Genomic DNA, 141,885 nt, shown 5'->3' with positions numbered 1-141,885 from the left:
CACGCAGCAAGTGCATGTGGCGGTTGCGTGCAGTGGCGCAGCAAATGCGATCATCCAGCAAATGCACGCGGCGGTTGCAGCAGTCGCAAGCATGCGACTGCACAAAATTGCAAACACGCAGCAGTGCGGGAAAAGCACGCACGCAAGCAAGTGCATGTGGTCGGTGCGTGCGGCGGCGCAGCAATTTCAAGCATGCAGCAAATGCATGCGGCGGCGGCGGCGCAGCAATAGGAAAGCTTGCAGAGAATGGGGCTCCGGGTGCGCGCGGCCGGCTGCGCAAAAGGACTACGACTCCCGCCATGCACCGCGCCGGGCGGGGGAGGCGGGGCCGGGCGGCGTCCCTAGCAACGGGCGAGGCAGCGGGGTCGAGTGGGCAGAGCAGGCGGGCCGGACCTGGCCTGGCCCGGGAGGAAGCGCCGCGATGGGTCAGGATTACTACGCCGTCCTGGATCTCACCCGCAGCGCCAAGGATGCGGACATCAAGAAGGCGTGAGACCCGGGAGGGGTTGCGGGACACGGGTCCCTGCACGTGTGTGTGCGTGCTCGGGGCACATGCGGGATCCACACGGTGGCGTTTGCGTGCACACGTTCCCCTATCTATGCGCGCGATGCACTTATTATTATTACCAGTGCGTTTTTGCCTTAAAAAATGTTTGGGGTACCTGACATTGCGCACCGCTTTTCCAGGGGATGTTTGGCCCCTGATTCCTGCCAGCCCCCTCTCCTTGCCTCTCCTCCCAGCTCTGGAAACAGGTCCGCTTGAGAGCAGTGGGCTGGATCCTTACCTTCCCCTGTCCACCACAGCCCACGCACCTTGTCAATCACCATGACATCAGGGTACCCATTTCATTGTTGTTGTTTAGTCGTTTAAGGTAAAGGTAAAGGTACCCCTGCCCGTACGGGCCAGTCTTGACAGACTCTGGGGTTGTGCGCCCATCTCACTCAAGAGGCCAGGGGCCAGCGCTGTCCGGAGACACTTCCGGGTCACGTGGCCAGCGTGACATCGCTGCTCTGGCGAGCCAGAGCCGCACACGGAAACGCCGTTTACCTTCCCGCTGGTAAGCGGTCCCTATTTATCTACTTGCACCCGGAGGTGCTTTCGAACTGCTAGGTTGGCAGGTGCTGGGACCGAGCAGCGGGAGCGCACCCCGCCGCAGGGATTCGAACCACCGACCTTTCGATCGGCAAGTCCTAGGCGCTGAGGCTTTAACCCACAGCGCCACCTGCGTCCCTTGTTTAGTCGTTTAGTCGTGTCCAACTCTTCATGACCCCCTGGACCAGAGCACGCCAGGCACTCCTGTCTTCCACTGCCTCCCGCAGTTTGGTCAAACTCATGCTGGTAGCTTCAAGAACACTGTCCAACCATCTCGTCCTCTGTCGTCCCCTTCTCCTCCTGCCCTCCATCTTTCCAAACATCCGGGTCTTTTCCAGGGAGCCTTCTCTTCTTGGAGCCTCAGCTTCAGGATCTGTCCTTCCAGTGAGCACTCAGGGCTGATTTCCTTAGGAATGGAGATGTTTGATCTTCTTGCAGTCCATGGGACTCTCAAGAGTCTCCTCCAACACCAGAATTCAAAAGCATCCATTCTTCGGCGATCAGCCTTCTTTATGGTCCAGCTCTCACTTCCATACATCACGACTGGGAAAACCATGGCTTTAACTATACGGACCATTTCATAGCATCATAGAATTTCCCCCTATGCAGACGACAGACTGATTGCCAGGACTTGCTATGCGCTGTGCATGGGAAACTGCTTTTGCCCCAGCAAAAACGGATGTTTTGGGTCTATTGGGTCTTTGCTGATAAGATGCCGGAGGTGCAATAATGGAGACGTCTCGTTGACGCATGACACGGGCATTTTGTAGGGTTGCCATATTTAAAAAAGTAAAAACCAGTACACCCCAAATGTTGTTGAGCTTTTTCTTTTGTTTGCTTGTTTTGTTTTGTTGAGCTTTTCTTAGGAAAAGCTGAAAGTTGTTGAGCAATTCCGCCTTTGAAAACCTGGACATATGGCAGCCCTAATTTTCAGTGACGTAATCTGAAATATACTCAGAGTCGAGAGTGGATTTCATGCTCTTTATTCAGCTCATAGTGGTGAGGAGGAATCGAAGTTCCCCTGAAATGTCTGCTTTATATACCGTACATTATTTACACAACGGGCCCCACGTGATTAGCTAATTCTGGGATTCTGCTGTAAGCCAATCAGGTTGCGGATTCACCTCCACCCGGAGTTGGATTGGGTGGCTCCTGTGGACCAATCAGACTGCTGCATTTTGGATCCTTTTTTTTTTTTAAATGATATTTATTAAAGTTTCCAATTAACACATAAAAACACAAACAACAATAAAAACATACACAAACACAATACTAAAAACATGTATAATTTCAAATCTTATTTCTTAAACCTAATTTCCTCGACCTCCTCACACCTCCCCCTTCTGTATTCTAATTCCATTTATCTAATCAGCAAATCCATTCCCTTATTTCCCATTATTTTTAATAATTCTGTTCTTTTTCCTTAATCAACACCCCTGAAAACCACAAAATTTTAAGACTCATGTCGATTCTAGCCTTCATTGATATTATAGTGTTTGCTTAAATAGTCTTTAAATTTCTTCCAATCTTCTTCCACTGTCTCTTTCTCCTGGTTTCGGATTCTGCCCGTCATCTCTGCCAGTCCCAGGTAGTCTGTCATCTTCATCTGCCATTCTTCCAGAGTGGGTAGATCTGGTGTCTTCCAATACTTTGCAATAAGAATCCTTGCTGCTGTTTGTGGCGTACATAAAAAAAAGTTCTGTCCTTCTTTAACACCACATGGCTAACCATACCCAGGAGAAAGGCCTCTGGTTTCTTCAAGAAGGTATATTTAAATATCTTTTTCATTTCATTATATATCATTTCCCAAAAAGCCTTAATCCTTGGGCATGTCCACCAGAGGTGAAAAAATGTACCTTCATTTTCTTTACATTTCCAACATTTATTGTCTGATAAGTGGTAAATTTTTGCAAGCTTGACTGGGGTCATGTACCACCTATAGATCATTTTCATAATATTCTCTCTCAAGGCATTACATGCCGTGAATTTCATGCCTGTGGTCCACAACCTTTCCCAGTCAGCAAACATAATGTTATGACCAATATCTTGTGCCCACTTAATCATAGCTGATTTAACTGTTTCGTCCTGCGTATTCCATTTCAACAGCAAGTTATACATTTTTGACAGATTCTTAGTTTTGGATTCTAACAACTCTGTTTCCAGTTTTGATTTTTCCACCTGGAAGCCAATTTTCCTATCCAACTTATAGACCTCCAATATTTGATAATAATGAAGCCAGTCTCGCACTTTGTCTTTTAGATTCTCAAAACTCTGCAATTTCCACTTGTTTCCCTCCTGTTCTAAAATTTCACAATATTTTGGCCATTTAGACTCCGTATTAAGTTTTTTCAAAGCTTTTGCCTCCATTGGTGACAGCCACCTTGGAGTTTTGTTCTCCAACAAATCTTTATATTTAATCCAGACATTATATAATGCTTTTCTGACAATATGGTTTTTAAAACCTTTATGAGCCTTAACCTTGTCGTACCACAAGTATGCATGCCAACCAAAAAAATTGTTAAAACCTTCCAGATCCAAAATGTCAGTGTTCTCAAGCAGCAGCCAGTCTTTTAACCAGCAGAAAGCTGCTGATTCATAGTAAAGTTTCAAATCCGGCAGGGCAAATCCCCCTCTTTCCTTTACATCAGTTAAAATTTTAAATTTTATTCTGGGCTTTTTGCCCTGCCAGATAAATTTAGAAATATCTTGCTGCCAACCCTTGAAACACTCCATCTTGTCCACAATTTGCAATGTTTGGAACAAAAACAACATTCTAGGCAATACATTCATCTTTATAGCTGCTATTCGACCAGACAAGGAGAGCTTCAAATTCGACCAAATTTCTAAATCTTTTTTCACTTGTTTCCAACATTTCTCGTAATTCTCTTTAAATAAGTTCAAATTTTTTGCTGTCATATTGATCCCCAAATATTTAACACTCTTAACCACCATTAAACCCGTCTCATTCTGAAACCTCTCTTTCTCAGTCACTGTTAAGTTTTTCTCTAATACCTTAGTTTTTAACTTATTCAATTTAAACCCTGCCACTTGACCAAATTCTTGAATTAATTCCAAAACCCTTTTAGTACTAGATTCTGGCTCTTGTAATGTAAGTACCAAGTCATCTGCAAATGCTCTCAATTTATATTGTTTCGCTCCGACCTGAACCCCTTTAACCAGCTGGTCCTTTCTTATCATGTTCAGCAAAACCTCCAGGACCGAAATAAAAAGTAATGGGGAGATTGGGCACCCCTGGCGTGTCCCTTTTTCTATTTTAAGTTCTTCCGTAATCACATTGTTCACTATGAGTTTGGCCTTCTGATCAGAATATATAGCGCATTTTGGATCCTATTCAACTCAGTACATAACATAATCTTCTTCTTATTATTAATTAAATTAATTAATTAAATTTGTATACCACCAGTGATTTATTTCTTAAAAAAACCATAGGGGTCATTCTGACTCAAGAAAAGCACCATTTTGTAGTTCAAATTGGGAAAAATAAATGCAGTAAGTGGACAAAAGTACAAAGATTCACAAAATATTTAGGGGTATTTAGGGGTGTCCCCCCCCAGAAAAAAGCACTGATTCTTACACTTCTTGCTACTCCACTCCCCTTTCCTCGGAGGAGCGCTCATGCTTCTCTCCCCCCCCCCACCCATTGCATCCTCACAACAACCTGTGAGAGAGGGAGGTTGTTAGGCAGAGAGACCACAGCTGGCCCAAAGACACCCCAGGGTGCTGCGTGGCCAAGTGGGGATTTTAATCTGGGTGCAGCCGGGCGGACATTGGTAGCAGCCTGCCCCAGGAAAGGCCAACATTTGATGCCCCTCCCAATGGATCTTCTCAATTAAGGATGTCCTCCGTTTTGTGCCTACTCAACTCAGTACCCTGTACAGGGGAACCACCCCAAAATCCAGCTGGGGGTTTCTCTCTCTCTCTCTCTCTCTCTTTAATACCTTTTTTGTCAAAGTACAACCTGTGTATGGGACGCAGGTGGCGCTGTGGGTTAAACCACAGAGCCTAGGACTTGCTGATCAGAAGGTTGGCGGTTCGAATCCCTGTGAGGGGGTGAGCTCCCGTTGCTCGGTCCCTGCTCCTGCCAACCTAGCAGTTCAAAAGCACGTCAAAGTGCAAGTAGATAAATAGGTCCTGCTCCGGCTGGAAGGTAAACGGTGTTTCTGTGCACTGCTCTGGTTCGCCAGAAGTGGCTTAGTCATGCTGGCCACATGACCCAGAAGCTGTACGCTGGCTCCCTCGGCCAATAAAGCATGATGAATGCCACAACCCGAGAGTCGGCCGCGACTGGACCTAATGGTCAGGGGTCCCTTTACCTTTACCTTACAACCTGTGTACAATGAAATCAACCAAGCCTCCCCCCAAAAGCACTCAATCTCACTGCACTCTGTGTGCTTGTCGCACAACACACCAACCCCAAAAGTCAGTTGCACTATATTATTTTCCGTTCAGCAGCCTAACAGCCCACGGATAGAAACTGTTTTTTAGCCTGTTGGTACGAGTGAATTCTGGTGCTGGAGGAGACTCTTGAGAGTCCAATGGACTGCAAGAAGATCAAACCTCTCCATTCTGAAGGTAATCAGCCCTGAGTGCTCACTGGAAGGACAGATCCTGAAGCTGAAGCTCCAATACTTTGGCCACCTCATGAGAAGAGAAGACTCCCTGGAAAAGACCCTGTTGCTGGGAATGATGGAGGGCACAAGGAGAAGGAGACGACAGAGGACGAGATGGTTGGACAGTGTTCTTGAAGCTACCAGCATGAGTTTGACCAAACCGCGGGAGGCAGTGGAATACAGGAGTGCCTGGCGTGCTCTGGTCCAGGGGGTCACGAAGAGTCGGTCATGACTAAACAACTAAACAACAACAACGACTGATAATACTTCTATATCTCCTGCCCAAGGGTAGAAAATTAAAGAGGTGCTGGCCAGGATGTTAATCGTCCCTGAGAATTTTCCTTGCTCTCCTAAGGCATTGATCCCTTGCGATGTCATGTAGCGATGATATGCACTGTGTTCACCACCCTCTGTAGAGACTTTCTTTCCGCGGCTGTCAATCCAACGTACCTCACTGTGATACGATATGAGAGGACACTTTCTATTGTGGACTGGTAGAAGGTGTTAGTCCAGCACATTACAACTTGCTGGAGATACCCATATGCCCTGTGTGTTTTTGTACACACATATGCTTAGGGCTTGATGGTGCTGCTGCTGCTTTTGTGCTACTTTTTAATGCATCTCTGGGCTCGTTTAAAAGGGGATTAGGTAATTTTATGGAGGCTAAAGCTATCAGGTGGACCACTGGCCTGATGCAACAGTGCTGCTGCTATTATTATTATTATTATTATTATTATTATTATTATTACAATATTTATAAATAAATATGCAATTATTATTACGTTCTCTGGTTGGCCACTCGTGCACATTCATTTCGGCGGAGGAATCTGACTCAAAGATGGAAGTCGATGGGTGTGTGGATTTGACCCCCCGTTGGAATTAACCAAGTTGGTCTTACAGAAGGGTGTGTGTGTGTGTGTGTGTGTGTGTGTGTTTAGCAATTGCTGGTAACCCAAACCAAAGGATAATGCCTCCCCAATCTCCTTGCCCAGAGACAACACCAGTGTAAAATGTGAATAACAATTCCTAATTTTTTTTTAGTTGAATGGAAGGATTACACACTTGGCCGGTGCTTTCAGGCCTGTTAAAATCACTTAGTGAAAGAGTCTTTAAATGTATATATTTTGGGGAGCAGGGGAGACAGAGAGAGAGAGAGACTCCAGGCAGGCATCTCTAGGTAAGCCTGATAATATCCTACACCTGAAACCCTGGAGAGATGCTTGTTGTCTGTGCCAGGCATGGCCAAACTCGGCCCTCCAGATGTTTTGGGACTACAACTCCCATCATCCCTAGCTAACAGGACCAGTGGCCAAGGATGATGGGAACTGTAGTCCCAAAACATCTGGAGGGCCAAGTTTGGCCATGCCTCGCACTGTAGAGAGTACTCAGCTCAGTGGGCCAGCTTGGTTGGTACAAGATCACTTCCCCTGGCTCTGTGACTGCAGCAACCTCTTTGTGTGTGTTTTTTGCAGCTATCGGAAGCTGGCCTTGAAGTTCCACCCCTATAAGAACAAGGAGCCGTGGGCCAGAGAGAAGTTTAAGCAGCTTGCAGAAGCCTACGATGTCCTGAGCGATCGTGAGTAGGAGGGGATTCGCTTCATCTGCGTGTGCTGCGCTCTTTGGAAAGGCCCTCTGCCAAGGACGCTTGCCTGAGTATTTAATGATGCATTTCTTTGGCTGTCGTTTATTTTATCAGAAAGCTTTTTAATGTCTGGTGTTTTGTTGTGTCCTTTTATATTCTGTTGGAAGCGGCCCAGAGTGGATGGGGGAAACCCAGTCAGATGGGTGAGGTGCAAGGACAGTGGTACCTTGGTTTATGAACTTAATCCGTTCTTAAACCGAAACCATTCTGAAGGTCCAGCGCCGAGGGCCTTCTGGCGGTTCCCTCGCTGCGAGAAGCAAAGCTACAGGGAACCAGGCAGAGGGCCTTCTCGGTAGTGGCACCCGCCCTGTGTAACGCCCTCCCACCAGATGTCAAAGCGATAAACAACTACCTGACATTCAGAAGACATCTGAAGGCAGCCCTGTTCAGGGAAGTTTTTAACGTGTGATATTTTACTGTATTTTGGGTTTCTATGGAAGCCGCCCAGAGTGGCTGGGGAGGCCCAGCCAGATGGGCGGGGTATAAATAATAAATTATTATATTATTATTATTATTAAACTGAGCCACGCTTTCAACGCAGGAAGAGACACAGATTGGCTAATTTATATGCATAGATGCAAATTTGAGAAATGAGAACTACAGTGTATATTTCACCATTGTGGGGAGGACTGTGACCAGCTGAGCTGTTTGTGTGCTCAGTTTTCTGCTGACCTGCAAACTTTGTGGCCCCTTCTCCTTTTCCTTCTTGGGGTTCTTCACCTCTAAACTGGCTTGGACCTGGCAACCCTTCCACGAGGCAGTCCACCTTCCGTGTCCCAACTTGTCTCCCGTCTGCTCCCACGCCAAAGATAATTTTCAGAGTTGGTTACATTATAGACAATTACATGAGTTGTACAAGGAAGATAATAAGAAAAGGTTTAGTTACACCACTTCTAGATTTCAAGTGGAAGTGAAAGCTGGACCATAAAGACGGCTGATCCCCAAAGAATTGATGCTTTTGAATTATGGTGCTGGAGGAGACTCTTGAGAGTCCCATGGACTGCAAGAAGATCAAACCTATCCATTCTTAAGGGAATCAGCCCTGAGTGCTCACTGGAAGGACAGATCCTGAAGCTGAGGCTCCAGTACTTTGGCCACCTCATGAGAAGAGAAGACTCCCTGGAAAAGACCCTGATGTTGGGAAAGATGGAGGGCACAAGGAGAAGGGGACGACAGAGGACGAGATGGTGGGACAGTGTTCTCGAAGCTACCAGCGTGAGTTTGAACAAACTGCGGGAGGCAGTGGAAGACAGGAGTGCCTGGCGTGCTCTGGTCCAGGGGGTCACGAAGAGTCGGACACGACTAAACGACTAAACAACAACAACAACAAGATTTCAAAAGGAAGTCATAGAAGAAGAAGTGAAGTTGCTGAAGAGAGCATATAGCATCTTGCTAGAATGGGGAACAAAAGATGAGGAGGTAAAATCGGTCATGATCAAATGGGCACAAGATATAGGACATAATATACAATTTGAGGACTGGGAAAAACTGTTGGAAACAGATTTAAAATGTACAGACCGTTCCCTTCTGAAAGAAAATTATATGAAAATGATGTATAGATGGTATATAACACCAGTACAGATAGCAAAGATGTATAAAACCGGCTCTAATATTTGTTGGAAATGTAAAGAGAAAAAAGGGACCTTTTTATCATATATGGTGGGAATGTAAAGAAATTTTAAAAAATTGGGAAATGATATATAATGAATTGAAGAAAATGTTTAAAATGACATTTGCAAAAAAACCAGAAGCATTTTTGTTAGGGATTGTAGGACAAGGAAAATAAGTATGTATGCTACAACAGCAGCAAGAGTCTTGATAGCACAAGGATGGAAGAATGAGGAAACCCCGACGAAAGAACAGTGGCAAGAAAAATTGATGAAATATGCAGAACTGGCCAAATCGACATACAAATTGCGAGACAAGTACAATTGTGACTTCAGGGAAGAATGGGAACTTTTTACAAATTATTTAAAAAGGATAACAAAATGAACTGGACTCCTTGGCAGGTTTTGAATAAACATACACAAATTTAGTGTTGATAACATAAAGGACAGATAGGTAAGGATATACAGTGGTGCCTCGCAAGACGAAAATAATCCGTTCCGCGAGTCTCTTCGTCTAGCGGTTTTTTCGTCTTGCAAAGCAAGCCCATTGACAGCTTAGCGGATTAGCACTATTAGCGGTTTAGCGGCTTTTAGCGGCTTATCGGCTAAGCGGCTTAGCGGCTTAGAAAAAGGGGGGGGGAGGAAAAAAAACCCGCAGGAACTCGCAAGACATTTTCGTCTTGCGAAGCAAGCCCATAGGAAATTCATTTTGCGAAGCGCCTCCAAAACGGAAAACCTTTTCGTCTAGCGGGTTTTCCGTCTTGCGAGGCGTTCGTCTTGCGGGGCACCACTGTATGCAGAGAAAATATGTGTAAGCAAAATCAGGGAGAGGAGCTGAGGGACGTCCTTGGGGGGGGGAGGGAAGGGGAGATCATGCAGGTGACTGTATGGTTTGATAATTTGTTATGTGGAAATTGAGCAATAAAAATATTTTTTTAAAAAAACACCTCCCCTCCCCGCCTGTTGTCTCCTTCCTTAGCACTGAAGAAGGGCATTTACGACAAATTTGCTGAGGAAGGCCTCAAAGGAGGGATCCCCTTGGAGTTTACAGTGGACACCCCCTGGACAGAAGGCTATGTGTTCCACGGAAACCCCGAGAAGGTTTTCCGGGACTTCTTTGGAGGAGACAACCCCTTTGCTGGTAGGCCCAAGCGCCGCGTTTTGTCAAGATACTCCACTCATCTCAGATCTCCCCTGTTTTCGAGCATTTTCCAGATCAGAGCCCTTTCCACGGGGTGAGGGGCGGGGGGTGCGGTTATCAAAAGCCAGACGGCAACTTGCAAATGCCACCGGCATCCTTTGCTTTCTTTCATTTAAGGTAGGCTGCCACAATTCTGCGTATTTATAGGGGCCTTTTTAGTGGTGGCACCCAGGCATCTTCCTACTTTTCCAGTTAGCAATGTGTAAAAATAATAATAATCACTACACACACACCCTGACACTGACTTTTTTCTTGCTTAGAGTTCTACACTGCAGAAGGGGCTGAAGTCAACATGGCATTTGGGGGGCTGCGAGGGAAGGGAGTGAAAAAGAAGGACCCTCCGATCGAGAGAGATCTCTACCTTTCGCTGGAGGACTTGTTCTACGGGTGCACCAAAAAAATCAAGATTTCTCGCAGGGTAAGGAAAGGAACTCCTTAGGCGTTTATTTCCTTGACATCTGCTGGGAGGGTGTTCCACAGGGCGGGTGCCACCACTGAGTAGGTCATCTGCCTGGTTCCCTGTAACCTCACTTCTCGCAGGGAGGGAACTGCCAGAAGACCCTCGGAGCTGGACCTCAGTGTCTGGGCTGAATAATGGAGGTGGAGACGCTCCTTTGAGGCTGTTTAGGGCTTTCAAGGTCAGCACCAACACTTTAAATTGTGCTCGGAAACGTACTGGGAGCCAGTGTAGATCTTTCAGGGCCGGTGTTATGTGGTCTCGGCAGCCACTCACCCAGGGACTTCCATGATTCCTCTCTAAACCTTTCAGGTCATGAATGACGACGGCCACGCTTCCACCATCAAAGACAAGATCTTGACCATTGATGTGCGCCCAGGGTGGAAACAAGGAACCAGGATCACCTTTCAAGAGGAGGGAGACCAGGTAATGCCACCTTGGGGGCGAGGGAGGAGAGAGGCTGCTTAAATCTTGGAGCCCCTGCCCACGATTCCATCTCAATATTTGCTGTTACGAGAAGAATGATTCCGACTTGAGGGTTACCTCGCACGACCCTGTGCTAAAGTTAGTCCCCACAAAACTGGAGAGGTACAGTGGCGCCCCACAAGACGAACGCCTCGCAAGACGGAAAACTCGCTAGACGAAAGAGTTTTCCGTTTTGGAGGTGCTTCGCAAAACGGATTTCCTATGGGCTTGCTTCGCAAGACGAAAATGTCTTGCGAGTTCCTGCGGGTTTTTCCCCCCTTTCCCCCCCTTTTTCTAAGCCGCTAAGCCACTTATCTGCTTATCTGCTAAGCCGATAAGCCGCTAAAAGCCGCTAAACCGCTAATAGCGCTAATCCACTAAGCCGTCAATGGGCTTGCTTCGCAAGACGAAAAAACCGCTAGACGAAGAGACTCGCGGAACGGATTCTTTTCGTCTTGCGAGGCACCACTGTACCGTATTTCTCGCTCCACAAGACACACTTTTTTCTTCCTAAAAAGTAAGGGGAAATGTCTGTGCTTCTTATGGAGCGAATGCGTGGTCCCTGGAGCAGAATTGCCCAGGGGCGAAAAGCAGATCATGCTTTATTTTTTTGAAAGAGGGAAGTGGGTGTTGAAACAAAGCCGCTGATTGTTTGCCAATCGGGGAGCGAGATAAGGGAGGCTAGCAATAAAGGAGGCTGCCTGGGAGTGGGGAGGTAAAGACAGCGAACTTGCAAGGAGAGGAGACAGGAAGACTAAAGCAATGAGGAGAGAAATTAGAAGAAAAGGAGGAGCAAAAAACTGCTCCAGCTAAGGAAAAGACACTAAGGCAAACAAGAAAGAAGGGAGTGTTGAAAGGAAACAGCTGATCGGCAAGCGATTGGGAGGGAGATAAGGGACGCTAGAGATAAAGGAGGCTGCCTGGGAGGGGGGAGGTAAAAGCCCATGGATCCTCAGGATTTTTACATTGGGTCACCCCAAATTCACCATCAGATCACATAGCATGTCTATGGCTACAGCCTGCACCAAAAAAATCACTTATCCACTGTTTCGTGGGGCGCAAAAACGTGGTTACAAAGGACGGATCCACATGGATTCGCAGGATTTTTGCATTGGGCTACCCCAAATTCACCGTCAAATCACATGTCTGTGGCCATAGCATGAACCACAAAATTCATACATCCACTGATTTGTTCAGAATATTTTTTTCTTGTTTTCCTCCCCTAAAAACTAGGTGTGTCTTATGGAGCGAAAAATATGGTTATTCTCACAGGGCTTGCTTCTGGGCAGGGGCAACGCTCCTGCCCCCAGCCTCAATAGCTGTAGCATGAGCGGTTTTTCTCCAGACTGCAGCCACGGGTTTTATAAAGTCAGGCCAAAAGCCAACCAGTGCAGCACTTGGTTGTTTTGGGGGTCGGGAGGTGGGACTGGACTTGCCCCTGTGTGGGCACGCTTCCCACCTTGCGGTGGGCAAAGGGGTCAGTGGGTCCGATCTTCTGCCCTCCCTGCAGATGCCGGGGACAACCATTGGGTCTGAGCCCCATACGCCCTTTGGGTTTCTTCCTGCGTTTCATTCCAGGGCCCAAACATCATCCCAGCAGACATCATCTTCATCGTCAAGGAGAAGATCCATCCCAGGTTTAAAAGAGAAGACGATAACCTGATCTATGTGGCCCCTCTCCCTCTGGGGAAGGTAATGAAGGCATTCTGGGAGCCAAACTAGCCCTCTTTTCCTCCCCAGGTTTCCACCTTCGCTGCATTAAGCAGTTGGTCCCTTCCCTTTCCCACCCTGACCTGGCCACAGTGATCCATGCGACAGTCACCTCCAGGCTTGACTATTGTAATTCGCTCTACGCGGGGCTGCCCTTGAAGCTGACCCAGAAACTCCAGCGGGTGCAGAATGCTGCAGTGAGGCTCCTCACGGGGTCTCTGCCATGGGAGCATATTCACCCAGTGCTTTTCAAACTGCACTGGCTCCCGGTGGAGTACAGGGTCAGGTTCAAGGTGCTGGTTTTGACCTTTAAAGCCCTTCACGGACTAGGACCCTCGTACCTACGGGACCGCCTCTCCCGGTATGCCCCACGGAGAGCCTCAAGGTCCATAAACAGCAACACCCTAGAGGTCCCGGGCCCTAAGAAAGTTAGATTGGCTTCAACCAGAGCCAGGGCCTTTTCAACACTGGCTCCGGCCTGGTGGAACGCTCTGCCTCATGAGACCAGGGCCCTGCAGGATCTGATTTCTTTCCGCAGGGCCTGTAAGACAGAGTTGTTCCACCTGGCCTTTGGCTTGGAGCCAATTTGATTCCCTCCCTCTCTTTCTTTTTTCTTTTCCTTCTCCTCCTGCGATGAGGCTACATTTTAATATTTTAATGTTTCAATATTTTAATGTATTTTAATTTTGTTTTTAAGTTGTAATCATTCAACTTGATTTTATAGTTGCTTGTAAGCCGCCCTGAACCTGGCCTTGGCTGGGGAGGGCGGGGTATAAATAAAAAATTATTATTATTATTATTATTATTATTATTATTATTATTATTACTATGCCCCTTCTGCTTACTATATGTTACTGGGGAGTCTAGCAGACTAACCCTAACCCTCCTGAGCTAATGGAAGATGGCCGAGCAGAGACTTGCAGAGAGGGGCAGCGGGCAGCCTCTTCTGAAGGCCGACACCTCGGCTCCAGCCTCGATTTCCTTTATTTCTCACCAGTGAGCCCTGGCAGCTTGAGAACGAAATGTCTCGCGGGGGAATTTCATTCCCATGTTTGAAGAGCACAGCTAGAACTGAATTCCCGCAGCCTGCCTGCATGGAGGGAAGCGCTACGGGGGGGGGGGGGGGGGAGAAGTGCATGTCCCTTCCTGCTTTTGTCGACGTCGCCAATCCTCTCCCGTCCGCGTGCTCAGTATCACTGCAGAGCCCATTCATTCTTAGGATTGTAGCCGCCGCCACCCCTCCAAGGAGGCTTCCTGCCGCTTCTCTTTGTGAAGCCCCGTTCTGCTTCCAGAGGCAGGCCCAGCACTCATGCAGGGACAGGGAGCAAGGACTCCTCCACAGAGCCAGCCATCGTCAAAACGCTGGACGTAAGCCGAGAGCCAAGCGTCTCTGTACGCAGGAGTCAAAGTGTGACTCCGCTACAATACAATAATCTTTATTGTCATTGTCCCATACAGAACAACGAAATTGAAAATCTACATCAGACATTCAGAAACCAACAAGCCTGCTATCCCAGCCTGGTTAGCCCCCTAAAAACTCTGATACCCCATAATTAAATACAATATACTCCCATAGAGACTACCTTAAAGGTAAAGGGACCCCTGACCATTAGGTCCAGTCATGACCAACTCTGGGGTTGCGGCGCTCATCTCGCTTTATTGGCCGAGGGACCTGGCGTACAGCTTCCGGGTCATGTGGCCAGCATGACTGAGCTGTTTCTGGCGAACCAGAGCAGCGCACGGAAACACCGTTTACCTTCCCGCCGGAGTGGTACCTATTTATCTACTTGCACTTTGACGTGCTTTTGAACTGCTAGGTTGGCAGGAGCAGGGACCGAGCAACGGGAGCTCACCCCGTCGCGGGGATTCGAACCACCGACCTTCTGATTGGCAAGTCCTAGGCTCTGTGGTTTAACCCACAGCGCCACCCACAGCCTTAAGACTACCTTACACTGCGTTTAAAACCAAAATCGCATTTGGGTAGAAACTGTTTCTCAGGCGGCTAGTCCTAGTCTTTATAACCCTGGACCTTCTTCCAGAAGGCAGAAGCTGGAAGAGATCATTTCCGGGGTGCGCACTATCTCTGCAGCTTTCTTATGGCACCTGGAAGCGTAGATTTGGTCCAAGGTGGGAAGAGTGCACCCAATTATTCTCTCCGCAGTCTTTACAACCCTGGACAGCATTGTTTTCCCCCTGACCGTGCAGCTCCCAAACCACACACACAGGAGACTCCCATTGAAATTCAGAAATTAAGCGTGTCTCAGCTGTCTGAAATTTAGGCTACCTTAACCTTGGTATTCTATGAACCGTCCCGAGATCTTACGATGAAAGGCCATATTTAGACCCAATAAACAGATTAAATAACCTGCCCTCGGCCTCCGGCACTTTGCTTTGCAGGCTCTGACCGGGTGCACCGTGGATGTGAGGACCCTTGACGAAAGGCTACTCAACATACCTGTCAATGACATCGTACAGTAAGTGCCTGCAGCCCACAGTCCTTATCCCAGGAATACTAAGAGTTGTAGAGCTGGAATCCAGGACGCGGCAGCTAGACTGGTGACTGGGAGCAGCCGCCGTGACCACATAACACCGGTCCTGAAAGCCCTACGTTGGCTCCCAGTACGTTTCCAAGCACAATTCAAAGTGTTGGTGCTGACCTTGAAAGCCCTAAACGGCCTCGGCCCAGAATACCTGAAGGAGCGTCTCAACCTCCATCATTCAGCCCGGACACGGAGGTCCAGCGCCGAGGGCCTTCTGGCGGTTCCCTCCCTGCGAAAAGCGAAGTTGCAGGGAACCAGGCAGAGGGCCTTCTCGGTGGTGGCGCCCGCCCTGTGGAACGCCCTCCCACCAGTTGTCAAGGAAATAAACAACGATCTTACTTTTAAAAGACATCTGAAGGCAGCCCTGTTTAGGGAAGTTTTTAATGTTTGATTCTATTTTTAATAATAATAATATTAATAATAATTTATTATATATACCCCGCCCATCTGGCCGGGCTTCCCCAGCCACTCTGGGTGGCTTCCAACAAAATATTAAAATACAGTAATGCATCAAACATTAAAAGCTTCCCTAAACAGGGCTGCCTTCAGATGTCTTCTAAAAGTCTGGTATTCTGTTGGGAGCCGCCCAGAGTGGCAGGGGAAGCCCAGCCAGATGTGTGGGGTATAAATAATAAATTATTATTATTATTAAGCACCATCTTCGAATGCAGAAGCCCCTGGTTCAATCCCCAGTGGTGTCTCCCCTTTTTTCACACCCCCCCCAGCCGCTGAATCTGACTAAGGCCTCTCTTTTACCTTCAGCCCCAAGTACTTCAAGGTGGTGCCAGGAGAGGGAATGCCGCTGGCCAGCGACCCCACCTGCAAGGGGGACCTCATCATGTACTTCGACATCCTCTTCCCACAAAGGCTCACCCCGGCCAAAAAGGAGATGCTGAGACACGCCCTCCTGACCTGAGCAATGCCACCCCCCGAAAGCCCATCCCTTTGCTCCTTTCCTTGTCCCCCCTTTTCTTCAAAGAAATAAAAGCTGACTATTTTTGCCAGATTTTGGTCCTCCCTTCTTTGCAACTGCTGGTCCGGGGAGAAGCACCCACAGCCCCACAACCCGCACAATTGCTGACAAACCTGGACAGCATCTTAAAAAGCAGAGACATCACCTTGCTGACAAAGGTCCGTCTAGTTAAAGCTATGGTTTTCCCAGTCGTGATGTATGGAAGTGAGAGCTGGACCATAAAGAAGGCTGATCGCCGAAGAATGGATACTTTTGAATTCTGGTGCTGGAGGAGACTCTGGAGAGTCCCATGGACTGCAAGAAGATCAAACCGATCCATTCTGAAGGAAATCAGCCCTGAGTGCTCACTGGAAGGACAGATCCTGAAGCTGAGGCTCCAAGACTTTGGCCACCTCATGAGAAGAGAAGACTCCCTGGAAAGGACCCTGATGTTGGGAAAGATGGAGGGCAGAAGGAGAAGGGGACGACAGAGGACGAGATGGTTGGACAGTGTCCTCGAAGCTATCAGCATGAGTTTGACCAAAGGCAGTGGAAGACAGGAGTGCCTGGTGTGCTCTGGTCCATGGAGTCACTACTAAATGACAACAAGTTGAGGCCGACAATGCAGAGGCATATTTACAGATCTGCAGTACAGTGGTACCTTGGTTCTCAAACGCCTTGGTACTCAAACAGCTTGGAACCCACACACTGTAAACCCAGAAGTAAACGTTCCAGTTTGCGAACTTTTTTCAGAAGCTGAACGTGCTCTGTTTTGAGTGCCATACTTCCGTTTTGAGTGTTGCGCTGAGTTCTGTCTGTTTTTGCTATTTATTTTGTGTTTTTGTTTTTGTGACTGTGTGGAACCCAGTTCAGCTACTGACTGATTGATGGTGTGACTGCAGTATATTGTTTATTGCTTTCATTTTATGGATCAATGGTCTCGCTAGATAGCAAAATTCATGTTCAGTTGCTGTTTTAGGGGTTGTTTTTAAAAGTCTGGAACGGATTAATCCCTTTTGCATTACTTTCTTTGGGGAAGCGCGACTTGGTTTTGGAACGGACTTCGGAACGGATTAAGTTTGAGAACCAAGGTACCACTTGAAGGTTGCTTCCACCTGCAGATCTCTCTTCCCAGATCAAGACCTGGTCCATGGGCCAGGGAGGAGAGGTCCATGGGGAGAGGTACCGGCATTTCACATTTGCTTGGTCAATTTGAGCCGCCTTGTGGAATCAGATATGCACCCACGATGGAAAAACCCAAAGACGCCGCAGGAACGAGCACGGGGCAGCATTGTACTTTAGCTTTATTTTTAAAAAACAAGTCATGCACAACACAAAAGGTGCTTAAAATAAAAATCCACCGCCACTTTCCACCATCACAGACAGCGCCACCGAAACGTTAAAACACATAAGAAGCCTCACAATGCATTTTTCTCTACTTGGAAAGTTTTTTAAAGTTGTGCACCGTTAACAGAGACACGAGGTGCTTTATTAAGCTCTGCAGAAAATCCTAAAGGTGGGAGTCGCTTCCCAGAACAGAATGCAGACTGCAAGGACAACCTGGGCTGGTGGATTGGGACCCGAAAGGTTTCCTGTTTGCCAGAGATGCCTTCAGCCAAGAAGGGTGAAGGTGCCAGATTCCCTCTCCACCAGCCAGCATCTCCTACCAGCAAACTTGACGCCAGGGAGACGGAACCGCTGGCAAACAGTTGCAAACAGGCAACCCTAAAAAAATAAAATAAATACAGGCTTTTGGGGAAGCCTAGGAAAGGTCTACTGTTTTTTCTCTCTGCCCAATGGGACAGCCACACAATTAACTGGAGCTACAGGGCTTATGCCAACAGCCTTGCGAGATGCGTAACGGTTTCCAAACAAAACCCAGTTTGCCTGAAACTGACCTTGACTCAAGAGGGACAAAGCAGTGGCAAGCAAGACAAGGTCCCTTGTCGACTCGCTATAAAGTGGGGAGACACCGTGCCGCACGGAGGGTTTTTTCCTCCCCTTCTGGGGGGCTCTAAGCCTGGAAGCAATCCTTGCACGGAATAAACAACTTTTAAAAACAAAAGTTTATTGAAATGCAAAAGCACAGGAGGATTGCTAGGCAGCCCAAACTCTGCTTGCAAATCGCCAGCACTTTATAAATAAATTGGCAGGAATCTGCACCTTGCTTGGTCAGAGCTACCCCAAGCAGCAAGCGCTGCCTTGGCCCAACCTGGAGCACTCCATTTGTTTCGGACTACAATTCCCATCAGGACCCAAGCCAGGCTGGGGCAAGGCTGGGCTAGTCACTTGTGAATTATTGCAAGCATCTCTGCTTGGGGGAAAAAAGCACAGCCCTGGGTAATGGGGGTAACTGACGTTATCTAGTATAGAATATAACTCTGTGCGGATGTTACAGATAGAAAAAGGGAACTGGAGCTCTCTTGCAAGTTGAGCCCCTGTGGTCTAAATTCCTCAGAGCTTAATAAAGCAGAGCTTAATAAAGTTGAAAAGGAGAAAGGTAGACTGGACCGTAACACGTTAAGAACAAATCACTTTGTAAAAGCAGCCAGGAGCTTCTGTTTGTAACGAAACGGAAGCCACATAAACGTTAAGACAGGAGTAGTTTAAAAAATGATAATAAGGGAGAAAAGACGAGGGAGAGATCTAGATCGAGGATCCGTTGCACACGCATATGTGCGAGATCTGTGAAATGCACCCGCCCGCTAGCTCAGAAGGGGGCTTCCCGCGATCCACGGGCCGCCATCATGGCTCGCTTCAGTTGCTCGTAGGTCACGAACATCACCACGTTCCAGGATCCCAGCCGCAAAAACGAGGGAGTGAAGCTGAGAGACGAGACCAGGCAAAGGAGAAAAACAGAGCTGGAGTTAGAACAAATGGAAAATGAGAGGAGAGCCTGTTGATGGATGGCAAGGGGCATTACTGCTTTTGTTACTAAGAGATGTATTTTTGGGTTTTTTTATATTGCAAACTGCTTATAAAGGGCCAGGGACTTTTCAGTGATGGCCCCGACCTGGTGGAATGCTCTGTCCCATGAGACCAGGGCCCTGCAGGATTTAACCCCCTTCCGCCGGGCCTGTAAGACAGAGCTATTCCGCCTGGCCTTTAATTTGAATTCAGCCGCTCTGAGACCCCACAGCTAATTCTCCCCTGGCCTCCTCGCTGGCCCAAGTAGGACCAATTCAGCCAGCTAGCCCTGGGGATTATCTAATGTTTATTTCCTCTAAATTGATTTCTGAACTTTGAATTTTATTGTTATTCATGTTTTTATACTGTATTTTATGCTGCTTTTGCAATTAAGTTTTTTTAATTTGTTGTTAGCCGCCCTGAGCCTGGTTTTGGGGCCAGGAAGAGCGGGGTATGAATAAAAATTTATTATTATTATTCATTGTTTGTGAGCCTCGGATGAAGGCTGACAAAGGAATTTAGCAAATGAGGTGAAGGTAAAGGGACCCCTGACCATTAGGTCCAGTCGTGACCGACTCTGGGGTTATGGCTCTCATCTCGCTTTATTGACCGAGGGAGCCAGCATACAGCTTCCAGGTCGTGTGGCCAGCATGACTAAGCCGCTTCTGGCGAACCAGAGCAGCGCACGAAAACACCGTTTACCTTCCCGCCAGAGCGGTACCTATTTATCTACTTGCACTTTGTGCTTTTGAACCGCTAGGTTGGCAGGAACAGGGACCGAGCAATGGGAGCTCATTCCGTCACGGGGATTCGGACCACCAACCTTCTGATCGGCAAGCTCTAGGCTCTGTGGGTTAACCCACAGCGCCACCCGTGTCCCAGCAAATGAGATAGGACAACCTAAATGCAAAAGCAGCATGAATGGGTGAATGAGGAGGGCAACGGTTTTTGGGGGCACCTGAAAACCCAAGCAGTGGCCCCCAGATTCCACCTTGCCTTAAAAACTAGGTGCACATCTGGCCATGAAATGGAGATGTCTTGCGTGGCCATCTCTTTACCCCGGCCTTTGATGCTGGATGGACGTATTATTCATTATATCTATTCACCACCCCGCCTTTTTCGCAGGCCAGGACTCAAGGCGGCTTTTGCACGAATTCAAATAGTGCAGGTGAAACACACACAAAAGCCAGGAACCATATAAAAGATAACAGCTAAAAAGCAATTTTAATAGAATTAAAACAATATGGAAAAACCCAAATCTATTAGAATATTGATGATGATAATAAAAAACCAGCACAGCATTATAAAAAGCCAATAATAATAATAATAATAATAATAATAATAATAATAATAATAATACAAGTCAGTTCCAAAAGGCCTGTTGGAACAAGAGATTTGACCAGGGGACAAATCTCAAGAGTGGCAAGTTGCTCAAGTGAGCATCTTCCTCCCCAATTCAAAGGATAACCATCTTTTGCCAGCCAAGGGACCTGCAGCCTTGGGAGGCAACTGAAAAAACCCAGAGCATGCATCCCAAGGTACAGGTAGCCATGGGCAAAGATGGCTGGTGCCCATTGAGACTGGTAGGGCAGAAGGCAAGTAGCCTGCCACTAGGTGGCAGCAGAGCCCATGAAAGAAAGAGCCAACTACTGTATTTTCCCATGTATAAGACTTTTTTTTTTTTACCCAAAATTAATAAATCAATATTTCTTGAGTTGCTGAGCTTTTTTGGGGGGAGATTTCCCTTCACTTGATACCAATCACCCCCCCCCATATTCACTATCCGTGTATAAGCCAACCCCCCCCCAATTGTTGGTAATAATTTTTATTTGTTTTTCAATTACAATAATCCAATGATAGCTTCATAATAACAGTGCTGAATTAAAATACAGTGGTGCCTCGCAAGACAAAATTAATCCGTTCCGTGAGGCTCTTCGTCTAGCGGTTTTTTTGTCTTGCGAAGCAAGCCCATTGACAGCTTAGCGGATTAGCGCAATTAGCGGCTTTTAGCGGATCAGCTGTTAAGCGGCTTAGCGGCTTAGGAAAAGGGGGGGAAAGGGGGGGAAACCCGCAGGAACTCGCAAGACATTTTTGTCTTGCGAAGCAAGCCCATAGGGAAATTCGTTTTGCGAAGCGCCTCCAAAACGGAAAACCCTTTCGTCTAAGCGGGTTTTCCGTCTTGCGAGGCGTTCGTCTTGCGGGGCACCACTGTAACATTCCCTAATATAAATCACTCAGGTGCCAAATTATATAATTTAGGTGGTCTGCCGCGTGCTAGGATTGACGGTTTGATGATTCACTTTGTTTCTGCGTTCCAAAACCTTATTGCATTACCTTATTGTATTGTAGCCTTTTTAATCCATGGGTAGGAATAATTGTTGCACCCGAGCAGAGCCTTCAGCATTGCAATTCCATTACAGTCACAATAGCAAGCCCTTATGCTGCAATATTTATAACTTCTATTCGTGTTAACGCATTAAATAATTTATATGAGAACTTCACTTGTAGACCCATAATTTTTGCCATTTTTTTAAAAAGAAAAAAATCGTCTTATGCATGGAAAAATACGGCAATTCTTTGTCTTGTCCCCATCTTCCTCCTCCTGTTTCCCACATTGCACAAAGGGGAACTAAGGAGGAGGAGGAAGCTGAAAGGCGGAATCGGCCCCTGGGCTGGTTGCAGGGCCGGATTTAGGTTTGATGTGGCCCTCAGCTACTGAAGGCAATGGGGCCCTTAATATGTCCAGCTGTCCTTTGTCAACAACAAATTGTCACTGTTTTGTGTGTTGAATATATGCTATATCAGGGGTCAGCAAACTTTTTCACCAGGGGGCCGGTCTACTGTCCCTCAGACCATGAGGGGCCGGACTATATTTTGAAAAAATAATAATGAATAATAATAATAATTCTTATGCCCCACAAATAACCCAGAGATGCATTTTAAACAAAAGCACACATCCTACTCATGTAAAAACACCAGGCAGGCCTCACAAATAACCCAGAGATGCATTTTAAATAAAAGCACACATTCTACTCATGTAAAAACACGCTGATTCACGGACTGTCCGCGGGCCGGATTTGGAAGGTGATTGGGCCGGATCCGGCCCCCGGGCCTTAGTTTGTCTACCCATGTGCTATATGGTAACTGATGGACCTAATAGGTATCTAAAGCCATTTGCACATAACAAAATATGTATTTTATCAAAGTAATTGTTGAACTGAAATACAATTAAGAAGTAGTATATTTTGGGGGAGGGACGCGGGTGGCGCTGTGGGTCAAACCACAGAGCCTAGGGCTTGCCGATCAGAAGGTCGGCGGTTTGAATCCCTGCAACGGGGTGAGCTCCCGTTGCTCAGTCCTTGCTCCTGCCCACCTAGCAGTTCAAAAGCACGTCAAAGTGCAAGTAGATAAATAGTTAGCACTCCGGCGGGAAGGTAAACTGCGTTTCCGTGCGCTGCTCTGGTTCGCCAGAAGCGGCTTAGTCATGCTGGCCACATGACCCGGAAGCTGTATGCCGGCTCCTTCGGCCAGTAAAGCGAGATGAGCACCGCAACTCCAGAGTCGTCCGCGACTGGACCTAATGGTCAGGGGTCCCTTTATTGGGGGTGGGGGTGGGCAAGAGAATGGGGCTCTACGCTATAGCTTGTTTAGCTTATACGTAAATCTGGCACTGGCTGGGTGCAAGGAAGAAGACATGCCAGCAGGGGCTGGATGAAGGCAGGGGTTGAGGCTGGCGGGGGCACTGGCCTCCGTTGCCCGGGGGTCTCCAGCCCCAAATGGTTGCGGACAGCCCTGTCGCCTCACCCTAATTCCCAGCTCCTGCCAACCTCCTGCCCCGCGGGGGCCTTCAAGGGAGATGGAGACTCACCCTTTGTAGAAGGCAAGGGGCCCCTCCTTCCGCAGCATGGCGAGGGCACACTTCACGGCACTTCCGTATTGGCCGGGGGCAGAGTTCATATATCTGGTCTTCACTACGTCGACAGGGGAGGCGATGACGGTCGTGCAGAAGCCGGCTCCAAACGCAGAGGTGAAGTGGCAAGGGAGGTTGTCTGCAAGGACAAGCGGGAGGGAGGCATCGTGAGCCGGGAAGAAAACCAAATCGCTTCCCCAAAACTAGCCATTGCAGAATATGTGGCTGGACAACAACACGAAAAAGCTAAAGCCGAAAGCTCGTGACGTGGAAGTTGCACAAAACAAATGAAATACCGTTAAAATCCCTTGAACGAGAAGTAATCGACTATACAGTAGTACCTCAGCTTAAGTACTTAATTCGTTCCAGAGGTCCGTTCTTAACCTGAAATTGTTCTTAACCTGAAGCACCACTTTAGCTAATGGGGCCTCCTGCTGCTGCTGCCGCGCCGCCGGAGCACGATTTCTGTTCTCATCCTGAAGCAAAGTTCTTAACCTGAAGCACTATTTTTGGGTTAGCGGAGTCTGTAACCTGAAGCGCATGTAACCCGAGGTACCACTGTAAATATTATCTTGTGGAAATCCACTAAATTATAAAAATCAAAAAGCTTAAGGGGAAAAATTAGAAAAACCTAATTTTCTTCCTTAAAGGTTTTGTTCTATTTTAGTTTTTGATTATTGTCTCCCAAAGCAACTGCTCTATTCCGAACTTAAAAATGGAAAGCGTAATGCTGGTGGTCAACAAAAGAGGTTCAAAGACTCTCTCAAGGCAAATCTTTTAAAATGTAGTATAAACACTGACAACTGGGAAACACTGGCCTGTGAGCGCTCCAATTGGAGAACAGCCTTTACCAAAGTTGTCATGGGTTTTGAAGACACTCAAACTCAGGACGCAAGGGAGAAACGTGCTAGGAGGAAGGCACACTTGACAAACTCTCACCGTGATCAACTCCTGCCCGGAAACCAATGTCCCCACTGTGGAAGGACATGTGGATCCAGAATTGGCCTCCACAGTCCCTTAAAGACTCACTTCTAAAACCGTGTTTATGGAAGACAATCTCACTCGGCTACGAGGGATCGCCAGGAAGAAGAAAAAGCCCAGTGTGGAGAACCCTGAAAAATCAACATTTGTCTGTATGAACTTACAGACTTTAGCTATTGCAGAAAAAATGCACGTCTCCAGTCCATGTTTAGGGGTTTAAAGGTGCTGAAGCCCTAAATGGCCTCAGCCTTATATACCTGAAGGAGCATCTCCACCCCCATCGTTCAGCCCGGACACGGAGGTCCAGCTCTGAGGGCCTTCTGGCGGTTCCCTCTCTGCAAGAAGCCAAGTTACAGGGAACCAGGCAGAGGGCCTTCTCGGTGGTGGCACCCACCCTGTGGAACGCCGTCCTGGGAGATTTCAAACAGATAAGCAGCAATATGCAATTTTACATGGTGATATTAAACTGTCAGAACCCTTTGGTGATCTGCAGCAAGGATCCACCACAGTGTGGGCAACTTTTGCAGGAACCTCGCAAGAGGTGAACCCTCCATGCATCTCAAAATCCAGGAGCTCCTTCAAGCAACAGCCCGGACCTGTCCATCGCTCCTCACCTGTCATGAGGTTGTATTTGAGCAGAGCATCCTTGATCAGGTCGTAGGTCACCAGCTCAGCGCAATTCACAAGTGCGTTCCGGGTTATATTAGGGGAGGTACCTAGACAAAGCGGAAGCAAAAATTATTTGATAAATTCAACAGTGTAAGTTTTGATGGATTAATAATGGAAAACTGAATGGTTTAGTTTATGGTTTGCATTCATGTTATGCAAAATGAACCAAGGAAAGTCGTTGATATTTTAAGGTTGTTTAATATTTTAAATTGTAAAACAGAAAATTTAAAAAATAAAAGCAAAAGAAGCACCAAGGCGAGATCTCTTTGTAACAGGGCATGAGTTAGCTACTCTGAATTGAGCCACCGTGATATAGTGCTCAGAGCGCCGGACTTGGACCTGGGAGACATCAGGGTTCAAATCCCCACTCAGCCACAAAGCTCACTGGGTGGCCTTAGCCAACCTCACAGGATCGTTGTGTGGATGATATGGGGAGGAGGCAAACTGTGTTACACCACCTTGAGCCGCTTAGAGGAGAAGATGGGATATAAATGCAATAAGCAAAATAATAATGGCTTGGAGGACTTTGGAAGCGTTGATTCCCCCTTTGCCAAAACCCAAATTTACTGACCTTTCCAGAGGCCTCGAACCCCTTCCTCTCTCGCGATGGTCTTGTAGGCGTCGAGGGTCCCTTGGTACCGCCGGCCACCCTCTATGCGGGCTTGGGCTTGGAATCTCACTTTGACCACATCGGTCGGCTGGGCCACGGCGACAGCCATCGCTCCGGTGGTGCAGCCAGCGAGAAGTCGGCTGCCGATACCAGCATCTGCCAAAATCAGAGAACGCAGCCACGTAAGAACAGGATTCATTCCCAAAAAACAGAATTACAAATGAGCCTCTTTCATGTGTATCATAAATGTACAAAGTCACTGAGAGGTGTGCGCTTGCTTTGGCCGGGTAATCTCATTTATATTAGGTCTAATTGGAGGCAAACAAACTTCTTATTACAGATAGGTAGCCGTGTTGGTCTGCCATAGTCAAAACAAAAAATTCCTTCCAGTAGCACCTTAAAGACCAACTAAGTTAGTTCTAGGTATGAGCTTTCGTGTGCATGGTATCTGAAGAAGTGTGCATGCACACGAAAGCTCATACCTAGAACTAACTTAGTTGGTCTTTAAGGTGCTACTGGAAGGAATTTTTTGTTTAAACTTCTTATTGACCCAAAGAAGCCTTGCTTGGTTTGCTGATCTTTCCTATTTGTCACAGAGTTGGAAATCCCTGTTCGCAACAAAAAGTTGTGGAGAACTGTAGAAGAATAGCCAACGCTCTGGAAGAGAGGCTTAGATATACTGTTTCTGGTTGTATATCCCCCCCAAAAAAATTCTATACTACTACCTTGGTTCTCAAATGCCTTGGTACTCAAACAACTTGGAACCCAAACACTGCAAACCCGAAAGTAAGTGTCCCAGATTGCAACCTTTTTCCGGAAGCCGAACATGCTCCATTATGAGTGTTACACTTCTGTTTTGAGTGTTACGCTGAGGTCTGTCTGTTTTTGCTATTTATTTTGCGTTTTTGGGGCTCTTTATTTTTGTGACTGTGTGGAACCCAGTTCAGCTACTGATTGATTGATTGATTGATTGATTGTGTGACTGCAGTACATTGTTTATTGCTTTCATTTTATGGATCAATGGTCTCGTTAGATAGTAAAATCCATGTTAAACTGCTGTTTTAGGGGTTGTTTTTTAAAGTTTAATCCGATTAATCCGTTTTGCCTTACTTTCTATGGGAAAGCGCGCCTTGGTTTTGGAATGCTTTGGTTTTGGAACGGACTTCCGGAACGGATTAAGTTTGAGAACCAAGGGACGGTGCCTTGGTTCTCAAACTTTATCCGTTCTGGAAGTTGGTTTATTGTGTTTTAGCAAACAGTTATTATACACATGAAAATGATAGCAATAATAATAAGCTTTAAAGGATAAATCACTTCCCATACCCCCTTTAATTTTTATAGCACAGATTTGTAAGGCCTTAGCAAGAAATTTAGACCTTCTGAAGCTTATACACTATACCACACTGAAATGTTTAGATGTTTCTTTGATTGTCCTTGAATCTTCCTGTCACCCTTTCCTGCCCCACCCTTTGAGAACCACTGTCTCTGGGGTTAGGAAGGCAGACCCCCATGCTGGCCTTTAGGTACTTCCGTCAGGGATTCCATAACTGCGGTCCCTGCACAGCAGGGGGTTGGACTAGATGGCCTTGGGGGTCCCCCTTCCAACTCCACGATCCTTGGCCCCAGAGGCCCAAGTCTACTTACGCTCGGAGCCCTTGGTGTAGAAATGCTTCACCGAATCGTACAGCCCGATGCGGACAGAGGCGAAGCTCATCTGGCGCTGCAGGCCGGCCACCAGCCCGTTGTAGAGGCTCCGGGGTCCCTCGTTCTTCACCATCGTCGCCATGGTGCCAAAGACCCCTCTGTACTGCGCCGTCCTGGCTTCCACAGCCACCTTGTTCTCCCCTTGGATCTGCACAGGAGGAGAAGAGGAGAGAGAGAGAGAGAGAGAGAGAGAGAGAGAGAGAGAGAGAGTTGGGCTGTGCGGGGAAAACGTCGCTTGGGGGCTCAAGTACGGAGGCTCACACCAAATTCTCAGCTGGTCAGGCTTTGTTCAGCAGTGCATTGTAGGACAGAGTCCAGACAGCCTGCAAGACCTTCCATTGGGACACACACTCTATTGGAATAATATATCTGCCATCTTAGGTATTCATCCTCTGGCCAACACCGTTCCACCACCCATGCCCCATCTCTCCATCCAACTGTGGTCCTTGAAAACATTTCCTCAACCCATATTTTTTTTACTATACGTGCAGAGCCCTCCTTGTACCTATGTGGATATGTTTTTCACTTTTAACAGAGTGCTAAGTTCCTCTTAACCTAGACAGCATCTTAAAAATCAGAGACATCACCTTGCCGACAAAGGTCCGTATAGTTAAAGCTCTGGTTTTCCCAGTAGTGATGTATGGAAGTGAGAGCTGGACCATAAAGAAGGCTGATCGCTGAAGAATGGATGCTTTTGAATTCTGGTGCTGGAGGAGACTCTTGAGAGTCCCATGGACTGCAAGAAGATCAAACCTATCCATTCCGAAGGAAATCAGCCCTGAGTGCTCACTGGAAGGACAGATCCTGAAGCTGAGGCTCCAATACTTTGGCCACCTCGTGAGAAGAGAAGACTCCCTGGAAAAGACCCTGATGCTGGGAAAGATGGAGGGCACAAGGAGAAGGGGACGACAGAGGACGAGATGGTTGGTCAGTGTTCTCGAAGCTACCAGCATGAGTTTGACCAAACTGCGGGAGGCAGTGGAAGACAGAAGTGCCTGGTGTGCTCTGGTCCATGGGGTCACGAAGAGTCGGACACGACTAAACGACTAAACAACAACAACAAGTTCCTCTTATGCTGGTTCCCACCAGTTTTATATAAATGACACTGATCTCACCGATAACGGGTTTTGCAGTAATCCCATATCAGCTGTTCCTAAGCGGACAGTGGGCACCGTTAATTCAGGGTGCCTGAACCTAACTTTTGGGAGCTGCTCCCTGCCCACAAAGGAATAGTTGGAAAAGACGTGGAGCAACGACCTCTGGGTGTGGCATCTGCTGGGGCTCACCTGCAGCCGGACTTTAGCCGTGTCCAGGGGGAAGGTGATCAGGTCTGCAATGCAGGCAGCCGTCCCGGCTCCAACGAACTTCACAGCGGCCGTCGGAGGGACATCGGTGGGCTTGAATCCAACCATTTTAAACCAGCCTCACGCCTGTTTTTTTTGGAGGAGATGAAGGAAGCAGCGAGGGTCGCTACTGGGTGCCGATGTAGGAAGTGGACAAGACCAATGAACTCTGCCCCTGTCTGGGGAGAAGAGAAGACACCCTTAAAATCCAGGTGCAAAACATGGAATTAATAATAATAATAATAATAATAATAACCATAGTTTAGAGGTCCCAGGGCCTAAGGAAGTCAGACTCTCCTCCACCAGGGCCAGGGCCTTTTCAGTGATGGCTCCGACCTGGTGGAATGCTCTGTCCCAGGAGACCAGAGCCCTGCAGGATTTAACCTCCTTCCCTCAGGCCTGTAAGACAGAGCTATTCCGCCTGGCTTTCAATTTGAATTCAGCCGCTCTGAGACCCCACAGCTAATTCTCCCCTGGCCCCCTCGCTGGCCCAAGTAGGAACAATTCAGCCAGCTAGCCCTGGGGATTATCTAATGTTTATTTCCCCTAAATTGATTTTTGAATTTTATTGTTATTCATATTTTTATACTATATTTTATGCTGCTTTTATAATTAAGTGTTTTAAATTTCTTGTTAGCCGCCCTGAGCCCGGTTTTGGGGCCAGGAAGGGTGGGGTATAAATAAAAATTTATTATTATTATTATTATTATTTATTTATACCCCACCCATCTGGCTGCGTTTCCCCAGCCACTCTGGGCGGCTCCCAACAGAACAACAACAACAACAACAACAACAACAACAACAACAAAGTGACAAAACATCAAACTTTAAAAACGTCCCTAAACAGGGCTGCCTTCAGATGTCTTCTAAAAGTCAGGGCAGCAAACTCCAATTGTTATTGGACTACAACTCCCATCATCCCTAGCTAGCAGGACCAGTGGTCAGGGAGGAGGGGAGTTGTAGTCCCAAAACAGCTCAAGACCCAAGTTTGGGAAATCCTGCTGTCTCGGCTGATTTGGAGATAACAGAACCAGCTTAGCTGCTGCCTGGGCTCACTCGCTATATCCTATTCCTGATCCTTGCCTTGTCTGATACACAATAAGATTCGAGGCTTCCTATTTAGGTTAAGAGTTCAGCATGCTGTCCACTCCCTAAATTGTGCTTCATCTTCATTACGCTTTCTGAAAAGCCACCTTCCTAAATGACGGTTCGAAGTTTCGATCAAGGCACAGTTAATTTTAATCACTGTTTGTCAAGACTGAACAACACAACAATCTGCAATTAATCTAGAACAGAGGCAAAAGCTCCCTGTCTCCTCCACAATAACAGAACTAGGGCTGCCAGATGTACGGACATATCCGGGATTCTTCCATCAAAAACAGTGTCCGGGCGGAATTTTCTATAATTGGTTAAAGTGTCTGGGGAAACCCATATCCAAAGTGTTGGGTTTTTTTGGCAAATTTCCTTAAGAAATCTCAACTACTGTTTCTAATCTAATCCAGAATAGCTCAACAACTGGTATTTGAAAGCACTGCAGCCTCTAGAGCGATGGAGTCAGTACAGTGCAATAATAATAATAATGATAATAATCCCCAAAAAATATTAAAATACAGTGGTCTGTTAAACATTAAAAGCTTCCCTAAACAGGGCTGCCTTCAGATGTCTTCTAAAAGTCTGGTAGTTGTTTATATGTTTGACATCTGGTGGGAGGGCGTTCCACAGGGCGGGTGCCACCACCGAGAAGGCCCTCTGCCTGGTTCCCTGTAACTTGGCATCTCGCAGTGAGGGAACCGCCAGAAGGTTCTCGGAGCTAGACCTCAGTGTCCGGGCAGAACGATGGAGGTGGAGACGCTCCTTCAGTGCCAGATTTACATATAAGCTAAACAAGTTATTCTGCAGTGCAGTTCTAGGTATATTAACTTCCTGCTATAGCTTAGGGCCCCACTCTCTTGGGGGCCCCCAAAAAAACTTTAAAGGGAAAAAAACTGGATGTACATTTCCAAAATATAAGATAAAAAACAATAAAACCTACATACAGCAAGAGTGTTTCGTGCTGTGAAGGCTCCTATGATGTAAGTAATGGGCCACGCCTGCTCCCTAAAACATCACTGGTTTGCTCATTTCTGTATCAATTACTTTGATAAAATACATACTTTGTTATGTGCAAATGGCTTTAGATACCTATCAGGTCCATAAATTACCATACAGCACATATTCAACACAAAAAACCCCCAGGGACAATTTGGTTTGCATCCAAGCTAACTGCCATCCTAAACCTGGTGGGTGAAGAAGATGCATCTGAGACATATGCAAAAAGAAGAATAAAAAAGGCACTCAGGCAAGGAACTTTGGCCTGCTGACCTTTGATTCCCAGGTCTGAAAATCTGATAAGTAGAAGCCATCTCCAGATAATAGAGATATGACTCCAGTCCGCCCAGGTCAAAGCAGCCGCACCCGAATGCTGCCTCAAAATGCTGCAACAGCAGCCAGGTTGCTAGCAAGGAGACGGACTCTGCTGCAATGACCTTTGCCGAAGTTCCCTTTTCTATTTACTGCCTGGACTGAGTCAGCGATAACCGGAACCCGGCTGAATCACACATTGCGCGTGGGAAGCAGGGACAGCCCACCCATGTCATTTTACAGCTTTCTCGCTGAGCAGACTAACTGGAGAGCCTGGGAGTGGATGCAATTTATCCTTTATTATCCTTTATCTAGGAATCTCAGGCTGCAACCCTCACCAACCCTCCCTCTGCTCCCATCTCAACAGCTTTCGCTCGGCTGAAACACAGCCTTGTTGTCACGTCCATCATCACAACTTCTGCTTCCCCCCTCTGCCGCTGGCATGTGGCCCCCAGAAAGTTATGAGGCCCTCGATCTCAACAAGGATCCTGTTATGTACTGAGTTGAATAGGATCCAAAATGCAACAGTCTGATTGGTCCTAGAACAATAGGATTCAGAATGCAGCAGCCCGATTGGTCCTAGAACAATAGGCTCCAGAATGCAGCAGCCTGATTGGTCCACAGGAGGCACCCAATCCAGCTCCAGGTGGAAGTGAATCCGCAACCTGATTGGCCTACAGGTGAATCCCAGAATTAGCCAATGACGTGGGGCCCATTGTGTAAATGATGTATATAAAGCAGACATTCTGGGGGAACTTCCATTCCTCCTCACCACTATGAGCTGAATAAAAGGTAAAGGTAAAGGGACCCCTGACCATTAGGTCCAGTCGTGACCAACTGTGGGGTTGTGGCGTTCATCTCGCTTTATTGGCCAAGGAAGCCGGCGTAAAGCTTCCGGTTCATGTGGCCAGCATGACCAAGCTGCTTCTGGCGAACCAGAACAGCGTACAGAAACGCCGTTAACCTTCCTGCCGGAGCAGTACCTGTTTATCTACTTGCACTTTTGACGTGCTTTTGAACTGCTAGGTTGGCAGGAGCAGGGACCGAGCAACGGGAGCTCACCCCGTCGAGGGGATTCGAACCGCCAACCTGATCGGCAAGGTCTAGGCTCTGTGGTTTAACCCACAGCGCCATCCACTTTCGACTCCGAGTATATTTCAGATACCCTCCCCAGAATTTGGCCATTAAGGAAATCACAGAACAGCCTTCCCCCACGGCAAACCGGAGTCAGTTCACCCCCTCCACTTTCTTCTTCCCTGTCTTTCTATATCACCCGACTGGTGCAATACAGAATGGAATATATAGTTTTACAACTCTCACTCTGGTATTGCATGGGTGGGGCACCCAGGATCACCCCCCCCCCGAAAGTAAGAATTGAGCTCAAAAGTGCATCTTACAATGAGATGGTGCCTGCAATATCCTGGGATGACGAGGGCTCATTATCACAGAGGCAGGTGAATTAGAACATAGAGATTTGCCCTTGGCACCTTTATAGCACAATAATGGTGCCTGAGGGCTCCAGTGTTCTCCCTAGCCCATGATGCAGCGCAAGTGCGTGATTTTAAAATAAAAGCCCACTATTCTGACTATCTTGAAATAAACTCTCCAAAAGAACTTGGGAACCTGGTGCCATCCAAATGTTTTGGATTATCACTCCCATCAGCCCAGACAGCTTCATCTCCATGCATCGTACTTGCTGAGGGTGATGGGAGTTGTAGTTCCAAACACCCAGAGGGCAAAGGCTGCTCTGTGGTGAGGTATCACCACACCATGGATTTTTAAAAAATGTATGTTTGGTGGTAGCAAATTAATACATTCAAAGAGGAACAGGAAGCCCAAGTTTAGGGAGAAAACGCAACTTCTGCAACGGGTACTCTGATGACTCCCCAAATATTTATTTTCTTACAACTGTTTCTGCAGCACATATTCTTGCAGGGATGGTCAAACCCATCAGTGACTGCAAACAAGATTTTTGGGAGTTACTGCTTGTTAAGTACTTGAGGGGGCGGCTTTGTCAATTTGCAAACGTGCCAGTGTTTTGCTGAGAGACCGAGATAAGTTGGCCTGGCAGAATTGGCTGGAAGAAAACTGGCTTAATGATCAGAGCCAGAGATTGTATCATTATGGTGAAATTTTGAGGGCAAAAAACCCCAACATGGTTTGCAAGCAAGCAAGGTGTAAACAGATTAGCTACACCAAGCTAATCATATGCCAAGGAATAACTGAATGGATTTTCCTTTCATCCTGTACACATTATGGAAAGAGCAAGCAAATGTTTCCTTAAGTTATTCTGCTACTTGGGAAGAGAAGTGGGGTTATCCAGGGCAATGAGAGCCCTTCTGGGACAATTAAATCCCATCCCACACCAACTGAAAATCTCCAGAAGCTGAGCTAGAAGCCAGCTAGATTAAAACAGGTGCTGTCTGTACATTTTCAGATCTACATTTGCAAACCAGGGGTCTCAATTGCCCACTCCATTGTTAAAAATCAAAGCAGGAATGCTGTTTTCAGAATTCTCAGGAACCAAAACCAATTTCTTCAACTTGTGCAATATATTGAGAACCAACGTGGTCAGATATAAATGCAGTTAATATACGTAAAGGTAAAGGGACCCCTGACCATTAGGTCCAGTCGTGGCCGACTCTGGGGTTGCGACGCTCATCTCGCTTTATTGGCCGAGGGAGCCGGCGTACAGCTTCCGGGTCATGTGGCCAGCATGACTAAGCCGCTTCTGGCGAACCAAAGCAGCGCACGGAAACGCCGTTTACCTTCCCGCCGGAGCAGTACCTATTTATCTACTTGCACTTTGACGTGCTTTCGAACTGCTAGGTGGGCAGGAAGTTAATATACCTAGAACTGCACTGCAGAATACATAGACTTCTGAATTGTCAGTAGTTTGGCAAGTCCCAGATAGAGAGGATTCAAAGTTTTTTCTCTCTGCATGATTTTTCTCCTGGTATTCAGAGCGAGCAACAAGATATACAGTGGCACCTCAGGTTAAGAACTTAATTCGTTCTGGAAGTCCGTTCTTAACCTGAAACTGTTCTTAACCTGAGGTACCACTTTAGCTAATGGGGCCTCCCGCTGCCGCCGTGCAATTTCTCTTCTCATCCTGAAGCAAAGTTCTTAATCCGAGGTACTATTTCTGGGATAGCGGAGTCTGTAACCTGAAGAGTCTGTAACCTCAAGTACCACTTTACCAAGTATCCCCCAGAAGTCTCATTAATGCAGGCCCTCTACCATTTTTGAGATTTCTTCCATGTATTACCAAGTGTATCTTTACAACCAAACAGGACTAGAAACTTAAAGCTTATTCAAAAACTCAAATGTTTCGGAAGAGCGGTATTGCACCCAGCACCCTATTTTCCCGCACTTGTGTACTGTTGCAACACAGAGAGAGCTGTGATTTTACGCCATAGTTGTTCTCAAAGTCGTAGCTTGAACCTGAGAAGCCGTCCTCACCTTATTCAAGTATTTCAGGATGCCGGCAGGTCGATCAGGATTCTCTAAAGGTGTCCCGTTCGTCGAAGTTGCTCAAGACCACCACAGTCTGAGTCCCTTTACTTTCCATAGAAAGACGGTTTGAAAGACGACACCTAATAATCATACTATTTATCCTGCGGAAAAGAAGAACAGAGGAAAAGCTGTCTGAGAAACTGGGGCAACAGCTCAGGTTGAGGTTGTCAGGATTATAGAAGGATGCCAGAGAGCAGCCGACTTTTAAGATGCCAGCCTGCCAACGCTAAACCCTTATCTGGCCTTGCCACACCTCAGATTTGCATTAGACGCCAACAGCTTCTAAATCACAGCTCATCGGAGTCCAGCAATCCTCAAAGACAGAACCGGTTTAGACTGGCACCCAATAATTGCAGAAGCACCGGAAAAAAACAAGAGCCATCTTCAAGTCCACTGATGCAAAGCAGCACCCAGATAAAAACCGTTTAGGTGAACTTTGCAACGAGAGGACATGTAACAGCAAGAAGCATCGCAATCGCCCTTGCAGAAGGGAATCCTCTTTTTGCAAGACCGGCACACACCTGTGCTAGCCACGCTTTAACACACCAGGGAGGAAGGCAACAAGATCTTACAGATCTCCACCAAACCAGGCCATAATCTGCAATGAGTCCTAATGAAAAGAGGCGTAAAACAGGCCCCAGCAAGCTTTGCTAAGCCTCTTTCCATTGGCAACACGGAAAATAAAATTAACTGGCAAGCTTTCCGAGTTAGGTAGAACTGTAGCTTTTCTTTTTAGCCAAGGAGAGAACTTTTGGGTCACCCTCCTCTCCCCCAGGGTTGCAGATGGTAATTTGCAAGGAACAAAGGTTAGAATCAATTGCTTTTTTTAAAAAAAGTAACAGATTTGGAAAAAGGGAGAGAGGCAAGTGCCAAAATTTGGAGAGATGCAAGCGCCAAAGGATGAGTGCGATTTGGTTCAGGGATTGTTTCGGAAAACGACAATTAGGTAAGGTTGCCTTTAAATGGGAACTGAATAACACACACACACCCTCCCACCTTGCAAAAACAATAACCCTATCTAGAGCAGAATCTGCAGCTCAATCTGGTAGCTGCCAAATGTTTTGGATTGCAGCTCTTCTGACCCTAACCAGCAGGATGGTCAGTGGTCCGAGATGTGGACCAGAGTGGACTGGGGGGGGGCAGGGGCCTCGCAACATCTGAAGAACCCCTGGTTTGCCATCCCTGTCCTAGAGAACTGAGCTTATGCCCCAGCAGTGCTGGCCACACAGGGCGCCAAGTTGACCAATAATAGTAATAATACCACCTATATTTATATGGGTGCCTACCAAAAGTTTTGAACACCAAATTTTCTGCTTGCTCGGGGAGAAAACCTGCCCTGCCCCTGGCAGCCTTATATGCAGAAGAGAAGAAAAATGGTGATAGCTATAAGCAGTGCAGTGTAGTGGTTAGAGCAGTGGTTTTCAACTGGTCGGGATGCCATGGGCAACACTGCCCTCTGTGCCTCTTTCCTTCCTTCTCCCCCTCCTCTGATGGCCTCTCGCATCTTTGCCTCCCAAAGGCTTGCACAGCTGTTTGTTGCAGCAGCCCTGGCTACAAGCCCCATAGGCGAATGGCGGCTCTGGCGCTGGCCAGGGGGTGCTGGTTGCCAGGAGCTGAGGCGGCCTTGGAGTAAGCAAGCAAGTGGGCAAAGGAAGCCCAGCCAGCCAGTCTGCCAGGCCCTGGTTTTGGGAATGGACGGACAAGTCCCAGTGCCCTGTGGGGCAGTGTGAGGGGGTGCCTCTCTTTGGGGCAGGGAGGGGGGCAGCTCAGAGAACAGGGACAGCCACAGCAGATACCCAGAGGACTCCCAAGGAGAGGGGAGACGAGAGAAGCCTGAGGGAACCCCCCACAAGGGAGGGTGTTCGAAAAGGGGTGAGGGGCTGCCAGCTCTGCAGGCAAGGGGTGGCACAACTGGGTTCCTGAGCCCCACAGGGCTGCCACAGAAAGAACACAGTTGGTCAAGGGAGCTGTGGACTCAAAAAGGTTGAAAACCTCTGGGTTAGAGTATCAGACTAGGACAGGGGTAGGCAAACTAAGGCCCGGGGGCTGGATCCGGCCCAATCGCCTTCTAAATCCGGCCTGCAGACGGTCCGAGAATCAGTGTGTTTTTACATGAGTAGAATGTGTCCTTTTATTTAAAATGCATCTCTGGGTTACTTGTGGGGCATAGGAATTCGTTCTTTCCCCCCCCCCTTCAAAATATAGCCTGGCCCACGACATGGTCTGATGGATGGTGGACCGGCCCCCTGCTGAAAAAGGTTGCTGACCCCTGGACTAGGACCTGGGAGACCCAGGTTCGAATTCCCCACTTTGGCCATGAAGGGTGACCTTGGGCCAGTCCTTTTCTTCTCTCAGCCTGGCCTCCCCTCACCTGGTTGTTGTGGGGATTAAATGAGGAGGGAGGGGAGAGCCAAGAACACCCCATTGAGCTCCGTGGAATGAAAAAAGTTGCATATAAAAATAAATAACTTTACAGTTCTATGTAGTTTTTATGTAGGCAGCCCTGCTCAAGGAAATCTCTAATGGTTGATATTTCACTGCTTTTATTAGTTTGATGGGAGCAGCCCAGAGAGGCTGAGGCAACCTGTCAGATGGGTGGCATAAATACAAATTATTAATTATCATTATTATCATTGTGTGTGTGATTATTGTTTGTGTGCCTGCTGCAAATTGCTTTGATATTTTCTGTCCAACTGAGATGTGCAAGTAAAAAAGTGGCTACAGAAATGCGAAGAATTTGTAAAAGATGTTGGGGAATCAGAAAGAGGAAGGGAAAGCGGTCGATGCTTTGAACAATGTTTTAGGTTATGGATTTGTGTAATGAAAAATGGAAAACTCAATAAAAATTATGGTGTTTTTTTTTTTTTTAAAAAAAAAAAGATGTACAAGTCTACATATAAAATACTTGTGCATCTCAATTGCGCAGATAATGTCAAAGCGATTTACGACAAACACACAAATAATTATAAATATACAAACACACAAATAATTATAAATATATACGCGTAAAGCTTTTGGGGAAGGCCAGGCCAGCCCCCTAACAAAGGCGCACAGAGATGCTTGCTGGCAGGAAGGCAGAATAAAGGCGGCGGCGGCAAGAGGGAGGTGATGAAAAAGGATGTGGGGTGCGCAGAGGAAGATGAATGAATGAATGAATGAATGAGAAGAAAACGCACCCTCGGGGTATCAAGGGGACCCTGGAGAGGAAACCCCACCCATGGGAACAGGTTGGAGAGGGTAGAAGGGAAAAGGACCACCCCCACCCAAATAACCCCCCACCCAAATAACCCCCCACCCAGCTCACCTTATACCGAGGGGGAGAACAAAACACCCGCGAGGGAAGCAGAGGCGGCTGTCGGCAGCGAGCGCCCAGATGCGGCGGCGGTGATGGATGCGCACGGAAGGGCGATGGAGAAGCCGGGCAGGCGAAGGCAGAGCGAGGCAGGAGCGGCCGCCTCTTTATACCGCCTCCGGCGCCGCCTCCTGCCCGCCCGCCGGCCGCGCCCACGACCCGCCCGCTTGCCGCTCCGCGCCCCCTCCGCAGGTGCGGAGCCCAAGCGCCCGCAGGATCCAGCCCGCCCGGAGCAGAGGAGGAACCGGTTTGGAGCCGGAGCAAAGCCCCAGGGCGCACGCATGATTTACGCAGAAGCTAAACAAGCTGTAGCTGGGGGGGGGGGCACTGTTTTGAAAGAAAAAAGCAACTGGATGTACATTTCCTTTTTTAAAAATACAGTGGTACCTCGGGTTACAGACGCTTCAGGTTACAGACTCCGCTAACCCAGAAATATTACCTCGGGTTAAGAACTTTGCTTCAGGATGAGAACAGAAATTGGGCTCCGGCGGCGCAGCAGCAGCAGGAGGCCCCATTAGCTAAAGTGGTGCTTCAGGTTAAGAACAGTTTCAGGTTAAGAACGGACCTCCGGAACAAATTAAGTACTTAACCTGAGGTACCACTGTAGTAATTTTTTCATAAGCACAGTTTCCGTGCATAGTTCAATAAACTCAAGCATTGCTCTAACAGAGCATGGACCTCTTTCTGACTTCCGTACATAATTACTTTATTCTTAGCATTTCTGTAACCACTTTTTTTACCTTCTCTCTTATTTTTGTATTTCTCCTCATTAAATGTAAATCAGTTCCTTATATTCTCATTGCATAATATTTCAACTCAAACCTACAAACGTTTTCAGATGTTTACAGGGCTGGGTGTACATTTCCAAAGCATAAGATAAAAAGCAAATAAAATAAAACCTACATACAGCAACAGTGTTTTGTGTTGTGTAGGCTCCTATTTGTCATGTGCAAATACCTGCTAGGTCCATAAATTACCATATAGCATATATTCAACAAAAACAAAACAGTGACAATTTGTTGTGGACAAAGGACAGCTGGACGTATAAAGGGCCCCATTGCCTTCAGTAGCTTAGGGCCTCATCAAACCTAAATCTGGCCCTGCACACATCCCAGCCCCCTGCGCCCAGCTGCAAATGGGTTGTGAGCCGGCGGGAGCACCTCTGAGCATGTGCAGAGTGTGTTTCTAGGCCAGCGCCGGAGTCTGCATTCCGGACCAGCTGGGGAAGTCCTAGTAATACCCCACCGGATTCAAGGGTTAGGTGCTGCCGGCCCCATTGCCCAGAAGGGTTTTGCTTCCAAATAACTAGGGAGAAGATGGGGGGCTCGTGAGCCCACCGACTCATGAGTAGGCCCCGTTTAAGTCAGTCGGGAGAAGCAGGATTGGGCAAATCCCTGGCGCAACAAGCCTCCATCGTCTCCCAAATGTGACACTCCCAAAACCACCATGACCCACTTTCTAGAAAAACCAAAATTTAGGATTGATTCAGCATCTTTCTGGGTGGAAAGACAAGAGCATAGCTGTCAACTTTTCTCTTTTCTTGCGAGGAATCCCATTTGGAATAACAGAATTTCCCTTAAAAAAAGGAAAATGTTGACCGCTATGGACAAGAGCCTCTCCCCTACGACCTAGGACCTCATTTTTGGCAAGCATTTAAACTAACCACGTCTACTCGGAAGTAAGCCCTGCTGAATCCAATGGGTCTTACTCCCAGGTAAGCGGGGCTAGGCTTGCATCCTAATGCGGGGAAAACATCAGCAAGAAAAACAATTAAAAACAAAACCACAGTGAAAGCAATTCCACAGAGGCAAAACAATTAAAAACAGCTCCGTGTGGAATTGACAGCAATGTCAGAGCTAAAAACAATTTCGAATCCATTTAAAAGGACTGCTGAAGGTGTTGCATAAAGACATGCAAAGGGGGAGAGTTTGCAAAGGGCAGGTTCCACCCAGTGCTTTTTTTCCTTAAAAAAATGTTTAGGGGTACTCTCATTTTCCTACTCCTATTGAAATACTGCCCCTTAATAGGGCCAAATTTAGATCCACAAAATGTTTAGGGGTATGCATGCCCCCTGCGTCCCCCCAGGGGAAAAAAGCACTGGTTCCACCTTACTAAGATTATTTGCAGTCTTTCTGATTTCAATGATTTGCCCCTTCTTTTTCTTTGCTTTGCTTCTCCCTACCTGAATTTGGTATGTGCCTGCCACAAAACTCTTTTATTGTGCCCCCCCTCTTGCTGCTTGACTTAACATGGCTTCTCCCTCTCTGGAACCTGCATATGCTCAGGAGACCTCTTGCCTAATTCCTTTGTGTTATTTATTTTGCAAAATCCTTCCAGCGCTTGCTTCTAGGAAACACTCAAAAGTGGTTTCCTCCAGCTGTATTCCACAGCTGAGTCCTGACCAGGGCCGGATTTAGTTTTGAAAAGGCCCTAAGCTACTGAAGGCTATGGGGCTATGTCCAGCTGTCCTTTGTCCACAACAAATTGTCACTGTTTTTTGTGTTGAATATATGCTAGATGGTCATTTATGGACCTAATAGGTATCTCAAGCCATTTGCACACAACAAAATATGCATTTAATCAAAGTAATTGTCGAACTGAAATACAGTTAAGAAGAAGTACATTAATAGTGAAATAATTATTAAGCTCTAACTTAAAATGATTTTTTATTCATAACAAACTTAATAATGCAAACACATTGGCGTTTGGCAATAACAAAAGTTCCTTTAGAAACACAGTTTACAAAGACTCACAATCTAGTCTCTAGACACTTGCTATAAGATGAAATAATAATTGGTGTAAATATATGATGCAAACTACTAATAATTATAAATAGCAGAATGTAGGCACCCTATATATAGAAATGAGAAAACTGGTGATATTTTAGGGAGCAGGCTAGCAGGTGGGGCCCATCGCTTACATCACAGGAGCCTACACAACACAAAACACTGTTGCTGTATGTAGCTTTTATTTTATTTGTTTTTTATCTTATATTTTGGAAGTGTACATCCAGTTTTTTTCCTTTAATTTTTTTGGGACCCCCCCCCCAGGAGAGTGGGGCCCTAAACTATAGCTTGCTTAGCTTATACATAAATCCGGCACTGGTCCTGACAAGCTCTGGAGGTGAGCTCAGTCCCATCCCATCTGTTGTGAAATTCACTTTATACACTGTGAGGCTCCCTTCCATCATCGTTACCGACAATTAGCCACAAGGAGGCAAAACAAGAAGCTCTGCAAAACTCTCATTTATAACAGCAGTTAAGGCTTTCTCGGGGAATTAGTCAATCCTTTGGACCTCTCCTCTGAAACACCTGTGACCACTGGCGGAGCAAATTGCTGCTGAATGCATGCACCTTCCCACAGCAAACTCGTTCCCTGAGTGCAGTGGCAGTGTGGTGCAGTGGTTGCAGCGCTGGATTTTAGAACCGAGACAACGAGGCTCCCAATCCTTACTGGGCCATGGGGCTCGCTGGGTGACCTGGGTCCAGTCCCCGTCTCAGCCTAACCTACCTCACCTGGTTGTCGTAAAGCTACATTGGGGAATTGCTGCCTCGAGCTTCCTTGGTAGAGGAGGTGGGAGATAAATGCAGTAGCGGATTTTTAAAACGACAGATTCCTATCCATGCACCAGATATTGGCATGTTTAATACCAAGTGTATCAGGCAGAGGGCCTTCTCGGTGGTGGCTCCCACTCTGTGGAACGCCCTCCCATCAGATGTCAAGGGAATAAACAACTATCTGACTTTTAGAAGACATCTGAAGGCAGCCCTGTTTAGGGAAGTTTTTAATGGTTGATGTTTTACTGAGTTTGCTGTTTTCATTTGTTGGAAGCTTCTCAGAGTGGCTGGGGCAACCCAGTCAGATGGGCGGCATAATAATAATAATAATAATAATAATAATAATAATAATAATACAGTGGTACCTTGGGTTACATACGGTTCAGGTTACATACGCTTCAGGTTACAGACTCCGCTATCCCAGAAATAGTGCTTCAGGGTAAGGACTTTGCTTCAGGATGAGAACAGAAATCGTGCTCTGGCGGCGCAGCAGCAGCAGGAGGCCCCGTTAGCTAAAGTGGTGCTTCAGGTTAAGTACAGTTTCAGGTTAAGAACAGAACTCCGGAATGAATTAAGTACTTAACCTGAGGTACCACTGTAATAATAATAATAATAATAATAATAATAATAATATGAGCCTAACCATACCCAGCTGCCATCTCGCACAGATCCCCTTATCTTTGTTCTTTTCAATGGCCCATCACCCAGGCAATCACATCACCGGAAAGCTAGCCTGGCTTATATTTTAACTTCACACACAGCCTGCTTCCTCGCCATCAGTTTTTAATGGTTGATATTTTGTCGCATTATTATTATTATTATTATTATTATTATTATTCTGTTGGGAGCTGCCCAGAGTGGCTGGGGAAACCCAGCCAGATGGGTGGGGTATAAATAATAAATTATTATTATTATTACAAAGGGGAGGAGAGAAGTCCAGGAGATCCTTTAGAATCTTGTTTCTATGTGCCTGTAAAATTTTAATCTGAAAAAGCAAATAAATAAATTTATTTTTTTTAAAAACCCCCACATCCTGCCCTTTCCTTGAGCTCCTTTTCTTGCGTCGGATGGTGTCCTTGAGCAGAGACAGTGGCCTTTGCTTCGCCAGATCCAGAGATGTGGGGGGGTTGAGGAATCTCCCAACCGTGCATGTTGCTGGAACGTTGCCTCTTGCTTGGTCAGGTTTGCAGTTCGGTGTGCTGTACTTTTTGATCTGGGACAATCCAGCCTTTGGAAGGTCGCCCACCCACCCATACCGGCGAGAAATCTCGCCTGCTCAGCCCTGTTTTATCAGAAATTCTCCCAACAATTCAACAAAGCTGAGTCTGGAATAAAATGCATTGACCGTTCTTCCTGTCCACAAAATACAGTGGTGCCCCGCAAGACAAATGCCTCGCAAGACGAAAAACCCGCTAGACGAAAGGGTTTTCCGTTTTTCGAGGCGCTTCGCAAGACGAATTTCCCTATGGGCTTGCGAGTCTTGCGATTTTTTTCGCTTCCCCCCCACTTTTTCTAAGCCGCTAATAGCCGCTAAGCCGCTAATAACGCTAATCCGCTAAGCTGTTAATAGGGTGGCTTCGCAAGACGAAAAAACCGCAAGACGAAGAGACTCGCGGAACGGATTCTTTTCGTCTTGCGAGGCACCACTGTATCACAAAGCCGTTTGGCGGCAAGGTGTGGGAATCTTGTCTGAATGCTTAAAAGGGTCTTCGTGCCGTTGCTGCATCAGCTGATCAACTTCAGGTCCCAGGACCGGAGCCATAGCTGTTACCGTGTTTTTCGCTCTATAGGACACACCTTGTTTTAGAGGGAGAGAACAAGAAAAAAAATTCTCCCCCTCTCTGCTCAGCGCCCCTTCAGCGAAGCGGCAGGAGAAACGGGTGCTGCGCAGAGAGGGGGAAAATTATTTTTCTTGTTCTCCCCCTCTAAGACAAGGTGTGTTCAATGTGTTCAAGGTGCGTTCAGTCGCCTTCAGTGAAGGCGACCAGAAGCCTCCAGAGATCCCACCACCACCAGCCCCACAAGCTTGGAGGGCAGCGGGAAGGCGGTGGGGGGAACCGCCAGCCTCAAAGATCCCTGAAGCCTTCGGAGCGCAGCGCAAGTTCCCTCTGCGCTTCGGATGCTTTGCGTTGCTATCGCTGAAGCCAAGGAGCCTGCATTCGCTCCATAGGACGCACACACATTTCCCCTTAATTTTTGGAGGGGAAAAAGTGCATCCTATAGAGTGAAAAATACGGTAACTTTTCCCTTTTCTTGCGAGGAATCCTATTCAGAATAAGAGAATTTCCCTTTAAAAAAGGGGAACGTTGACAGCTATGACCGGAGCAACCGTTGGGCAGATGGAGGCAACTGGCTCAGGTGGCAGAAACTTAGAGGCGACGGCGACACCACTTCCTTGACTGTTCCCCTCTGTTGTGGGGCAGAAGCAGTGGTGGAGCAAGGTGGGTGCAGACCGCCGCTGGTGTCATCTCCTAGGCGGGTGACATTCGGCGCACCGCCCACCCGCGACTCCCACCTACCCCGAGCTGTCGGGCAAAGCGGGAAAGCTGTGCTGCTTTGCCGGTGGCCTCCACCCTTTCCCCTTCATTACAAGGAACCAGGCAAAGGGCCTTCTCGGTGGTGGCACCCGCCCTGTGGAATGACCTCCCGCCAGATGTCAAAGAGAAAAACAACAACCAGGCTTTTAGAAGACATCTGAAGGCAGCCCTCTTTAGGGAAGCTTTTAATGTTTGATGTATTACAGTATTTTAATATTTTTTTGGAAGCCACCCAGAGTGGCTGGGGAAGCCCAGCCAGATGGGCGGGGTATTAATAATAATAACAACAACAACAACAACAACAATAATAATTTATTATTTGTACCCCGCCCATCCGGCTGGGTTTCCCCAGCCACTCTGGGCGGCGTCCAGCAAAGATTAAAAATACATCAAAATGTCACACATTAAAAACTTCCCTGAACAGGGCAGCCTTCAGATGTCTTCTAAATGTCAGGTTCTTCATCTCTTTGATATCTGGTGGGAGAGCGTTCCACAGGGCGGGTGCCACTACCGAGAAGGCCCTCTGCCTGGTTCCCTGTAACTTGGCTTCTCGCAGTGAGGGAACCGCCAGAAGGCCCTCGGTGCTGGACCTCAGTGTCCGGGCTGGACGATGGGGGTGGAGACGCTCCTTCAGGTCTACTGGGCCGAGGCCGTTTAGGGCTTTAAAGATCAACACCAACACTTTGAATTGTGCTTGGGAAGGAGGCAGGCGAGCAAACAAACAAACAAACAAACAGAGGGTGGAGAGAAGTAGAGAAACAGATGCTCCCTCAAATCCGGACCCAAACCTTGTAGCGCCAAGAAAAGCTCAACAACTTTGGCCAACCCTCCCCTAAAAGAAGCTCGACAACTCCTGGCAATGACAATGGGTAGATCACAGTCAGTCTTTTTATACTGTGAGCAGATTGCAGTTTCTTGGGATTTCTTTCTCTCACATACACACACACACACACACACACACACACATATATGAAAGAAATATGTTCTTTTTTTAACATATAAATTCTAACAATCATTTAACATAACTTCTTATCTTATACAATATTTTAGACTTCTGTCAACAACCTCTGAAGATCTTCCATTCTTTATCACTTGTTCTGCATTTCTTAATTTCTCCATCACTTTTAATTGTCCTTAACTAATAATTCTTTTCAAAGTCTTCCTTACAATATTTCACAAAGTCCTCCTTTCAGAACTTCTTGCAGTCCTACCAGCGTAATCTGTCTACCACAATTGCTTTTCAAATAATTCAAATATTTACTCCAGTCCTCTAAGGACCTCTGATCCTGCAGGTTTTGAATCTTTCCTGTTAATTTATCTAATTCTGCATGGTCCATTAATTTCATTTGCCATTCTTCTTTCATCGGTAATTCTTGCTGCTTCCATTTTTGTGCCAATAATATTCTTGCTGCTCTTGTTGCATATAAATCCAACTAGATTTCAATGTGTGTTTGTGGGAGGGCGTATTACAATAAATTTTCTGCCCCGGGTACCACCTGACCTTGCTACGCCACTGGGCAGAAGCGGGACTGCCTTGCACACCCTATAACCTAGCCAGGAGCCCCCAGGTATCCTTAGTGTTAAGTCGTGAGTGAACATATCAGACGACACAGCGATTCTTTAAACAGCTCTTGTTTATTCACAGGCCAGAACAGAACAGAACTGAAGGGTTCAGCCAGCCTGCTTATATAGAGCTCCACTACAACGCAACTGTAACAACTTTCTGTAACTATCCAATCACTGAACGTCATTTTCAATCCCTTATTTGCATATGTGGACCTGAGTGAAAACTATCTACAGTACCCCCTGCTAGCCCAGGGTGAGAACTTCAGTACAGTGGTACCTCTAGATGCGAACGGGATCCGTTCCGGAGCCCTGTTCACATCTAGAAGCAAACGTAACCCGTGTCCGGGCGTCTGCGCATGCGTGGGTCACGTTTCGGCGCTTCTGCGCATGAGCGTGACGTCATTTTGAGCGTCTGCAAATGCGCAAGCGGCGAAACCTGGCAGTAATGCACTCCATTACTTCCGAGTTGCCGCGGAGCGCAAATCGAACACGCTCATCCCAAAGCACATTCAACCCGAGGTATGACTGTACATAACACTTAGGAATGCTGCTATCCTGAGTCACCTCTCAGTCCAGTCACATTCTAAACATGGAGGAGACACGGTGTGCCAATTTGTGTTTTGCCACAGGCGGCAAAATGTCCCGGGCCAGCTCTGCAAGGCCCCCCCACCATTGCAAAGAAGTTTGTGGGCTGTGCATTTTCGGGGTTTGGCTTCCGATCATCTGGGTCACCTGCAGTTGTTTTGGTGCCGGGTGATTGACAGGTGGGCAGGCCCCACCAGCCGGATCCTGTCCCCTACTCCCACAGAAAGGTGTGCCAGCTTTTCTCTATCTCTCTCCCTCCTCCTTTTCTGGCAAAGTTTCTGCATCTGATCTGACAAGGAGAAAGTTAATGGCCTGGGAAAGCTTTTAGTGCAAGTCGTCCGGCGCATTCTAGGAAGAACCAATGTTTCGGGAAGTTCCTGCTAAATGAGAAATGCTTTTCATTTCCTCCTACGTGCAAGGAGAGATCGTTGTCTTTTCCTTGCCTGCCTTCCCTTGAATGTCTAGCCTTTCACCTGGATAATTAAAAGTGCTATTAACAGTCTAGTGGTCTTTTTGTGTGTTCCTAAGAGTTATTCTGGGGGTGTATATTAGGAGAAATTCTCATTACAATGCTGAAGTTTCATGAGGACTTTCCCCCTCCAATCTGGTGTGGAAATCTGGAGAACTGAATTTTAAAGGTGGAAAAATGAGAAGTGGAGATTCAGGCTGAATTCGATGTATATGTCCATCTCCATCTTTGGCCCTGTGGCTGGTAGGAATAAATCCTAGCCTAAGTCCAATTATCGTCCTGATTATCTCAGCAGGGCATTCCTTAAAAAAGGCCTATGACGAAGGTGATGAACAAAATAGAATGACCCTTCTGTATTATGGTCATTAGAGGGTCAGGTGATTTTTTTTTGGGGGGGGGCGCGTGGGAATAATGGGCAAGATTTGGGGAGCACTTCTAACTAGGACTGTGTTTCATTTCCTTCTGGAAATTTGATTGCAGACTTCCTGCAGGTGCCCCAGGAAGCAGATGTTATATCAAAACAAAACCCACGTTCTTATTTTTGATGATAAATTCTATTTTAGAGCCCTTCTGAGATGCTGCTATGAAAAACACACAAGCGTAGTCTAAAATAAAGTATCGTCATGAGTTTAGCGGGGGGGGGGGGAGGGAGGCAGGCTGTGTGTGAGGTTAAAATATAAGCCAGGCTAGCTTTCCAGTGTGGTGATTGCCTGGGTGATGGGCCATTGAAGAGAACAAAGATAAGAGGCTCTGTGCGAGACGCAACTGGTATGGTTAGGCTCATATTATTATTATTATTATTATTATTATTATTATTATTATTATTATGCCGCCCATCTGACTGGGTTGCCCCAGCCACTCTGGGAAGCTTCCAACAAATGAAAACAGCAAACACAGTAAAACATCAAACATTAAAAACTTCCCTAAACAGGGCTGCCTTCAGATAATTGTCTATTTCCTTGACAATTGGGAGGGCATTCCACAGGGCAGGTGCCACCACTGAGAAGGCCCTCTGCCTGGTTCTCTGTAACTTCACTTCATAGAATAATAGAATCTTAAGAGTTGAAAGGGACCCCTGAGTGTCATCTAGGCCAACCCCCTGCGATGCCGGAATCTCAGCTAAAGCATCCATGACAGGTAGGCCCACCAATGTTTCATCTTCAGATTGTATATATGTAAGAGCCAGTGTGGTGTAGTGGTTAAGAGCGGTAGTCTCGTAATCTGGGGAACCGGGTTCGTGTCTCCGCTCCTCCACATGCAGCTGCTGGGTGACCTTGGGCCAGTCTGAGGTCTCTCAGCCCCACTCACCTCACAGAGTGTTTGTTGTGGGGGAGGAAGGGAAAGGAGAATGTTAGCCGCTTTGAGACTCCTTAAAGGGAGTGAAAGGCGGGATATCAAATCCAAACTCCTCTTCTTCTTCTTCTTCTTCTTCTTCTTCTTCTTCTTCTTCTAAATAAGCCACGTATTCTAAAGGCACTGCAGTCTCTGCTGTGCCACATTCCCAGAGGCAACATGAACGCTGAGTAAGCGCCGAGAACCCCTGGAATCTCGCGTTGCTTGGAGACTGGAAACGCTTCTTGTTTCAAAATTATTATTAATATGCAAATCTGATCAATTAACCAGTGGATTAATCAACTAACTAACGCTTATATGATTAATCAGTGTGCAATCCTATACAGTCATACCTTGGTTTTTGAACAGCTTAGTTCACGAATGACTTGGAACGTGAACGTCACAAACCCAGAAGTAGGCGTTCCGGTTTGCGAGCTTTGCCCCGGAAGCTGAACGTCTGGCGCAACTTCCGATTGGCTGCAGGACGCTCCTGTAGCCAATCGGAAGCTGCGCCTTGGTTTCCAAATGTTTCAGAAATCAAACGGACTTCCGGAACGCATTCTGTTTGAAAACCAAGGTACGGCTGTACACAGTTACTCAGCCCTGTTGAACTCAATGTGGCTTACGTCTGAGTAGACATAGAGGAGAGAAATGTGAAGATTTCTATCATCGGGTGTCCCATGGAGCGTCTTTAGGTGTTAGTAGGGGATTTTTGATATTTTTTTCTGGGAATAGCAGACTTCCTACCTCCACCACCCAGATTACAATTGCTTGTGAAAGTCCCCACAGTGCTAATAATAATAATAATAATAATAATAATAATAATAATACCATTTTGTCAACTGGAGTCACAAGTCTGAGAAAAACAAACCCAGGCCACAACTATCCTACCCTTCCGCACTTGGGGACCATATTGCTTTGAGAATTTGGGCGTTGATGGAAGACAGAGATATCTTTTAATTATTTTGCATTCAGCCCCGGCTGGAGAATGTCAAATTGTGGGGCAGCTGCTGAATTAAATGAAGCTGATGTAGATCTGAAAGAGAAAGTTCTGCAAAATAGAAAAAAAAGCTTTATTTGGGGTGGGGGAATGCTACAAAAATGGGAACATGGCAGAAGAGCTTTGATTTCCTCTTGAGTAGGGGGGGGTGGAGGGGAAATTGCTTCTTCTTCATCCAATCTGTATTTACAGCAGGAGTTCCATCTGCCAGCAGATTTTCCGTGGGTTCAGTAGGGCAGGCGCTTTTGTGTTGCAGAAGCCATCTCTAGGCAAAGGAGAAGGAAATTTAAGTTAGTACTGGGAAAGAGGTTCTGCAGCAGTCTGCAAGCACAGATATCTCTTTAATGTTCCTACTCAGACAATAGCATCCTCCCTTCCCTTGTCTGTTCATGTCCAACCTGCTTCAGGCTGCAGAATGCCAGTAAAATGTTGCATTATCAGAAGCGTTTGCTGGTAGACTTGATGGTGTTGCAGTCCCCTGTTTCCTGCAACCTATAGCCACTAAACCACAGAGCCCAGGACTTGCCAATCAGAAGGTCGGCGGTTCGAATCCCCACGGCGGGGTGAGCTCCCGTTGCTCAGTCCCTGCTCCTGCCAACCTAGCAGTTCGAAAGCACGTCAAAGTGCAGCTAGATAAATAGGTACTGCTCCAGCGGGAAGGTAAACGGCATTTCTGTGCGCTGCTCTGGTTCGCCAGAAGCGGCTTAGTCATGCTGGCCACATGACCCGGAAGCTGTACGCCAGCTCCCTTGTCCAGTAAAGCGAGATGAGCGCCGCAACCCCAGAGTCATCCGCAACTGCACCTAATGGTCAGGGGTCCCTTAACCTTTTTAAAGACTAAGGGAGCTTCTAGACTGTTGCAATTTTCAGGTGAGATTCAGTTGCATACTGGCAAATTTAGGTTGCATAATTATGGATGACTGGGAGGTCTCGTGCAAAAAACTCGCTTCTCCACAAGATCATATCTTTAGTGATAAGGAAAGAGATTCGGGGAATGCAATGGAAAGTGTGGGATAATGCTTGCTTTGATGCATCACCTAAGATCCCTACAAACAATTCAGAGCGAAGGCTCAAAAAAGAGCCAACATTGTCAGATTTCCTTGAGAATAAATCGGGACGAAGGTTCTGTAAACAAGGGTGTCTGGAAGCGCTGTTATAAATGTATTATGGCTTAAGTCAGGTGTGGCTAACCTGATGCTTCTAGATCTTTTAGACCAGAGTTTCCCAAACTTGGGGTCCCCAGCTGTTTTTGGACTACAATTCCCACCATCCCTGACCACTGGTCTTGTCAGCTAGGGATGATGGGAGTTGTAGTTCAAAAACAGCCAGAGACCCAAGTTTGGACAACACAGTTTTAGATACAGTGGTACCTTGGTTCTCAAACTTAATCCGTTCCAAAACCCAAACGTTCCAAAACCAAGACACGCTTTCCCATAGAAAGTAATGCAAAATGGATTAATCCATTCCAGACTTTTAAAAACAACCCCTAAAACAGCAATTCAACATTGATTTTACTATCTTACAAGACCACTGATCCATAAAATGAAAGCAATAAACAATGCACTGCAGTCGCACAATCAATCAATCAATCAATCAATCAGTAACTGAACTGGGTTCCACTCCGTCACAAAAACAAAATGAAAAAGAGCCGCAAAAACAAAAACGCAAAATAAAAAGCAAAAACCGACAGACATCAGCGTGACACTCAAAACAAAAGTGTGGCACTCAAAACGGAGTACGTTTGGCTTCCGAAAAATGTTTGCAAACTGGAGCACTTACTTCTGGGTTTGCAGTGTTTGGGTTCTAAGGCGTTTGAGAACCAAGGTACCACTGTACATACGCTTCAGGTTACAGACTCCGCTAACCCAGAAATAGTGCTTCAGGTTAAGAACTTTGCTTCAGGATAAGAACAGAAATCGCGCGGTAGCAGCAGGAGGCCCCATTAGCTAAAGTGGTGCTTCAGGTTAAGAACAGTTTCAGGTTAAGAACGGACCTCCGGAACGAATTAAGTACTTAACCTTTAGTGTATTTTTGGTTTTTATGGAAGCCGCCCAGAGTGGCTGGGGAGACCCAGCCAGATGGGCGGGGTACAAATAATAAATTATTATTATTATTATTATTATTATTATTATTAACCTGAGGTACCACTATACTGGTAACATCATTGCTACTCTGTAGGTCTCTTTGCAGCAAGATTAAACTAATCACTTTTTTCCTTGTGTAATTAGTCCTCCTCCCGAAAACGATGCAATGCTATTAATATTCCCCATTTCATATTTACCTGTCAGTCAGAACCTTTGGACCAGACCACGCGAGACCCCATTCAAATCCGAATAAACCTCCTGGGCAAGGAAGCATCAGAGTCTCTCGGCACTCCTTTTCAGGGGTGGCAGCACCCAGAAGTCATGGGCAAATTTGTCCTTTTTAAAGTCTCCTTTTCTCAGCTTGAATATTACGCGCCACGGAGCCACACAAGCCCATTTCGAAGCAATTAAAACCATTGCCATTTGCGCCTTGCCGCCGCGACAAGAGTGTTTCTTAAAAGCTCCCCAGCCAAAGCTGTCTCTCTCGTGTTCTCCTCTCGGGGAGTCCTTGGCGCGATCCACCTTTTCCTTCCCGGAGACGGCTTCGGGTTTCAGAAAGGGGATTCCCAGGTCACCTGGGCCAGAACCATCAGTCTTTTCAGCTGCTCAAAGGACACAAACATCACCACGTTCCAGGATCCCAGTCGCAGGAAGGAGGGTATGAAACTGAAGAGGACAGAGGCAGCCAGTTAGACATGGGCTGTTCTCCTCCCTTGAAAGACATAGGAAGAAGCTCCCATGGGCATCGTGGAGGCCAGGGGTCGGGAACCTTAGGCCTGGGGGCCAAATCCAGCCCTGCAAATCCAGCCCTTTGAAGGTGACCTGGAAACTGCAACTAATCCAAAATGTGGCAGCCAGACTGGGGACTGGGAGCGGCTGCCGAGACCACATAAGACCAGTCTTGAAAGACCTACATTGGCTCCCAGTACGTTTCCGAGCACAATTCAAAGTGCTGGTGTTGACCTTTAAAGCCCTAAACGGCCTCTGCCCAGTATACCCGAAAGAGCATCTCCACCCCCATCGTTCAGCACAGACACTGAGATCCAGCGCCGAGGGCCTTCTGGCGGTTCCCTCATTGCGAAAAGTGAAGCTACAGGGAACCAGGCAGAGGGCCTTCTCGGTGGTGGCACCCGCCCTGTGGAACACCCACCCGTCAAATGCCAGACAGACAAACAACTATACGATCTTCAGTAGATGTCTGACGGCAGTCCTGCATAGGGAACTTTTTTGTGTGTGATGTCCTATTGTGTTTTTACTATTTTATGTTGGGAGCCACCCAGAGTGGCTGGGGAAACCCAGTCAGATGATGATGATGATAATAATAATAATAATAATAATAATAATAATAATAATAATAATGGTCTTTTTTGTTAATTGCTGCATTTTGAAACTTTGCTTTGTGATTTTATTCTGGTTTTTTTTTTTAATTGTACAGTCATACCTCAGGTTACAGCCGCTTCAGGTTGCGTTTTTTGGGGTTACGGACCGCTGAAACCCAGAAGTACCGGAAAGGGTTACTTCCGGGTTTTGGTGCTTGCGCATGCGCAGAAGCGCCGAATTGCAATCTGCGCATGCGCAGACATGCAGACACGGGTTGCGAACGTGCATCCCACACAGATCGCATTAGCAACCCGAGCGTCTGCTGTATACTGCTTTGAGGCCAATTTAAAAGGTGGCATAAAAATGCCTTTAAGATAAGGAAACTGACACCAAAAAAGCATAGGTGATGGTAATAATAATAATAATAATAATAATAATAATAATAATAAATTGTATTATTTATACCCCACTCATCTGGCTGGGTTTCTGCAGCCACTCTGGGCAACTCCCAACAGAATATTGAAAACATTAAAAACTTCCTTAAACAGGGCTGCCTTCAGATGTCTTCTAAAAGTCAGATAGTTGTTCATTTCCTTGACATCTGATGGGAGGGCGTTCCACAGGGCGGGTGCCACCACCGGGAAGGCCCTCTGCCTGGTTGTGAACTGCTCTGGGCTCTTTGGGTATAGGGCGGTATACAGATTTAATTACTAATAAAAAGAACAGAAGGGGGTGTTTAGGATGTTATTGCTTACCCTTTGTAAAAAGCCGTAGGTCCCTCTTTCACCACCATGGTGAACATACAGTTCAGAGCGTTCTTGTACTGTCCTGGGATGGAGTTCATGTATCTCGTTTTGACCACATCCACGGGAGATGCCACAATGGTGGCGCAGAATCCGGCCCCAAAGGCGGCGACAAAATGGCAGGGGAAATTGTCTGTTGGCGGCAGGGAATGGAGACGAGATGGTTCAGGTTTGGGACAGCCCCAAAACTGGGAGATTCCTTCCCTTAGAAAACTGCTCCAGAAGCTACCTTTTGAGAGTTGGCCGCCAAGGCCAAAGGCTGGTTGAAAGATCTAGGCTTATGAGGTAGTTTGGTGCAGCAGTTATAGTGTCTGATGAAGGACACCGGGAGACTTGGGTTCAAATCCCACCAAGCAGCCATGACACACACTTGGTAACCCCGAGTTTCTCTCTCTCAGTCTAATTTGCCACACATCATAAAAGAGGGGCACCATGCATGGGCAGAGGTGAGAAACAGGAACTGCAAATGCTAATTTATATGTCTGGATAATAGAATCATATAACAGATTACTGCAGATGGTGACGGCAGTCACGAAATTAAAAGACGCCTGCTTCTTGGGAGAAAAGCAATGACAAACCTTGTTGTTGTTTAGTCGTTTAGTCATGTCCGACTCTTCGTGACCCCATGGACCAGAGCACGCCAGGCACTTCTGTCTTCCACTGCCTCCCGCAGTTTGGTCAAACTCATGCTGGTAGCTTCGAGAACCCTGTCCAACCATCTCGTCCTCTGTCGTCCCCTTCTCCTTGTGCCCTCCATCTTTCCCAACATCAGGGTCTTTTCCAGGGAGTCTTCTCTTCTCATGAGGTGGCCAAAGTCTTGGAGCCTCAGCTTCAGGATCTGTCCTTCCAGTGAGCACTCAGGGCTGATTTCCTTCAGAATGGAGAGGTTTGATCTTCTTGCAGTCCATGGGACTCTCAAGAGTCTCCTTCAGCACCATAATTCAAAAGCATCCATTCTTCGGCGATCAGCCTTCTTTATGGTCCAGCTCTCACTTCCATACATCACTACTGGGAAAACCATGGCTTTAAGTATATGGACCTTTGTTGGCAAGGTGATGTCTCTGACAAACCAAGACAGCATCTTAAAAAGCAGAGACATCACCTTGCTGACAAAGGTCCCTGATGTTGGGAAAGATGGAGGGCGCAAGGAGAAGGGGACAACAGAGGACGAGATGGTTGGACAGTGTTCTCAAAGCTACCAGCATGAGTTTGACCAAACTGCAGGAGGCAGTGGAAGACAGGAGGGCCTGGCGTGCTCTGGTCCAGGGGGTCACGAAGAGTCAGACATGACTAAACGACTAAACAACAACAATGGAATCATAGAATCGTTGGGTTGGACAGAACCCTGGAGGTCATCTAATCCTATCCACTGCAATGTTATCTTTCACCCAATGTGGTTCTCAAACCCAGACAGCATCACTGAGGGTCAGAGATGATGATGAGAGCTTTAGGCCGGCAACATCTGTTGGGTTGGGAACAGGTTCCCCATCTCTGACTTAGGTGCTCCTTTCGTGTGACGCAGCAAGTCCTTTTTTCCACCAGTTGCCAGACAAGAAAATGCTGGGAAGCTCAAAACATGTCTGAGAGCGATGGCCAGAGTGATGGTCAGTGATAGACTGGTCTTGGATATGGAGGTTTCATTAAGCTGATGGAGGTAACGTCCTGACAGCTTGTACCGCGGAGCGGCTGAGAGAATGAGCCGCCAAACTGCTGGGCTATATGCCAAAATGGCAAAATTAACTGCGAGACTTAGGAACCAAGAAGATAAGGACTTTAAAAAAGAATGGGGAAATTTTGTAATGTACCTAAGGGATTATTGGAAGCAAATCAAAACGTTAGCTGGACTCTAAGAATCACTTGTAAAGCAGTTTATTGTTAAGCTAGATAAATGGGAATTGTGGAGAATGTATTGATATGTAGTATGATAGTAGTAGTAGTAGTAATAATAATAATAATAATAATAATAATAATAATAGAAAGATCCCTGGAAGGGAGGGGGGAAGTCATGAGATTCAGAGTCATGAGATTCAACTTTATAAATGTTGTTGATATAAAGTTGTATCTGTAAAAAGCAATAAAAATATTTCAGGCGGAAAAGGAGAGAGACTGAGCCGCCATTTTGAATCCTGCCTCCTTCATTGGCTGGAGACTCCATAATCTTTAAGACCGCAAGTTAGGTAACTGGAGCAGACCTAGATTTGAGGCCTAGATTTCCAGCATCTGGGGAGAGGCTTCCTTACCTGTCATCAGGCGATATCTCAGCAGCGTTTCCTTGATGAGGTCATAGGTTACCATCTCCCCACAGTTCACGATAGAGTTTCGGATTATGTTTGGCAGGGTCCCTGTAGTGGGTGGAAGCAAAGGGTTGGTGTGTGTGTAGAGATTGTCAGTTGTGATCTCCTGGCTGGATCCCAGGAGCTGACCAGGAGGTCTCGGTGGCTAGAATTATCTGTTTTCACGACTGTAGTTCAATAAATGTTCTTGCTATTATCGCTGCGTCTTGCCTTATGGGAACCCACCTATTCTTCAGGGAGATTTTTAGGCTCCGATTTTAAAATCGCTTGAACCGATTATAATTTTGCATTTTCATACTGCGGCATCTGACACCCGCACCCTGGGACCTTAGGGTGAGAGGCGGGTAGGAAATAAAATCACCGTATTTTTTGCTCTATAAGACGCACCAGACCATAAGACGCACCTAGTTTTTGGAGGAAGAAAACAAGAAAAAAAATATCCTGAATCCCAGAAGCCAGAACAGCAAGAGGGATTGCTGCGCAGCGAAAGCAGCAATCCCTCTTGCTGTTCTGGCTTCTGGGATAGCTGCGCAGCCTGCATTCGCTCCATAAGACGCACACACATTTCCCCCTTACTTTTTAGGAGGGAAAAAGTGAGTCTTATAGAGCAAAAAATACGGTAATAAATAGGACAATCATAATAAATATCATGCGAAAAGGGAATGAATGGCGGAAGACAACACACCTTTCCAGAGTCCTCGGACTCCTTCTTCCCTGGCGATGGTCCTGTAGGCGTCCACAGTCCCATTGTACTTCTTTGGTCCACCAACCAACCTGATGTGCGCTTGGAAGCGGACTTTAACCACATCTGTGGGCTGGGCGCAGGTGACGGCCATGGCTCCGGTGGTGCAACCGGCGAGTAACCGGGTGGGGATGCTGGCGCCTGAGAGAGAGAAAGAGGCAGAAGATAAAGTCCCTACCAGAGAAGAAGGGGAAATCAAGTTGATGGACTATGCCGAAATGGCAAAACCGACTGGAAAGCTCCAGAGCCAGGAAGACCAAAACTTTAATAAGGAATGGGGAAAATATATATATATAATTGACCTTAAAGACCATTGCAAGCAGCTGGAAACATGAGCAGGACTATAATAACGCTTGTAACGTAACGAGAAATATGGTATAAGGGAGTTAATTTATTGGGGGGGGGGTTATTGAAAAAAGATGCAGTAGAAAAGGTTTAACCACAGAACCCATGGCGGCGGGGGTGGGGGGGAAGTCCAGAGATTTGGAGGAATCTTTAAACTGTGGATATGTTGTGGTGCGATTATAATTTTAAATATGCAAAACCAAACAAAAACAATTTTTAAAAAGAGAGCGAGAGAGCGAGGCAGACAGAGAGACAGAGGGTGTTTTTGTCTTTATAATTGATTAATATCCTTGTTCCATCTCTTCCCCCAGTTATACAATTTGGGCTGTGTTCACAAGGCAGTTTATTTCATTTCCCCAATGATGTTTCCCTAGCTGTTAACTGCCACGTTTATTCTATTTATTTGTTATCCTTGTTTATTATACCTCCCATCCCACCTTTTTTACTCCAACTCCAAAGGGATCATTCCCGTCCCAGAATAATACCTTGTTTCGCCTTGCAGGGCTTCGTCAGCCGGCCATACTCTAAATAGTACAGATAAAATGGTATGTAGATATACAAAATATGGTATGTAGATCCATTGTTCAGTATGTGTGTTATGTGTTTTATTTCTTAATTTGTTAAAAAAACTACATTATTATGTTTATCTGTATTATTTAGACTATGCATGGCTGACGAAGCCCGGCAGGGTGAAACAAGGTATTATTCCAGGAATCCTTGTCTTAAGTTCTTTCGTCTGATACCTGCATACAGCAACTATATTTTGCAAAGGCATATGTGGAACATTACAAAGAACAAGTTCATTTTCTGCAGGTACTGCTTCTTAAAGTTGTCGTGTCTGACACTTGTATTCGTAAAGACATACATGGAACGCAAAAAAAGCTTCTATTTGGACATTACATATATAAGAACTGATCTATTTGCATTTCCTGTTCAAAATGTTGGTCTTTAGTTGCTTCTGCTTAATATGAGAATGTGAAAAGAGGTATGTTTATATGATGTATAAAGAATTCATATAGTTTAACACAGCCGGTTGCAATGTGGGTATATTTGTTAGTTGAATTTATGTAACTATAGGTTTGATAGCGTAGTGTAGGATGACAGGCCGATGTTCTGTCAATGGGATAGCTCATGATAATAATAATAATAATAATAATAATAATAATAATAATAAAGGTAAAGGTACCCCTGCCCGTACGGGCCAGTCTTGCCAGACTCTGGGGTTGTGCGCCCATCTCACTTAAGAGGCCAGGGGCCAGCGCTGTCCGGAGACACTTCCGGGTCACGTGGCCAGCGTGACATCGCTGCTCTGGCCAGAGCCAGAGCCAGAGCCAGAGCCGCACACAGAAACGCCGTTTACCTTCCCGCTGGTAAGCGGTCCCTATTTATCTACTTGCACCCGGAGGTGCTTTCGAACTGCTAGGTTGGCAGGCGCTGGGACCGAGCAGCGGGAGCGCACCCCGCCGCAGGGATTCGAACCGCCGACCTTTCGGTCGGCAAGCCCTAGGCGCTGAGGCTTTAACCCACAGCGCCACCTGCGTCCCATAATAATATTATTATTATTATTTATTATTATTATTTATTATTATTATTTATACCCCACCCATCTGGCTGGGTTTCCCCAGCCACTCTGGGCGGCTTCCAACAGAACACTAAAATACAATGACCTATTAAACATTAAAAGCTTCCCTAAACAGGGCTGCCTTTAGATGTCTTCTAAAAGTTTGGTAATTATTTTTCTCTTTGACATTTGGTGGGAGGGCGTTCCACAGGGCGGGTGCCACTACCGAGAAGGCCATCTGCCTGGTTCCCTGTAACTTGGCTTCTCACAGTGAGGGAACCGCCAGAAGGCCCTCGGAGCTGGACCTCAGGGTCCGGGCTCAATGATGGAGGTGGAGACACTTGGAAGCCCGCCGTGTATCAGAACGAGAACCCCGCCGGAGCTCAGGGCCTCCGGAGGCAGCGGAGAACTTACTGTCTGAGCCCTTGGGGGTGTAGAACTGCTTCACCGAGTCGTACAAGCCGATCCGGATGGATGCAAAGCTCATCTGGCGCTGGAGGCCGGCCACCAAGCCGTTGTAGAGACTCTTTGGCCCCTCCGTCTTCACCATGGTAGTGATGGTGCCCAACGCCCCTTTGTATTTCTTCGCTGTCCTGGAAGCCTTGCATTCCCCTTGGATCTGAAAGGAGAAGTTGACGAGAAATCAACCACTCATCACATGGCACAGCTCCGTTTTGTAGCAGACTGCGTCTGCATTCAGCAAGTAAAATCCTCAATGATACATTGGGCAGTAGATATAGGTCAAAATACAGTGGTACCTCGGGTTACAGACACTTCAGGTTACAGACTCTGCCAACCCAGAAATAGTACCTCGGGTTAAGAACTTTGCTTCAGGATGAGAACAGAAATCGTGCTCCGGCGGTGTGGCAGCAGCAGGAGGCCCCATTAGCTAAAGTGGTGCTTCAGGTTAAGAACAGTTTCAGGTTAAGAACGGACCTCCAGAACGAATAAAGTACTTAACCCGAGGTACCACTGTATAGTCATGGAAAAAAAACTGGGTCAAACACATGTTGGAAATGTAAAGAAAAAGAAGGGACTTTTTAGCATATGTGGTGGGAATGTACAGAAGTTAAAAAAATTTTGGGAAGTGATATATAATGAATTGGAAAAAAATGTTTAAATGACATTTGTAAAGAAACCAGAAGCATTTCTGTTAAGGATTGTAGGACAAGACCTGCCAAGAAAAACAATGAACTTATTTATGTATGCTACAACAGCGGCAAGCGTCTTGTTAGCACAGGGATGGAAGAATGAGATGGCAGGTTTAGTCGTTGTTTGAGGACTATCCCTGCCTCCAGGTCTGGTCCTGACCGGAAGGATACAGTAATCAGCAAGGGAAACCCACATGACCTGAAAGTGTTGCTGTGCAATGCCAGGTCAATGATGAATAAAACCACTGCCATCCACGACCTGATTGTGGATGGAGGATTTGACCTGGCATGTGTGACAGAGACCTGGTTGGATGAGGCAGATGGGCCTGTCCTTGCCGCTGCTTGCCCACCAGGTTTCTCTTACGCACAGCAACCCAGGTCATGTGGGCGGGGAGGGGGGGTTGCAGCGATTTTTAGGAAGTCATTAGTCTGCACCAGGCGTCCTATTGGGAAGACCCAGTTTTCTGAGTGCATGTTCTGGAAGTTGGGCAATAGGGGCAGTACAGGATTCCTACTGGTGTACCGACCTCCCCGCTGCACCAAGGATTCCCTGCCCGAGCTGCTTCAGGTCGTGGCGGATATGCTCCTGGAGACACCTAGCTTGGTTGTCCTGGGGGATTTTAACATCCATGCCGACACGACCTTACAAGGGGCAGCTCGGGACTTCGTGGAAAGCATGGCCTCCATGGGGCTGTCCCTGAATAAGTCTGGCCCAACTCATAGCCACGGACATGCCTTAGACTTGGTGTTTACCTCTACGGATGTTGGTGATCTGACATTAACTAAAAGCGAAACAAAAGAAGTGCCATGGTCAGATCACTTCCTGGTGCAACTGGACTTCTCCGCAACCCTTCCCCTCCGCAGGGAGGTGGGACCGATTCGGATGGTCCGCCCCCGCCACTTAATGGATCCAATTGGCTTCCAGAGAGTGGTAGGGGATGCTTTATCCCAAGTTGATGGCCTTTCAGCTGATTCCCTGGTGGCACGCTGGAATGCGGAGTTAACCAGGGCTATTGACTGTCTGGCTCCGAAGCGCCCTCTCCGATTGCATGGAGCCCGGACAGCCCCGTGGTTCTCCCCGGAGCTGAGGGTGATGAAACAATCGTTGAGACGGCTAGAGCGCCGGTGGCGGAAAACTCATTCTGAATCAGACCGGACACGGGTTAGAGCTCAACGTCGAGCCTACCAAGTGGCAATGGCGACGGCGAAGAGGGCCTTCTTCGCCGCCTCCATTGCATCTGCAGAAAACAGCAGCAGGAGACTTTTTCAGGTGGTTCGCAGTTTATCGGAACCACCTGTACCACCGGGGCCTGGTAGGGACCCCAAGATCTCCTGCAATGCTTTTGCAAAGTTTTTTGCAGATAAAATCGCTCAGATTCAGAAGGAAGTAGACTCCACAGTGGGAGCAGGGCCAGGGCGGGAGAGTGCTAGAGTTCTGTCTGGTCCTGTTATATGGGATCAATTCCAATCTGTTACCTCCGAGGATGTGGACAGGCTGCTTGGACGAGTGAAACCGACCACCTGTCTTCTTGATCCTTGCCCATCCTGGCTGATAAAAGCGAGCCGGGAAGGGCTGGGCGATGGGCTTTGCGGGGTGGTGAATGCTTCCCTCTGTGAGGGAGCCTTCCCAGACCCGCTGAAAGAGGCGGTCATTAAACCGCTTCTTAAAAAAACATCTTTAGACCCGGCCAATTTGGCCAACTATCGCCCTGTCTCAAATCTTCCATTCTTGGGCAAGGTGATTGAGCGGGTGGTTGCTGAACAACTCCAAGCACGCCTGGAGGAAACGGACCATTTGGATCCCTTCCAATCGGGATTCAGGCCTCACCATGGGACTGAAACTGCCTTGGTCGCGCTGGTTGATGATCTCCGGCGGGCTAGGGACAAAGGTGAGAGCTGTTTCCTAGTTCTGCTGGATCTCTCAGCGGCCTTTGACACCATCGACCATAACATCCTTCTGGACCGTCTAGAGGGGCTGGGAGCTGGGGGCACTGTTATACAGTGGTTCCGCTCCTTCCTCCTGGGCCGTGTTCAGAAAGTGGTGGTGGGGGATGAGTGTTCAGACCCTTGGGCCCTCACTTGTGGGGTACCTCAGGGTTCCGTCCTCTCCCCCATGCTTTTTAACATCTATATGAAGCCGCTGGGAGAGATCATCAGGGGGTTTGGACTGGGTGTTCATCAGTATGCAGATGACACCCAGCTCTACCTCTCCTTTAAATCAGAACCAGTGAAGGCGGTGAAGGTCCTGTGTGAGTGCCTGGAGGCGGTTGGAGGTTGGATGGCGGCTAACAGATTGAGGTTGAATCCTGACAAGACAGAAGTACTGTTTTTGGGGGACAGGAGGCGGGCAGGTGTGGAGGATTCCCTGGTCCTGAATGGGGTAACTGTGCCCCTGAAGGACCAGGTGCGCAGCCTGGGAGTCATTTTGGACTCACAGCTGTCCATGGAGGCGCAGGTTAACTCTGTGTCCAGGGCAGCTGTCTACCAGCTCCACCTGGTACGCAGGCTAAGACCCTACCTTCCCGCGGACTGTCTCGCCAGAGTGGTGCATGCTCTGGTTATCTCACGCTTGGACTACTGCAACGCGCTCTACGTGGGGCTACCTTTGAAGGTGACCCGGAAACTGCAATTAATCCAGAATGCGGCAGCTAGACTGGTGACTGGGAGTGGCCGCCGGGACCACATAACACCGGTTCTGAGAGATCTGCACTGGCTCCCAGTACGTTTCCGAGCACGATTCAAAGTGTTGGTGCTGACCTTTAAAGCCCTAAACGGCCTCGGTCCTGTATACCTGAAGGAGCATCTCCACCCCCATCGTTCTGCCCGGACACTGAGATCCAGCGCCGAGGGCCTTCTGGCGGTTCCCTCATTGCGAGAAGTGAGGCTACAGGGAACCAGACAGAGGGCCTTCTCGGTAGTGGCGCCCGACCTGTGGAACGCCCTCCCATCAGATGTCAAAGAGATAAAGAATTACCTGACATTCAGAAGACATCTTAAGGCAGCCCTGTTCAGGGAAGTTTTTAATATGTAATGCTGTATTGTTTTTAACATTGATTGGGAGCCGCCCAGAGTGGCTGGGGAAACTCAGCCAGATGGGCGGGGTATAAATAATAAATTATTATTATTATTATTATAATGAGGAAATCCCAATGAAAGAACAGTGGCAAGAGAAATTGATGAGCTACGCAGAGCTGCCTAAATTGACATACAAATTGCGGGACAAGGACAACTGTGACTGTAAGGAAGAATGGGAGCTTTTTACAATTTATCTAAAAAGACAACAAAATGAATTGGACTCCTTGGCAGGTTTTGAATAAAAATACACAAATTTATTGGTTGATAACATGGTAGATAGACAATGTAAGGATATGTATAATTTTATAACATGCAGAGAATAATATGTGCTGAGAAATCAGAGAGAGGAGCTGAGGGTTTGAAGGGGGATGGGGAAAAAGGGGGGAAATAATGAATATGATATGTTTTGATAATTTGTTATGTTGAAATTGTTAATAAAAACTTTTTTTTAAATATAGACATGAAAGCAGGGGAACGATTGTGGAATATGGATATAAAATTTACAGCATGCTATGGTCCAAGAGAAAATTACATGGAAATTATCGTAGGTATCTACCACCGAGTTATACCTACGATAATTTCCATGTAATTTTCTCTTGGACCATAGCATGCTGTAAATTTTATATCCATATTCCACAATCGTTCCCCTGCTTTCATGTCTATATTTTTTTAAAAAAAAAAGTTTTTATTAACAATTTCAACATAACAAATTATCAAAACATATCATATTCATTATTTCCCCCCTTTTTCCCCATCCCCCTTCAAACCCTCAGCTCCTCTCTCTGTAAAAAAAAATTACATGGAAATTATCGTAGGTATCTACCACCGAGTCCATAAAGAAGGCTGATCGCCGAAGAATTGATGCTTTTGAATTATGGTGCTGGAGGAGACTCTTGAGAGTCCCATGGACTGCAAGAAGATCAAACCTCTCCATTCTGAAGGAAATCAGCCCTGAGTGCTCACTGGAAGGACAGATCCTGAAGCTGAGGCTCCAGTACTTTGGCCACCTCATGAGAAGAGAAGACTCCCTGGAGAAGACCCTGATGTTGGGAAAGATGGAGGGCACAAGGAGAAGGGGAGGACAGAGGACGAGATGGTTGGATAGTGTTTTCGAGGTTACCAGCATGAGTCTGACCAAGCTGCGGGAGGCAGTGGAAGACAGGAGTGCCTGGCGTTCTCTGGTCCATGGGGTCACGAAGAGTCGGACACGACTAAACGACTAAACAACAACTACCACCGAGTAAACTGGCAAAAACGTATAAATCTAAATCAAACAAGTGTTGGGAATGTAAAGAGAAAGAAGGTTCTTTTTATCACATGTGGTGGTCTTGTAGTAAGGTTAAAGCTTACTGGGGAATGATATATAATGAATTGAAAAGTATGTTCAAAATAAATTTTGTAAAAAAAAAACAGAAGCTTTTCTTTTGGGGATTATAGGGACAGAACTACCTAAATTGTACAGAAATTTATTCATGTATGCTACTACAGAAGCAAGAATATTACTCGCCCCAAAATGGAAAGAAGCAGAAGTCCCAGCAAAGGAAAAATGGATACAGAAACTTATGGAATATATACAGAAATGGCAAAACTTACCAGAAGAATAAGATATCAAGTTAACAAACGTTTTATAAAAAGAATAGGGTATTTATTACCGTATTTTTCGCTCTATAACACGCACCCGACCATAACACGCATGTAGTTTTTAGAGGAGGAAAATCCGTAGGCATGCCACCCGTAGGCATTTCCTCCATAACACGCACAGACATTTCCCTTTACTTTCTAGGAGGAAAAAAGTGAGTGTTATGGTGCAAAAAATACGGTAATTGAATATTTACAGATAAATTGCAAACATTGGTAGGGTTATTGCAATAACCTGCAGTTTCATAAGACTACAGCGGATGCTCGGGTTGTGAACATGATCCGTGTGGGATTCACATTTGCAACCCGCAGTGTTCGCAACCCGTGTCTGCGCATGCACAGGTTGCGATTTGGCACTTCTGCGCATGTGCAAAGCGCGATTTAGCGCTTCTCCGCATGCACGACTGCTGAAACCCAGAAGTAACCTGTTCCAATACTTCCGGGTTTCGGCAGTCCGTAACCCGAAAAAATGCAACCTGAAGCGGCTGTAACCCGAGGTATGACTGTATATATTTAAAGTACAGTGGTGCCCCGCAAGACGAACGCCTCGCAAGACGGAAAACCCGCTAGACGAAAGGGTTTTCCGTTTTGGAGGCGCTTCGCAAAACGAATTTCCCTATGAGCTTGCTTCGCAAGACGAAATGTCTTGCGAGTTTTTCTGACTTTTTTTTCCTTCCCCCCCTTTTTCTAAGCCGCTAAGCCGCTTATCCGCTAAGCTGATAAGCCGCTAAAAACCGCTAAAAGCCGCTAAGCCGCTAATAGCGCTAATCCGCTAAGCCGTCAATGGGCTTGCTTCGCAAGACGAATAAACCACTAGAGGAAGAGAATCGCAGAACGGATTCTTTTCGTCTTGCGAGGCACCACTGTAGATGGATAGATGAGCAAATTAAGTTAATTTGGATATGCAGAAGATATTAAAAAATAAATTTAAGGAAACACAGAAAGACAGGGGAAGGAAGTCAAGTCTTAAAATGTCCAAATGATTGTAATGTCAGTGTAATGTATATATCTGAATAAATAATTTTTTTAAAAGTCTGCATTCATACCACTTTAAGCACCTGAGAGTGCTTCTTGCTTGTGCTCATATTCCACCTTTCCCTCAAGGAGGTCAATCTGCAACGCATAGTTCTCCTTCTCCTCATTTAATCCCAACAACAACAACCCTGCGAGGTTGAGCTGAGAGGCAGAGACTGGCTCCTATGACCATAAGTTGAGGCCTTTTATGATTGAATCTAGAAAAAGTCAGATTTTGAGGATCGGAGACCGGCTTGGATTGGAGAAGGAAAGTTGGAAAGATCCCTCTATGCAGGGATTAACGGACTTTTGGGATATGGACTTGGGTCAGGAGGAGATTAAAGTTCTGGGGGCCTTTGGATTTGGAGGAAGCTTGAAACATGTCCTGAAATGCTTTATGGATCTTAACTTTAATTATGGAAATTTGGCTGACCTGTCGAGAAGGAATAAAAGCATTGTTAGGTTGGAGTCTCCCCGAGACCTGCTCTTTAGCATTAAAGAATATGAAGAAGACCTGCAGAAGGGACTAGGAAAAGAGTTAAGAGCCTCGGACATAAGATCTCCAGGTTGATGGACTATATGGAATTGATGAAAAGGACTGGCAGAATCCGAGACCAGGGAGAAGAGATGGTGGAAGAAGATTGGAAAATTTAAAGTTTATTTATGGAAATACTGTAAAATTAATGAGTGATAGAAAAATGTTGGAATGAAATTTTATGGCCTTAGCAGAAATGTTATAAGGAGTTAAGCATATACAAGTATTCTAGTCTTAATGGAAAATAAGGTTAAAAACATGTTAAGATATTTATAGTATGACAGAAAATAGAGAAAGATGGAAAGGATTTGCTGAAACAATTAATAGAAGTGGAATACAAAAAGGGAGGTGAGAGGAGGTCGATGAAACAAGGGAATGAAAAACAGAGTATGGGAAAGGTGTGATGTATGTTTTTAAATTGTTTTTGTCTTTATTTTGTTTGGGGTTAGGGTTAGGGATAGGGTTTTGTTTAGTTTAATGTGTTTAGTTAGGTGGTGTATTGTATTGTTTATATTTTGTATTGTATTGTTTTTTGTGTGTTTTTTTTCTTTTTTCCTTTGTTTTTTCTCTCTTTTTTTTTCTTTCCTATTTTGTAAGCTTTAAAAGTAATACTGTAAATATCATTTTTTTTTTTTAAAAAAAAGAGAGACTGGCTCCCATGGTCACCCAGCGAGTTTCATTATGGCTGAATGGGGGATTCGAACCCTGGTCTCGCTGGTCCCAGTTCGGCACCCTAACCCAGCGGTTCTCACCTGCAGCCTGACTTTGGCCGTGTCCAAAGGGAAGGTGAAGAGGTCAGCAATGCAGGCGGCTGTCCCGGCGCTGAGAAACTTGACGGCCGCTGAGGGGGGGATGTCCGTGGGCTTCAAGCCGACCATCGTGCCACTGTTGACGGAGGCGTTTCAGCCCCGGAAGATGTCCGCGAACACCGAGAAGGAGGCTTTGATGTCCTTGGCAATATAGATGAGCCTGGGGCGGGGAAATAAATCTTCAAAATTCCTGTCTCACGGTCCTGTCCAATTCATAACTTTGAAAGCCCTAAACCAGGCATAGGCAAACTTGGCCCTCCAGATGTTTTGGGACTACAACTCCCATCATCCTTAGCTAACAGGGCAAGTGGTCAGGGATGATGGGAGTTGTAGTCACAAAATATCTGGAGGGCCGAGTTTGCCTGTGCCTGCCCTAAATGGCCTTGGCCCAGTATACCTGAAGGAGCATCTCCACTCCCATTGTCCAGCCCGGACACTGAGGTCCAGCTCCGAGGGCCTTCTGGCGGTTCCCTCCCTGCAAGAAGTAAGGTTACAGGGAAGCAGGCACAGGGCCTTCTCAGTGGTGGCCCCCACCCTGTGGAGCACCCTCTCATCAGATGTCAAGGAAATAAACAACTATCTGACTTTTGGAAGACATCTGAAGGCAGCACTGTTTAGGGAAGTTTTTAATGTTTGATGTTTTATTGTGTTTTTAACATTCTGTTATGGGACGCGGGTGGCACAGTGGGTTAAACCACAGAGCCTAGGACTTGCCGATCAGAAGGTCGGCGGTTCGAATCCCCACGACGGGGTGAGCTCCCGTTTCTCGGTCCCTGCTCCTGCCAACCTAGCAGTTCGAAAGCACATCAAAGTGCAAGTAGATAAATAGGTACCACTCCGGCGGGAAGGTAAACGGCGTTTCCAGGCGCTGCTCTTATTCGCCAGAAGTGGCTTAGTCATGCTGGCCACATCAGCTGGAAGCTGTACGCCGGCTCCCTCGGCCTCTAAAGCGAGATGAGTGCCGCAACCCCAGAGTCGGCCACGACTGGACCTAAGGGTCAGGAGTCCCTTTACCTTTAATATTCTGTTGGGAGCCAGCCAGAGTGGCTGGGGAAACCCAGCTAGATGGGCGTGGTACAAATAAATAAATCATCATCATCACTGAATGGATAACAGTCCACATGTATTGAGAGCCTAAGAAGTGACTCCTGCATCTGCAAAATGGCCGGTCTAGACCAGAATCCTGTTCTCACAGTAGCCAACAGGGAACCCACAAGCAAGATTCGAACACAAGACGCGTCTCCCCTTCTGTGGTTTCCACCAACTGGGGTCCAGACGTATTACTGCTTCCAGCTGTGGAGGCAGAGCAGAGCTACTGTGACTAGTAGCCATTGAAAGTCCTCTCTCCTCCATGAATTTGTCTCTAGGCTTTTGCTTATCACTGCTTTCTGTGGCAGCGAGTTCCCCAGTTATCTATCAGGCTTGTTGGTAGACCTGATATCAACAACATTGTGATGGCCTGGGATTCGGACTCAGAGGCTGAACCTGAGGAATCCCAGCCTGCACAGGAGTCCCCGCCTCCAGAACCAGCTGAGCCGGGGCTGGGGCCTGAGCCTGAAGGGTCCTCACCTGTGCTGGGTCCTCAGGTGCAGGCATCAGCTGAGTCTGCTCTGGCTTCTGAGGTGATGGAGGACCCATTGCCTGCAGGTGCTCCACTCTCAACCCCGTCAGGGGAAGCTGAGGTTGCCTCTGGGTCTGGTAACCCTCCAGCCTCTCCTGAGCTGCAGAGGCTCAGGGCGGAGAGGCGGAGGGAACTAAGTTCCCGCAGGAGGAGTGCTCGCCTCCAGGCCAGGAGAGGCGAGTCACCTGTGGACTGGGACCGCACTATGCCTCGGGCCAGATAAAAGCCGGCCAGCCCCAGTCCCAGGTTGTGGGAGCAACATTGTTGGTAGCCAGTTCCTGCCTGAACCCTGTCCTGCTCTTCTGCCAGAGTTCCTGACCCCACCCAACTCCCGGCCTTGGACCCAGCTTCAGCTTTGATGGACAGCCTCCATACCGCACCCTCGACCTCGGACTGGACTCGGACCTCGCCGCACGGTTAACCCTCGGGACCAGCACAAACATAAAACTAAAACCAAAACAGACACCAGTAGACCACTGTGGGGTGTATACTCTTCCTTGCCTGCGTAGGCCTGGCAGAATAGAAAAGTTTCCTGCAGGCGTTTTAAAGTTGACACAGGAGGTGCCTGCTGAATCTCTAGTGGCAGTGTGTTCCACAGGACTAGGTGAATCGCCCAATATACCAGAATACCTGAAGGAGCGTCTCCACCCGCATCGTTCAACCCGGACACTGAGGTCCAGCTCCAAGGGCCTTCTGGCGGTTCCCTCCCTGCGAGAAGTGAGGTTACAGGGAAGCAGGCAGAGGGCCTTCTCGGTGTTGGCGCCCTCCCTACAGATCTCAAGGAGATAAAGAACTACACAACCTTTTGAAGACATCTGAAGGTAGCCCTGTTCAGTGGATGCTGGGGTTGCAAATGTGATCTGTGTGGGAAGCACATTTGCAACTCGCAGCACCGTGTGTGCACATGCGTGGGTTGCGATTCGGTGTTTCTGTGCATGCGCAAAGCGCGATTTAGCGTTTCTTGTGCATGTATAAGCACCGAAACCCGGAAGTAACCAGTTCCAGTACTTCCGGGTTAGGCACAGTGCGCAACCCGAGGTATGACTGTATTGAGAAGTTTTTAGTGTTTGCCGTTTTAGTATAGTATGTTTTATATGTGCTGGAAGCTGCCAAGAGTGGCTGGGGAAACCCAGCCTGATGGGTGGGGTATAAATAATAAAATTATGATTATTATCATTGCCTTACGACAATGTGTTATTTTATTGTTGGAAAGAGGAAGAAAGGAAGAAGGAGAACAAGGATGGGAAGAATTGTTATGACAAAATGTGCTTCTCACAATGCCAAATCATTTAATCTCTGGGCAAGGTGGAACTTGTAGGGTGATGGCAAACAACAGAAACTAGCCTGAGCTTGAGGGCCAGTAATTTAAGCCAGCAACTATTTGCATGAAGATTCCTGGAACGTACCTGAGAATTAAGACTGCTTGCCAAGACTGGGAAATGAAATATTTTGTCAGTTCTGAGTGCTAAGAGAATTTCGGAGAGAAACAAATTGGATGTTGCCGATGGCAGCAAGAGTTGGGGGTCGTTTTAGGGGGAATTAACAATGTTAGTTGCGTGAAGCTGGCACTTGCCCAAAAGTTTGCTTCTCAAACGCTCCCACTTCATAGCTGCTTAGCACGTGTTGCAAAAAAGCGAATTATGACAAACTTAAAGAAATGTCTGTTGGCGGTTGGAGGATGGATGGCAGCTAACAGATTGAGGTTGAATCCTGACAAGACAGAAATACTGTTTTTTGGGGACAGGAGGTGGGCGGGTGTGGGGGACTCCCTGGTCCTGAATGGGGTAACTGTGCCCCTGAAGGACCAGGTGCGCAGCCTGGGAGTCATTTTGGACTCACAGCTGTCCATGGAGGCGCAGGTTAATTCTGGGTCCAGGGCAGCTGTTAACAGCTCCATCTGGTACGCAGGATGAGACCCTATCTGCCCGTGGACTGTCTCGCCAGAGTGGTGCATGCTCTAGTTATCTCCCACTTGGACTACTGCAATACGCTCTATGTGGGGCTACCTTTGAAGGTGACTCAGAAACTACAACTAATCCAGAATGCGGCAGCTAGACTGGTGACTGGGAGCGGCTGCCAAAACCATATAACACCGGTCCTGAAAGATCTTCATTGGCTCCCAGTATGTTTCCGAGCACAATTCAAAGTGTTGGTGCTGACCTTTAAAGCCTTAAACGGCCTCGGTCCTGTATACCTGAAGGAGCGTCTCCATCCCCATCGTTCTGCCCGGACACTGAGGTCCAGCTCCGAGGGCCTTCTGGCAGTTCCCTCCCTGCGAGGAGTGAGGTTACAGGGAACCAGGCAGAGGGCCTTCTTGGTGGTGGCGCCTGCCCTGTGGAACGCCCTCCCATCAGATGTCAAGGAAATAAACAACTGTTTTACTTTTAAAAGACAACTGAAGGCGGCCCTGTTTAGGGAAGTTTTTAATGTCTGACTCTGTATTGTTTTTAATGTTTGGTTGGAAGCTGCCCAGAGTGGCTGGGGAAACCCAGCCAGATGGGAGGGGTATAAGTAATATATTATTAATAATAATAATAATCTGACGGGTGGGTGTTCCATAGGGCAGGTGCCACTACTGAGAAGACCCTCTACCTGGTTCCCTGTAACTTTGCTTCTTGCAAAGAAGACCTTTCAATTCAACCAGTGCTATTTTTCTAGAAAAAGAGGTGCCGGAACTCACTATGAACGCCTCCTTTGCTCTTAGAATGGCAACGGCCCCCAACTGAGAGGTGCCGGAACCAAGTCCCGGCTGAACAAAAAGCCCTGAATGTGGCCAACCAACTCCATGCAAGCAAAAAAACCCCCAGAAAAAAAACACCTTACTTGGCCCCAGATGTTTTCTGCTTGAATCCCTTGCGGACTGATCCGTAGGCGTTCCTGCCGAAAGGCGGTGATGTGAATTTCGCAGAGAAAAGTATTACTAAATCAGGGGGTTGGATCGACAGCCTAGGAATCGCAGCAGCAGCGAAGGTTGTATTCAGCTCAACCATCCGCTGCTCACGAAGCTACTCTGTTCGGCATCTTCTCATCGAGATTCTCATTTATAAGGTTTGCTGCGGTTGGCATTTCGGCAGGGAGCAGACGGGTGAAAACAGAGATCGGGTCTCCTCGGGGTCAGTCAGTTCAAGAAGAGCACATGCCCCAGTCGCCGTGTCCTCATGAGAATTAAAATAGAAACGGGAGACTTCTGTTTGGTAATATCCCCGGTGGTGGTGGGGTGTACTATTTGTGGTAAAAGCTAAAGGGACCCCTGACCATTAGGTCCAGTTGTGGCCGACTCTGGGGTTGCGGCGCTCATCTCACTTTATTGGCCAAGGGAGCCGGCGTACAGCTTCCATGTCATGTGGCCAGCATGACTAAGCCACTTCTGGCAAACCAGAGCAGCGCACGGAAACGCCATTTACCTTCCCGCTGGAGTGGTACCTATTTATCTACTTGCACTTTGACGTGCTTTCGAACTGCTAGGTTGGCAGGGGCAGGGACCAAGCAACGGGAGCTCACCCCACCCCATCGCGGGGATTTGAACCGCCGACCTTCTAATCGGCAAGTCCTAGGCTCTGTGGTTTAACCCATAGCGCCACCCGGTAAAAAGCCATGTCCCACTAGAGATGCAATGAGGTTGAGGGTACGTTCTATCATATGTGGCGGACTTGTAAAAGGGTAAAAAAAAGATTATTGGGAAATAATTCGTAATGAATTGGAAAAAAATGTTTGAAAGTACTTTCTCCCCCCAAAACAGAGTCCTTTTTGTTGGGAATAATTCATATTGAAATTCCCAGGTGTCAAAAATGGTTATTTATGTATGCCACTAACGCTGCCCGTGTTTTGCTAGCCCAAAAATGGAAAACGAGCGAGGTCCCAACCAAAGAAGAATGGCAACTTAAACTGAAGAAATATGCGCGGCTTGCAGACTTAACATATAGAATAAGAGAACAAGAAGAAAATATGTTTCAAGAAGACTGGAAAATGTTTATTGAATATATGGGGGGAAATTGTGCACACTTGAAAACGTTGGCAGCATGAAGATAAATTTGACAGTGTAAATCAGGCATAGGCAAACTCCAGATGTTTTGGGACTACAACTCCCATCATCCCTAGCTAAAAGGCCCAGTGGTCAGGGATGATGGATTTGTAGTCCCAAAACATCTGGAGGGCCGAGTTTGCCTATGCCTGGTGTACGTAAGTTTTGACGGATGTAATAAAGGAAAACTGAATGGTTTGGTTTATGTAAAACATGCAGGGATTTACGGTTTGCAAAATGAACCATGGAAAGAGAAGAAGGGAGGGAAGCCATTGATATTTTAAGGTTGTTTAAATGAATATTCTAAAATGCAAAACAGAAAAATTTAATAAAAAGTATACCAAAAAAACCACAGGGGCCTGGCTTGCAAATGTATCTGCGGAGAGTATGACCCCATTACTGCTTACAACCCGGCTTTTAAGCTTACAAAGCGATTTAAAGTCTGGCTGTGCTTGCCCTTACAACAGCCTTGAAAGGTAGGACCCCGTCGTTCCCATTTTACAGATTGCTGTGACTCCTGCACTGCAAGGGGGCACTGGATGGGCCCCTTTCAGCTCTGCAGTCCCGAAAGTCTACGCTAGCAAGCTCCTCCAAATAATCAGGTTTTGGGGGGGAGGATTTTTCCTGATTTGCTTGCACAAAGTTTACGAGATTAGCAGCAACAGGCGTTTATCTCGCGTCCTCACTTGACCTGGGCAATTTGTTATAAGCTTTGCAGAGGGAAGCCAGCTCTCCTACGTAACTTTGCTGACGACTCCGAAGTTTACGTCCCCCTCGTTTCCTTGTAAACCGAGGACCTGGTGGTCCGGTCTGGATATTGGCGCATTAAAAATAGATACTGACAAACATTGAGAGGTCCTGGAATTTGACCAGGGCCCGGGGCTGTCCACCTGCTCTTCTGCTATTTAGAGAAGCCGCTTCCATGAAACGAGCGAGGGAACTGTGGCCTTTGCACCAGATAGTTCATGTGTGTCATGTTTTTTTTTTTCGGGGGTTACATGCTGCAGCTTCTTTTGCAATTAGGGCAAATTGCTTGCAGGCCACTGATTGAGACGTCTAATCGCTAGTTCAGGGACGTTGTTCAGTTTTGACAGACAGCAGAGCTTGGAGGTGGAACAGCCCTGTGGATTTCCTGGGATCTGTTATGCGGCGAGAACCCCTTGTGCCGCTTCTTGGTTCCAACCTCACGAGGATCAAATCTGCTGCAATTTTGGGTATCTAGCACCAACCCAACTGGCTGAAATGTATAGGACAAGAGCTAAAGCGTGTTGGAAATGTAAAGAAAAGGAAGGAAGTTTTTATCACATGTGGCGGACCTGTAAAGAGGTAAAAGCTTACTGGGAAATGATATATAATAAGTTAAAGAAAATGTTTTTGCTATGTTAACGGTGAAATCTGAGGGCTCCCTTGGACAAAAAGCAAGGACACCAGCCAGGAATACCAGAGCAAAACAGCAGCCAGTAGGCTTGGTCTTTATTGAAGACTGTTGCGACAGGACTCCCACCTGCCACCAGGTGGAACAAGATGGACGCCGTGAAGAAAAGAGCCCCCAAACTTTTATTAGCTGCTAATCTCCATGTTGGGACGCAGGTGGCGCTGTGGGTTAAAGCCTCAGCGCCTAGGGCTTGCCGATCGAAAGGTCGGCGGTTCGAATCCCTGCGGCGGGGTGCGCTCCCGCTGCTCGGTCCCAGCGCCTGCCAACCTAGCAGTTCGAAAGCACCTCCGGGTGCAAGTAGATAAATAGGGACCGCTTACCAGCGGGAAGGTAAACGGCGTTTCCGTGTGCGGCTCTGGCTCTGGCCAGAGCAGCGATGTCACGCTGGCCACGTGACCCGGAAGTGTCTCCGGACAGCGCTGGCCCCTGGCCTCTTAAGTGAGATGGGCGCACAACCCCAGAGTCTGTCAAGACTGGCCCGTACGGGCAGGGGTACCTTTACCTTTACCTTTACTCTCCATGTTACACCCCCCCAAACTACATCACTAATACATCATGGTTACATCATGAAAGGGGAGGTCTGATGATAGTAATATGAGCATCCTGGACCCTGCCCCATGGTTCTCCTTGCCTTCCACCAAACAACCACAACTGTAACAAAAGAGATCTTTACATTTCCCTTTGAAAGACCATTGCAAGCAATTACCAACACTAGCAGCGTTGTAACAGGACTTGTAAAGATAACCGTATTGACCCTTTTATATTTATTTAAAAATTGTGAAATCTTAAAGGAGTGAAATGTAAATTGGAAAATGTATAAAATAAATGTATAAAAGCTCAACATCAAAAAAACGAAGATCATGGCCACTGGTTCCATCACCTCCTGGCAAACAGAAGGGGAAGAAATGGAGGCAGTGAGAGATTTTACTTTCTTGGGCTCAATGATCACAGCAGATGGTGACAGCAGTCACGAAATTAAAAGACGCCTGCTTCTTGGGAGAAAAGCAATGACAAACCTAGACAGCATCTTAAAAAGCAGAGACATCACCTTGCCGACAAAGTCTGTCTAGTTAAAGCTATGGTTTTCCCAGTAGTGATGTATGGAAATGAGAGCTAGACCATAAAGAAGGCTTATCGCCAAAGAATCGATACTTTTGAATTATGGTGCTGGAGGAGACTCTTGAGAGTCCCATGGACTGCAAGAAGATCAAACCTGTCCATTCTGAAGGTAATCAACCCTGAGTGCTCACTGGAAGGACAGATCCTGAAGCTGAGGCTCCAAGACTTTGGCCACCTCATGAGAAGACTCCCTGGAAAAGACCCTGATGTTGGGAAAGATGGAGGGCACAAGGAGAAGGGGACGACAGAGGATGAGATGGTCGGACAGTGTTCTTGAAGCTACCAGCATGAGTTTGACCAAACTGCGGGAGGCAGTGGAAGACAGAAGTGCCTGGCGTGCGCTGGTCCAGGGGGTCACGAAGAGATCTAAACGACTAAATAAAAACAAATAAATGCTATGATATAAAGTTTAATGTTGGAAACCAGGAGGCAGGAGGGAGTCGACAAGCTCGTATGAGCAAAGGAAGTAAAGTAGATAATGAAGATGTGTCTAAATATGTTTAAATGGAAACTTAATAAACATTATTCAAAAAACAAAAAATGCTGCAATTTTGGATGTTGTATATGGCCTTGCAGGTGTTTTATTTTTTTTTCACCGAAATGTGAGATGTGGGACAATGGATAGGTGCTAGTCCTCACCGTTAAAGGTTTCCACCTCCCTGCCCTGGAATGGATTTCCTCCCATTTTCTCCCTCCCTCTCTCCCATCTCTGTGTGGCCCTGACTTTTGGCTTTTTCTCACCATTCAAGTGTCTGGTCCTTATTTTTAATCTGCAGCGACATCATTGCAGACCTCGCTGCAAAACAGCTTATCTGTTCCTTTTCTCGGGAACAGTGTTGCAAGCGTGTTCCTTGGATCGTGGCCCTGCCGTCAAAAGACAGGAAGGGGCTGATCTGAGGCTCGGCTTGCCAGCCAGCCAGCCATCCAACCAACCCCTTACTGGATTTCTGGGACACCCAGTCCAGGAGAAGGCGTCATCACTTGTTTATAGAACTCCGTGATATTTGATAGCTTCACAGCAATCCAGCCTTGTATCTGATGAGGCAGCAAATTCAAATTGCTCCATTGTTTGAGCTCAAAGAGGAGGGGAGGGGAGTGAGAATCACTTAATGTGATGTTGGATGGATGGAAGAGGTGGTCCAAAGATGGGCAAAGGGGCATAGCAAAAGTGCCAAATGTTACAGCTGCAGTTTTGAAGGGCTGGGAGTTTGCAGAGGGCAGAGAGGAAAGGATCCATCAGTATCTCTGACAGTGGCACATTCGCACAAAATATAGAATATTCGCACCGGGGGTGTTGGGTGTGTGTGTCCAGCAGTGTGGAAAATTAAAACTTGTTGGAGGAGTGTAAGGATCATAACGGAGCTATCTATCTTTTTGGTCCGGCAAGGTCAAAATGTTTAACAAAGGGATTAGCTTGCTAGAGATCAGGCCACAGTCCAAATACCACTTGCTGCAAATACCACAGCAGGGGAAGAGATTCTCTTGAGCTCAGATTCTGCCTGGTTTCCTGACTGGCCACTCTGAGAATAGGATGCTGGACTGGACAGGGCCACCGGCCTGATCCAGCAAAGGCTGTTCTTATGTAGTCCATCTAGGGTAACTTCAGCACAGCAGATGAAAAGCCCTGATGGAAACAGGGAACAAACATAATGTTGAGCCCAGGGACATGTTCTGAGCACCGCAATGGAACTGAGCCGACAGCACCTTGCCCTGCTTATTTCATTTATGCATTATATTTGAAAGAAGAGAAGGGGAAGAATCATGTTTTTGCTGCTCAGTCGGCAGAGCACGAGACTCTTAATTCTAGAGTCATGGGTTTGAGCTGCATGCTCGGCAAAATATTCCTGCGTTGCAGGGTTGGACAAGATAATAATAATAATAATAATAATAATAATAATAATAATAATAATAATAATTTATATCCCGCCCTCCCCAGCCAAAGCCGGGCTCAGAGCAGCTAACAACAGTAAAATGATAAAACATTCTAAAATCATTTCATTATAAAATTAATTCCAGTCAGATTAATGAGATGACCCTCATGGTCCCTTCCAACTCTACAATTCTATGAATTGGGAGTCGGAAATATTTTATGACTGGTTGAAAATCACCTAGAATGGGAGGAGGGGAAATGAGAGCTTTTGAGCTTGGGGGCTGCATTCTCTTTTGGACCACCTTCCGGCCGGACCAGAGGTAAAAGTGGGTAATGATTGTAAATTTTAGTATTATATGCCAGGCTATTTTCTACACCCCTCTCTGTCCCCCATTCAGGCAAGTAAGAGGCATTATCAGAGTTCAAGCATACATTTCCAGCGAGGCAAGAACACCTGGGTTGTGAAGTATGACCATCAAGGGCCAAGTGCAGAGATCTGGAGGACAGGATTCGGCCCCCAGGCCTGAGGTTTCCCACTCCTGACTTAGTTATCAACTAAGCAGATAACAATCTACCTTCCACTCACTCCAACATCTCCAGCGCTTCCTAGGAGCTTCCAGCATTATATGAACAACTATTGCACAAAGCATCACTTATTGAAGAAACACGCTCGAGGTCACAAAAATATAAATGCCGTTTTATTGTAAAAAAAGACAGAGAGACTCGCAAGTCTTTAAAAAACTCTTTACAAATAAATTAGCATGATTTCCATTTAGGGCAGATACTTTTCAAGGCCCAGTGTGCTTTTTAAAAAACTGACTTAAAATATATATATATGTAAATATGTGAAGATATTTATATCCACAATATTGCCACAAAAAGTGCAACAATTTTATTTGCATATAAACAGTTCTGATCCTGGTGGACAATGTGCACAACCTACTTTGTGTGCATTTAGCCAACTTTGCAAACGGAGGGCGTATGCTGGGCAAGTCTCCCACGTTCACAGGGCGGTTCAGAAAACTCAGCAGGAAAGAGCAGCTACAGCAAGGTTTTAGTCTGAGCCCAGGGTCATTTGCATTGCCCTTTTGCGTCTTGTCAAGTGTACCCAGATATACACGAGACCCGTAACCCTGGGCTGCGTTCTAAAGGACTGCGAGGATAAGAAACGCAGCACAGCAACTTTCATCGCTCACGCTAGACTCTCAGGCACTGTCTGCTTCTGCTCGGAAAGGCGATTCTGTCCTGTTTGAACGTTTGGAAAACAACGAAGCAAACTTCATGACCTCCAAGCAGGTGAGATGCCACACAAAGCCCAGGCCTACAAGAGTGGCACAGGGTGGAAGTCTGACCAGCCCCAGACCTTACCGTAGCTCCTTCCCCACACCAGCACTGCCCTCTGGGAAAGCCGGTGCAGTGACAGGAAGGACATCCAGGGCAAATCTCCAGAATGGTGCAGGGCCTCTCACATTACTTGGTATAGGGAGGGAAGGAGCACCACTGCTGCAACAGCTCCTGGGGTAAGAACACAGGCTAGGAGAAGGAGCTGAATGCAGGAAGGAGTGAGAATGGAACTTTAGCTCCTGGCAGAGCTCGGTCCCAGAGGGTAGGCAGAAATCTGTCGTTGCCTGTAACCTAATTCCTTGGCTTATTTGACTAATGCCACGCGTCCTTCTAGGAGGAATGGACAGACCTCGTATGAGGCTCAGGAAGAGGGCTTTTTGAATGTTGATGACATTGAAATGAAATGAACGGGTTCTAGTAAAAAAGGTAAAATAAGAATATGAAAGAAGGGATAGATATTAGATAAAAATCAGGAACAAACAATATGTGAAGAAAGATAACTAAGGATAAAATTAATAAGAAGGAATTTGCTAATTAATTTTAAATTGGAATACAAGAAAGGGGGGTGTGAGGTCAAGAAAATAAGTTTATGAACGGTAAGAAATTAAAGAGAGGGGTTTTTATTTTTAACCTTTTGAATTTTTTTTTAGTGTTCTAATTTTTTCTTTCTTTCTCTCGTGTTTCCCCCCCCCCATATGTCAATTGTTTGTTTTTTTGTATTGTGTTTGAATGTTTATATGTTTGATTGTTTATATGCTCTGTGTTGTTGTTTTTTATGTAACTTCTTTCTTTGATAAAACTTAATAAAATATCATTAAAAAAAAAAGGAAGAGGGCAAGCTGCATCTCTGGTATACAGCAACAGGCTGGTCTCCCGCTTTCACACCGGGCTCAGAACTCCCATACAAATGCAGAAGGGCTTTGTGTGGCTCCTCAAGAATCATTTTTCTGCTACGGCAGCCCAAATGAGCCATCACTGATGGGCCTCCCTGCCCCCCTCGTTCCGCTACTGCTTTTTGGAGAACTGGGCTGAAAATATCCGAGCAATCCTTCTCATTTCCTTTTCCGGGAGCTCGTCTGGCGTCAGGCTCGGGTTGTGACGAGCCGGCCTTCGGTTAGGGATTCTCCCGGCAGCAGCAACGGCGGCGCCACTTCCAGCCTGAAACAGAAAGTGATGTTGCACCAACTTCCTCTGAAGACACAGAAACTGCAGATCTTTGCTAATCATAAGAACGTGGGAAGCTGCCTTAAAGGGAGTCAGGCTGCAGCAGTGGGTGGCAGGGGGCCTTTCTCAGCAGGTTTTATACGTCAGGGGCCGATTGCAAAGGCTGCTGGTCTGGCAGCTCCTCCTTGCCCTTCCATCCTCCAACCTGCCTGGTGGGATTCCAGGTATGACCCCTTCCCAGTTTCAGTGGCCCACAGTCTTTAGCTCCTAAGAGCAGAATAAAATGAAACCTTACGGCCCTTTCGTTTTATTCAAGCCTTCAGGGAAACCTAGGTGTCAAGCGTCCTGTCTGAGCACCCATGGGTGTATTTTTTTTATTTATTTTCAAGAATAATAATATCTAGTTGCAGAAGAATAAGGGGTTTTTCATTCTTCAGTCAGTAACGGTGACTGAAAAGGTTGATGAATGCAGTATTTCACACACATGTACAAATAACTACGTCGAGGTCCAGCTCCGAGGGCCTTCTGGTGTTTCCCTCACTGTGAGAAGTAGCAAGGTTAAAAAAAAGTTAAAGAACCCTGGACGGTTAAGTCTAGTCAAAGGCAACTCTGGGGTGCGGCTCTCGTCTCACTTCAGGCCAAGGGAGATGGTGTGAAGTAAAGTTACAGGGAACCAGGCAGAGGGACGCCTCAGTAGTGGTGCCCCCCCTGTGGAACGCCCTCCCATCAGATGTCAAACAGGTAAACAACTATATGACTTTTAGAAGACATCTGAAGGCAGCCCTGTTCAGGGATGTTGATGTTTTATTGTTTTTTTAAAATATTTTGTTGGGAGCTGCTGAGAGTTGCTGGGGCAACCCAGTCTGATGAGCAGCTTATAAATAATAAAATTTATTACATTATTATTATTATTATTATTATAATTATTATTAACACCCACACATCCTGCTGCCACAAGATCCCTCCTGCCCTTAAGCACCCATGTTTGGTGACCTTAGTCACAGGTTCTGAACACTGCAACCTGTCCTGAGCTGTTGCTAAAGGACGAGTTCAAAATCCTAAACAGATGACACTTGCGCCATTTTTAAACGCCTGTTACATATCTATATCTATCTGTATGCTTAACTTTGAGTCACATAAACGTTAATGCTGCTCTCAAGCAGCTTGTTCTCTCTCTCTCTCCATGCTATCTTCCAAGGCGAGTGGCTGCTGTCGAAACAGTTGAGAACGCTGAAGTTGCAGAACTTGGAGCCAGCCGCAGCCGGCCTGGAGCTCGTGTTTTTGACCTCTGTACAGCTTTAGCTAGCAAGCAATGCAGGATACAGAAAATGAGAAATGTGAACTTGGGCGTCTCCTTTGCCACAGGGTCTGCCCACCTTTCCAACTTGACATGCCTGAGAGCGGCTTAGCATGTTTCCTGTTTCAACACCAGGCCTGTGAATTCAGGTTGATCGGAGCTGACGGGATCGGGCTTGGTATTCAAGAACACTCGCCTCCCCTTTCTGGGTCACTTAAAGATAAGTCACCTGGCAGCTGTCCAGCCCAGGCAGCTGCCTAATGCCGTAAGGCAGCAATTCACAGCAGCCCCACAGGCTTTATAATAGGGCGACTCACAGAATGCTAGCGTTGGAAGGGATCCAAAGGGTCATCTAGTCTAACGCCGTGCAATGCAATCGCAGCCAAGGAATCTCTCGAGTAAGCTTTGCAATGCAAGTGTCTCGGCTGTGGGAAAGGCCAAAATTGAAGCCCCTCGCAGCAGAAACTTAAACTTGCAACATTTAGGGCAGGGGTAGGCAATCTAAGGCCTGGGGGCCGGATGCAGCCCAATTCACCTTCTCAATCCGGCCCGCGGACGGTCTGGGAATCAGCATGTTTTTACATGAGTAGAATGTGTCCTTTTGTATAAAATGCATCTCTGGGTTATTTGTGGGGCCTGCCTAGTGTTTTTACATGAGTAGAATGTGTCCTTTTATTTAAAATGCATCTCTGGGTTATTTGTGGGGTATAGGAATTCGTTCATCCCCCCCCCCCAAATATAGTCCAGCCCACCACATGATCTGAGGGCCGGTGGACGGGCCCACGGCTGAAAAAGGTTGCTGACCCCTGATTTAGGGGGTCTATAAAGCCACGGATGCCTCCAGGCAAAGCCAACTTTACAAGCTGAAGAGTTGCATGATTCCGTCTGTGCGATAATTTTCATTTGTAGTGACGGAGCATGAACTAGGAGATTTATCCCAAAGGGAAAGAAGTTGAATCAGATCAGCTGAAGGGTTCAAGAACGAAGGCTCTATAGCAGCCTCTGCAACCTGGTGCCCTCCGGATGTGTTGGGACTACAACTCCCATCCGCCCCAGTTGGCTGAGGTTGATATGAGTTGTAGTCCTAAACATGCGGAGGCCACTAGGTGGACAGAGGAGACTCTTTGGCAGGGTTTCCCAAATTTGGGTCTCCATCTTTTTTTGGACTACAACTCCCATCATCCCTAGCTAGCAGGGCCAGTGGTCAGTGACGATAGGAATTGTACAACCTCGGCACTCATTTCATCAGTGAATGGCACTAGCTAATGAAGATCACTCAAAATTCGCCATGGCACCAGATGGTTGCTTTTCCCAGCAGCTTCTATTTACACCCTTTTTTGGGAAGAAAGCCCTCAGTCTGCATAGTTTTCAGGGCACCTTTTGCACTCACGTTGTGTTTACGCCGTCCCTTGCCAGGGAAAAGCGCTTGGGCAGGTTCAGCTCAGGGAATGTGTTCAAACACCAGTTAACACCTCCCACGCCTGGCTCATACTTTTTCTACAGGGCTTGCTGCCAAATGCAGTCATACAGTGGTACCTTGGGTTAAGAACTTAATTCGTTCTGGAGGTCTGTTCTTAACCTGAAACTGTTCTTAACCTGAGGCACCACTTTAGCTAATGGGGCCACCCGCTGCCGTGCAATTTCCGTTCTCATCCTGAAGCAAAGTTCTTAACCCGAGGTACTATTTCTGGGTTAGCAGAGTCTGTAACCTGAAGTGTCTGTAACCTGAAGCGTCTGTAACCTGAGGTACCACTGTACAGGGACTCTACGGCCTCATTGCGAGAAGTGAGGTTACAGGGAACCAGGCAGAGGGCCTTCTTGGTAGTGGCGCCCGCCCTGTGGAACGCCCTCCCTTCAGATGTGAAGGAAATAAGCAGCTATATTATCTGGTTTATCTGATATGGTTTTGGAACGCTTTGGTTTTGGAATGAACTTCTGGAACGGACTAAGTTTGAGAACCAAGGTACCACTGGGAACAGCTTCAAGTGGCTGGCTAAACCAGGTGGTGTGATTGGAACTTGAGTATATATATCCTTTTGAGGATAATTCCATGGCTGCCTCATTTAATATCAGATCCTGCTCATTTTATCAGGCTCACAAGGTTCTGCCTCCAGTTTTATCCAAGCAAGATGTTCCCTCTTTTGCAGATGTTCTTTATAGAGTTCCCCCGCCACTCACCTCCATAGCCCATAGGGCAGGGGGGAATGAACCCATTAAACTTGCTTTGACGACCAGCAGCTGATAAGTTTGGCTACCATAACAACAAGAACTTGCCTGGTGAAACTTACACCAGCTCCGTGGATTTATGGGGATGGTGTAAACAACATTTAGAGACCAGGCTATAAAAAACCCAAACACCTGACGCTTTAAGGAAACTTCTTCCAAAGAAGCCAGCATTCCCTTTCAAAGCAACCAGTTTGCAATAGCTACATTTGTGCACTTATAAATTAGCAACCAAATGTATTTTGATGTATTATTTATGCACACCAATCCCTTCCTAAGATTTTTAGTGCTCTCTCAGCTTTAACAGCCTGTCTGGCCTTGTCACTCAGCAGCTTTTAGCTGTAAGCTCATTTGTTAAGCCAACGTCTCCTGCCAATTCCTGAAAATTCAACAGCAGCTTCTGCAAGTCCCTGCCCTCATTTCATTCACTGATCTCTGAACCACAGACCTCTCGGCTCTAGATTCAACCCCCAGTGTCATTCGTGCCAGCGTGAATACACCAGAAACTCGCCCCACTGCAGTGATGACAGCTGCCTGCGGTTGTGCGAAGGAGCGAGTTGTGTGGAATTCATTCAGGGCCATCACAACTCAACAGGCTGATTTAGGACACAACCCAAATCCCTGGCCAATGGCTGGGGGTGGTGGGGCTTGATGGAGTGGATTAGCCGCCGTTGTATCGACTGCGCTGCAGTTTGCAGTGGCTAGAGCTGAAAGGGGGTGGGGGGAGAGGAGGGAAGGAAGCGCCTCTTTGCTGTGCCAGCATCCAGGCTAGTGAAGAAGCCTGGATTAGGTCCATTTCCATCATCTGATGGCAGCAAAGCTGTCTTAGGATCGTCCGGATCCAGTGCTGACCTAGTCCCATCCCCTTAACACTCTGGGACGATCCTGCTGGCCGCCATTTGGGCATTCACTGGCAAGGCTCCCCTGCTGGCAGGGCGCGTCCGTCACATCCAAATTCCTTCCAGCATGGTGGTGCACTTGGGGTCTGAACTGCTCTGTTAGTGTGATGGTCTAGGACTCGGGAGAATCTCGGTCCGCACTGGATCCTCTGCCTCAGGTGGCATCTGAACCGAGTCTGGGGCCTGATCCCGAAGAGTCCCAGTCTGCACAGGTTCCCCTGCAACAAGCACCAGCTGGGACGAGTCAGGGGCCTGAGCCTGCCCTGGCTCCAGATGTGGGGATGACCTCGTTGCCTTCAGCTGGGCCATCACTTACAGCTGCTCCACTACCGGTTGGGTCAGGGGAGGCTGAGGCGGCCCCTGGGTCTAGTAACCCACCGATGTCTCCCGAGCTGCAGAGACTCAGGTCTGAGAGAAGGAGAGACTTGAGTACTCGCAGGAGGAGTGCTCGTCTTTGGGCGAAACAGGGAGGTGAGTCGCCGGGGGATCAGGACTGGCCGTTACCCTGACAGAGATCAAAGGCTGCTGGACCCTGCCCCAGGTTGCGGAAGCAACATTGCTGTATGCCAGATCCTGCCTGAGATCCTGTACCTGTCCCAGCCTGGTTTCCTGCCTTGGCCCTGTTGGACTGACTCCTCATGGAATCCTTGGATTCGGGACCGGACCTGGACCGCGTTGCTCGGGTTACCCCTGGGCCCAGCACAGATCCCTTAAACAGAGTTTTAAATATTCTCTGCCCACTTTCTCCACCCCACACCAGCACAGAATCTTCTGGGTCAAAAAAAAACCCAACTTGTGCAACTTACAAATTATGCCAATCAAGTCACTGAAAAACAAAAAGAACCAAGTGCCCTGCGGAATCAGATTTAGGGCCCACCAGCATTTGGTTTCCTCTAGCGGTGTGGCCACAGGCCTCCAGGAAGCAGGGGAAGGGCTGCCACAGGCCTCCCTGTTGCAATTTCTCAGTGTTTGGCATTCAGAAATATTGACTGCCCCTGAGCACAAAGGTTCTACCTAACTGTCGTGGATCAACAACCGTTAAAGGCAACCTGTTTGCACATAATTTGCTAACTGTGCATAACTCCTCCTTTTTTATGTTAATGGGAAAGGGCACCTCTTGGATCAATGGGATTCCTTCTTCTCAACCCTGCTTCCTAGATTCCACTGAACACAAGTCCATCTTCACAGCATTTATGGCTAAAAGCTTTCTTTCTTAGAAATGTCCTCTGGATGCTGGGCCTGGCACTAGACTCCAGGATTGTTGAGGACCGTATTCCTGCACGCACACAACTCTGCCTGTGGGGGCCCCAGTGCCTCTGACTCAAAGCCCTTTCCCTTGCCAGGCTCAGCCTGCCCATTTGTACTTGAAAGTCCTAGTTGTTGGCATCCGTCCATCTTGAAGGACAATGCAGTGAAGTCAAACTGAAGAATCACAGCGCCTGGTGTGGCTGCAGAGACCGGTAACTTCTAACTGCTGCCTCCTGCAATGTTTTAGTGACTTCCCTGGGGTACAAGCCTGGGAAGTTTGTCTGGAGGTCCTGAGCTGCCCTGATGACGAGACCCCCCTGATGTGGTCCAAAGGAAAGCAGAGCAATACATTTGGCACCAGCTTGGCTGCAGGAGTTGCCGGAAGGAGGCATACAAGGCCTCAGGGACTCCACTCTGGATCTCCTTAGCCTTTTCTTCTCCCAAAGATATCCCACAAGGCAGTGGGTAACTGGCTCTATTAGTGGGTTCATATCCCTATAATCATATAATCATATCCCTGCTCCTGCCCACCTAGCAGCTCGAAAGCACGTCAAAGTGCAAGTAGATAAATAGGTACCGCTCCAGCGGGAAGGTAAACAATGTTTCCATGCGCTGCTCTGGTTTGCCAGGAGCGGCTTAGTCATGCTGGCCACATGACCCATAAGCTGTACGCCGGCTCCCTCGGCCAATAAAGCGAGATGAGCACCGCAACCCCAGAGTTGGTCAAGACTGGACCTAATGGTCAGGGGTCCCCTTTACCTTTTTATAACTATAATCTACGGACCACAGCAATGGACCCAAGTCCTCTCTCTCTTCCCCCTTTTCTTTCTTTCTTTCTTTCTTTCTTTCTTTCTTTCTTTCTTTCTTTCTTGGCAGGGCCATGGTTCCTCTACCCACCTCCCCTGTAAAGCCACCACATACCTGGGTGAACAATATTAATAATAATTCCCCAGCCATTCTGGGTGGCTCCCAACCAAATATTAAAAACACAATACAGAATTAAACATTAAAAACTTCCCTAAACAGGGCTGCCTTCCGATGTCTTCTAAAAGTCAGATAGTTGTTTATTTCCTTAACATCTGATGGGAGGGCATTCCACAGGGCGGGTGCCACCACCGAGAAGGCCCTCTGCCTGGTCCCCTGTAACCTCACTTCTTGTAGCAAGGGAACCGCCAAAAGGGCTTTGGAGCTGGACCTTAGTGTCTGGGCTGAATGATGGGGGTGGAGATGCTGCTTCAGGTATACTGGGCCGAGGATGTTTAGGGCTTTCAAGGTCAGCACCAACACTTTGAATTGTGCTTGGAAACGTACTGGGAGCCAATGTAGGTCTTTCAGGACCAGTGTTAAATGGTCTCGGTGGCCATTCCATAAAATTCAAAGGGGAAACGAACAAATCAGTCAGCCCTCTGTCTAGGCCCCTGCTTGAAGGAAAGGCTGGGGAGAAAGCACAAGCGGCCATTCTACTTACTTTAACAGCAGCGGCCAGTGGAGTTGGAGGAGTGATGCTGAGCAGTCGCATGGAGGCTTCTAGATGCTGCGGTGGAAGGAAGAAGTTGGGGACGACCACGGGGTCAGATCTGCAAGGCAGCGTTAAGGAAGAGACTCTGGAAGCAGGTTAGGACTCCTGCTGGTGCCGCACTGGAACAAATTCCTCTGCAAAGCCCTACTGGGAAAGGGCAGATGCTGCGTAGCTGCTGCGTCTGCTGCTCTGGGCCTGTTGGTGCAAGGCAGCCACTCTGTGTGCATGTCCACAGCAATACCTTCTGCAAAAAACCTTTTTTGGGGGACAGGTGGAGAACAACACTGAGGGGGGCCATTCTTACATTCTGTGTGACTCTAATCTCAAGCTGGATAGAGTGGAGTCCCTGAGGCCTTCTACGTCTCCTTCCAGCAACTCCTCCAGCCAAGCTGGTGCCAAATGTATCTGGCACCTCTCTTTGTAAGACTAAAGTTCTTTTCTTACCTGAAAGGCCAATGTACAGTGGTGCCCCGCAAGACGAACGCCTCGCAAGACGGAAAACCCGCTAGACGAAAGGGTTTTCCGTTTTGGAGGCGCTTCGCAAAACGAATTTCCTATGGGCTTGCTTCGCAAGGCGAAAATGTCTTGCGAGTTCCTGCGGGTTTTTTTCCCTCCCCCCCCCTTTTCCTAAGCCGCTAAGCCGCTTATCAGCTGATCGCTAAAAGCCGCTAAACCGCTAATAGCGCTAATCCGCTAAGCCGTCAATGGGCTTGCTTCGCAAGACGAAAAAACCGCTAGACGAAGAGACTCGCGGAACGGATTAATTTCGTCTTGCGAGGCACCACTGTATCTGCCCCCTTGGGCCCAGGAGTGATATACCTCCAATTTTTGCAGACATCAAGATGCTGCCTTGTAGCAGCTCAGGCTATTTGCCCATCTAGCCTATGGCTTCTCGAATGGCTTGGCTTCCAAACAAATCGGCTCCTGAATGCTGCAAACCCAGAAGTGTTCCAGTTTGCAAACTTTTTTTGAAGCCAAACATCCGAGGCGGCTTCCGATCGACTGCAGGAAGCTCCTGCAGGCTAATCGGAAGCCGTGCCTTGGTTCTCGGAATGCTTTCGGGAGTCAAACGGACTCCCGGAATGGATCAAGTTCGAGAACCAGGGTTCCACTGTATCGTATAACTGTTGGTGCATTCCCCCCCCCCCACCCCAGCCCAGGTCTTCTCCCTGTTGCCTGCTACCCCAAACTTTTTATGTCTGGAGGGGCAGGGGTTGAGTTTTGGGGGTTTCCATCTGCACAGTGAGTGCTCTAGCAATGATCTACAGTGCCTCTCCAAACAGTTTTTCTGGTGAAGACTTCTGTGCAACTCACTTTAAGCTGGGTCTTTACAAGCCGGGATTGTCTGCCGCCCAGATAGCATTTCTTCAGTATCTCAGGTTCTGAGCCTGAGATCATTTTAAATGGAAAGGAGGGTTCCTCTGCCACTGACCTATGGGCCCTCCATCTTGCGTACCCCTAGATGCAGAACCTGGCGTAACGGGAAGAGCCAAATCTATCCCACCCCCCACCCCCGTCGAAGAAATCAGTGTGGTAACAAAAATCTGCACCACCTTGACATTAGCTTACAAGTTATGGGAATCTTTAAGATCTCAGCAGTGAGAAGGCTCATTGTCGGGGAATTTTAAGGGTACCGGGGTGATGTCCTGGGGCTGCATGAACTAATCCCAATCCAGTTACACCCTGCGGTCATTTGGCTGCATGGGGCTATTTTATCACTTGCAACCCTGAGGACACACGCGGTGCTGCTTCAACAAAATGTTAAAATTTAACTTATATAAGATGGAAGAATTATCTTATGTTACGCAACGCCTCCTCCCAGAGAACACAAAATAAAAACAGGTAAGTGGAATGGACGGGCGCCGCCACCCATAACGAACAATCACTGTACCTTGTTCTTGACTGATCACAGATGTAGCTTTTGCAAGGAGGCAAAGCAAGCTTAGCCAGCGACTTAAAGCACAAGCTTCAACCTGGGCCTGTAGGGCAAATGCTACTGAGATTCTGACCCCCATCTAATGTGGGGCAGAGGTTGTGGCCAGCCTTACCACCGAATTCTGCTCCATGAAACCTTTCCTGTATGGAAGCTGTGTCTGCCACAGCCTGTCCTGTTTTCTCCCTTCCCAACCTGTTGCCAACCAGATGTCTTCAAATGGCTGGGGCTGATGGGAAGTGGAGTCCAAGACACCTGGAGAGCACAAAGTTGTGTTTTTCTTTTTTTGGGGGGGGGCGCACATTAGGCAGCAAAGAAGGAACCTGGTCACTGAGATGCTGTTTCTGAATGGAGGCAGCACTTCTGGGCAACATGGCCAGCAGCCCCCTCCTTTTGAAAAGCCACTTCTGCTCTTAGATAACCCCATCAGGCTGCATGGCACTGAGGGCCTTGGACGTGACCTGCCTGTTCACGCTGGCCACAGCAAAGCTGGACCAAGAGAAAGGAAGAGTCATCCTAGGAGAATTTCACTGTTTATTTGAAGCCCAGGGGGCTTGCTCAGTTAGCCGGGTGAAAAAGGATACAGGACTACACTGGGCTCCAGAGGCTTCTCTGACTCCTCAGATAAGTCTTCGTGGCTCTCGTCAGAGCAGCTTCCAGAATGCTGTTCAGCTCCCACTGTTCTAAGGCAAGTGTCTTCTCTCAAACGCCTTCCTTCCTCACCTCGGGGGCCGCTCTCTAAGTCCAGCCTACCCGCTCCCGTCTCTGGAGCACGGTGCTTAGCTGCTGCAGATTCTCCATCACCACCACCGCCACCGTCGCATGGAATAAACGGTTCCCCTTCCACTATCTTGCCCCCAATTTCCTGCACTCTTCCATCATCTGCCCTTCGCTCTTCTGCAGCCCTATCCTTTGTTTGGCTCATGGTTGAGATGGGAGCAGGTGGCAAGAACTCTTCCAGACTACCCTCGAGGTCCTGCCTCCTCACATGCCCATCATCCCCATCTTCTCTCAAGGGGCTGTTACTGGATCTGGCGCTGCTGGGCACGCTCAAAGGGTCGTCTTGGGTGACGCTGGACACGGGGCTACTTCTGACGCTGCCTTCTTTCAGCACATGGTCAGCAGTCCCTGCAAGCTGGCCAGCGCTCCTCAGGATGGCAGGATCATGCTCTGGTTCAGAGACAACGCTGGACCAAGGGCTGGTTCTGTCAGTCATGGTGGTGATTTCGTTCAGCGTTCTTGGTTCTATGACGTCCTCCTCGTACTCCTCTTCCTCCTCCTCCTCACTGTGAGGCTGCGCAGCACCTTCGCTTTTCTGGGTAAAGCAAGCAGTTAAGGGATGGCTGCTTTGGGAATTGGCTTGGCCAAGGAATTTGTACAGCATGCCTACCCCGTAAGGGGATTCGCCAAGAGGGAGCGAAGGCTCTTTGTCGACACAGGTGCTAGAAGGTTCGCTCTTTGGGTGGCCTTTGGGAACCTCAGCCCTGGCAGCATCTTCTGTTTCGTGAAGACCATCCGCGCCGTGGGAGGCAGTAGCGCTTGAACACTGGCTGCCATCCACACAGACGCCCACAGATCCTTCGGCATTCTTCCCCATGTTGTTCTGCAGGTCTGTGGGAAGGAAAACAGATTCAGGGCGTTGCTAAAAATGAACAAACACCAAAGGGAAAAAAGACCAGGGTTTCAACATTCATGCAGAGGTCAATAATGCCATGGCTGTTTCCGCAGTGCACAAGGAATGGAGTGGAAGAATGATATTTGTGTCGCTGGGTGGTGCATCTGGCCCAGTGCAGGTGTGATACAGGCTTCCTTGAAAGTTAGGAGCTGGGCCTGCGAATCGGGATCCAGCCTCAGGGTTGCAGAGCACCTCCCACCCCCTTTTTTGACTAGCATTACATCACGGTTTACCTCTCCTAAATTTTGAGTAGCTGGAGCATGAGCTAGAGTTCACCCACCCTTAGTAGTGGAATGCACACACCCTGCTTACAATTTCTGCAGAGCCACCCTTCTGGCAATGCCTCTCGATTAGAAAGAGGCAACTCCAGAGCAGGGAGTCTTGGACTACTCTTCCTAGAGCGGCACGTCTGACAATTAATTTACCTTCTTTTTGACACCAGGATAATACTAAAAAGAAGGACCATCAAGAAGGCTGATCGCCGAAGAATGGATGCTTTTGAATTCTGGTGCTGGAGGAGACTCTTGAGAGTCCCATGGACTGCAAGAAGATCAAACCTCTCCATTCTAAAGGAAATCAGCCCTGAGCGCTCACTGGAAGGACAGATCCTGAAGCTGAGGCTCCAATACTTTGGTCACCTCATGAGAAGAGAAGACTCCCTGGAAAAGACCCTGATGTTGGGAAAGATGGAGGGCACAAGGAGAAGGGGACGACAGAGGATGAGATGGCTGGACAGTGTTCTCGAAGCTACCAGCATGAGTTTGACCAAACTGCAGGAGGCAGTGGAAGACAGGAGTGCCTGGCGTGCTCTGGTCCAGGGGGTCACGAAGAGTCGGACACGACTAAACAACAACAATACTAAAAAGAAATGGACATATATCTCTATGCCTACACCATTAGCATTTTTTTTTTTACCCTCACTGGATATTATTTAAGGTCATTATTTCAGTCTCTGCAGCTGATCCGTTTTGGAGCTGTTGTAGGAGAGCTGAGCTCTGTTGATGGGGTGAAGTCCAAGACCTTCAAATCTTTACCCCGTACTGTTTCATTTTGCTTTCTATGTAAAAAAAAAAACCTCTGAAGCCCTTCATTTCAAGGGATTTTTGTCTTCCATTACCCCTCATGTAGTAGGCTTTTCTCCCACATGCACAGCTGAGAGGTACGAACCAATGAAGAAGAAGGGACATTAGGGCTTTAATAAGGCAAGTCCCTTGCAAAAGTGGCAGTACTTTCACTAACTGTTTGTGTGTGTGTGTGCGTGTGTGCGTGCGCGCGCGCGCACGCGCGTGCCTGTACACATTGAGCCACAAAAGATTCTGCTTTATACACTGGTACCTTGCTTGTCGAACTTAATCCGTTCTGGGAGTCCGTTTGACTCCTGGAATGGTTCGAAAACCAAGGCACAGCTTCCAATTGGCTGCAGGAGCTTCCTGCACTTGATCGGAAGCCGCGGAAGCCACGTCGGACGTTCAGCTTCTGAGAAATGTTTGCAAACCGAAAAACTCACTTCTGGGTTTGTAGCGTACAGGAGCCAAAACGTCCGAGTACCAAGGCGTTTGACAACCAAGGTATAAGTGTACCAGGTTGGCTCACTGGTGCACCTAGCTCAGAAATGTCTGCACTTACCGGAAGGGGCTTTTTAGGATTTCAGACAGGGAGCCTTTTCCCAGCCCTACCTTGAGATGGTGCAGACTGAACCTGGGACCTTCTGCATGCAAAACACCCCACTGAACTGCAGCCCTCCCTGGATTGCATTAAGCCTATGAATACACCATCCAGTCAACACAAAATGCATGGCACTTAGTTCAATCCCTACTTTTGTTGACTTGCTCCTGGTGAGCGAGAGGGAGGCTTATTTTTCACAGTTATGAACTCCGTGCCTTGCCTGATACTGGGCAGGCTGTGTCCAAAGAAAGAAGCCAGTCAAACCCTTTACGTACATATACTGGGCACAGAAAGAAAAAACAAGACGTTGCAGTGAAAAGGAAATGAAGCACAGCATCACTCGTTTTCTGCAAAAGAGGAACACAAACTCTGGCTGCCTAGGAAATGGCCCTGCAATATTGTGTCACCTGAGCTACATCACAACTGAATGAGAAGCAGGAAAGTCTTTTGTTTTGTTGCTAGGTGAAGCCTCATTTCCTCTGAGCATTCGAAAATTGGCACTCATCCGGCTGAGGGCAAGATTAAAAGGAAAACAAAAAGGTCACTGGAAAAAGAAAGCGCTCAAAGAGAGATCTGGGGACAAGATGTGATGGTAACATGTTGTGGGAACAAAAGCAGAAAACAGTAAGGGAAAGAGCATCAGGGTTGCTTGAGGTGTAACTTTGTTCCAACATAGGGGCTCATTCCTGAGTTGGAAAAAGCAGCATGTGAAGCAGTCTTGAGAAAGGGTTTTAGAGAAGACCACTTAACTAAAAACAAAACAAAAACAAAACAAAAAAACAAGCCATCTCGCAATGATTGTGGAGGAGAAAGGAACAAGTGGAAAGTCAGAGAAACAGGAGCAAAGAGGCTGGGATTAAAGTGGTTGTAGCAAATGGCAAGGAAGGTTTTGCCAACTTCCCATTCCTGTTTCTTCTCTCTCTCTCTCTCTCTCTCTCTCTCTCTCTCTCTCTCCTTCTCAGGGCTGTTTCTGAATGGGACGATACGTTCCATTTCATTTTTCATTTCACTTTGTATATCGCCTTTCTATATTACTATACATAAGGTACAGTGGTGCCTCGCAAGACGAAAAGAATCCGTTCCGCGAGTCTCTTCGTCTTGCAGTTTTCTCGTCTTGCGAAGCAAGCCCATTAGTGGCTTAGCGCTATTAGCGGCTTAGCGGATCAGCTGATAAGCGGCTTAGCGGATCAGCTGATAAGCGGCTTAGCGGCTTAGCTGTTAAGCGGCTTAGCGGATCAGCTGATAAGCGGCTTAGCGGATCAGCTGATAAGTGGCTTAGCAGCTTAGAAAAGGGGGGGGGGAGGAAAAAAAACCTGCAGGAACTCGCAAGACATTTTCGTCTTGCAGAGCAAGCCCATAGGAAATTCGTTTTGCGAAGCACCTCCAAAACGGAAAACCCTTTCGTCTAGCGGGCTTTCCGTCTTGCGAGGCATTCGTCTTGCGGGGCACCACTGTAGTTTACAGGGACGCGGGTTGCGCTGTGGGTTAAACCACAGAGCCTAGGAGTTGCCGAGGAGAAGGTTGGCGGTTTGAATCCCCACGATGGGGTGAGCTCCCGTTGCTCGATCCCTGCTCCTGCCAACCTAGCAGTTTGAAAGCACGTCAAAGTGGATGTAGGTAAATAGGTACCGCTCCAGCGGGAAGGTAAACGGCGTTTCCGTGCCCTGCTCTGGTTCGCCAGAAGCGGCTTAGTCATGCTGGCCACATGACCCGGAAGCTGTACGCCGGCTCCCTCGGCCAATAAAGCGAGATGAGCGCTGCAACCCCAGAGTCGGTCACGACTGGACCTAATGGTCAGGGGTCCCTTTACCCTTTACCTTTAAGGTAGTTTACAAGCTGAAGAAACAACAAAATAGACAATATAAGTGGATAAGGCAGGAAGATGGGGGCAGGAGCAACAGCTGAGTCATGCTTCCTGTTTCCCATGCGCTCTTCTATTTCATTTGAAACCAACACTGCGCAGCACCCTGCCCTCCATGAGCTGGTGCCCCATACACTTTCATTGGGCTCCGCAGAGTTTCACCCTGCACAGATTCATCTATCAATGTACTCCTTTTCCCTCCCTGTCTCCGTCCCTCCTCTGAGCCCTCTGCTAGGCTTCTTCATTTGCCTGAAGTGGTCTTCTCCTCTCTGCCTGTCAAGCTGCATCCTCCCCTCCTCCCATTACTGCCACCCCCCCAACCCCCAATTCCAACATCTCACCAGCAATCAGGCTGCTGACTTGAGAAACCAGGTGACTGGATTTCTCCAGCAGATGGCGTCCTTCCAAATCTGCCACCATGGAGGCGGGACTTTGGTGACTGGCACCCAGGTCATCATTGTTCCTCCGTGGAGAACCCAAGTCGGGATGAGGTTTGGTGAGCTTTTGACCGAAGTACCTCTGAATCTCATCCAGCTCACTCAGGTTTTTCCTGGAAGGGAAGAGAAGTCAGAGAGGAAGCAGAGCCCTATCACATAAAGGGCCTTATGTGCAGCAATGGGTAAGCAGGTGGAGGTCAAAATTCATTTTATTTTCCACTTCCTTAGCGAATCCTTTTGCCCTTGGGTCTCAGTTCTAGTTAGGTCTCAACAGGGGCTATATCTCAGGACCCTTTTGCAATGCCAGGAATTAGCTCTGAGCCCCCTGGATTCAAAGCAGAGTGCCACCTGCCTTCTCCTTGCCACTGAACAACCAGAGTCAGCTGAAGGGAGACCTGGCGTCAGAGGCATGAGGCACCTGGCTATCAGACAGTGGAGAAAGGCTGCAGAAAGGGTGCCTTCTTTGTGTGCCTCCTGTAGAGGCATCTGCTTGGCCGAGGGCCTTCCGGCGGTTCCCTCACTGAGAGAAGCAAAGCTACAGGGAACCAGGCAGAGGGCCTTCTTGGTGGTGGCGCCCGCCCTGTGGAACGCCCTCCCACCAGATGTCAAAGAGATAAACAACTACCTGACATTCAGAAGACATCTGAAGGCATCCCTGTTCAGGGAAGTTTTTAATGTGTGACATCTTAGTGTATTTTTGGTCTTTGTGGAAGCCGCCCAGAGTGGCTGGGGAAACCCACCCAGATGGGCTTGGCACAAATAATAAATTATTATTATTATTATTATTATTATTATTGGCCACTGTGGGAAACAGAAGGCTGGGACTAGACAAGCTTCTGGCCTGACCCAGCTGCAGGCACTCCTGATGTGGAATTCAAAAGGACCAGCTTTCAGCTCCATCAATGACCATCTCACCTGCAACTAGGGAACATCCTAAGCTCCTCCTCTCCACTCCGCAAGCCTGCAAAGCATCTTGCTGTGATTTGGTGCGGAGGGTTTTTTGGGAAGAGCTAGCATATTATTTTCTAGCAGAGCTCCTGCTGACACAGAGCGTTTTGCCGTCCTGCCACCTGCAACGTGGCTTTACCTGAGAGTTCTGAGAAGGGAAGTGCGTGAGGAATGGGAAAGGGAATCCAGCCTTCCCAACTGGGACGTGCTGCTTTCTGCCTGCTGCAGCGACTCGTGGAATCGGCGGATGTTCTTCACGTGCTCTCCATGACGGGGCATCTGGGACCCCAAGGACCCAGTCCTGCTGAAGGAAGCAATGCTGTTAGTGATTCTCTGCTCCATGCTTCACCTTCCGCCACTCTTGCTCAAGGGGCAATAATATCTTTCTCTCCATTTCTGAAGATTCAAACACCTTACGCACAAAATCACAGCCTGGTACACCACACTACTTTCTCTGGAAAAACCATCCCCCTAGTTCCATGCTCAAAATCGTTAAGGATCCCCTTCGCTTAGAGAGGCCGTCTTTGAAAGCATGCAGATGTCAACACAGGGCTGAACACAGGCAGATCTTTCAGCCTTTCCTTATCAGATCTTTGACTTCTCCCTGTGGTTCTCCTTTGGCCCCTGCCCAGTTTGCTGGTTATTCTTTTGGAACATGGTACACAGGAAATAACCTTGCCGTTGGAAGTGGGTGTAAAGGTAAATACAGTGGTACTGTGGTTCTCGAACTTAATCCGTTCCGGGAGTCCGTTTGACTTCCAAAACCGTTCAAAAACCAAGGTGTGGCTTCCGATTGGCTGCAGGAGCTTCCTGTACTCAAGAGGAAACCACATCGGATGTTTGGCTTCCGAAAAATGTTTGCAAACCGTAACACTTACTTCCGGGTTTGCGGCATTTGGGAGCCGATTTGTTCGTCAACCAAGCCGTTCAAGAACCAAGGTACCACTGTAACTATTTAAGGTTTTTTAAGGTGGGGAAATGGGGCAGCGTCCCTCCAGCACTGAAGACGTGGAGTGCACAGTCCACAAACATTAAATAAAACATGTCTAGCTAAACACACAGTATTGGCACTGATGGGTTGGAGAACAGCTGAGTTCTCAGTCAGCAGTGATGTTACAGGTGCTCTCTAACAGGTTCCTGTGGAGCACATGGAAGAGCCATAAATATGCTGAAGGCTGGTGGGAGGCAACAAAATAGTGATGTTTGAGTGCTTTGGGAAGTGCGGCAGCCGCACCGTGGAAGGTATTATTGGCAAATAATATCTGAAACAATTACACAGTTACTTCACAGCCCCCTCTCATTTGGGGGGGCATGTCATTTGCCCCCCCCCCCCAATGTTCTTCTCACCTCTCCAGACTGGTGGCATCAGTGCCCTTCAATGGGGACTTTAGATGTTCGCTGGTGCCTCTTGTGGAGAAGCTGGGGAATGCAGTGTACAAGTCCTGCGCTTGGAGGGCAAAAGAGCTGGTGGCTGGAATCTGCAACACAACAGAGAGGGAAACTGGAAGGAAGAAATATCTCCTGGGCTGAGCCAACATGCAGCTGTTCTGTAAGCCACAATTTCATTGGAATGAAAGCTTCCCCTCTAACTTTCCTTCACAGTATGAATGAATAAGCCAGAACATCAAAGGGGATTGTAGATAAAACTACCACAGGCCTCTTGAGTTAGATTTTTTAATTTGTGCATAATATTTGCCCAACACTTGTGTCAAGTTAGTGTGAGAAAGGCCATGTATCATTTCTGACAGCTGCATCCCATGACCCCCTAAGCAGCCAATATGGAATATTTGCAGTAATTCTGTCAGTCCAGAAGTCAGAAACCTGAGAAACTGGGAAATGGACATACTGATGATCCTGAAGCTTTGGTCTGGCTTCTTGCCTGTCTTTCTTCTTTGAGATGAGTTATATTTTCGAGGGGGGAAACGGCAACTTTGATCTGCCCCTGACACTGCCCGCTGAAGTCTGTGATGTTGTACCAGCCACAGACTAACTGGAAGCCAGAAAGGAGGGGGGAGAGATCCACAGAGGCAAAGCCTATCACTCGTTCAACATCTGTAAAAGAAGAAGAAGAGTTTGGATTTGATATCCCGCTTTATCACTCCCCTTCAGGAGTCTCAAAGCGGCTCACATTCTCCTTTCCCTTCCTCCCCCACAACAAACACTCTGTGAGGTGAGTGGGGCTGCGAGACTTCAGAGAAGTGTGACTGGCCCAAGGTCACCCAGCAGCTGCATGTGGAGGAGTGGGGAAGCAAACCCGGTTCCCCAGATTACGAGTCTACCGCTCTTAACCACTACACCACACTGGCTCTCATATCAATGGTTGCCTCTCATCTGTAGGGAAAGCAGGGTGGAAAATACACAGGCCAACATGGCCAAAAATCACACCTAACTAGCTACAGTAGGTATGTCCAAAGTCCGTTTCGGGGGTCTAATCCGGCCTGCCGGTTTAATCTGGCTCAACAACTTCAATCCTAAAAAAAGGTCAGCAACTTTGGTCAGCCCTCACACATGTTCACTTCATCAAATCTGGCCCTCTTTGAAAAAAGTTTGGGCACCCCTGAGCTACAGTATACCTTCTTGTTCTCAGAGTGGCCAACCAGGTGTGCCTGGGAAGCTCACACGGGGAACATGAGTGCAGTCACACTCTTCTCTGATGCCAGAGGTTAAGTACACAGCCACCATGACCAGCAGCCATTGACGACTTTGAATTCCTCCATGAATCTGTCTGACCCGCTTTTAAAGCCATCCAAGTTGGTGGCCAACACTGCGTCTTTAGGTCGCAAATTCCAATACAGTGGTACCTCGGGTTACATACGCTTCAGGTTACAGACTCTGCCAACCCAGAAGTAGTACCTCGGGTTAAGAACTTTGCTTCAGGATGCGAATAGAAATCGTGCTCCGGTGGTGCGGCAGCAGCAGGAGACCCCATTAGCTAAAGTGGTGCTTCAGGTTAAGAACAGTTTCAGGTTAAGAACGGACCTCCGGAACGAATTAAGTACTTAACCCGAGGTACTACTGTATTAGTTATGTACTGTGCAAAGAAAGTTTTCCTGAATCTTTCACCACTGATCTTCACTGGATGCCCCCGGGCTTGAGCATTATGCAAGCAGGAGAAAACACCTCTATCCACTTTTATCCGCATCGTGTATGATTTTACGCACCTCTATCATGCTCCCCCCACCCCCATTTTTCCTAATCTAAAAAGCATTTTGCACAGTCACCCACAGCCTTAAGGCACACACTCTCTGTGGAGGAGGGCATTCCGAGTGAAATCTTCCTGTGTGGAATTTCACACTGCCCAAAATTCTGCCCCTGGCTGTGGCATTCCTTCATGTCCCAGAGGAAAGAGCACAACATCACCACCCCATGATCCTGAGCCTTGCTACTGGCGCTGGGGGAACACACTTCTAAAATACCTGGATAAAAAGGGTGAATAAATATATCCAACATAACCATCTTTTGGGTGGGAAAGACTTTGGAAAAGAAATCACCTGAGTGCCCCCATGCGGAGAAGGAAACAAACAGGCGCCAAGGCTGTCTGAATGCAGCCCCCCAATTAGGGCTGTTTGTATACTGTACATTCTTCTATCTCTGCCCATTGCCAGCTGGCCTCTGAATATTCAAGGACATTGAAAGGAGACTTGCTGCAGTTTTTCTTTGAAACAATCTGTCTGTTTTTTCCCTTCCCTGCATGGATGCCGGTGCAAACAAGAAACAGCCATTCCTTCTGGCAAACACAAAAGTAACCATTGTTTGGATTATCTCCCGCAAGCAGATTTTGGCATTCTGGAGCAAAGCCCCGAGGGAGTTCAAATTCTTTTCTCGAAGCGCACAGACCTGCATGCATTTGCCAGACCCCAATATCTGAGATGAGGCAGAACCTGAGATTGTTGGGAGTGGGAGAACCTGGCAGGAGCAGATGCAATCGTGCGCAAGAGCTGCACATATTAAGGCCGCGGGGAAAGGATGGAGAGCCATGAAGGGAATAAGAGGACCCTGCCTCATGGGGCATTTGGAGTCACTGTCTTAAGAACTAGAAACTTGATTTGGCTTTGTTTTAGGGGCGCATTGCCTAACTTAGGCTGGTGGGCCCATTCCTGATAAAGGCAGATCTGACCACAGTGACACATGCCTTCCTTGCATCTACCTTTGAAGAGTCTTTGGAAGCACCAACTACAATCATAGCTCATGTTACCTTTGCTTCATGATACGTTTTTTCAGGTTGCTTCCTGCGGTCACCCGGAAGCACCGGAAAGGGTTACTTCCAGGTTTCACCACTCGTGCATGCGCAGAAGTGCCAAATCGTGCTGTGCACCTGTGCAGATACGGCGCTTCAGGTTGCAGGCTTTTCATGTTGCGAACGGGCCTCCGGAACGGATCCTGTTCGCAACCAGAGGTAGCACTATAGTCCTGAATGCAGCAGTGAGGATGCTGTGGGTGCTGGCTTACAGGATCCTACCACTCCTCTCCTGATACCTATTTGCTTCTGGGCACGATGCAAAGCACCCAATAGGTGTGTCTTCTGGATGCATGTAGAACTTCCTCCCTACTTAGAACACATACATGAGAACAGTTACCCTTGGTATAGAGCTTGGGGGTTGCTGGCTATATGGTAACTGCATTTGGAGAATAATACCTGCTTTGTGCCACACTTTAAAGACCAGAGTTTGCTGAGGATCCAACAGAAGCTCTTTGGAGAGTCTGTCAAGAAGAAGAAAAAGTCAGAAATGTGCCTTGATCATGGTCGGATGAAACATTGCTGAAATTCAAGTTACATGTCATATGGAAAACTCTCCCTGAGGTATGAGAACGTAGGAACTTAGGAAGCTGCCCTATACTGAGTCAGACCATTGCCCCATCTTGCCCAGTGCTGCCTACACTGACTGGCAGCCGCTCTCCAGGGTTTCAGGCATGAGGGTCTCACAGCCCGGCATGGAGATGCCAGGGATTGGAGCTGGGACCTTCCGCAGGCAAGTCAACTGCTGCTCTAACCACTGAGCTATAGCCGCTTCCCAAATACATATGGGGGTATGTGTGAATAGGTAGGCATGAGTGGCAGCAGGAGGGCCCATGCGCCTGAAAACTGGTGTGTACATTTCGACACTTCTGACTTTTGCTTAGAAGGTAAAGGTAAAGGACCCCTGGACGGTTAAGTCCAGTCAAAGGCGACTATGGGGTTGCGGCGCTCATCTCGCTTTCAGGCTGAGGGAGCCGGCGTTTGTCCACAGATAGCTTTCTGGGTCATGTGGGCAGCAGGACTAAACCGCTTCCGGTGCAATGGGACACTGTGATGGAAACCAGAGCGCATGGAAATGCTATTTACCTTCCTGCCACAGTGGTACCTATTTATCTACTTGCACTGGCATGCTTTCGAACTGCTAGGTTGGCAAGAGCTGGGACAGAGCAACAGGACCTCACTCTGTCATGGGGATTCAAACTGCCTACCTTCTGATTGGCAAGCCCAAGAGGCTCAGTGTTTTAGACCACAGTGCCACCCGTGTCCCCTTATAACTCCTTAATCCTCATCCTCGAGCAAAACAAACTTATTCTATCCCCCTCCCTATTATTGTCATAGCTGTGGAAAGATTTAGATTGCAAGTTCTTTGGGGCAAAAGATTCTCTCTCTAAAGCAAAATTCTGTTGGGTGGTGCTATATAAATACTACTGCTCCTAATTGGTACCTGCAGTGCATTTTTGCCTCCTAACGGGAGTGCTCTTGTTCAGGGTTTATCGATTTCCAAAAATTTAAGTACCGCTTGATTGCAAGCACACAAACAAAGAAAAAACCTCAAATGTGTAACATGCATTTCTGTTGCTTTGACTGGATAAATCCTTCCCTGTGCAGGAAGCCTGCTATTCCAATTGATTGTCTGCACAGCAGATGATGGGGCTTCTGAGATTCCCATTTGTTAAAGGCTCACATTGCATACCTGGTCTGCTGCTGAAAGTCCCAAACAGGTGAGTCGGAATTTTCAACTATTTCCGTGGCAACCGGATTATCGGCAGCGACAAAGGACACGTAGCTACTGGGTGCCACGACCCCACGTTCCGTGAGAGGACTCCCTGAAAGACAAGTTGGGCAAAGGTTGGTTTGGTCTGAAGTTATGAGAAAGGAGGAAACTTTGGGAGGCGCCACGGAATGCAGGCTCTTCCCAGAAGAGCCACAATCCATGAGGCCAAAGGAAAGGGCACTTCCAGATGGTTCTGGGGGAATGGCTCCATGATCCCGGGTTCCTGTGAGCCTGCCAGGCGGGCAAGCACAGCCTTGCAACTGGCAATGCGAACGAGAAGCAGGAGGCTGAGGGCAACAAAGCCCCATCGCTCACATGCTCATGCAGAGGCCTGTTGGGACAATAAGCAGGGCGGTACCCAGCTTGGCTTGGCAGCAGCTAGACTGGTAACTGGCAGTAGCCGCCTGGACCATATAACACCGGTCTTAAAGGATCTTCACTGGCTCCCACTACATTTCTAAGCACAGTTCAAAGCGTTGGTGCTGACCTTTAAAGCCCTAAACGGACTTGGCCCAGGAGACCTGAAGGAGCGTCTCCACCCCCATCGCTCAGCCCGGACTCTGAGGTCCTCCTCCGAGGGTCTTTTGCTGATTCTCTCACTGCGAGATGCGAAGTTACAGGGAACCAGGCAGAGGGCCTTCTTGGTAGTGGCGCCCTCCCTGTGGAATGCCCTTCTTTCAGATGTCAAGCAGATAAAGAATTACAGAAGACACCTGAAGGCAGCCCCTGTTTAGGGAAGTTTTTAACACTTGATGTTTTTATTATGTTTTTAGATATGCTGTAATCCACCCAGAGGAACTGGGGAAACCAGCCAGATAGGAGATGATGATGATGATGAATGTTCTGGGTGATAAGTCTTTATAAGGCCCACTGTCTTACAGCAAGGGGGAAATGCAGGGGGAAAGTGCAAATATAGAATTTGCTGAACATTTAGAAACGCTTGCAATATAAAACACAAGACAGGACTTTAGGAACTGCCAAAGAGAGACCGAGGGTTCTTTGGTGCAAGAGAACGTACAAATAAAAGGCTCTCCCCCCCCCCCGATTACTATAATCTCTTTCATGGCTGGAGCAGGACTAGAGCTTACCCAGCCCCCCAACCTGGGACTGTTTATCTCAAAAGCATGGGAAGAAGCCTGTGAGAATAGAGATTAGCTAATCGTTTAATTGGCTTGACCTAGTTTGCTCAGCACAAAGTTGCTGTTGTGCATCCGCAGAACAACAAGGTCGCCCTCTGGGAAGAGCCTCAATGCCGTTTCAGAGACAGAAACAATGTGGAACATGAATCCCAGGAAATTTTCCTGGGAAGGTGCTGATGTGGAGCCCAAGGCTGCCCAAATCGAGATCAGGACAAAGGGCATGTTGATGACAGTTCTTTCGAAAAGCAAATTCCCTTCCAGAACACTTCCGCCCAAACTCCTGTTACCGATATCTTTTTGGAGTTTTTCAGTACTTTATGATTATCATAAAGGGATAGGAGTTCATAACAACCTCTGTCTAAAAGGGCTGGGCATATAATGCAAGAATTCCATTATGACTACAAGTGGTTAACATGCAAATGTAATTAAATTGCTCGCTTATTTATTTATCCCCCTGCCCTCCAAGCTATTCACTCCAAAATCCTTTCTGAAGCAGCTTATGTATAAGATCAATAACATCAGCAGCAAACACTGAGCTCCTTCTTACAACCTAAAAAGACACTAACAGAAGGAAAAATCATTATTTTACACAGAACTTTCTCCTTAACGAAGACTTATTACAGCGTGAATAATTTCCTGGGAGCAGACTGCACCTTTTCATTTTAAAAATGCACGCACTGGGAACAGTTCTTAGGATGAACCGGATGTGCTCATGTAACATATTAGTTGTTTATGCTGTTTCCAACGTTTAATTGTCAAGTCACCCTGATAATGGGTGGAATTCAACTATAGTGGTACCTCGGGTTAAGTACTTAATTCGTTCCAGAGGTCCGTTCTTAACCTGAAACTGTTCTTAACCTGAAGCACCACTTTAGCTAATGGGGCCTCCTGCTGCTGCTGCGCCGCAGGAGCATGATTTCTGTTCTCATCCTGAAGCAAAGATCTTAACCTGAGATACTATTTCTGGGTTAGCCGAGTCTGTAACCTGAAGTGTATGTAACCCGAGGTACCACTGTAATGTGTCCCGTAAGCAGAGGCACAGTGTAGGGACCTCCACTCGTAAAGTGGGGCGGTTTTCCTCAACTCTCCTCCCTCTGACACTGGCTCGGGATGGTATAAATTCTGGAACAGTGCAGGGAGAGAAGAGGGGGGAATCATTTTGTCTGGAAAACTGAAATGTTTGCCTTGACAAAACAATCACCTTGTTCAATTCCTCCTGGTGTTTTTAAGGGTGAATATAAACCTAAGTTCAAGAAGGACACTGACAAACTGGAACGTGTCCAGAGGAGGGCAACCAAAATGGTCAAAGGCCTGGAAACGAACGGCTAAGGGAGCTGGGCATGTTTAGCCTGGAGAAGAGGAGGTTAAGGGGTGATATGATAGCCATGTTCAAATATATAAAAGGATGTCACATAGAGGAGGGAGAAAGGTTGTTTTCTGCTCCTCCAGAGAAGCGGACACGGAGCAATGGATCCAAACTACAAGAAAGAAGATTCCACCTAAACATTAGGAAGAACTTCCTGACAGTAAGAGCTGTTCGACAGTGGAATTTGCTGCCAAGGAGTGTGGTGGAGTCTCCTTCTTTGGAGGTCTTTAAGCAGAGGCTTGACAACCATATGTCAGGAGTGCTCTGATGGTGTTTCCTGCTTGGCAGGGGGTTGGACTCGATGGCCCTTGTGGTCTCTTCCAACTCTATGATTCTATGATTCTAAGTAACAACAGACCATCAGCTTTATGTCCCATTTGTGGGATTTCAACCTAGACCCCAGGGAGCCCAGAGTTTTACTCACCTTTTAAGCTCAAGTGCATGGCCCTTTCCACAAGGATGCTGACGGCAAATGTCTGCTCATGACCCACTGTGTGGGGAGACTCCTTGGATGGTTTCTCGTTGAGGGTTTCCACAACGGAGGTCTGATCAGGTTTCAAATCTTGCTCAGGCTCTTTCCGTCTTTCCTTGTGGTCACTGACGCCACTGCTGCCATCTTCGGAAACATCAGGTCTGGAGGGGCTTTTGGGAGCTGCCACAATGTGGATTCGCACGGCGGCTCCCAACAAGTTTGAAGAATTGCGCCGGAACAAGGGGAAGACACCTGCAATGATGGGAGAAGGCACATTTCAAGAAGCAGAAGAGAGGCTGGGGGCCAAGTGTCTGGTTCTGTAATCTCCTCTGAGATCTTGCTGGTATTAAAAAAACTCTCCCGTTTTGCCCCATGGAGGACCTTAAGGTCCATAAATAGCAACACCCTAGAGGTTCTGGCCCATAAGGAAGTTAGATTAGCCTCAACCAGAGCCAGGGCCTTTTCAACACTGGCTCCAGCCTGGTGGAACGCTCTGTCTCATGGGACCAGGGCCCTGCAGGATCTGATTTCTTTCTGCAGGGCCTGTAAGAGAGTTCTTCTGCCTGGCCTTCGGCTTGGAATCAATTTGATTCCCTCCCCCCTCTTTTTTTTTTCCTTTTCCCTCCTGTGATGGAAATCCTATTTGGGGACTTCCCTGGCTTTTTTCTGGCCCATGTAGGACCAGTCTGGAAAGTTAGCCTTGGTGAAGACTTGATGTTTTCATCCCCCCAAAAAGTTTTTGATTTGAGTTTTCATTGAAATGAGGCTGTATTTTAATATTTTAATATTGTATTTTAATCTTGTTTTTAAGTTGTATTTCAATTTATTTTATATTGGGTGTTAGCCGCCCTGAGCCCGGTCTTGGCTGGGGAGGGCGGGGTATAACTTCTTCTTCTTCTTCTTATTATTATTATTATTTAATTCATTCATCTGTTGCCTCCCACTCCTGCTCAGGCAGAAAAGTGTGGGCAGCTTCCCTTTCCACCTAGGCTGGAGCCAGCCATCCCTGTTGGCCCCCAGCACCAGGTGATTGGAAGTGATCTGAACACGGGAAGTTATTTCCTGCGTCCCATAGACCTCTCCTCCATGAAACTGTCCCCATACATTTTGAAAGCCGTTTGTAGTGGCAGCCATCACCACATCAGTTGGTAGCAAACTCCATATGGTAAGTGGGCGTCGCATAAATGTGCCAATAGGGGCACGGCTGTTACAATCTTTGCTTGGTGATGGAGTTAAAAAGGAGAAAGCAAAGACTATGGGTTGGATGGTAATGGAACCCCAAAGCTGCCCAATGTTTTTTAAGCTGCTAGTGAACATACCACTAACTGTCCTTTTCCCCCTTGAGCTCTCCCCGAGCGTGGCAAGGTCCACATAGGCCGACCCAATCAGTCGATCGGTATCCAGCGGCCTCTCGGTGTTGCTCTCGTTCCCATAGGCTCGCCACGCCTGGACCTCCAGCCTCTCCTCCTTGAAGTACCACAGTAAGGCTTGGCTCAACGGCAGATCCATTTCTTTGCTTTTCTTGAAGCTCACGGTCACGTGCTTCTGGTCTTCGGCTAATTTGGGCCTCCTAAGAGACGTCCACGTGGCTTCTTGGTCATACAGCTTATAGCGGAGGTAGCAATGGACGCTTTTGTTTAAGTGTGTCTCTCCTGCAAGTAACACACACTGCACTGGCAGCCACAGCTGAGGGATGGAAATGGCCACGGCTGCAGTGTTTGGAGTAGGCTGGCATTCGCCCTCACTGTCGTCCTGCAGGCACTCAGCGCTGGCTTCCTTCAAATTCCAGCCTAAAAGTTTAGCCGCATCCAGGACACGCTCCCGGTCCCCAGGATGGGCAAAGGTGACAGAAAGCTCCAGGCCTCCAACTATGGTTTGCAGGATGTTTGCACAATGAGCAGGCACCAGATCCTCCGGCAGAGTTATTGGGAACCAGCCTCGAATACCTTTCACAGAGCACACAGGAAAAGAGTGTCATTATCACCTTTCAATGGAAAGTGGGGGTGGGGGAGCAGAACATTTTCATTTACTGAGCACCTCCCTATCAGAAAGCGACTCTGTTACATACACCAAAGGTAACACAGGTATCTTTACCTGATCTTCTGTTCAAGAGGTCTCTGGTTGGAATCTTGGCAGTTCCCAGGAGGTAATCCCTTGAAGCCTGGGTTTTTGTTCCATATGGTGCTGTAAGATCAAAATGAAGAACATAGCATAAATATGAAATAAATAAAAAATCATTGTTCATCCATCCGGAAGGTATTCAAAACGGTCTAGTGTAGAAAAGGTGCATGGGAAAAGCAATCCTCGCGCTACTGGCAATTGACTTATTTTAGGATGGATCTATAAGATCGGATCTGTGTGGGCAAAAATTGTCCTTCCTACAGCTGGGAGTTCTTTGAATCCTCTTTCATGTGGCTTCCTGTCTTTCCTCTCCTGCATACATAGTTGCTTAGGGACATAGGTGGTGCTGTGGTCTAAACCGCTGTGGTCGGCGGTTCAAATTCGTGCGACAGGGTGAGCTCCCGTTGCTCAGTCCCAGCTTCTGCCAACCTAGCAGTTTGAAAGCACGCCAGTGCAAGTAGATAAATAGGTACCACTGCGGTGGGAAGGTAAACAGTGTTTCTGTGCATTCTGGCTTCCGTCATGGTGTTCCATTGCACCAGAAGTGGTTTAGTCATGTTGGCCACATGATCCAGAAAGCTGTCTGTGGACAAACGCCAGCTCCCTCGGCCTGAAGCGAGATGAGCACTGCAACCCCATAGTTGCCTTTGACTGGACTTAATCGTCCAGCGGTTCTTTATATTTTGCCTTTACTGACATAGTTGCTTATTTATGTGAAATGATTTCAGTTGTTTGCCGCAGTTAACTGTGGGGCAATTCTTTGGGGCAATTCTTTATGCTCAGTGGTTGGTTGTTCTATGAAGGGTAATTCCCTGTTCTGTCATTGGGTGATAATCTACCACTGCTTCCTCATTCTTGGCGTACAAAGCCTAATGACTGGCAACCTAGTTAGATGAGTGGCATATAAATAATACAAATAAATAATAATAATGATGATGATGCCATCACCACAACAACCATCATGGCCTCCATTTCATCAGAACACAAACTCAAAAGCATGAAAGGAGCTCAAGTGATTTAGTCTAGGAAAGCTACATACAAATCCAGGAAATGAAGCACATATTGATCCCTTTGTAATAGAAACTGAGGGCCCCCAGTAAATGGACTGTTTGCTGGCTATAAGCTTGAAGGCAATCACTGGACTGGTCCCAAAGGCTGCCAGCTGCTGACTGTTAAAAGCCAATGTGTTGTGCTTTAAAAATACAGTAGAATATGGCAGCTGGGTGGCTAGAAAGAGCTGGTGCTTGCTGCCAGAGCGCCATCTAAGCCCTGGAAATGTCTCTTGCACAAATTTGATGGAAGTTGATGGATGCTGTGCAAAAGAGCAGGTGGGAGTGCTGGGTGGGTTTGCTACCTAAGGGATCCTCCATTGGTCGCTCGCTGGGTCCACTCCCCTTGCCCACCCAGCTCAGAGTGATGGCATGATGCAGGTTCTGTCACTGGCACAGCAAAAGTATGAGCTGCCTCCGTGTATTTTACATACCTGAGTTCAGGCTCTTGTGAAAGACGGAAAAGACTATCTCCGAAATCTGCAACAGCTCCCCCAAGGAACAGGCTTCTCCACTGCTTCTCTGGACCACAAGGTTGCACGGGAACTCTGTGTGGTGCTCGAATTCTGGGCAGAAAGTGCGAGCCACGGCTCGGGTGTTGCGCCTCTCGGATTCAGGGAGGAAGGGCAGGTGCACAGAGACGTAAGCATTCACTCCAACTTCTGCACTGCATTGGAGTGAAGGGTTCTTTTCTGCCACGGCTCTTGGCAAAGAGAAGAAAATATCCCAGAGACGCATATAAGGAGCGATTACAAAAAAATTAGACAGGCAAGCACATGGGTTTGTGTTGATTGTGTGTTGCTGTATTTAATAGGGGCAGGAAAGCAGGATGGCTGCCCTTATAAAAACTATCTGCACCATCTAGCCTAGGGTAGTCGGCTCTGACTGGCAGAAGCACTCAACACCCTCTTGTGGCTGTGTGCTTACCTGGCTGCTGCCTGCAAACCAGCTGCAAAGTGTATCTGAACAGAAATAGAAACTGTTTGAGCTGCCAGGATGCCTTCCGTTGCTTTCAGGGAGCGCCTGTATTTTATGCTCACATCAAGAAAACCTGGGGAAAAGGGGAGGAAAAAGAAATACATATTTAAGCTTTCCATTGCTGAAACTGCAGGCAAGGTCTGCACGTGGCTGATGTGACAAGAAGTCATAGCTGAAGACGTTCCTGAAAACAGACGCTCCGGTCCTTCTTGTCAACCACATGAAGGTTAATACTTGGAAGCATCTAAGGAAGGTAGAAAGGGGGCACAGGTGGTGCTGTGGTCTAAACCCCAGAGCCTAGAGTTTGCCGATCAGAAGGTCGGTGATTTGAATCCCAGCGGCGGGGTGAGCTTCCGTCGTTCGGTCCCAGCTCCTGCCAACCTAGCAGTTCGAAAGCACGTCATGTGCAAGTAGATACATAGGTACCACTGTGGCGGGAAGGTAAACAGTGTTTCCGTGCGCTGCTCTGGTTCGCCAGAAGCGGCTTCGTCATGCTGGCCACATGACCCAGAAGCTGTCTGCGGACAAACGCCGGCTCTCTCGGCCAGTAAAGTGAGATGAGCACTGCAACCCCAGAGTCGTCTGTGACTGGACCTAATGGTCAGGGGTACCTTTACCTTTAAGGAAGGTAGAAACAGAATGATATGGCGGACAGAATGCAAGATGCTCTTTCTTAGCCTCAGGGTGGGACCTGACATCATAAGGCAAACACAAGGTTCCCCAATACCATGTTTGCCTTCTAATTCCAATGTGTGTGTGTGTGTGTGTGTGTGTTGGTGGTGGTGGGGATTTCAGGAGAGGCTGTATAACCAATTGGTCCTTCTTGCACAAATTCTCTCAACCCCTCTACCCTGGGCCTGTTTTCCCCCTTCCCCAGATAGCTAGCTATAAGACCAAAATTAGCTCAGCTGTGAGAAAAAACTGGAGGTCAAGAGAAAGACGAAGCCTTCCTGCCTCCACTTGATCTACCTTACACATACAAACACACCCCACCCCTGTTTTACTGTTAATCTCCAAACCTGTCTGCTAATGTAAGAAGTTCTGCCCTGTGTCACCTGTAAAATAGGACCTCCAGTACAGGATCACCAGGAAGGTAAAGCTCATTTAAAGTCCTGAAGAATTATGCCTTGCACTCCGGTACAGTAAAACCTTACCAAAGTCCAGATTTGCTCTGGGCCAATGTCTTCTGTTACCTGAGGAACGGGGATGGGGTTCCCCTGCACTCTCAGTCCTTGGGATTAAGGGTAGACTGAAGGTCTGGATGCCCACGTCCTCTCGGTACTGCATGGTCACCATGGCACACAGACGGGACAGCGGCAAGGTCCCCCTGGCTACCATCTGGTCTCGGACGTTAGGGTAGTAATACCTACAAGAAGAGATGAAACAGAAGTAAACATTAGGGGTAAACCCTTTTGAATGCAAAGAGGGCCCTGTCAGGCCAGCATCATGTGGCCCACCAAGCCAACTGCAGCCATGTACTGTATCCCGACAGCCCCGTCATAGGAAGCTGGTTTATGCCAGATCCATCTAAAGCAGGGCTGCCTGCTCTGACTGGCAGCTGCTCTCCAGGGTCTCAGGGGGAAAGGGCCAATCTCATCACCTGGCCCAGCTGCATGCAAACTCTTAAGGTTTTGTTACAGGGTCAAAGAAATGAGTCTGAAAGGGATAATTCTGAGAGTGAAGAGATCAAATACAGAGGACTCAATTCTTTTAGGACTTTCTGTGCCCCACTTTGAGGAGAATCCTTTGCATGGTCATCCAATAATAATAATAATAATAATAATAATAATAATAATAGTAGTAATAATATTTTTTTATTATTTATACCCCTCCTATCTGGCTGGGTTTCCCCAGCCACTCTGGGCGGCTTCCAACAAAACACTAAAATACAATAACCTATTAAACATTAAAAGCTTCCCTAAACAGGGCTGCCTTCAGATGTCTTCTAAAAGTTTGGTAGTTATTTTTCTCTTTAACATCTGGTGGGAGGGCGTTCCACAGGGCGGGTGCCACTACCGAGAAGGCCCTCTACCTGGTTCCCTGTAACTTGGCTTCTTGCAGCGAAGCAACTGCCAGAAGGCCCTCGGCGCTGGACCTCAGTGTCCGGGCAGAACGATGGAGGTGGAGACGCTCCTTCAGGTCTACTGGGCCAAGGCCTAACCACGGCTTGATGCCAGCAGAAAGGAGAGGGTGGGTATTTGCCTTGGCTGCGAGTGCTGCTAAGCAGGGGGCATTATAGGGATGGCGAGGGACGCCAGAAAAAATACCTGCACCAGATTTCAAACTGGATCCCTCCTCCTCCTCCTAAGCCCTGGGCAGAGAAAGAGCTGAGCAGCAGTCTTTGGACAGGGACATCAGCAGGGACCATCAAGGAGTGATGACGCTCATCGCCAAAGTTGGGGTCAGGGACGCACAAGGTGGTTGTTGAGCGGAAAGGCTTTAACACAAGGCCTGAGGAGGTAAAGCAAAGCCAGAAAAGACCTTATACAAGCCCACTCGCTAGCCAGAAAAGATCTTATACAAGCCCACTCGCTAGCCAAGAGGACCCAAGACTGCTCCTATGGCCGTCATTCACATTAGGCCTGTCTTTGGGCATTCATATTGGGTCCTAGATTGCTTCAATAATAATAATAATAATAATAATAATAATAATAATAATAATAATAATAATATATTTATATCCTGCCCATCTGGATGGGTTTCTTCAGCCACTCTGGGCGGCTTCCAATGGAATATTAAAATACAATAACCTATTAAGCATTAAAAGCTTCCCTAAACAGGGCTGCCTTCAGATGTCTTCTAAAAATCTGGTAGTTTTTCTCTTTGACATCTAGTGGGAGGGCGTTCCACAGGGCGGGTGCCACTACCAAGAAGGCCCTCTGCCTGGTTCCCTGTAACTTGGCTTCTCGCAGTGAAGGAACCGCCAGAAGACCCTTGGCACTGGACCTCAGTGTCTGGGCAGAACGATGGGGGTGGAGATGCTCCTTCAGGTATACTGGACCGAGGCAGTTTAGGGCTTTAAAGGTCAGCACCAATACTTTGAATTGTGCTTGGAAACGTACTGGGAGCCAGTGTAGGTCTTTCAAGACTGGTGTTATATGGTCTCGGTGGCCACTCCCAGTCGCCAGTTTCTAAGCTCAGTCTGGCATGTTTGTGGGCCCTTGCTCATCCAGCACGTTGACTCGGGCTGACAATGACGTTCAGCAGGTTGGGATGCTTGCAGCTGTCACTTCCTGTCTCTTGGCCACTTACTTTCTACATTCAGCTGAAGGAGTAGAGCAGCGGAACATACAGTATTTCGGATGTGGGAGCTCTGCACCCTGGGGAGGCAGTCGATAACTCAGTTTTCTGGCAACATTCTCGTGTGTAAGCTAGCCAGGAAGGGGTTCCATCCTCCACGTGGATGGATGGCGGCTAACAGATTGAGGTTGAATCCTGACAAGACAGAAGTACTGTTTTTGGGGGACAGGAGGCGGGCAGGTGTGGAGGATTCCCTGGTCCTGAATGGGGTAACTGTGCCCCTGAAGGACCAGGTGCGCAGCCTGGGAGTCATTTTGGACGCACAGCTGTCCATGGAAGCACAGGTCAAATCTGTGTCCACGGCAGCTGTTTACCAGCTCCATCTGGTACGTAGGCTGAGACCCTATCTGCCTGCGGACTGTCTCGCCAGAGTGGTGCATGCTCTGGTTATCTCCCACTTGGACTACTGCAATGCACTCTACGTGGGGCTACCTTTGAAGGTGACTCGGAAACTACAACTAATCCAGAATGCGGCAGCTAGACTGGTGACTGGGAGCGGCCGCCGAGACCATATAACACCGGTCTTGAAAGACCTACATTGGCTCCCAGTATGTTTCCGAGCACAATTCAAAGTGTTGGTGCTGACCTTTAAAGCCCTAAACGGCCTCGGTCCAGTATTCCTGAAGGAGCGTCTCCACCCCCATCATTCTACCCGGACGCTGAGGTTCAGCGCCGAGGGCCTTCTGGCGGTTCCCTCATTGCGAGAAGCAAAGCTACAGGGAACCAGGCAGAGGGCCTTCTCGGTTGTGGCGCCCGCCCTGTGGAACGCCCTTCCGGCAGATGTCAAAGCGATAAACAACTACCTGACATTCAGAAGACATCTTAAGGCAGCCCTGTTCAGGGAAGTTTTTAACGTGTGATATGTTACTGTATTTTTGGTTTTTATGTAAGCCGCCCAGAGTGGCTGGGGAGGCCCAGCCAGATGGGCGGGGTATTAATAATAATAATAATAATAATAATAATAATAATAATTATTATTCAATGCTCCAATCCTGTCCAATTACCTTCCAAACAGGAGAGGAGGCAGGTGCCCTCAGTGTAAAACCAGTCGCCGTCAGTGAGAGCAAACAAGCAAGCCACTGCTGGTCCTATTATAGATGAGCACCCTCGCTTCATTTTGGAAGCTCAAAGACGTATTTGTCCATCACCATGGCACACTAGCCAGTTCGGTTCAGAAGCAGTGAAGAACAACCGGAATAGCCTGATGGGCAAACAGCACTTACCATTCTCACAGAACTCTGTCCCACGCAGTATGTCGCACTCTTGAACGGGAAAGTGGTACTGCACATAACAGTCAGCCTCTCCCCAGACAGTGGACTGGAGGGGAGTGAGCCCTTTGACGCTCTCAATGTGGATCTCAAAAACGTGCTCCATCATCCCTTCCTTTTCTCTGCCTGACTGCAAAATAATAGACAAAATGGAATCCCTGTGAAAGAGGGGAATCCTTGTGGGGAGAGAGATCCCGTCTCCGGTGAACAAAATGCTCAATCTCAGCATGTTCTGGGCAGGTAGTAGTAATAATAATAATAATAATATTTATACCCCGCCCTCCCCAGCCAAAACTGGGCTCAGAGCGGCAAACATCAAATGTATAACACAACATAAAATCAGGCAATCAATTAAAATACACCCTAAAATCAGGATCAGGATCAGAATAAAATCCAATCAGATGGCAACCCGGAGATTAGGGTTGGGGGAATAACCCACCACCATTATTTATGTCATAAAAATTATACACCAGTTGACTGTGAAAGCAAAACAAAACCTCAAAGCGGCTTGCAAAAAGAAGGTAATGAAAAGAACCAACAACAATATTTGAAACCATTAAAGCTCGCTTCAGTTTTCTAAACATCTGGGTAGGATTGTCTGAACAAAAAGGTTTTCACAACGTGCCAAAGCGAGGCACTGCAAAGGCATCTGTCTTATGTCCAGTGGCGGGGAGTTCCAGAGAGTAGATGCTACTGCACTAAAAGACTGATTGCTCACAAATGCGGGTTGATTTTGTGTGGCACTTGCAACCGTGCCAGTTCTGCAAACTGAAGTGGTTGAGTGGGTGTATATTTGGTATAGTGATCTCACAGGTATACCGCAGGTTTGCCACACCTGTAAGACAGTCACTGATGTATAACATAACACACCACACCACACCACACACACACTTTAAATGTTCTACACTCCTTCCCCAAGGTGTGGTCTCTGGTGGGTCTCTAGGCCAGGCATAGGCAAATTCGGCCCTCCAGATGTTTTTGGGACTACAACTCCCATCATTCCTAGCTAAAAGGACCAGTGGTCAGGGATGATGGGAGTTGTAGTCCCAAAAAACATCTGGAGGGCAGTTTGCCTATGCCTGCTCAACAAAGGTCTGCATAGTTAAAGCTATGATTTTCCCAGTAGTGATGTATGGAAGTGAGAGATGGATCATAAAGAAGGTTGATCGCTGAAGAATTTATGCTTTTGAATTATGGTGCTGGAGGAGACTCTTGAGAGTCCCATGGACTGCAAGTAGATCAAACCTCTCCATTCTGAAGGGAATCAGCCCTGAGTGCTCACTGGAAGGACAGATCCTGAAGCTGAGGCTCCAATACTTTGGCCACCTCATGAGAAGAGAAGACTCCCTGGAAAAGACCCTGATGTTGGGAAAGATGGAGGGCACAAGGAGAAGGGGACGACAGAGGACGGGATGGTTGGACAGTGTTCTCGAAGCTACCAACATGAGTTTGACCAAACTGCGGGAGGCAGTGGAAGACAGGAGTGCCTGGCATGCTCTGGTCCATGGAGTCACAAAGAGTCGGACACAACTAAACAACAACAAAGCTCTAGGCAAAAAAAGTGCTAGTTTTGGGGGGCAGCCTCAGCAAACACAAAGATATGTTTGATGGAAATACCTTTGGAAGAGGCATGACAAGAGAGTCCAGAGAATGTGGAGGGCGCATTGCCACAGGCGGTGCCATTCCTTCTTCGTTCTTGAGCCTCTGCAGTGCCGCGATCTGCTCCGCGGAGCCCATGGCCAGAATGACCGTCAGGCTCCCCTTTTTGCTGCCGGTGAAGACGTCGACCACAGGCATGGAGCCATCTACAGCCAGCACCGGATACTGAGCCTGAAGCAGCAGGCTGGAAATCTTGGGGTCCCTGGGAAGGGAGGGAGGAGACAGTCATGCTATGTAAACCGCGTAGCGATTCCTGTTGACGCATAAAGTGGTGAATTAACTAACTAAAACATACAGAAGAGTCCAATTTCCCTACCAATGAATCTCCTTGCCACCTTCGCCTTTAGCAGAGACCGGCACTTTTTCATGGAGGCTAGGCATTTTAAAATGCAGGAAAGCTGGGCTTCTATGAATTTGACATGTGAGATTACAGTGGTACCTCGGGTTAAGCACCGTATTTTTCGCTCTATAAGACGCACCAGACCACAAGACGAACCTAGTTTTTGGAGGAGGAAAACAAGAAAAAAAAAATCTGAATCCCAGAAGCCAGAACAGCAAGAGGGATTGCTGCGCAGGGAAAGCAGCGATCCCTCTTGCTGTTCTGGCTTCTGGGATAGCTGCGCAGCCTGCATTCGCTCCATAAGACGCACACACATTTCCCCTTACTTTTATGGAGGGGAAAAGTGAGTCTTATAGAGCAAAAAATACAGTACTTAATTCATTCCGGAGGTCTGTTTTTAACCTGTTCTTAACCTGAAGCACCACTTTAGCTAATGGGGTCTTCCTGCTGCCGTGGCACAATTTCTGTTCTCATCCTGAAGCAAAGTTCTTAACCCGAGGTACTATTTTTGGGTTAGCGGAGTCTGTAACCTGAAGCGTCTGTAACTTGAAGCGTATGTAACCCAAGGTACCACTGTATATTCTGTAGTTCATGCTGCAGTTCCTAGACTCTCTGCTTAAGCAACATGCATACTTAATCGGATCTGTGAGCCTTCAAGGCCTCATCACCCATTCTGAATTGTGCTGGATACCTGGGGGGGAGCGTAAGTCTGGTGGCAGGGGGACCTTTTCCAGCTTTAGGGTTGTATTTTCTCATGGGCAACGTTTCCAAGGGTGGCTGCATGTCACATGGGAGAGGTGAGAGGCAAGAGTGGATGGAGGAAGTTGTGACTTGTTTTTGTATGGTAGGGCACGTTGCAGCCAGAGGAATTTTACTCACCGCTGGAATTCCCTCCATCATTTGTCAAAGCAAATTGAATGACAGTTCAAGGGCAGCCAAGCCAGTCAAAAGCACTCGAGGAGGGCATGGAGCAATGGCCTTGCTGAGTGTGTGTGTCCTGACAGTGTGCCAAGGGGCTAGGAGGAATGCAGGGCCACATTTGACCCTCAGACTCCCAGTCCCCTTGGCTCAAATTCCCACTCAATCTTTCTGTGATTGTGTTTTCAGTTTAGGTGCCATACTCTGGAACCTCAGGGTGAAAAGTGGGTGAGAAACGGGAGTCCACGGATTACTCGCACATGAAGGTGGCAGGTGGTTGGTGGCAGGACCCTGTGAGTGAGAGGCAAGGAAGGGAAAGCCTTCCAGGGTGAGAGACCCCTGGCCTTGGGAGTCCTCATAAGGAAGCTGGTCCTGGAGGAAGAACTGTGAGGGGAGAGACTCCATCAGGCAAGGCCTCCTTCCACCTGCCTTGCCCCACCCTCCAGTCCTCTGCTTCTCAAATTGTATTGTATTATTTTATGCACTGTGGCTTGCCGTTGTTTTATTGATCGTCGTTTCGAAATTATTTGTTGCAATTGTTAAGAGTGGGTTTCTGTTTTTTTTTTATATGCTGATATTATTATTCTATGCTATTCTGATTGTTGAATGTTACTTTATTTGATGTAGATTGCTGTCAGGGGTTCAGGAGCAGAAGCACAGGGAAGAGGGGAGATGGAGAGCAAAGGGGAAGAATCTGAGGGCAGCGTAGGAGAAGATGACAGTGGCCCGAGAGATTCCATGAGCCTCTCCAGCGAATCGGAAGATTCACAGAAGGGGGCGCCAGTGGCCAGGGCAAGGGGATTCCCAAGGGGGACACTCCAGGAGCAAGGGGCCAGCAGGGACTCCCAGAGTAGCAGTTGGAAATCAGGACCAGCTTCCCCACCAGAGCATAGTGGGGGGGGGAAGAGTCCCAGGTATCGAGGGCAGAGGATTCCACACCAGGGAGTGAAGATAAGTCAGGGCTGGCCACGCCTCCATCGGAGAGCCAGACAACGGAGGGGAGGTCAGATCCGGGCAGTATCCCGGAAGAGGGAAGCAGTGACAGAAGCAGTGTGACGGTCAGGAGGAAGGTCACTGGGTTGGCGCGAGAGGCAAGTTCAAATGTATAGGAGCGCGGGACAGCAGAGAATGAGGATTGGGAACCGGGTCCTAAAGCCCGCCGGAGACAGGGGGAGGAGTCAGCCGACTCAGCGTCGGAAGAGTCCAGAAAGGGGAAAGCCCCGGCGGGCAGGAGGACCCAGAGGAGGAGAGAATAACGGAAAAGGTGGAGCAGGGCTAGGATCTTAAACTGGTGCCAGAGGGGAGGAGATTCAGACGGGACTTCGCCGGTCTAGGGTTTAAGACGTAGGGCTGCGCGCTGCGGCTTTGGAATGGAAGTTGAACTTCAATAAAGACTTTTGTACATAACGACGATCGGGCGCTGGTCCTCTGTGAGCTGGGACCTAGGGGCAGCTCTGACAATTGCTTATTTTAAAGCCATTTTATTATCACATTTTTGTATTGCGTTAGATTGTTATAAGGTGTACATTCTTTGATTCTTCAGCTTGTAAACCGCCTTGAGTATTGTTAGATAGAAAGGCAGTATACAAATTAAAAGTGACGATAATGTTGATGAGAAGCAAGGAAAGCTCCCAGCGAGACCTGAGAGGGTCCATGGCTTTCTGTGTGAGACAAGGGTTAACAACTAGTTTTGAAAGAAGACTATTTTCTCTTTCTCTGTTTTTGTTTAGATTATATATATGAGAAATGAAAGGAAAAAAAATTAAACAAAGCAAACTGGGTGGTGGATGTTTTGGGCAGCATACTGCCCCTTAGCTTACTTTAGGATGAACTCACAGCAATATATCATATGTAGCCCAAGTCTGAGCCACTAAGATAGGGATGGAAATTAAAAATCACTGCCTGGAAGTGATTTCTGGTTTTTTAATCTGACTTGGTGGTGGTGGTGGGGGGCATTATCAGTGTTCCTTGAGCACTGAAAGAAGAAGAAAATTGAGTAAATATGCCACAACACAGTAAAATAAAAACAATTTTAAAAATGAAGAATGAGTTTTTACTTGAATGAAACGTAGAACTGATGCAGTGGAAGCTTCACCAGTCCTAGCAAGGCGTCTCCTCCTGGAATGCAGACCTTGTTCCAGGCTTCTATGACCATCACATTGTTCTTCAGCCTCTCCAGATGTTTTGATGTCAGTGAAATAGGAGTTACCTAGAGATTTGATCAGACTCTTTGATCAGAGAAGCAGGCCCACACACACACACACACACAGCCCTTCATCTCAGCCTTTGCAAATATAAAAATAAAGAGGACGGCATGTAAACCAGCAAATCCACAGTAAACTGACTGTGGACCCGATACAGCTAATGGGGGGGGGGGCGGGAATTAAGTCCCCTTGCAAGCTTACCAGGTTTAATTAAGTTGCAGGTAAAATGTTTGCTGATAAGTTTTCCTTGTGAGGAAAAGAAAACAAGTTTCAAAAGCTAATTTTGTTTAGTGATGTTCTAGGCCAGGGGTCAGCAAACTTTTCCAGCAGGGGGCCGGTCCACTGTGCCTCAGAACTTGTGGGGGGCCGGACTATATTTTTTTTGGGGGGGGATGAATGAATTCCTGTGCCCCACAAATAACCCAGAGATGCATTTTAAGTAAAAGCACACATTCTACTCATGTGGAAACACACTGATTCCCGGACCATCCGTGGGCCAGATTTAGAAGGCGATTGGGCCAGATCCGGCCCCTGGGCCTTGGTTTGCCTACCCCTCTTCTAGGCTGCCCCATAAAAGATGTGTTTTGCACACTTTAATATTTGGTTTCTCGTGGGGTCTGTATGTGGGCGACCTGGGCATGCCTGAGCACACAGAGAATCACAGAATTGAAAAGTGGGCAGGGAACCCAATGGCTACAGTCCAACCCTCTGAAATGCAAGAATTGCAGCTGGAGAATCCCCAGCAGATGGCCATCCAACTTCTGCTTGAGAAGCTCAAAGGAAGGGGAGTCCACTGCCTCCTGAAAGAGACTGATCCACTTTCAAATAGCTCTGTTAGAAAGTTATTCCTAATGTTTAGTCAGGATCTCATTTCTTGTAATTGTGATCTTACCCATAGAATAGAATCATAGAATCATAGAGTTGGAAGAGACCACAAGGGCCATCGAGTCCAACCCCCTGCCAAGCAGGAAACACCATCAGAGCACTCCTGACATATGGTTGTCAAGCCTCTGCTTAAAGACCTCCAAAGAAGGAGACTCCACCACACTCCACCACCCGAACAAGCTTCCTCCATCTTCCAAATGACAGCCCTTCAGATATCTGAAGAAGGCTTTCATACCACCTCCCAGTCTTTTTTTCTCCAGGCTGAACATCCCCAACACCCTCATAAGGTTTGTTTTCCAGATACTTTGTCATCCTGGCTGCCTTCAGCTGCACACATTCCAGCTTCTCAATATCTTTCTTAAACTCTAGTGTCCAGAACTGGATACAGGTGGGGTCTGACTCATGACTGAGACGTCCTTTGCTGCTGGGCATTGGGTGACTTTAATTATGGGGCCAAGCCAACTATGAATACCTGTATACTTGAAGGAGCGTCTCCACCCCCATCATCCAGCCCGGACACTGAGGTCCAGCTCCGAGGGCCTTCTGGCGGTTCCCTCAATGCAAGAAGTGAGGTTACAGGGAACCAGGCAGAGGGCCTTCTTGGTAGTGGCACTTGCCCTGTGAAACGCCCTCCCAACAGATGTCAAAGAGAAAAATAACTACCAAACTTTTAAAAGACATCTGAAGGCAGCCCTGTTTAGGGAAGCTTTTAATGTCTGATGCTGTATTGTTTTTAATACTCAGTTGGAAGCTGCCCAGAGTGGCTGGAGAAACCCAGCCAGATGGGCGGGGTATAAATAATAAATTATTATTATTATTATTATGAAGGGCAGCAAAACACATTCTGCCTCCTGGCCAGTCTGACAACTACCCAACACTTTAGAATACAGAAACTGGCCCTCCTGCTGTAAAGCAGGGGGGCAAATAATACAAAGTTTTGGGCCTGTATTTTGTTCTCTGACCTCACAAGTTTAAGGAATTGATGTTAAACACTGAGGAGGCACTAATGTTACCAGGATTACTGCGCACATGAAAAAACTGAAGCTTGCCTGAGAAAACTGGAAGATGGGTTGTGTGGTCCCCCATATCACAGCAGACCTTGTGGCTTCTTCTGTGCTGAAGAGCTTGCAGTTTAGATACACGTTACAAGAACCATGAAATCCAGCATCTTTGGGAACAAAGACCTTCCCTTCTGGGACCATCAAGAGTACGTGCAACAGCAAACCTTCTTCTTCTGATGCGCACAACTGGTTCAGGAGGTTACGGGAGACGGGCATGGGGACTGGCAGCTGACTCACGCCAACGTTGGCCCTTTCTGATACTGCAGGTGAAGACTCTTGGTTCCTCTTTGGGAGCTGGCAATTAGTTTGCTTCAAGACTGGGGGGCTTTCAGCAGGAGTGGTGCTCCTGCCAACTTCTTGAAACTGGACTCCAGGACTCTTGATGGCATGAACTGGAGCTTGTGGTGCCCCATGCGCTGCCTTGGCACTGGTGCTGGAGAAATCTTTACTATCAGCTGCAAGTTCCAATGACACCTGCCGCAAGAAAGTTAGAAATAGCTTGTTACCTGCTGTCTGTTGAGAGCACGAAAAAGAAAAAGAGCAAAGATCACCTTCAACGGGCCTGGAAAGCAAAGGGTCAGGAATGGAGGTGGCCCTAAAAAACTGAGCAGCACCCAGCACAGCCACTCAATACATATTCCCACCATTAGGCGACTGTTTTACTCTAGATACAGAAGGCCTTTGTTTCGGAATGAGCTGGGGTCCCTCTCTTCCCAGATGTAAACCTGACACCTGAATGTGCTCCAATGCAGAAAGCAGCCTCCCAGAAAAAAATTCCATGGCCAAAGCAAGAGGCAATGATACAAGCCAATTCTTTAGTCTCCTTTGGCAACAAACCTGTGGGCAACTATGTTGGGAATTCCATTCCTCCCGTGCTGCAGGTGTGTGTGGGATTGTTACATGTCAAATGTCTGTTTATATTCCAACACTGAATTCAATAATTCAGTGTCTTGTGGGCGGAAAGGGAGATACAGTCGTACCTCTGGTTGCGAATGGGATCTGTTCCGGAGGCCTGTTTGCAACATGAGCGGAATGCAACCCACAGTGGTGCGTCTGCACACGCGCGGGTTGCGATTCGCCACTTTGGCGCATGTCGGTCTGCACATGCGCGAGCGGCAAAACCCGGAAGTAATCCTTTCTGGTACTTCCAGGTCACCGCAGGACGCAACCTGAAAAAACGTATCATGTGCAAAAAAGAGGAGATAGACAGGGGCGAGACGACTACTACTTCTTTTTTTAATCTAAAGGAGGGGCAAAATGATTTGGGATGTCTCTAACCTGGAGGGGGAAACATGCTATTTATAAAATAAAATAAACTCAGATTATATCCTAAAAAAAACAACAACCAACGTATCATGAAGCAAACGTAACATGACGTATGACTGTACGCTGTTTCCGTTCTGTATAGCTTTTGCAGCTCTCTTTTCGAGGAAGAAAGACAGAGAGGCCATGTTTTTCTTTGTTCTGTTCTGTTTGATTTAATTTGCAATAAATTAGGCTTAGATGTTACTCCTCAAGGCTGAGCTTCTGTTTTGAATTCAGCTTGTCCCTGGATATGGGCTACATCAGCGTGACGGGAGACCGGAGTGAAGAATCCCAGGTGACGCTGCATTGGGGGGGGGGGGAGGCACCAGGCCTTGGTGTTATCACCCAACCAATTCATGCCCTCACAGAATCAGGCTGTACTCATCATGAAAGGAAGCTACTGGTAAGATTTCACAGTAAAAAAATAACCAATTCCCAAAGGCTACAGGGCAGGGGCTCACCCAGTGCTAACTAAAGCACAAATGCCAAGGCAAATCTTTGCCACAAAATATATCCTGATACGCCATTAACACCCAGCAAAAATACCAGTTCAGAATAGTTCCATGATGAGAGTGTATGACACCTAAGTGTTGCATTAAGACAAGCTACCTGTGTGAACGGTATAGAAGCGGGTTGTGTATACCTTTAAAGGCCCCAGCTGGGCTGGACGTCCGTCTTCTTTCACAGACAGTTCACGGCTGACCGATAGTTGCTCAGACTGAATTATGTCTCGCAGCGGGAAAACAGCTGAGCCAATCAACAGGGGCTGAAGACAGAAGAACACAATGGGGAAGGAGGGGGTTATTATGGCACATTTCACTTTTCAATATTACATAATCTATACTGTATTGTGCTCATGGTCGTAAAGCCTCTGGTAGGGTTTGGGGGCTGGGGTTCTGCCAAGGTCTTCAAGGAAAAGTAATCAATAAGAAAAGATATGTACTGTACTGGCCCATACATAAGCCGCACCCGAATATAAGCCACACATTTAAAATTGGAGGGGGTGGGGAAAGGAAAAAATACTCGAATATAAGCCTCTCCATTCCTCGCTGCTCCTGGCTGCATACTTGGGGTGGGGTGCATTTCCGGCAGCCTTTTCCCTTCCTTGCTGTCTCCCTTACCGGCCTTGGAGGAGAGGACGGGGGACTATGCATGAGGCGGGCGCCGCTTTGCCGCACTCCTGGTCTGTTTGCCCTGGCTGCATACCGTAAGGTTGCAAATATAAGCCGCACTTTTCACGGTCAGAATTTAGGGGGAAAGTGAGGCTTATTTTCAGGCATTACGAACATTAAAATCCTGACTTTCTGACAAAATAGTGCTCTAAGTGGGTAACAGTAAAACAAAAAAATTAAATTACGAAACAATTTTTTTTTATCATAAATTACACACAAGTTAAACAGGTCTAAAAAGGGTATCTATAAGCAGACAAGATTTAAAATATCCATTTAAACCCAGTTAATATGCTGAAAGCCAACTGAAAAAGAAGCATTTTGGCCCTCCTCCACCAGTGGAATGCCAAGCTATGCTTCTCAAAGGAGGGGTTGCAGTGGAGCCCGTGAAAAGTCTCCTTGTTGGCTCTTGCCGCACAGACACCCAACATTGGTGGGACAAAGAGTGAAGCCTTAGCTGCAGATCTTAATACAAAGCAGTCCCTTAAGCAGGGGACTGCTAAAGGTAGGTTCAAATGGGTCTAGATAATCTGCTTCATCCAGAAAAAATAATAATGAATGAAATGAATGAAATAATGAATACCTTTCTTTGTGTGCCTTGTTTTGAGTAGATGTGAAACTCAAGGTCCGAGTTCCACCAATGGGTTATCATTGTGCCACTGAAGTGAACGGAGAACACGTACCGCTGTTGAAACTTCACCACTGAAAAGGTAAATTGACAGGGATTGTATGCCCAATCGGATGGAAGAGGGGAGAAAAAGATGTTCAGTCAAAATTTCAAAGATATGACAGAAGAAAGGTCTCTGGAGGCTTGTGAGGGAAAAGGCACAATGAAAGAAGAACAGAACTAACTACTTAACTACCCCACTCCTCTCTGGCAGATTATTTAGGCTTTTCGCATTTACAGTGTGATCCTATACATATATACTACAAAGGATGTCTATGAGGCTGTCTCCCAGGATTTCAGCATTTAAAATCCATTTTTATTAACCCTATATTTAATTCCCCCCCCCTTAACCATCTAAAGGTTCTTTCACTCCCTTTAATTTTGTTGTTGTTTAGTCGTGTTTGACTCTCTGTGACCCCATGAACCAGAGCGTGGCTTGGAAACTTTCACTTTCTTCTCAAAGCTTCTCCTTTTTTATGTCCATGGAGTTTTGTTGGCAAAACGCTGGAGTGGGTTGCCAGTTCCTTCCCCAGGTGGATCACATTTAGTCTAAACTCTCGGCTATGACCTGTCCGTCTTGGGTGGCCCTGCGTGGCATAGCTCATAGCTTCTTCGAGTTATTCAAGCCCCTTCACCATGACAAGGCAGTGATCCATGAAGGTGATCCCTTTCTTTACAGTGGTACCTCGGGTTACATACGCTTCAGGTTACATACGCTTCAGGTTACAGACTCCGCTAGCCCAGAAATAGTGCTTCAGGTTAAACAGTGCTTCAGGATGAGAACAGAAATTGTGCTCCGGCAGCGCGGCGACAGCAGGAGGCCCCATTAGCTAAAGTGGTGCTTCAAGTTAAGAACAGTTTCAGGTTAAGAACGGACCTCCAGAACGAATTAAGTACTTAACCCAAGGTACCACTGTAAAAAAGGTAAAGGTACCCCTGCCCGTACGGGCCAGTCTTGACAGACTCTAGGGTTGTGCGCTCATCTCACTCTAGAGGCCGGGAGCCAGCGCTGTCCGCAGACACTTCCGGGTCACGTGGCCAGCGTGACATCGCTGCTCTGGCGAACTGGCACCAGAGCAGCACACGGAAACGCCGTTTACCTTCCCGCTATAAAGCGGTACCTATTTATCTACTTGCACTTAAGGGTGCTTTCAAACTGCTAGGTGGGCAGGAGCTGGGACCGAACGACGGGAGCTCACCCCGCTGCAGGGATTCGAACCGCCGACCATGCGATCGGCAAGTCCTAGGTGCTGAGGTTTTACCCACAGTGCCACCCACGTACCACTGTACTAGTAACTAAATCCTATTGACCAAACTGCGGGAGGCAGTGGAAGACAGGAGTGCCTGGTGTGCTCTGGTCCATGGGATCACGAAGAGTCAGACACGACTAAACAACAATAACAACAAATCCTATTCCAGATAACTAGACTGCCACTCTTCATTTTCTAGTTGTCTTATAAAGTCCTTTGCCTCTAGGTGTTTTTTTTTGGGGGGGGGGGGCTGATCAGCTTACTTTTCCTTATCATAAAGATCCAATCCCACCACCTTTCTCCACCTATAGCTGGGGCTGCCAGCCTTTTGGACTCACAGCTGTCCATGGAGGCGCAGGTTAAATCTGTGTCCAGGGCAGCTGTCTACCAGCTCCACCTGGTACGCAGGCTAAGACCCTACCTTCCCGCGGACTGTCTCGCCAGAGTGGTGCATGCTCTGGTTATCTCACGCTTGGACTACTGCAACGCGCTCTACGTGGGGCTACCTTTGAAGGTGACCCGGAAACTGCAATTAATCCAGAATGCGGCAGCTAGACTGGTGACTGGGAGTGGCCGCCGGGACCACATAACACCGGTTCTGAGAGATCTGCACTGGCTCCCAGTACATTTCCGAGCACGATTCAAAGTGTTGGTGCTGACCTTTAAAGCCCTAAACGGCCTCGGTCCTGTATACCTGAAGGAGCATCTCCACCCCCATCGTTCAGCCCGGACACTGAGATCCAGCGCCGAGGGCCTTCTGGCGGTTCCCTCATTGCGAGAAGTGAGGCTACAGGGAACCAGGCAGAGGGCCTTCTCGGTAGTGGCGCCCGACCTGTGGAACGCCCTCCCATCAGATGTCAAAGAGATAAAGAATTACCTGACATTCAGAAGACATCTTAAGGCAGCCCTGTTCAGGGAAGTTTTTAATATGTAATGCTGTATTGTTTTTAACACTGATTGGGAGCCGCCCAGAGTGGCTGGGGAAACTCAGCCAGATGGGTGGGGTATAAATAATAAATTATTATTATTATTATTATTATTATTTTGGGGTCAATGGGGACATTTGGAATTTTAAGGAACTGCAGGGTGCAGTGTGGCATAGGACAAAATGGATGCTACACCTAAAAGGACAGGACCAGAAAGTGGTGTTGGGCATGGCACCATGCAATCAGCTGCCCCATCCATGGGAGAAAAGGCCCCTTTCCCCCAGGCAAGGCTTACCTTCCCCTGAGATTTTACTTGACGCTACCCGAACTATTTCTGTCGTTATGGCAGCCTGGCCTGCTCCAATCTTCGAAGCTCCCACTGGAAAGTGAAACTCGACAAAGAATGTCCTGTGAATGGGAGAAACAGAAAGCGTATTGGGTGAATCAATCCACTGTTTTTAATATAATGAGCCAAAGTGGAAAGGGCTTCAACACAAGCCACTGAGCTCAAGCTCAGCGGCGGACAGCTTTGCATGCAGGAAATCCAGGATTCAATTTCTGGGATCCCCAGGAAATGCATGGAAACACCCTATCTGAAATCTTGGAGAGCCATTTGCCAGTTAGTGGAGGCAGCATGGGACTAAATGGACCAACGGATTTGACTTGGTATAAACAGGGATTTTACATCACTCCCAAATCTTTGCTCTTATGATAAAATGAACGATTCTAATGATTCCTGCTGAGACTGGATCAAGTCAATGGGCTTACAGGTCTCACCCTTAAGAGAGAAGGAAGAATTATTACCTCTTTTTGGCCAACGCTGGCCTGGGCGGCTTTCCAGTTGAACGTTTTTTGCCTGGAGTGATGTTTTCAGGGGGCACCTTTAGGCTCTCCACGACTGCTCTAGCTAATCGGACCCGGCCCAGCACTGCCAGTCTGTCAAGGCTCAAGTTGACAGCTCGTGTTTCCTCTGTAGATTCCGTGGAAGCCTCATGAAGAGGAGGCGGCCCAGCAAGAGAATGGCTGAGAAGGGGAACACGAACGAGCAGGCTAAGATAACCTTCCTCATAAAAAGGAAAGGGAAAGGTGCTCCAAGGAGTTGTTCTATTGCACATAAGGACCTAAGAGGAGCCTGCGCTGGATCAGACCAGTGGCCTAACTAGTCCAGGACTCTGTTTTCAAAGTGGCCAACTCACAAGAGGCATGCAAGCAGTACCGGAGGGCAATAGCACCCTATGAAGCTGTGATTCCCAGCAGCTGGCATTCAGTTACGTACTGTCTCCAACAGTGGAGATAGTACCTAGCCATTGATGTGAGCAGCCACTAATCGCCTGATCCTCCATGAATTTGCATGCTCACACAGTTGATACAAATGCACCAATTCTGTGTAGGGAAAAACACCTGAACTGAATTGATGTTCAGAGGAAATCAGGAGTTGTGATGTCATTATTATTATTTCTTAAATTTGTTAGTGATTTTTCTTGCCCAGGGCAACCCAAAGGGAGTTAAAACCAACCAAACAGCAGATAGAGAGAATTGATAAGAATAATGATCTGTTGTGACCTTGACGGAAGCATACAATAGATGAGCCTTCTTGTGTTTTGGCTCATCTTCCTCTTTTCTTCTTTTTTCCCCTTTTTGTCTTTCCTCCTCCTCCTTTCCTTTTTCTTTCCCATAATAGCTTAAGTTCTATGCCATGCACTTAGATTTTTTTTGTAGTTTTTTAGCTTTTTTCATTATTATTATTATTATTATGAAGGATTTTTTTTTGTAATTTTGGTTGTTTATATTTCTCTGTACAGTGGTACCTCGGGTTATGTATTTGATTCATTCTGGAGGTCCGTTCTTAACCTGAAACTGTTCTTAACCTGAAGCACCACTTTAGCTAATGGGGCCTCCCGCTGCTGCCGCGCCGCCGGAGCACAATTTCTGTTCTCATCCTGAAGCAAAGTTCTTAACCCGAGGTACTATTTCTGGGTTAGCGGTGTCTGTAACCTGAAGCGTATGTAACCTGAAGCATCTGTAACCCAAGGTACCACTGTACATTTAAAACATCCCACCCACTTCAAAAAGGCCACAGATAGTTAAACCAGGCCCACGGCCTGGTTTAAAAGCAAAGTTTTTGCCTGGTGCTTAAAGATGTATAACGGTGGTGCCAGGCAAGCCTCCCTGGCGAAGCATTTCACAAATGGGGAGCCACTCCAGAAAAGGCCTGTTCTCGTGCTGCCGCTCTTCAGATCTCCTTTGGAGGGGGCACACAAAGTAGGCCCTCGGATGCTGATTGCAGAGTCCTTGTCGGTTCACATGGAGAGAAGCAGTCCTTAAGTTACAGTGGTGCCTCGCAAGACGAAATTAATTGGTTCCGCGAGTTTTTCCGTCTTGCGAAGCACGGACTTTGGAAAAGCTTCAAAAATCACCAAAGTCTTCAAAAACCTCAAAAAAGGCTACCACACCGCGTGCTATGAGTTGCTCCTCGAAGTGAATGCACGGTTTTAAGAAAAAGGAAACAAATTTGCAAGACAAAGGAAACAAACTTGCAAGACGTTTTCGTCTTGCGAAGCAAGCCCATAGGGAAATCTGTCTTGCGAAGCAACTCAAAAAACGAAAAACTCTTTCGTTTTGCGAGTTTTTCGTCTTACGATGCATTCGTCTTGCGAGGTACCACTGTATTACAGTTCTGAGCTGCTTGAGTCATGTGTAATGGAGCCCCCAGCAACTGGTTTACCTGGGTTTTGTCTCCCGAGTCCCTTTCTGACCCAAGGGGCTAGACTCTGAAGCCTTTTTTGATCTCCGACACTTGCTGTTCTGTGACTTTAGTTTTCCGGAAGCAACAGCATCTTCCTCGTCACTGAGGAAGTCACTTAAGCTGCTGTCAGACTTCTAAGGAAAAAAGATTGAGAAAAGCAAAAAACATTTAACAGTCACAGAACACTCAGGAATTAACGATTCAGTTACCAAAAGGAAGTTCTCCTTATATTGAGATTAAAGATGGTAACCACTTATGAAAACCAGATGATGAAACAGAGGGAAGTCAGAAGCTCGGCAGAGCTAAAACTTTGTAAAAGGTGATATGATGTGATATTTTCAAAAATGGAAAATTAATAAAAAAATATTTAAATAAAAAAATGTAATTACAGTATAGAATTCAAACTCAGTTGCTGAAATACATGATCTGTTTTAGTAGGCACGTTGCTGATTAATAAAAGGAACCATAGAATTATTTTTTTAAAAAAAGATGGTAACCTTTTCCAAACACTGCAAGTTTTTTAAATCTCTACTCAAATTCTATTTTGTGGCCAAGCTAGACAGAGAGATATGAGGAGCATCTGGAAAGCTGTGAAGTTAAAGGGGTAGAGGCAGAACCTCCGGTCTTCATCTACTCATCTAAGTCCCGACACAAATGAGAGGTGTGGCATATCTGATGTGTTCCTACATGAATTCTTTTTTTATGTGGGATGCCTCTAGCTGCCAAGGGTGTGAGTACGCAACATTATTTTCTCAGGAGAACACTCTGTGGACAAGCTGTGCTAATCTTCTATTGGGAGGGGCACCACATAAATCTGATTGACCTAGGAGGGGGCTAGTGTTTTAAACTTCACTTTAGTCTTTTGCACACCTAAAACAAACGTTTTTTGTCTTTCTGCAGCTCTCGTCTTTTGGACGATGCCCAGTGCAAGAGAGGTAAGACGGAATGAAAGAAGAGGCAGAGAGGAAGAACATAAGCCAGCCTTCCCCAATCTGTTGCCCCCCCCCCCAAAAAAACGTTTAGACTATACAGTATTTTTCGCTCCATAGGGCTCACCGGACCATAGGGCACACCTAGTTTTTAGGGGGGGAATAAAGAAAAATATATATATATTCACCGCCCCCCCCCAGGTCCAGGAGTGGCAGCAAGATTGCACGCAACCTCGCCGCCACTCCCGGAGCTTGCAGGACTGGGGGTGGGGAAGCCCGAGCTTCCCCTGACCCCAGCCCCCAGAACAGGCAGCTATCCGCAAGCCTTCCAAGCGCAGCGGGAACTCCTGCCGCACTCAGAAGGCTTGCGGATGGCTGCCTGAAGCCCAGCGAGCGCAGCAGGAGTTGGCACAGCGCTCGCCGGGCTTCAGGCTTCAGGCTGCTGTCCGCAAGCCTTCGGAGTGCTGCGCAACGACCCTTCTCGCTCTCCAGGCTTCAGCGAAAGCCTGCATTCGCTCCATAGGACGCACACACATTGCCCCTTCATTTTTGAAGGGGAAAAAGTGTGTCCTATAGAGCGAAAATACGGTAACTTCCAATGCCTACGGCTGCTGGGAGTTGTAGTCTAAAACACCTGGTGGGCGCCAGGTTACTGTGCTGACATAAGCAAAGCAGACTTTGATTTGCAGAATTGTTGCCTGGTTCATCCTGGTCCAGTACTCTGACTGACAGCAGCCTTCCAATATCTCAGGCAGAAAAGTATTTCACAGCCCCTCTTGAGACTCTTTTAACTAGAGATGACAGAGGTTGAATCTGGAACCTTGCACAGGCAAAGCATGGGTTCTACCACTGATCAAGGTCCCTTCTTCAAACACAGGATAAGAGACTATGTACAAATAATGTTTTCTAGCCAACAAGCTGACTGTGGTAAGACTGGCTTGGTTCATGGAAAGCTTAGTCACAATAACATGCCCAAACCACCTACACGCCTCTGGCGCTTACTCGAGCCGTGTAGAACAAGTTTTCCAGCAGACTCTGGTCATAGTGGGGGTCGTTCAGCTCACTGTCGTACACCTCACTCCCGGGAGAGATACATTCCAGGGGAGAGCCTGTACCATCCAAAAGGCGCAGAGGGGAAGAACCAGAACTGTGGGGAAAGAAAGAAGATAAATATGCACATCATCTAGCTGCATACACAGACATGCGCATGCACACAGTAACGTTGAATTCAGCACTGTCCTAGCTTTTTGGTTTTTATCCAGCACCGCTCTGCTAGGTGATGTACAGAACACAAATGAGACAGAGTCTCTAGCTGTGTTAGACGGAATCTATTGTATTTCTGATGACCCTTGTTGCTGGAGGTCTCCCCACACATTTCACATCTTACCTGCCCAGCAAGAGCTGGATTGCTCTGTTTTCAGCATGTAAATCAAATTCTGAGCCATCAGGCAGTGGCTGAAGAGGCTCTTCAACGGCAGATATGAGGCCAGGGTGCAGGTTTTTAAGATTCCTGCATAAGAAAATATGCCAATAAGGGTGAACTAGGCACTTCCTGGGCATGGTATGCTCTGGATGCTTTGGACTACAACTCCCATCAGCCCCGGAAGTCATAGTGAATGGCCAGGAATGATGGAAGTTGTAGTCCAATTTAGCCGAAGGGCACTAGGTTGGGTAAGGCTGAACTGGGGGGGGGGGTTATGATATTAAGCAAGGATAAATTACCAAAACCAATGAGGTTTGCTTGGTGCCAACATTAGCATCATTTAGGCACCAGGCATTTTAACAAATTTTATTGCTATAGGCTGCAGACCCATATACATTTAACTTGTAATAAATCCCATTGGACTTCAGACATATATAGGATTGTAGTGTTTTGCTATGTTTCGTTCCTGCAGCAAAAAAAACCCTTAAAACAATCTGAGCCCCTCTCTAGTTCAACAGGCTTCCATTTTCACTCATTTGAGTAAGAATTCAGAAAATAGGGTACCGAATGAGTAAAGATGGTTACAGACTGTTGGACCAATCCACTGATTCCCTCAATTTAGTATACACACACACATACAAAGTTAGATCATATATCTTTGAAATGAGATGTAAATGTACACACTTCATGGTTTTTTCTGATATAGAGTTGGCAACTTGCATATTCCTAATTCAGCAGATGTCAGAGATAGAACCATAACTATTTTGTCTGTGTCTATAGAATTGTTGGCCCCAAGCTACTCTGAAAAAGTGATTTGATACATACTGCTTTTATTAAGTATCCTGAACGCCATTATATCCATGACACAAACATTCCCACATACTCTCCCAAACTCACTTTTCAACTAGTTTGGAGACATCCTGCTTCATGGGTTGAAGTTCATAAAGCTGTATATCGGGATCTGGATTTGATGTCATTGCAGACACTACCATAGCGTTTCGGAGTCTATTGCCTCTATCCAAAAGGGCTAGGGAAAAGAGGACAGGAGTGAACACCGAATTTAAAATAACAACTGTACATAGTGGCTTATGGGCAAGCCATTCCTTGACCACTCCTATAGGAGAAAGTGCAACGTGACAGAACTTTTTGAAACGATAACATCGTAGATGAAACCCAACTGTTTATATACATACCTGAAAGGAGATCTTTTGTGGGTGGGTTGTTGCAAGACAGAACGTGGGCAGGTTTGGCACTTTCCTTAGCCAATCTCACTTGAGCCTCAAGATCAGAGCCACCGGAAAACAACCCTTGTTGTTTGGGATCATTTGCATTGACGGAATCATTGTGCCCTTGGAGGTGGTGGTGCTGAGGTCGAAAAAACCCTTCTTTTAGGTTCTCGGAGTTCTCCTGAAAGTACAAGTGATCCTTGCCCCTGTTCCAAAACACAAGAACCATCACAAAGTTTAACTCAATGATGGTTTTCCAAAATGCCCCATATGCTGTTCTGGGCATGCATATAAAGTATCAGCATAACTGACAGGGAGAGCTGAATAATGGGGACAGAAAACACACCCTTGCCTTCAGAGCATTGCAGAGTGAAGGGCTAGGGGACATTCTGGCCTGCAGAGTTACTTGGGCACTGAGACATTTGGCAATATGTTCTCCTGAGTTCCATTGAGGAGTGCAGTCATCTCCTGCATCACCTGACAGAGGTCATCATCACTGGGGGACAGAGAGAGAGGGCTCATGAGCCGTTTTGCAACCCAGGATGTTCAAGTCATGGCTTCACGTGAACTGGGAAGAGACTGGTACCCCCACCCACCCTGAAATGCTTATGGGTAATGACAGCAATCCACTTTGATATGCGTAACAGACACCTATGCAGCTTAAACAGGGGTCAGAAAACTTTTTCAGCAGGGGGCCGGCCCACTGTCCCTTAGACCTTGTTGCGGGCCAGACTATATTTTTTTTTGGGGGGGGGAGAGAACAATGAATTCCTATGTCCCACAAATAACCCAGAGATGCATTTTAATTAAAAGCACACATTCTAGTCATGTGGAAACATGCTGATTCCCAGACCGTCCACGGGCCGAATTTAGAAGGCAATTAGGCCGGATCCGGCCCCCGGGCCTTAATTTGCCTACCCATGTGCTAAAATAAGCTTTCCCGAGGAATCCTGAGCTCCCTGGGTGCTTAATGGAAGCCAGAGTTCAGCCCATTAGCATTTTAAAAAAAGGACTTTAAGCATGCATAAGACTTACTAGCAGCCGATAGTCCTGTCCACCCAGATACATGAGAATGCAGAACACAATCGTGTTGGTTCCTTGCCAGCACTGGAAAACCTAGCACATGCTTCTCCCATGCCGTTCTTCAAGGGAGGTGTGCAATCTTGAGTGGAGAGTGCTTTTCCCGGACCAGTGGGTTGCCAGCTTCCCATCAATATGAGATTATGGGACAAGGAACCCACTGAAGACAATATGGCCTCTCTTTCCATCTAAGATGAGCTCCACTTACAAATCAAACCAAAACAAAGTGGCCAGCACCCTTTCCTGGGTCTCTCGAGGGCCTGCCCTTTCTAGGTTCAGAGGCAATGAAATCCACGAGAGCCAAAGATGCCCTGGAAGCAGCTCTCCAACCCACCTGATGTGGTACCACACCCAGAACAGCCAGAGGACCTTGCATAATAATAATTATCATTATTTAATATTTATACCCTGGCCATCTGGCTGAGTTTCCCCAGCCACTCTGGGCGGCTTCCAACAAAACACTAAAATACAATAACCTATTAAACATTAAAAGCTTCCCTAAACAGGGCTGCCTTCAGATGTCTTTTAAAAGTTTGGTAGTTATTTTTCTCTTTGACATCTGGTGGTAGGGCGTTCCACAGGGCGGGTGCCACTACCGAGAAGGCCCTCTGCCTGGTTCCTTGTAACTTGGCTTCTCGCAGCGAGGGAACCGCCAGAAGGCCCTTGGCACTGGACCTCAGTGTCCGGGTCTTCAGGTCTACTGGACCGAGGCCGTTTAGGGCTTTAAAGATCAGCACCAACACTTTGAATTGTGCTCAGAAACGTACTCAGATGCCTCCTTTCCCCTTGAATATGTGCCATGAGAAAGTGAATGCAGCTGTTTAGGGAAGTTTTTAATGACTGATGTTTTAATGTATTTTTAATCTTTTGTTGGAAGCTGCCCAGAGTGGCTGGGGTAGAAATAATAAATTATTATTATTATTATTTATTACAAGAAAAATGGCAGTTGATACGACCCCATGAAGCCTTCTAGATGTTGCTGAACTCCAGTTCCCATCATCCCCGATATTTGGCTGTGCCGGTGGGTTGATGGGAGTTTTGAGGGTCCCACCTCTGGAGGGCCACATGTTGTTTCCCCATCCCTGCCATCACTTAGTTAATTTCTACCTTACCCTTCCTCCCAAGGGAGCCCAGGGCGGCAAACAACAGGTGATAAAATGACAAAGGCCTATTAAAGGGCTTCACAACGGAAACAAAAGCCTCCACCCTGACAAATGTGCGGCTCAAATGTATTTATCTGTCTCTTCGTCTTTAAACATTCATCAAAATGGAAAACCAAAAAAGAGAAAAACACCTTGGTGTGGTGGCCCTACTACTGCTAGCGGATTCTTTTCCAATGATATTCGTGCTAGCCGGCCTGTGGGGCTGCCAGGGTGCAAGGAATGGGTTAGAGTCAGCCGCTTCTTTGGTTCCCCGGACTGACAAACCAGCACTGAAGCTGACATCTGTGTTTGGGACAGAGCTGTTGCTGTCATAGGTTTCAGACAGCGGTTCCAGAACAAGCGATACCTGAAAGAAAATGTTTGAAAAGGCTCAGCAGTATTAGTTAGCATTTGGAAAACAATTTTTTTAATCGCTTCACACCTTATTATTATTATTATTTATTAAATTCGTTAGTAGCTGTCAGGGAACTGACATCAGAGCCAGAAGTGGAGGCAGGGCTCCCAAGCGATACCGGAGAAGGGCCAAGCAGGGAGAGAGGGAACTCATCGGCTGGGGAAGGAAATCAGCGTAACACCAGGGATAAAGGGGCGCGGTTGGGGGAATCGGAGAGGGGTCTCCAGGACTCTTCGCTGGAGACCAGCGGGGAGAGCACAGGTCCTCCTCTGCCCACACCCACCCTGCGCAGAAGGCTTCCGCGCAGGGAAAGTAGGCGCAGACTTGGCGTCAAAAAGCTTTGGTGCTGGAAGAAGTTTAAGAAACGCCCACTGACGGATTCTGCTAGTGACTGAACAGCCACGAAGTGAAGGGCTGTCCAGTCAGGAAAGGTTTAACCAGGCTACCTAGCCAGGCGTGGTGGCAACTTACGCACAAGCAACCCCATACATTCATTACAGTAGCTTTATCTTGTGTTTTCCACGCCCACCTCACCATGTGTTGAACTTGGTGCACATGGCTGCCGTGGTGTGGGGGTGACCATTAAATAGGGAAAGGTTTGAGAATTACCTGCAGCTCTCCCATCTTCTCAGATGTCGGTGAGACAATGGTGAAAAATCCGCTGATTGGGTGACTTGGAGAGAGCTGTGCCAGCCCACTGATTTGCACCCGGCCAATTGGAAGGTGATTTGGTTTGGCCATTACTTCCAGGACAAGAGCACCCATATCTGTAGGAGGCAAAACAAACAAAAATAAACGAGCTCAATAAACAAAACGTGAAGAAACAGCACAATGTGTGCTTTTACTTCGTGATGCAGAAACAAGTGGCTGAGCTATTCAAGCTACCCTATACAGTGGTACCTCTGGTTAAGTACTTAATTCGTTCCGGAGGTCCGTTCTTAATCTGAAACTGTTCTTAACCTGAAGCACCACTTTAGCTAATGGGGCCTCCTGCTGCCGCTGCGCCGCCAGAGCATGATTTCTGTTCTCATCCTGACGCAAAGTTCTTAAGCCGAGGTATTATTTCTGGGTTAGCGGAGTCTGTAACCTAAAGCGTATGTAACCTGAAGCATATGTAACCCGAGGTACCACTGTATATGAAATCCAGTTCCTCACCTCCATCTCTTTTTTTTTTTAATATAAAATATTTATTATAGTTTTACCAAGAAAAACACATAAATACATACCACAAAGAAGAAGAAACAAACATAGCCAAAAATACAAAAAAGATACCCAAAAAAGGTCAACAAAAAATCATCAAAAAAGATAATAAAACACATAAAAAAGAAAAAATCCAACTTTTAGCTTTATACTTATTTAACTGTTTCTTGACTTCCTCACATCTCCCTTTTTTGTGTTCCCATTTACCCAATCAGATTCAGCAAATCCTTACCCTCTTTCAAATCTCATTGTCAAATATATATATGTCTCCAATCCTTCTTCTCTTTTTAGTTCATTCTTACCTATTCCTTATAACTTAGTCACTTATACCATATTATTTAAGTTTGACATAATATAACTCTAGTCTTTCACCCTTTTTTAAATTCATCTATGCATCCTTCTTTAACTTTGTCACTAATGCCGTATTATTTTAATATCCAACATCATTTTAACATTCATAAATTTTGCAGTGTTTCTGCAAATAGTCTTTAAACTTCTTCCAGTCCTCTTCCACCGACTCTTCTCCCAGGTCTCGGATTCTGCCAGTCATTTCTGCCATCTCCATATAGTCTATTACTTGCACCTGCCATTCTTCCAGAGTGGGTAAATCTTGTGTCTTCCAATGTTTTGTGATGAGTATTCTTGCTGCTGTTGTTGCATACATAAAAAAAGTTCTATCTTTCTTTGGCACCAATTGGCCGACCATACCCAAGAGAAAGGCCTCTGGTTTCTTAAGGAAGGTATATTTAAATACCTTTTTCAGTTCATTATAGATCATTTCCCAGAAAGCCTTAATCTTTGGGCACGTCCACCAAAGGTGAAAGAATGTACCCTCAGTTTCTTTACATTTCCAACATTTATTATCAGGCAAGTGATAAATTTTTGCAAGCTTGACTGGGGTCATGTACCACCTGTAAATCATTTTCATAACATTCTCTCTTAGGGCATTACATGCCGTGAATTTCATACCGGTGGTCCACAACTGTTCCCAGTCCGCAAACATAATATTATGACCAATGTCTTGTGCCCATTTAATCATAGCTGATTTAACCATTTCATCCTGTGTATTCCATTTTAACAGCAAGTTATACATTCTTGATAATATCTTAGTTTTAGGTTCTAACAATTCTGTTTCCAATTTTGATTTCTCCACCTGGAAGCCCATTTTTTTTGTCCAAATTATAGGCCTCTCTTATTTGATAATAATGCAACCAGTCTCGCACTTTATCTTTTACCTCACCTCCATCTCTTAGCCATGGCTGGATACTTACCATGATGGAAATAAGAAACTGGTATGGAGGTGGCCCAGGCTGGGGCCTGGAACAAGGGGTGATGGAAGGACCTGAAATGGGGAGAAAGTGAAAGGGGCAATGGGAAGGGGTTTCCCTCCCACCAAAAATAATAAATAAAATCCTTCTAATGCAGGCATCAAACTGAGGGACCATCAGCTAGCAACTTTTATAAGGCTCTGAAAAAGCAGAAGTTGCCCACCGATTATGAGAATGAACCTTATCTGCCAGCAATGCAGAATAATTTCACTGTTTGTTACATCTCACTCTAAGCTGACTCACTGGGACTTGCCTTGAAGGGGCAAAACACATCCATTGCCCTTCATTTAATAATAATAATAATACATTTTATTTATACCCCGCCCTCCCCAGCCAGAGCTGGGCTCAGGGCAGCTTACACCAATAAAACCACAGTAAAAACATAAGGGGGGGGGGCAATTTAAAATACAGATTAAAATGCAATTTAAAATGCAGCCTCATTTTAAAAGTAGCCAATTTGTGCTTTAGCAGCTTGTCCAACCCTAAACTAACAAACCACATGCTCAGGCTTCAAAGAAGTAGCTGTACCTGTAAGATAGGAGACAAACTGTTTTGGTCCACACCGAACTGGGTAGCGGGTCGTAGTTTTGAGATTTTTTTGCTCGGCCTGCGAGGTATCCCGGGGAACAAAGGCTGTCCCGTCCGATGTTTCTCCCCACCACCTCACCCGGATAAGGAAGGAAGCAGGTGGCTTGGCAACCATCCATAAGATTTTGCTAATGGTCAGCTTCAGAAAGCAGCGCAGTTGTCCTTCTACAAGCGGAGGCAAACTTGTAGAGGGGGAGATATCACTGACGTCTGTGGAGAAGAGGTAGAGCATAGCATTACAGTGGTGCCCCGCAAGACGAACGCCTCGCAAGACGGAAAACCCGCTAGACGAAAGGCTTTTCCGTTTTGGAGGCGCTTTGCAAAACGAATTTCCCTATGGGCTTGTTTCGCAAGACGAAAATGTCTTGCGAGTTCCTGCGGGTTTTTTCCCCTTCCCCCCCTTTTCCTAAGCCGCTAAGCCGCTTAACAGCTGATCCGCTAAAAGCCGCTAAACCGCTAATAGCGCTAATCCGCTAAGCTGTCAATGGGCTTGCTTCGCAAGACGAAAAAACCACTATACGAAGAGCCTCACGGAACGGATTAATTTCGTCTTGCGAGGCACCACTGTACTATTTATCCAACCCAGGCCAGTTAGTTTATTTTTTTTTTAAAATTAACTTTGTTTATCGTCTTTCAATTATTACATAGTAACCCAATGACATCCAAATACACAACAAAACATTGGCTTCTCTTCTCCCCCTCCCCCCCCCCCGGTCCATTGTTTTAACTTCTCCCCCCCCCCCCCCGCCCTTATGTTTTCTATTTTCTCTCTTATACCTTCTATTTCAATTTTATTGAACGGAGCTGTGCAATTTAGGTAGTTCTGTCCCTAGAATAATTCCCAAATTCTATCAGTGCTAAATTGTATTTTGACTGTTGCTTTTCTTTCTTTGTTTTTAGCTGTTCTTGCTGTTGTCTGCAAGGCACCTCGAGTCCCTTACCAGGCGGCATATAAATATAAATGTAGTTGTAGTAGTAATAGTAGTAGTGATAATACTACTACTAATAATAATAACAAATTTAAGGTATATGGTGAGCCCAGTAATAATAATACTAATACTACTAATAATAAATTTAAGGTATGTGGCGAGCCCGGTAATCATAATATTAATAAATTTAAGGCATGTGGTGAGCCTGGTAATAATAGTAATAATAATAATATTAATAAATTTAAGGCATGTGATGAGCCTGGTAATAATAGAAATAATAATATTAATAAATTTAAGGTATGTGATGAGCCTGGTAATAATAGAAATAATAATATCAATAAATTTAAGGCATGTGGTGAGCCTGGTAATAACAGAAATAATAATATTAATAAATTTAAGGTATGTGATGAGCCTGGTAATAATAGAAATAATAATATTAATAAATTTAAGGAATGTGATGAGCCTGGTAATAATAGAAATAATAATATTAATAAATTTAAGGTATGTGGTGAGCCTGGTAATAACAGAAATAATAATATTAATAAATTTAAGGCATGTGGAGAGCCCGGTAATAATAATATTAATAAATTTAATGTATGTGGTGAGCCTGGTAATAATAGAAATAATAATATTAATAAATTTAAGGCATGTGGAGAGCCCGGTAATAATAGAAATAATAATATTAATAAATTTAAGGTATGTGGTGAGCCTGGTAATAATAGAAATAATAATATCAATAAATTTAAGGCATGTGGAGAGCCCGGTAATAATAATAATAATAAATTTAAGGTATGTGGTGAGCCCGGTAATAATAATAATAATAATAATAATAATAATAAATTTAAGGTATGTGGTGAGCCCGGTAATAATAATAATAATAATAATAATAATAATAATAAATTTAAGGCATGTGGAGAGCCCGGTAATAATAATAATAATAAATTTAAGGTATGTGGTGAGCCTGGTAATAATAATAATAATAATAATAATAATAATAATAATAAATTTAAGGCATGGGGAGAGCCCGGTAATAATAATAATAAAAAATTTAAGGCATGTGGTGAGCCCGGTAGTAATAATAATAATAATAATAATAATAACAATAATAAATTTAAGGTATGTGGTGAGCCCGGTAGTAATAATAATAATAATAATAATAATAATAAATTTAAGGCATGGGGAGAGCCCGGTAATAATAATAATAAAAAATTTAAGGCATGTGGTGAGCCCGGTAGTAATAATAATAATAATAATAACAATAATAAATTTAAGGCATGGGGAGAGCCCGGTAATAATAATAATAAAAAATTTAAGGCATGTGGTGAGCCCGGTAATGATGACGATAATAATAATAATAATAATAAATTTAAGGCATGGGGAGAGCCCGGTAATAATAATAATAAAAAATTTAAGGCATGTGGTGAGCCCGGTAGTAATAATAATAATAATAATAATAATAACAACAATAATAAATTTAAGGTATGTGGTGAGCCCGGTAATGATGACGATAATAATAATAATAATAATAAATTTAAGGTATGTGGTGAGCCTAGTAATAATAGAAATAATAATATTAATAAATTTAAGGTATGTGGTGAGCCCGGTAATAATAATAATAATAATAATAATAATAATAATAAAATTAAGGCATGTGGAGAGCCCGGTAGTAGTAATAATAATAATAATAATAATAATAATAATAAATTTAAGGTATGTGGTGAGCCCGGTAGTAGTAATAATAATAATAATAATAATAATAATAATAAATTTAAGGTATGTGGTGAGCCCGGTAATGATGACGATAATAATAATAATAATAATAAATTTAAGGTATGTGGTGAGCCTAGTAATAATAGAAATAATAATATTAATAAATTTAAGGTATGTGGTGAGCCCGGTAATAATAATAATAATAATAATAATAATAAAATTAAGGCATGTGGAGAGCCCGGTAGTAGTAATAATAATAATAATAATAATAATAATAATAAAAAATTTAAGGCATGTGGTGAGCCCGGTAGTAATAATAATAATAATAATAATAACAACAATAATAAATTTAAGGTATGTGGTGAGCCCGGTAATGATGACGATAATAATAATAATAATAATAAATTTAAGGTATGTGGTGAGCCTAGTAATAATAGAAATAATAATATTAATAAATTTAAGGTATGTGGTGAGCCCGGTAATAATAATAATAATAATAATAATAATAATAATAATAAAATTAAGGCATGTGGAGAGCCCGGTAGTAGTAATAATAATAATAATAATAATAATAAATTTAAGGTATGTGGTGAGCCCGGTAATGATGACGATAATAATAATAATAATAAATTTAAGGTATGTGGTGAGCCCAGTAATAATAATAATAATAAATTTAAGGTATGTGGTGAGCCCAGTAATAATAATAATAATAAATTTAAGGCATGTGATGAGCCTGGTAATAATAATAATAATAAATTTAAGGCATGTGGTGAGTCCGGGGGGCGGGGTTGTCGTTTCCTTCCCTGCCCGCCTCACCCACCAATCCGGGGTGGGTCGCTCATGACTTTGACGGGGTCCCCGCCCGCCCGCCCTCCTCACCTTTCTTCTTGCGGCCGGACCCCGGCCGGGCCGGACCAGCCGCCTTGGCCTTCCTCGGCTTCATCCTCCCGACTAGGCCCCCCGAGCCCGCTTCCCGCTGCTTAGCAACGGCCGCCGCCGCCGCGCGGCCTTCTGGGAAACCGGCGCCAACGGCGGGTGGAAAGCCCGGCCGGCACTTCGCCGCCTCCGGTGCGACCTCCGACCTCCAGAGGGCGCTGCGGGGCTGCAGGCGCAGCCACTGAAAGGCGTCTCCGCGGGGACCTTCGCTAGTACTGTAGAGATAAGAACATAGAGGAGCATTCCAGTTGAGGTGCCGCGGCTCTGCTTCTCCCAAAAGCTCAGGTATGGAGAGCAAGGGCGGGTGAAATTGCTGGAGTATTCAGGTTTAGTAAATTCAACGAATTTAGTAATTATGATTATGATTGTTAGAATTAAAAACAATTTTAGATTTTAAAATAATATTAATAGTTTATTTAGTTTATTTTATTGTTTATTTAACATAATTTGTTACAAAATATAAACAAAATATTACAAATACTTACATATATATATTTCAAATAAGCACATATATATGAAAAAAGGAACAAGAGAGAGAAAAAACGAAAAGAAAAAAGAAGAAAAAATAAAGAGGAAAGAAGAAAAATTGGAAGAATCTCTCCCTAGTTAATTCTACAAATATCGCAATATGAAAATTGTTGTGTATTGAGTCAAAGGATTTTATATCTGTATTATTATTGTCTGTATTTGCATTAGGGTAAAGTAACTGCCTTTTGGTTCCAGAGGGTACAGCTACTATTGGTTCATTTAAGCTGCTGTATTTGGATCCTCTGTCTTATTGGTTTCCTCCAAAAGGCAGGACTGTGATTGCCTGATATTGTTCCCTCCAAAATGTATCCTTTCTAGCTAGTTCCCTGTCCCTATAAATGTAGCTCTCCCCTCCTCAGGCCCCAGTCTTGTTGCTTTAATAAAAAAGTGTTACTAGAGAACTGTCTCCAGCATATTATGTCAAGAGAGCTGAAATCACAAACCCCACGTCACAACAAAAATAATGATAAAATTTCATTGATTGACTTCCATTGCTTACACTGCACTTCCTATATACATTTTAAACAAGATTGTATCTGTTTACAGATAGGTAGCCATGTTGGTCTGCCATAGTCAAAATAAAATAAAAAAATTCCTTCCAGTAGCACCTTAAAGACCAACTAAGTTAGTTCTTGGTATGAGCTTTTGTGTGCATGTATCTGAAGAAGTGTGCTTGCACACGAAAGCTCATACCAAGAACTAACTTTGTTGTTGTTGCAGTTACAGATAGGTAACCGTGTTGGTCTGCCATAGTCAAAACAAAAAAAATTCCTTCCAGTAGCACCTTAAAGACCAACTAAGTTAGTTCTTGGTATGAGCTTTTGTGTGCATGCACACTTCTTCAGATACACTGAAACAGAAGTTTCCAGACCCTTCTATATAGTGAGAAGGTGGGGAGGGGTATTACTCAGAAGGGTGGTGGGAATGGGTGATTGGCAGATAGCTGTGATGAGCCTGTTGACGACTCTTAACGACTGCAATAGGTCTTACAGGAAAAAGCAAGGGGTGAGAAGGTGAAAAATGGCTTTGTCATGTTGTTGTTTAGTCGTGTCCGACTCTTCGTGACCCCCTGGACCAGAGAACGCCAGGCACTCCTGTCCTCCACTGCCCCCCGCAGCTTGGTCAGACTCATGCTGGTAACCTCGAAAACACTATCCAACCATCTCGTCCTCTGTCGCCCCCTTCTCCTTGTGCCCTCCATCTTTCCCAACATCAGGGTCTTCTCCAGGGA

At 46.9% G+C, this 141,885-nt stretch overlaps 4 protein-coding genes across 5 annotated transcripts; 1 reads left to right on the top strand and 3 right to left on the bottom strand.

Moving 5' to 3' along the window:
* Window positions 1-190: 190 nt before the first annotated feature.
* DNAJB13 (DnaJ heat shock protein family (Hsp40) member B13) lies at window positions 191-16,350 on the top strand. The gene is made up of 8 exons (XM_079973990.1): window positions 191-489; window positions 7,197-7,300; window positions 9,953-10,114; window positions 10,435-10,592; window positions 10,944-11,057; window positions 12,675-12,788; window positions 15,204-15,280; window positions 16,109-16,350. The coding sequence occupies exons 1-8, from the start codon at window positions 206-208 to the stop codon at window positions 16,260-16,262; spliced, it is 1,167 nt and encodes a 388-aa protein (XP_079830116.1). The 5' UTR covers window positions 191-205; the 3' UTR covers window positions 16,263-16,350.
* A 1,234-nt stretch (window positions 16,351-17,584) lies between these two features.
* On the bottom strand, window positions 17,585-37,780 carry LOC307214987 (dicarboxylate carrier UCP2). Its single transcript, XM_079974104.1, has 8 exons — window positions 37,643-37,780; window positions 34,285-34,439; window positions 28,366-28,601; window positions 27,020-27,227; window positions 25,337-25,531; window positions 24,711-24,812; window positions 23,074-23,254; window positions 17,585-19,123 (listed from the first exon to the last, which is right to left on the bottom strand). The coding sequence occupies exons 3-8, from the start codon at window positions 28,489-28,491 to the stop codon at window positions 19,009-19,011; spliced, it is 927 nt and encodes a 308-aa protein (XP_079830230.1). The 5' UTR covers window positions 28,492-28,601; window positions 34,285-34,439; window positions 37,643-37,780; the 3' UTR covers window positions 17,585-19,008.
* Window positions 37,781-48,785: 11,005 nt separating this feature from the next.
* On the bottom strand, window positions 48,786-70,747 carry UCP3 (uncoupling protein 3). Of its 2 annotated transcripts, none has more exons than XM_079974105.1 (8): window positions 70,547-70,747; window positions 66,051-66,267; window positions 58,300-58,504; window positions 55,923-56,120; window positions 55,184-55,285; window positions 52,896-53,076; window positions 51,018-51,486; window positions 48,786-49,001 (listed from the first exon to the last, which is right to left on the bottom strand). In XM_079974105.1, exons 2-7 carry the CDS (start codon window positions 66,174-66,176, stop codon window positions 51,372-51,374), a joined length of 927 nt encoding a protein of 308 aa, XP_079830231.1. In that variant the 5' UTR covers window positions 66,177-66,267; window positions 70,547-70,747; the 3' UTR covers window positions 48,786-49,001; window positions 51,018-51,371. The 2 variants fall into 2 exon arrangements, with proteins under 2 accessions (XP_079830231.1, XP_079830232.1); XM_079974106.1 differs by having other exon boundaries at window positions 70,552-70,747.
* Window positions 70,748-78,347: 7,600 nt separating this feature from the next.
* On the bottom strand, window positions 78,348-140,238 carry C2CD3 (C2 domain containing 3 centriole elongation regulator). The gene is made up of 33 exons (XM_079974279.1): window positions 140,070-140,238; window positions 136,492-136,761; window positions 134,045-134,202; window positions 133,173-133,387; window positions 130,766-131,004; window positions 130,470-130,599; window positions 129,537-129,659; window positions 129,152-129,296; window positions 127,200-127,354; window positions 125,279-125,497; window positions 124,770-124,882; window positions 122,215-122,333; window positions 121,106-121,228; window positions 119,146-119,631; window positions 117,065-117,216; window positions 113,708-113,951; window positions 112,046-112,220; window positions 109,790-109,973; window positions 108,716-108,888; window positions 107,472-107,595; window positions 106,979-107,247; window positions 105,469-105,558; window positions 104,694-105,320; window positions 103,327-103,626; window positions 100,317-100,449; window positions 99,023-99,087; window positions 96,233-96,438; window positions 95,734-95,864; window positions 94,526-94,690; window positions 93,343-93,551; window positions 88,385-89,411; window positions 85,817-85,925; window positions 78,348-78,675 (listed from the first exon to the last, which is right to left on the bottom strand). Exons 1-33 carry the CDS (start codon window positions 140,131-140,133, stop codon window positions 78,523-78,525), a joined length of 7,095 nt encoding a protein of 2,364 aa, XP_079830405.1. The 5' UTR covers window positions 140,134-140,238; the 3' UTR covers window positions 78,348-78,522.
* Between the last annotated feature and the right edge of the window lie 1,647 nt (window positions 140,239-141,885).

The sequence above is a fragment of the Podarcis cretensis genome, assembly GCF_951804945.1.
Source record: "Podarcis cretensis genome assembly, chromosome: 4".
NCBI classification, from domain to species: Eukaryota; Metazoa; Chordata; class Lepidosauria; order Squamata; family Lacertidae; genus Podarcis; species Podarcis cretensis.
Note: the sequence above shows the minus strand (reverse complement) of the source record. Positions and strands in the feature narration are given on the sequence as shown.

Bases quoted from the DNA above. Each gene is read 5' to 3' on its own strand.
- LOC307214987 (XM_079974104.1), bottom strand. From the start codon at position 28,491: ATGGTTGGATTCAAGCCCACCGATGTCCCTCCGACGGCCGCTGTGAAG. The intron at 27,228-28,365 runs GTGAGCCCCAGC...CCTCCTGTGCAG, and splicing joins CGGCTAAAGTCCGGCTGCAG to ATCCAAGGGGAGAACAAGGT. The intron at 23,255-24,710 runs GTGAGGAGCGAT...TTGTCCTTGCAG, and splicing joins CAAATACAACCTCATGACAG to ACAACCTCCCTTGCCACTTC.
- DNAJB13 (XM_079973990.1), top strand. From the start codon at position 206: ATGCGGCGGCGGCGGCGCAGCAATAGGAAAGCTTGCAGAGAATGGGGC. The intron at 490-7,196 runs GTGAGACCCGGG...TGTTTTTTGCAG, and splicing joins GATGCGGACATCAAGAAGGC to CTATCGGAAGCTGGCCTTGA. The intron at 11,058-12,674 runs GTAATGCCACCT...GTTTCATTCCAG, and splicing joins TTCAAGAGGAGGGAGACCAG to GGCCCAAACATCATCCCAGC.
- UCP3 (XM_079974105.1), bottom strand. From the start codon at position 66,176: ATGGTCGGCTTGAAGCCCACGGACATCCCCCCCTCAGCGGCCGTCAAG. The intron at 53,077-55,183 runs GTAAGGAAGCCT...TGCCGCCAACAG, and splicing joins GAGATATCGCCTGATGACAG to ACAATTTCCCCTGCCATTTT. The intron at 51,487-52,895 runs GTAAGCAATAAC...TGTCCTCTTCAG, and splicing joins CCTACGGCTTTTTACAAAGG to TTTCATACCCTCCTTCCTGC.
- C2CD3 (XM_079974279.1), bottom strand. From the start codon at position 140,133: ATGAAGCCGAGGAAGGCCAAGGCGGCTGGTCCGGCCCGGCCGGGGTCC. The intron at 125,498-127,199 runs GTAAACCAGTTG...TCCCCTTCTCAG, and splicing joins ACTCGGGAGACAAAACCCAG to CCATTCTCTTGCTGGGCCGC. The intron at 105,321-105,468 runs GTAAAGATACCT...GCTCTGTGAAAG, and splicing joins CCTCTTGAACAGAAGATCAG to GTATTCGAGGCTGGTTCCCA.